Genomic DNA, 143,646 nt, shown 5'->3' on the forward strand with positions numbered 1-143,646 from the left:
ATTGTTAGTGCTCTCATTGCTTTACTCCCAGGCAGAATCCTCTGTTGTCACAGCAGACCAATTTAATGCTCTTTTTGGCATTCCATCTATAATAAAACCACTGCTAACTTTGTCTGCAGGCCTGAGCTTGAAGAGATGGCAGTCGTAGCACTGATGGCATTGGGACTGCAGAGTCATTACCTCTGGCTTTTAGTTTCTGCCATTCCCGAGACATTCTCCTCTTTTTCAGGCTTAGAACTGCCCTGGCACTTTCACTGCGTTTGTTACTGCCATGCCAGAAGCACAAACAGAATGTGAAGTGAGCCTCATTTCCTCTCCTCTCTGTGTTGGTCCATAATGATGCTACCCACTGTTTTACTGCTTGTGTCCCAGCTCCTGCAAAGCTGATAGTTGTGCATAACACTTCAGAGCTGAGAAAAGTTGGGAGCGTGTCAGCAACCAACTGCTTTATTAAGTTATTTTTCTGGATGGGTGATGCTATCCCCTGCATTTAAAGTTGTCTATTAAGATGGAGTGTGGAATTGGTAAATGACAGAAGGGATCCCAGGGAGAGGCTGCTCTGAACTCAGCATGGGTCCCCACTGCCAGAACTGTGTAATATTTCATGGCTTTCTCTATTTTTAGATGCTTTGTAAGTAGACACCAATTTAATTACAGCCCTAGATGGACATGGGAAGCAACAAAAATGTCAAGGGCTATGTATGCAATGAGGGGAAATCAGCTAAAGATGACCTGCTATGCCCCGGAGGCTGGAGGTCTGCAGCACACGTGGCCTGCCAGGAGCTGCCTGTCTTCCCACAGGGCCCCATGGAAAAGCAAAGTGCTTCTGCCTTTGGAATCTGCTTAGGATGGAACCAGTGATGTATGCAAACCCAGCCATCCCTGTGAGGAAATGCTCAAAATTCTGCATTGTCTTCCTGAGCTAAAGGGAAATAGGTCTCTGAGCATTCCCCAGTTCCCATGGGACTGCAAACTCCTGCAAACTCGAGCACCCTGAGCACTGGTGGAGTCTCTTGTGTGGAAGATGCAGAAGCAGGAGGGAGTGAGGAGCAGGACAGGTTGAATAAGCGATGTAATCCCTGGCCCCAGGGGCATTCCTTCTGCAGCAGAGTGAATTTTGCCGTAAAAACTTATCATCTTCACTTGCCCTTGCATACAGAAGACTTTAGTGTGGAGACTGCTTTTTTAATTTTTTAAAAATATATTGTAGTGAAATTACTTATTATAAATATCCCTGCTGACTATATGCAGAAATTTGAAAGGAAACAATATCTCTGCCGTTGGGAGCTGCTGGCTCTTTGTCATGTCACTGATTTCTCGAAACACAACCAATTTTCTATTTAATCCTTCTCATGTGTTATTTCTCTCTATGCTGCAAAGTTGTTCTTTACGGAAATGATGCTCTTGTGTATCATGTACAAAGTAGACTTTAAATCAGAAGATAATTTTGGTGGTTTAGCAGATGGAATTTGCTAAGGGGAGCTCTGAGGAGTGCTCTGGGAGGCACAATGACGGCAGGTGAGCCAAACAGTCCATCTTTCCAGTGCCCTTGCCAGAAAGCCCCAGTGGCAGGGGATTCGTGGGAGCTTTTGAACCAGCTCTCCATCACTACAACCTGCTGCACATTTAAAGCCTGTCAGCAGCAATGGAACTACAGAAAGATAAAGTGCGAGACTTCAGTGTGAAATCCAAAGGGGGGGAAGGCTCTTCGGCCCACTTGATGAGCCAGGAAATTCAGTTGCTGTAGTTTTCAACAATTTTCTCATCTCTGGCATGTCAGGTGGGTGTTAATGCTTCCAAGTTGTTACCCCACAGGGATTTGCTATGAAGAAGAAGAAGAAATCTGTGACAGCAGGCACAGCCAAGCATCAAGCAGCTGCGAGGGACAGCGCACTGGGCAGTGCAGGAAGGTGCTGGAAGGGAGCGTGCAGTCCTGCCTTCAGATCCATCAGCGCCCAGGCTGGAGGAGAAGTGAGAAGAGAAGTACAAACAGCGATGGAAGCAGTAAAGTAAACAATTTATATGGAAGGTCAAAGCTGCTTTAGTGTTTTTATCAGTTGGATTAGAGTGAAAAATGAGATACACTCGGAGTGTTCCTGCAAATATCACGCAGGTCTGTGGTTGTGAACTGCAAGGATCAGCACAACACCAAGGCTGCCACGCCTGCCGGAGTTCAAGGAGAGTTTGGACAAGGCTCTCAGGCATGTGGTGGGAATCTTGGGGGTTCTGTGCAGTGCCAGGAATTGGGCTTGACATTCTTTGTGTGTCCCATCCAGTTCAGGATACTTTATAACTCTATGACTTGGTAAGTGGTGAATTACCCACATATTTCCTGGGCTTATGGGCTCAGCCTGGAGTGTTAAATGGCTGTGGCAGAACTTCCTTGGCAAAGACAGCTGCCTTGTTTCCTCAGAAGCTTTTCCAAGCAGCACTTCTTTTCCCACCTTCTCTCTGCAGGCTCCGAGGCTGTTGAACATATCTAAGCACACAGTTTTTTAATGTGTCCCAGGAGTTGGCTTAGTCATTTAATGATTTTATGTATCTATAGCTCCTTTCCTTCAGGGAAGAGAAGAGGTAAATATCTGCTATCCTGTCACTATTAGAGGCAAGATCCTGTGGAAGTCACCCAGGGGATTAGGGAACCTGCAGAGACTTCTAAGGAAAACTGTCATGAAGCTTAAACCAAAGCTAGGAGTGGTCATGGGACCTACACAGTAACTGTAGGGGAAGCATCTGTGACACCCCAGTGTCACCTGGGGTAGTGAGCAGCCCCCAAGATGCCTGTGTTAATGGGGACTCCCAGCACCTGTGGAGGGTGCTTCTCCCTCCCCTCTGGTGTTTTGCCTTGTTGCTCGAGCAGAGCAGGACATGTGATCTCATCTAGCAGGAGGGATATTTGCACTTGGTTTCTAGGTGCAGCATTGGACCTGAGACAACCCACTCAGAACATGAATACCTTGAGGATATGAGTCCTGAGTCACCTTCAGGAAACACTTCCAGCTGTCCTTGAGGGCCTTCCCTCTCCAAAGCCTCTGTTTGGCAGGAAGGTACCACACCTTACCTGAAAATAGGAAAACAAAGATGATCATCACGTAAAATTTCCTTGGGATCAATGAGCTGCCAATCAGGCCAGCTATGATATGGATAAATCTGAATATCAACACAGTTCACCTAACAGATCCCCTGTCCCACAGCTAAAAAGTGCCAGCAAGGATGAAGGATAAAATAAGCGCGTCATTAAGCTAATGAGACCCATATGCTTGTGCAGTCAAATAAAAGTGAACTAAATGTATCAAAGAGCCAAAAAGCAGTTGAATGAACCACGACAGACATCCTGAAATCATGTTTAAAATGCAAATATTGATATTTCTCACGCTTTTTTCCCTTATGTAAATCACATCTAAATAAGGCGTCTGGTAGAAGAGAACTATTTTGCCTTTGAGCTCAGACACAAATGAAGAAAACCCAACTTGAGAGAATACCTAGAGGCTGCTGTGATTACTGGAGACCACAGACAGTTGGGAGTCACAAACCAGACTTGCCATCGTGATGGATGCTGAGCCTGAAAGTAATTTATATGCAAATCTGCACAAATTAATCTGAGCGGGTTTTTTTTCCCTAAAAATGCAAACCACACATTTTTCTCCTGAGATCAAGCTGCAAATGTTGGGTTTGGGGAATCCAGAAATAGTTGCAGTCAGAAAGCACTTCAATACCAGAAAAATTATCCTCTTTCTTCTGTTTCCATGTTACTTGTACAGAAGAAGAGAGAAAAGAGAAACAAACCACCAGTATTAATGAGCTTGCTATTATTTTTCAGCAAAGGTGTATCTCAGGAAGAATTCTTCCTTTGCTAAAGGTTTGGGCTACTCGTTGCTATGCACTTGCTCTCTATTGCTGCTGGAACTGACATTTATTGCTTTGCAGGTCTGACAGATCAGCCCACCTTTCTCCACCAGTGACATAATTTAATTGGGCAAATTATGTCTTATACATACTGCTGGCAGAGGGCTACAAGCTTCAGGCCTCCCTCCTACGAAAATGTGCCAAAATTCCTCTCCTTCCCTTTGAATGTGCCACTTTGAATCTATGGTACTCCCAGCTGAATTTGTGTGGGGTGGACCAGCCACTCTGCCTGTGGAGAGGCTGTCGTTACACCAGCCATGGTTATGATAGCACAGGCTCATGGGTGCGGGTGTTTGGGATGAAGAGCTAAGTGACTGAATTGTGAATTTTAGGCCAATAGACAGGTTTTAAAGTCTCTTCCAACCTAAAACATTCTGTGATTCTACAATATATCACATCTGGGTTATAGGAGCAAGCTGATGGTACTAAATAATGTTTGGCTCAAGGGCAGTCAGATGTGTTTTCTTATCTGCTTTACTTGTCATATATATGTATTTTTGCCTTTTGCTGATATTTTTTTTCTGACCACGCTTTCAGGGAACAGAAAGAAAAGACACACCCTTCTCCTTGGCTTCCTTTTGGACGATCTTCCTGAAAGCCAAAAAGCTGTGAATACTCATCAGATTGAGTTCAACTGCTAGTGCTCTCTCAGCTGGAGGGCTGAACTAGCCAGCAGGTATGGACACACTGTCAGAAACAGACTCTACACCCGTCCAAACTGTATGCTCCCACAGCAGCAAAAGATGCAAATGTTTGGAAAAGACATTTGTGGGTTTCAACCAAGCAGAGATTTTCACAGTTTCAGGCTGGTAGCCCTGAGTTTATAGACTTTCTGCATGTTGAAGTGGGAAGGTAGAGCTTTAAAGCTAAGAAATAATGGTAACTGAACCCTAAATGGAGAAATTGAGTGTAGGAAGAGTCGTGGTAGTTAACACCAGCTAGGGACTTGGCTTTCAGCTTCTCTGTATTATCTGATTACACAAGTTGTTGTTGTGGTTTGGGTTTGTTTTGTTTCTATCTCTGCTGTTCTGGGATTTGACCACATTGCAACATCTCCAGCTTGATGCCTGTTGAGGGCCTGCTGCAAAGGGTTCCCTGTGGTCCATAGTGCTCCTGCAATCACTGAAATATGATCCAGGGCTTGGGATTAGGGAGGGTGCTCGAAGTGTGATGCAAGTGTTGCTTATCAGACACTTCTGCAGCAAAGTGTGGCACTATCCTGTGCTGGCATCAGCTGACAGGCTATTAGAAGCCACTAATGACAATTTCCTTCCCTCATATCATGTCATAAATGCATTAATAGATCACAACAGTTGCTCATATCTTGCTTAGCAGGTGAAAGGAAATCCTTCTCTTCCAGATTAAGTGAATTAAGATGGGAGTGTCATTCCTGCTTCACGAGGACTATAGCAAAGGCTTTTTTTATGGTTTAAGATAGAGGAGAATAGCTGCATTTTCCTGTTTCTCCTCATGCACCAAAAAGGTTCAGTTTGGGAGCTCATATTAACCAGTCTCATGAAGTGCACCATATGTTTTAGTCTTTTTTAATTACTGTAGCCTTTACAGCCTCAGCTAAATGTCATACTTAGTGCTTTGTTTTACAATTAAATCTCTCCTTTGGGGAGATCCTAAAATCTTTTTCTCTTGTCGTCTGTGAAGTGTAAAGGAAAACTGCAAATTTACATTACTCTTAGCGAACAACAGTTTTGTTTGGAAAACAAACTTTAAACTATTATTATATCAAGATGCTTTTTATAAAATGCTGTGTTTATGTCACATAACCAGAATGCAGGTGATAAAGGATATTTTTGCTCCCTCTTCAGTGCCTTGCAGAAGACAAAGTGTTGGTTTATTATTTGAAGATAAAAGTCTCCACAAAATGAAAAAAAGCCAATATCAGCTCAGGTCTCCACATGTTCTAAAGATCTCAGTGCTAAAAGGATGAATTTACATCTCGAGCAGACTGTTGGTAATTGCTGAAGGACTCGAATCTGTTCACAGCTCTCTCCCACTCCTCAAACCCACACATGCTTTCTGCAAAGTGCTTTGCACACAGATAAGTCTCATTAAAACAAAAAAAATCTTAATTTAACAGCAAGGTTAAATGTAGCCCTTCTGAGCTTCATGTGGAGACTGCTGAAGTTCCGCTGGAACACTTCTTACTGCAACCCAGTTCCTGGGTGCAGGGGGTGGAAATGTGATTTTCCTTGGCTGGGGAGGATCTCTGAGCTGTTCCCAAGCACTGATTAAACATCAGAGCGCCTTTGTAAGGTAGAGAAGGGATTTCCCCACACCTTGAGGGCATCCCATCGGGGTGGGATGTAGGGTGCTGGCCCTGGGATGGCATAGTCTGGGACCGTGAGGAGCTGCAGACACTCTCATCACAAATGTCACCAGGCTTTCTGCTTGTGGTAGTAATTCCCAACTCCGTTTTCTGCTACTTTATGTAGATAATGCTGAACAGGGAAATACTCATTATCTTCTCCACTTTCTCTGTGAGTGGTGCTCATTTGTCACTGAAGCATTAGCATTGCAATTTGGGGGAAAATCAGTTTAATTTATTGCTGATTAAAATAGAGATGGTCAGAAACAAAACCATAAAACACCTTCCTCCCCTTCCTCTCTCCTGGGTGTCAGTGGGCTGTTTCTGACACTGTTTTCCTCACAGACCTGTGGCATTTTAACCTTTCGCTGCTCCCTCAGCCCGGAGGCGCCGCATGCTCCCTGAGGGCTGAGCAGCACCAGCCTGGACTCCCCTCGCAGAGGGAGGGCTCTGCCGCCCCTCTGCCTCGGGCGGACACCAGCGAGGAGAAACGGGAGAAAGGGCTCCTTTTTGTGTGGAAACCGTGAGGAATGGAAACCACCGTGCTGCTCCAAAGGTGTTTCCAAAGAAGAAAATGAGGTGGCCACATGCATTGGAGGCGGCCCCGGCCCCCTGCCCCAAGCAGGCCATGCTCTCCCACTGCTGTTATTTTATATAGTGGGTGCTGGAAATACAATTGCTTCAACTTGGGAGGCTGTGCCCTGGCTAGTCCCTTTCTCCATGTCTGGAGCTGCCCCGTGCTGAGAGGCTCACAAGCTCTGGGCAAAAAGCCTTCCCTCCTGACGTGGCTTCTCCCCTCATGAATGGTTCCTGCCCTCCTACCCTGAGCCAAGGCTCTCCTCGAGGGCACCCTGGCTCCCCAGGTCTGTCCCGGGGAGCCCAGACCCCACATGGCTGCTCCAGAGGTGCTGGGGTGCGGGGTCCCCTCTTGCTAGGAGGGCCTTTAGCAACCACACAGTCACCTCTCCTCTGTGGGATAAAATCGGGTAAAATGAGATGCCACTTCCTTCTGTGAGGACAGTGTTTGCACAAGGTCAGCTGTGACTCCAGCATTTTCCTCACCCCTGTGCAAGGACACTGGAACATGTGAGACTGCTCCAGGGGAGCCTGGAGGTGACACAAGGAAGTGGGTCTGTCCTGACGAGCAGCTACCACAGTGCTTTGGTAATGCCAATTTTCAGATCTCACCTTAAGGACAACAAAAACCAATATTAAACAAACACAATTTCTTCTATGACCCTTTCTTTTCTCCACATGGCTTACACTGGAGACCGCCGGCGTGGGACCTGTGTGCACCAGTGATCTGCCCACTGCTGCCTGAAAACCTCTTCAGCACTTCCCCAGAAGTGCTGGGGAAACAGACTGGGCTATTGCAGATCAGACCCTCATTGCAGGGGTGTTTTTTCTTTTTTTTTTTCCTTTCTGATGGTTATAATACTAATGGGCCACATTTTTCATTCTCTCTGGCATTTTAAACAAGAAACAGGGATCTAGGAATATCCCTAAACAGTTTACATCTGTGTTCTGAATCTCAAAGTAAACACCCAGCCAAATTTCAGGAGAAAAACTGGAGACAGCTGTGAAAGGGGGGTTTCTGCTGTCTGTTTTATAGGGTCAGCTATTCCCTTCAGTAGTAACGGGAGCCATGTCCAAGGTAATCATGGGTTGGCCTTTAAGCATGAACTAACCAGGGCTGCATAGTATTACAGCCCTGTTTCTTTCCTGCACAGCAGCATCCATAAATTCAGCAAGGAAGTGTGTGGATGCCTATTGCATGGATCCAGCCCTAATGCTGTAGTTTCAGCTGTGGTGGAAAAAAAGAAAATGTGACATCAATGTTGGATTTTCCAGAGCAGGTAACATTAGGAGTGATTTTTAACTTTGAACTGAGATGATTTTGTGTGAACTGGGTATATTTGTGCAGGGTGAGATGTCCAAATAATCCCTGTGGGGCTCATGAGCTGGTTTTGTTAAGAACTTGGCTGGCTGTGCATCTGCGTTGCCCAACAACAGGGATGTTTGCCTCATGAGATGATAACTTTCACATGTTGTTAGGGACCCATCACGGCAGAAGTCAGAACTCACCAGCTCACATGGCCTTCAGCTTTCCAAGATGTAATCATCAGGTTTCCAGGCCGGTTCAAGTTTTTATTAGCTCCACACCTTACCCAATTTGCAAAGCCTTTAATATGAGGCCTTGCTTCTGGCTGGAGGAGAGAGCTGGTCTGCCAATACTCGGTGACAGTCACCCGTTTTCCCACAGCAGTTAAAATGCAGTTTTACTTGTTGCTTTGGATCACCTGCATTTTAAAAGAAGCAACACAATAGCAATAACTGCATATTCAATAACAGTACTTTAGTTTCTGTCCCAATTAGTTTATATTAACAGAAGACTAGTTTTCTGTGCGAGAGGTGCTGTGAGCTTGAGGCTGGGATAGCAGGCAGCATCAAAGAGCAGCTTGGGTACAGGGTAACTTTGTGACATCTGGGGAAACAGCCATTCTGGTAGTTTATTTATATAGTAGGTATTTATTACCATCGCAGGATGTTACTTGGGCTCACACCCTGCATTCCTGGCCTCAGTGCAAACATTTTTATTTAAGCCATTCACCAGAGGAAAACAATGTTCTGTGACAAGTAATTATAAGGGTTTATGCACTCCTTTGTCAAATGGGACCTTGCTGTGCCTTCCAGCTTGCCAATGACCCACACTCATCGATGGCAGGTCTCTGCCTGTGTGGGCTGAACTGGAAACCTCTCATCAGCAGTGACAGTCCCTCCTTTGTCTTGAGTGTCACCTGGCTGGGCTTACAGCAGGCTACTCACAAAAATTCAGGCGCTGGTTAGAACAGACTTGTGTGTGTGAGTTGTATGTGAGGACTTGGAGTGGATGAGACAAAGCAACAGCCTCAGTTAACAAGGTGGTGTAAAGTGCTGCTGGGATTTGTGATCCTGCTGCAGAGCAGGGAACTGTGGGAGACTTAAACAGTGCTTCCCTCTGTGTTTGTGAGCACTAGAGATGAGACAGAGGTAGTCTTGTTTATGATTTGAGTGGTTTTGAGGGGCTGATGTTTCTGGCAATTTTCCGGTAGTTCAGTGAGTGGGTGGAAGGCAGCAGGTAACGGCAGACAGCAAAGCATGAGCTTGGGAGATGAGACTTCCCATGCAGTGAAATGCAGAAATCGCAGATGGAAATCATACCTCACTTCAGGGATGAAAACACAATCCACTCATTTTGGGTGGGTAATGGAGTGTGTTACAGGGGAGAAGAACTTGGAGCTGGAATCTAGGCAATAATATTCAGACCCAGAGTGATACCTTTACAAATTGATAGTTTAGAAAAGACAGAAGAGGATCCCACATAGCTGGTACACATGAAAACCACACAGAACTGATGTTGTGGGTATGGGAGCGAGCCCCAGACCTTAGAAACACCCAGGACCGTGCCTGCTGGGCTGTCAGGGAACACACACAGCATTTTTGGGGGGCTCTGTGGCATGGGCAATGTGGGTGTTGGCAAAGATTCTGACGGCAGCTGCAGCAGCTCCTTCTGATCCTACAGGATCCAGCACCAGGAGATGGATAGGTTCTCATCTTGAAAGCAAATGCAAGAACTGTTAACTTTAAGCTGGCCATACAAATATGAGCCACCACATTGCTCTGAACAGAAATATTTCCACAAAAGGAAAAGCTCCTGGCAGTAGAAGATGGGCAGGTAAAATTCAGCATTTGGGAGGTATGCAAACTAAATATGAGTAAAGGAATGACAGAAGATACAATTTATTTCAGGTGAAAAGCCTGGCAAGTCTTGTGCTGACAGGGCAATGATTTTTAAATAAAAAAAAGTCCACGCAACCTTAAATGAGGGCTTAAACTTGTCACTGCCACCCTGCCTGGGGCTGGATGTGTATCCTGCAGCCCCTCTCATTTCATCCCTTCTCCCTCCCCATGGATGACTCCTGCCCTTCCTTATCCTAGGCAGTTCTTGGGGGCTGCTGCTGCTGTGGTCTCCTTTTGCCCGTGCCCTGTGCTCAGATCCCAACTGGGTCTAGAGAAGAAATGGTCTAATGTCAGCAAAGAGGGGCCCTTTGCTGCCTTCTGTTTGCTGTCAGTCCCTCTCCAGTTGCTCAGTCGATGCCCTGGGGAGATGCTTTAATCTTTAGTTCCTCCTTTGCTCTGAAAAGCCCTGTATAGCTCTGAATTTGCAGTCGGTAAGTCAAATTCCTGCGCTGGGACACCAATTTGTTCCTTGCACCAGTGGGGGCCAGAATTTTAAGGTTTTGCTGGTTTGTGAAAAGCCACTCCAGTTTTCAGCGTAGAGCAGTTTTTTTGCATGGAAAGTGTTATAAAGCACTGGAACAGACTGCCCAGGGAAGTGGTCGAGTCACCATCGCTGGTAATGTTCAAAAAAACTTGTGGATGTGGTACCTGGGGACATGATTTAGTGGTGGGCATGGCAGTGCTGGGGAACTGCTTGGACTTGATGATCTCAGAGGGCTCTTCCAACCTGAACGATGGTCCTGTGATTTTACGTACAGCTTTGCAGGGCATTTAGGCCCAGATCACATTGTGAACCTCAGACATCCCCTTCCTTGCTTTCTTCTTCCTCTCTGTCTCCCTTCTGGATATCCCAGAAGAGAGACTGGAGTCTCTCCTGTATCTTACCCACTGCTATATCCAGCAAGGCTGGGTGCAGTGCTGACAGATCTCTGCACCCAGAGAGGATCCTGATGATGGAGCAGAGCTGGATGTGGGTGCAAAAGAAAAACATGTGAAAAGAGCCCACACAGTAAGAGCCCATGGGCTCTGGGTCCCGGTTGGCAACCTTAAATGTTGGCAAGGTTCTGCTGAAATGGCTTTTCAATACTTTTTCCTTTCTAAATTAGGAGCATGTTTCAGAATCATAATGGCAATCATGACTCGGAGGGTGGCTTCACGGGATGCAGCCTGTTGGCGGTCACTCTTATCTTGGATATTTGTTTTGTTTACAACCTGCATGTAATTTGCTGTAGCAAACCTAAAGTGGATTTTGACAGTCTGCATTAGTCAGTTCATCTACCACAGAAAGAACTAGAGATCCTTCTGGTCTTTGAAAACTTTCAAGGTCAATACTAAACAGTTTCAAAAAAGAAAACAGTAAGAAGAAACTTGTTTCAGTTGCATCTTCTACTTCGCCACTCTCAAAATGTTCAGATACTGAGGACCCTGTGAGAGGAACTGGGATGGCCTGGAGGAAATGGGAGATGCCAGCAGGGGTGACTGGGGAAAAATGCCACTCTGCCAGCTCAATGCACACCGCTATGGATGTCAGATTTGAGCCACTACTGCATATTAGGAAATCAGTCCAAGATAAAGTATGTTTGACATGCTTGGTTTGGGTTTCTTGGAAGTTTTACATGTGACCATAGTAAAGGTAACCAGCCCTGGCAGGAGGGCTGTTTCTAGAGCTATGGGGTAGAGGGAGGGCTCACCCTGGCTGTCTTGACAGCCTCTGCCACCTGAAGGCTCATCACTGAGGTGACTTTGCTGGCATCAGGGTGCTGATTTCTACTGATTACTAGTGCTGAAAAAGTTTGAGGACCAGGAAGAGTTTCAAGTCAGGTTCCAAGATAAAGATAATTTTCCTTCTATTTCTCTTGAAGAGCCTTTTGATGTTAGCTTTGGGTAAATTTCTCAGACACTAGCAGTAAAATGTCAGAATCTGAAAGAATATCTTATCAAATGCTGCTTATAAGTGCTCTTGCCTTGCCAGTACATTAAATTAATGGCACGTCACTGTCAGGCACACTTGCTCCTGGCTTGAAGAATTATGCTTTACTCTGTTTCACATGTATAACCTTACTTCCTCCCAGGGCACTGAATGGGTATAGCACAGAGTGAATGTGACCAAACACCTGCAGAAAAATTGGCTGATGGTAAAGAAAAGGAGATGGTGTTTCCCTCCTAAACTGTTGGAGTGGGTAATTCTCACACTGCAGGAATCTTGTTCTGTTAGCTGTTTTTTTAACTTTTCTCTGTTACAAGTTCAACTGTGCAGGTCCCAGCAAATCTTTACAAGTCCTGGTGATCAGAAATCTCCAGAATGGTATGAGCTTTTCTCCATGGGCTCAGAGTAGACATACATTGTAATTGATTTCTTTGGATTGAGCTAGTCTATATATTGTGCCATTTTTCTCTTTTATGAAATGTGTTGTGACTCTCTGGTATTTTAAAGCACCAACATCTGCTGAAAGCTTTTCTTGTGTGAACTGTGCATTTCTTATGTTTCTCAACCATACACTGCAATGAAAGGCATGCTGTGGAGTGGTCTGACTGTGGCCAAGGAAGCATTGTTTTCTGTTGCTTTGTGACATCTTCCCAAATTCTGAAAAACTGTGGTTGGATGAGGACATGCAAACAAATATTTCAGTCTGAGTCTGCTCTGCTCCCTGGATATTCAGCCAGAGTAGCACCACTTTAAAGTTGGGGCTAGAGCCATGTGGACAGGAGAGTCACAGAAGAGATGTGGCAAAAGAGTTCCTACAATTTACAGGGGCAGAAGAAAGGGGTAGAGGACACGGGAGGTGTGGTTCCCACTGGTCTGCAGTTAGGAAACACTAGAGACTTTTTTAGTGTCTTAGCTCTGAAATTCTGAAATGGCCCATCGTCTCTCTCCTGGTTTGTTTCCTCTTCTTTGGGGCTTTTATTTGGAAAATAAGTTGTTTCTAAGTGGGTCAAGGATTAACCACCCCATGTACAGGGGTTTCTCTGTGCTCTGGTTCCCTCCCTGTCCCTTGAAAGAAGGTAATGCTACCCTCTCCCCTCTGGTGCACAGTGCAGAGCTCAGAGCTTCTGGAGCACTGGAGACGCAAAAATAAGGCTTAATTCAAGTCCAAGCTTTTCTCCTGAAGTCAGACTTCCAAAGAGTTAGTTTTGCTTTCCAAAGGTAGTCCCTGAGTGGGTATGTGCTTATCCCACCCATGAGGATGGCTGCCCTGTCTTTGTGTGGATTCGCATGACCTGCCTTATCCTTTCAGTCCCAAGACAATGTTGTTGGTTTTCTTTCATTCAGAAATGATGGATATTTCCATTTAGCCTCACTTCATTAAATCCTGCATGTATTAGTTCTTCAGTGTCACTTGAAGTCAAAGCAAAATATTTTAACCAATGTTATGTCATTAAAAAAATCAATCTGTTTCTGAACCATATTTTAACTTGGACTGAGTGAAAGCACTGCCTGAGGACAGGCCACCAGCACAGGACCCCAGCTTTTGGGTTAGGTTTAGGTCTTCTGGGTTTATCCAGGTGAGTGGTGCTCTGGTGGGGTGCAGCAGAGCTGAGCTGGCAGGTTACTCAAATGTAGTTTTGCTCTGCTGAAGAGCTTCTGTCCTCTCCAGTAAGGCCATCTGGAGCTGTGTTGCATCTGTTCCTGCTATTTTACACTTATGTGTAGAGGGATGAATTGGTTTGTCATATGGTATGTCAGGTCATTGGCAGAGCAGGGCAGAGTGTGGTCCCTGTGTCAGAGCTACCCACCCTGGCAGTGCCACTGTGCTCTCCTTCAGCTCAATCTTCAGCTGCCAGACACAAGACTGAGACCCTGCACATGACTTCCCCACACCTCTCCCCACCTAAAGGTGCTCCAACAAACCTCAAGTCTGTGGTCATGTTTCCTTCAGGTTTCCTCCTGAAGCCCCCCTATTGCTATACACTCAGTTCTGTGTATGGAAATGTGGCTGTGCACGGGGCCAGAAGAATTTTTAATTTTTGTCTTCAATGGGTCTGTTTGTCAGGATCTCCTGCTGCCTCTATCTGTGGAGGTTGTGTTGGTGGTAACAGTCAGTGGGTGTTTTGAGGAGAGGAAACTTCATGCTGAAGATCTAACAGAGCCAGGGGTGCAGATTGCACCCCCTCTTCAATCTGAGGAAGGATTTGGCTGCCTGAAAGCTGCTAAAGTGTTTCCCATGTGCATCAATTGGTCTTACAAGAGAATTTAACCCTACCTACAGACTTAACCTTGCTTAGGCCATCATGGCTTTAAAAGGAAAATCTGCTGGAGTGATTTTGTGAGTCTCCTGTAATTCCTGTTTTAGCTTTATCACAGTCCTGACCCCTGTGGTCTCTCCTGGTCTTCCTCAAACACACAGCTCAGGGTGTTGAGCTGGTAGATGTGGGCTCACACTCAGCTCAGTCATAATCTCAGTGCAAAGCCCAGATGATGCATCACCACCTCCTCTGCTCCTGCCACAGTGGGGGCCAGCAAGTGGCACTGATGGGCTGTCACTAGACAATTTAAGGGGACTGTAACACCACTTTCAGACCAGCAGTGCTCACACTGCATCTCAACAGAGATAGACAGAAATCAGAGTCCTCTGGTCTTTCTATGCTTTAATTTTTCCTCCAGATGAAATTCAAGGCTGTGTAGGAACATTTTTGGAGGGTTGATTACAAAGTAAATAGCATTTTTCTCTCTGGCTAAAGTTACACAATAATTTTGTATAGTTGGTCCATCCCTGAGGGTGTCCAGCAGCAATCTGCTGGAAATCCCCTTCCCACATACACGGCAGCATCACACAATAAGACAGTCACACTTTCCCAAGCATTGGCCATGCTGGAGACAGCATACCACATTTCAGAAATGGAAATTCTTACTCTGCTACTTTTCCCTAATTTTATACATGTTTTGTCTGTGCAAACTTCAGTCTTGCCTGTTCATGGGAGTTGAGAGCCCGGGCCAGCTCCAAAGTTTCTTCAAAATATTGCATTTTTAGTGTCATTGATTGGGCCTGGCTGAGTTTGCTGTGGGGAAGAGGAGGAGGAAGGTGATCAAGCACTGTAGGGAGCTACCACCTCTGAGTGTAGCAGTAGATTCTACTCCGTTCCTTGGTTGTTGGGAAAGGCAAAGCTGACAGCCAGGCCATAGATGCTCTGATGCCTCCATCAGCTGTTTGCAGCCATCCACAAGACCTGGGCCAGGGGCAGGTTGGTGCTGCGGAGCTGTTTGGCTTCAGGCTGGATGGGTGGGCTTGGTGGGACACTGTCATGCTCCTGCCATTCTTCCCTGCAGGCTTGGGCAGAGTTGTTGTGCCCACAGCTCTGGTGGGCATCAAACAGGGTCTATTCTTCCCATAACCAAATGCCTAAGAAGATGGAGGAGCTCTGCAGTGTGAAAACATCCCAGCTGTGTGTCTCAGTGCTGCCTGCCCCAGGGACAGAGCTTCAGGGCTGGTCTGACAGCCAGGCTGGAAACAGCTTCTACTGAAGGGACAGAAATGCAGGGGGAAGCTGAGCCTGGTGCCCAAAGAGAGGTCTCAGAGCTCTCCACCCAGAGCAAGGGGCTCCCTTGGACTGAGCCCCTGAGCTCACACGCACAGCTCACAGTCTGGCGGGGAGCAGCACCCGGGGTTGTTCCTGAGACCCTCTGAGGAGGGATGTTTTCCCGATGACATAGTGTTTGTTGCAGGGACTTCGTTCGTCCCAGGGACTTGTCTCTAAGTTATCCCAGGATGGGCTTCTATAAACAGTCGCTATTGTCGTACAACAACCGGAGCCTCTCGATGAACAGATCGGGATCCTTTCATCAAATGCTTCCCTGAAGGCTTACGGCACGGTAAGTTTGGGGCTACTTAGACCTCAGTAAGCAGCTGTGGGACAAAAAGAAATTGAAAAGCCCTTCTTAGTACCATTTCGAAGCCACCTTTGAACGACAGAGTGGGGTTAACCTGGGCAGAGCCCGGAGGTGAGGCCCCTCGGCTCCAGGGCAGGCGCGGCGCTCACCTCTTACCCCCGGCTCTTTCCTCTCCCTTTGTAGCTGCGGTCCGCAGGAGCTCAGCTGCGGGCTGCTCCCGTCCACGTGAGCCTCCCAAAGCAGCCCATCTCATTATTCCGGTGTGTCCGGCTGCCCGGGGCGGCGGGGCTCGCGTCCCGCTCGGCCGCGACAGCCCCGGTGTCAGGTTTGACAAACCCCCCGCCGCCGCTCGGCCCCGCCGCAGCTTTCCGGCCCCTCCCTCTGGCTCCCGGGGTCCCGCGGCCCCTTCCCCGCGGAGTGGAGCGGAGCGGAGCAGCGCGGCGGCGGCCGGGTAAGTGCGGCGGCAGCGCGGGTGCGGAGCTCCGAGCGCGGGTCCCGGGCCCGCCGCGGCCCCTCGCTGCTGGGGACGCGAGCCAAAGCCCTCTCCCGGCTACCGGGACAAATACGTGGATATTTCCTTGCGCTGTTCCTCTTTCTCCTTTTTATTTTTTCTGTTGGTTTGAAAGTGGCAAATTGTCAAAGAAAAAAAGTTGCTGTAGATGTTTCAGAGCTGTTGTTTTATTGAAAACAACTCCCTGGGTGGAGGCGAGAGCAGCCCGCGGGGCGGTGGGAGTGTTTGCAAAGCAAATGTCATTTGGCGTTGAGGGGAAAGCTGGCCAGATTGTTCCATAAACGCGTTCACCAAGTTGTACAGGCTTGCTCGCCTCCCGTGAGCCGATGGAAAACCAATGGGAAGTTTGAGAGGAAGAGGAGAAAGTATATGGCATAGCTAAGAAAAGTGCTCTCTGCCTGCTTTTGCTGGTATGCTTGGATTTCTGGAGTGAGCAGCATTTAAATGGACCGGGGGCTGTGCCGGGGCGGTTTTGGGGGACTGGGAGGGATGTGCTGGGGACGTTTGGGAGACCAGGTTTGTAGGATCAGTGGAGAAATCGAGCTCCCGGCTGCAGAATCACTCACAGCGTGTTGAGGGCTGAGCAAAAGCCAGCCGTTTCTCTGCCCCCATGCCTCTCCTCACCTTATCTCTTCCCCTTGTCGCTCAAAGGTTTGTGCAGGAGCCTGTCGGTCGCCCCGAGCTGAGCCGCCCGCGGGGAGTGAGGTCAGAGGAGGAGGGTTTGGGCACCATGGTCTGTAACACCTGCAGGAAGGGCCTTTGAGCTCATGTGTGCCACGCTGGTATCGAATTTTCTCTCTAAACGTTTGGTTTTCTTTGGAAAGAAAAGCTGCTGTTACTGCCAAGTTATATTAGCCTGGAGTTAGGTTTCCTTGCACCCATAGGTGATGAGTAGATGGGTGGTGTTTGGGAGTGTGTGTGTGCAGTTTTCTAAGTGGCCATCAGCGTCTGAGTTCTTTCCTGCTCCTCCTCATGACACATCTTTCTTTGGGCATCCTGGTCCTTTCAGTTGTGGACAGAAGCTATAGGCACATCCCTTTGACTTGTAACTTGGCTAGATGTCATTTAACAACAAAAACCGCACCTCATGGTGTACAGGGTGTAAAATTATCTGACAAGATTCTGGACACGAACCACCCTTATTAGTGGAATGGATGAAATTAGTTTTATTATGAAAGATTTCCCCCTAATGACAAAATGGAGCCTATAGAGGCCAAAACCCAGTCTTTTAACTGTTTTTTTTCCCAAGTGGAGTCAGCTGGGCCTTCAAAATCTCTTTGAAGACAGTTATACCAGCACTAATAGGGCTGATGTTGGCCTAAAAATATCATCCAAAAATCACACTCTTAATTGGCATTGCTTTGTTGGCAAACCTTTCCCAGTGCTGCCTTACTCTTCAAGAGCCATGGTATTTTAATTGCATCAATGTATTCTGTCACGAAGGCAATGCTCTGAGCAGGATTTTTTGGGTTTAGTGTAGTGGCTGGAGCTTTAACTTCTCCACTAAAGACAAAAAACTGATGGCAAAGCCATGGAGTTCTTCAGCCATGGTAGCTCCTCAGGGATCTCACTTCTGTGGGACTGTTGGGCTGAGCACACTGCATCAAACTACTCTGCAAGTGATACTGGGATAAATAAGTAAAACAGTAGCCTTGCAGTGTATATAAATACTAGGATATATGTTTTAATTTAAATCAGTTTGTGATTGAAGAGATCTCTCACTCTTTTCTTTCCATCTGCCTGTCCATCTATCTACTTTAACACCTTTTCAGTTGCATTAGATGATCATGTGATGTTGTACACTTCTAAATTTATCTGATCTACTTGAAGCTGGAAGAAATGGTATTTTGCAATTTTGTGCACTGAGTGTAGGTGCCTTTGAGAGCTGACGATAGGCATAGAGTCCTACAGTGCTTCGTGGCATTAAAGATGACATTCCAAAGCTCCTTCTGTCCCACTGGAGCGTGACCTTGTGGGAGAGCAACAACAACCTGCAGGCTGAACCTGAAGGCTGGTTAGGTGAACATGGCTGAGGATCAGTTGGCCCATTGGAAGAGGCTTGTGAGCTCACAGGAGGCCTCACCAGAGTGCTCCTGAGTGTAGCTTTACTCCTGCATGTGTGTAAGATGGAGCCCACCAGGCACCCCAGGCTGGTTTTTGGGGACTCAGGTGGTAGATTGTAATGGAGCAGCAGCACAGTGAGGAAATGGCATCTTCTCCAGTGCTGTCTCTGGGATGGAGTCCTGGTGTTACACTATCTGGAACTTGTTTTGCTGGACAGTTCCTCAGTAGCAGGAGGGGACATGGCTGGGGTGTTTCCATGCTGCCAGAACCCCTCCAGCACTCCATCCAGTGGATGTCCCTTCCTCTGGATTTGCAGGAGCAGAGTAGTTACAGCCCTTCTCCAGCATATGACCTGCTTTCACCCCATGCTTTTTGTGCCTTTTCTCTGTATACTGGAACCTCTAAGGGCTCCTGTTGCTGTCATTGCTGTAGTGTGTAGTCTCTCAGTTCTCAAAGGCTGCATGGAAGTGACCTTGGCTGTTCTTCCCCATCATTCCTGTGCCCTTAGATTTTGCATCCCATGTAAACCAAACCAAGCCTCCTGCCAACCGTGCCTCTCTCTGCTGCTTGCTTTCCTTAATTCCAGGAGATGACAAATGTTTACAGGGTTATTCTTCTCTTTCAAACTGTTCTTTGGAAATGTTTTCATGCCTAGAAATTTCTTCCCATAGTTTGTGGGTACAAGATGGAATTTAACTTCTTCTGACAAAATAGTGTCTCTTAAATTCTCCAGAGATTTTGGTGGTTGCTGAAAGACTTACAGTGGGCACATGCTTTCCTACAGCTGCCTTCTGTCTGTTCAGGAGAAGAAACCAGAGTGCTGCTAGCTGGGGCCTGGTTGCCTCTTCCATGAGCCTTTGACCTTGGGGCCACTGTGATCTCAAGTGGCCTCACAGTGCCCTGGGAGCTCCCCTTCCTCCTCTGTCCCAGGGCTAAGTGTGCTGAGGTGTTTTTCTTAGTTGTATGCAGATCCCTAGTGACAGAAGGAACCTTGACTATTAATTATTCTGCTTCTTATCTACTCTTCGATGTGCCACCAGCCCATATGTTTAGAGTAAGGCCCTGATCTCGTGATATGTGCTCATGCATTCACTTTTGTTTAGCTTTTCCCCCCATTCTCTTGCATTAAAAATTTGGATTTCCTTCCAGCTCATTGGCATAACATTAACCTTTCTTTCTGCTGGAAGTGACATGTTGCCTTTAATAACAGTGGCCTGCATTTAATATCCCAAGAAGTCCTTTCCAATTCCATGTTCATATAGATCAGGAGTTAAACAAAAGAGACTGGGAAAGGGGCTTTCTAAAAAGTGGTTTGTTTTCTTCTGCTTATGTTATTGTGGTCTTTTTGTTAGAAATCATAATTTTGAAACAAACATATTTGGCTTAGGTATGAAGAAATGCAGCTCACTTGTGGCCTGGCCACTCCTCCTCCTCCTGAACATGACCAGAGCAAGACCAGACCCTTGGAGCTACCTTTTCATCATTGTGTGTTATAAACCTGTCCTGTTATTCATGAAAATTAAGCTGTTAATTACATCTCTTGGTTTGCATTAAGGCAGACATACATTCCTGTCTGTCTTGTTTGCTAACGAGCTCTGTGGATTGGATCCAGAATCAGGGAGAAGTTTAAGCTCTGTCACTGATCCACTGACTTCACCGTCCAGATGTGACCTCCCGACTCCCTGCGTTGGGCCGGCTGGGGAAGTCAATGTTTGGGCAGGAGATGTCACTGACATTTTTTGCTGGGTGCAGTGGAGCCTGTGGCTTTCATCAGTGTGGTCTCCTTTTTATGAATGAAGGCAGGCAGTGAGTGCCGAGCCGTCCTGATCGGTGCCAGGAATCCGGTGTTGGAGAGACGGGGCAGAGGCAGGAGCGTGGGAAGCACAGCAGCGTCCCCAGCGTGGCACAGCTGCACGGACAGCCAGCTGCCTCTGGGGCTGGGCTCGGGGCACCCCCGAGAGGAAAAGCCACCAACAAGTACGTCACACACTCCTTTGTGTGACATGAAGGCTGAGGAAGTGCCCCTCCACATCTCACAGACTTTCCGCCTATTTTGGTAGGAATTAATTTTTTTTAGGTTTTTTTTTTTTTGTGATCCTTGGCATGAAACTTCTTGTAGTTTAGTTCTGGTTTTTGCTCCTGACTCTATTCAGTGAGAATACTTTGGAGACAAGGAGCTCATTTTTTCCTGTATCCACAAAACCTTTTGGAAACTTCTAACCCCTTACACCTGTACACGTAAGTCGAAAAGGGATCTTAATGCAGTTTAGTCTAGACTGGTGATGGAGGGAGAGAGAGAAAGCAATTCCTCAGGCAGGCATACATGACATTTTGGAAATAGAAAAGAGAACCAGCAAAGATTATATCCTCACCAGAGCTGGCAGAAGGGGTCTTATGGGTGTTCTTAATCCACCTCACTGCAAATCCAGCCAGGTTAGCTCAAACCACCTTTGTTTTTGAGTTAAATTAGCTGAGTCTGCACTAGCACAATGAATGTTCCCTCTGTCCCTCCTGCCAGACATGTGGGGGACTACCAGCCAGCTGCTGGTCCTCAGCCAACTCCTGCTCTAGCCACGGCCAGGAGACACCATCTGTGTGTCTCCCAGGCTTTACGTAAATGAGAGCCGGGCCGTTTGTCCAGGATTAGCTTAAGATGTGCCCCTTACACTCTGTTTGTGCTGTCCTAAATCATCTCAGGTTGGTACCTGTGCTCCAGCTCATAGCTGTTCCTTCTGGGAAATTCTGCGGGTCACTGGTGCTCATTGGGTGGGGCCAACTGAAATCCTTCAGGGCATCTCTCTGGTTCTCATTGAACAGCTATTTTACCCGTGAAGGACACACCAGTTCTTCTGCCTGAGGATTTGTGAACTATTTAGGATGATACTGGATATGCATGGACAGAGGTTTAGGGGGGTGCCTATGGGATCTAAATTCCCATTTAAATTACAAGGCAGTTTGTTGTCTGAGTTTCTGTGACAATCTCATTGGAACAATTTCTAGGACTGTTGCTTCTCTGTGCTGTGCTCTGGGCTTTGGAGGCCAGGTTACTTATAAAAAAATTTAAGGTGGAAGCTGGAAAAACTCTTTTGCTGGCATCATGAATCAGATCAGAATGAGAGAATACATTTAAAACTCTGAAGTGAAAACTTTTCACAGGAGAGTACTACTTTATGAGTCTGGAATGGGGAAAAAACCCCACTTCTGCAAATAATTTTTTAAAATAATTAAACTCCACTGTTTAGAAATGTTTAATTATTGTAACATGTGAGCACTGCAAAGTTTGATCTATTCACAGTAGTATTTCAAATGATTTAAAGTTGTTTGTTCAAGGTTTGCTTTTAGTATGTCATTAAATGTCATGGATTTATTCCAGCTGTCTTCCACAAATGTATCACTTGTGAAGGATTTTGCATGAGAACAGGCTGCCAGATTTTAGTTTTGATAGCAAAGCCCAATTTTGTTTTATTTTTAATCTAGTTTTGCCTTGCTAAGTGTATTTCTGGCTTTAAATGGGGTTGGCCGATGATGGTAACAGCTCTGCTGGGCAGAGTTATTGAACGTGGTGTGCACCTCCCGAAACCCTGTGAGCCTGGGGTCAAGGTTGGGCAGCTTGGGCAGATATCTGACCTCACTGACCACTGCCAGACCTCCCCTGCTATGGGCCATGCTGGTCACTGCCCCTGCACAGTTCCCACAAGCACTTCCTAATTTGCTTTAGACAAAACCAAGTGGATTATCTCCAGCCACTAATTAGACTATTGAAGATAATCCTGTTGCCTTTTGGGTTTTTCCTTCCTGAAGTGAATCAGGGAGGACTGAGAGGCTGCTCTACCAGCCACACCTGAAGGAGCTGGGCTAGTGTGAGGACAGGCTGCTGGTCACCTCAGCAGCACCATCCAGGGCAGGGACTGGCACCAGGGCAGCCACAGCCCAGAGAAGTCGTTAATGAAGAGAACTTCTTGGACTGAGCAGCTGAGTTTGGCCCAGTGGCTCTTCCAGGCTAATTTTTATTTAATCACTTTTTATAATCAGAACACTTATATTAGGTAGCATGTCATGTTTTCCTATTCTAATTTAGTCTGCCTCATGCATGAAGCTCTGTCATACAATCAATACAACATACAGTCTGATGATCTTGAACATATGATCTTGGGTATGATTAATGTGTAAACCTTGGATGGCTATTTGGAAATGATATAGTTTAATACAGAGCAGATTGATTTGGGAGATTTGCCCCTCAGTTCTGAACTAGTAAGTAGAGTAACTGGCTTTGCTCAGGGGAACTTCAGAATGTTCTGAAACACTCATTTGCCTTTAGAGTAAAACCAAAACTGCAGTCTGCTTTCTGACATGCTGTTTGGCTCCTGGCATGGCTGCCTGCATATCCAGGAGGGTATGTGCTGTGGAAAGTGTGTGTAATAATTCGTGAGCTTTTGTAAAATGCAGATGTTAACAGCAAGAGTGCACGATAAGCAATCTCTCCTCGCTTTTATTAAGATGTTTGCATTCTTCTCAAGGTGTTGACATAACACACTATACCCTGGGGTGCTGCAAGTGTCTGAATATTTAGGATGTGTAAAAGAACAAGAACATTTAATAATGTCTCTCCAGTCTGGGCAAACAGGTTAACTTGAGTGCATCACTTCTATTCCTGCACTTAAATAGACTGAACTAAGATGCTAGTAATCAAGAAGGAAACTGACTGGGGTATAGTTAAATTTACTAAAATCTCTCCTTCTGTAATGAATGAAAAAAATAAATCAGCATATTCTCATGTTTGCCATGAAGGTGAAGCGTGTATCTAGACCAGGCAGCTCATGTATTTAATTCTTGATTGCATTTCTGTAGTTTGGGGCTGCTTGTCTCTGAGGGTATTAATAGCATCGGTTGTGTGTTTGTGGAGTGCTGGGCATTGTGGCATTCTTAACACGGAGCTAAGGTTCCATGTGCTGCCACAGTTGTGGCACTGGGAAAAATCCCACTAACTGGGAACTGGAACTAGATAATTATGTTGGATCTGGATGATCTTTACGGTCCCTTCCAACCCAAACCATTCTATGAAAACAAGCAGTGAACTGTGTCAGGCAAGCATGAGTGTGTTTCAAATAATCTCCACTGGCTTCAAAATGTAATGTTTCCATTTGGTTTTAAGCCTACCTTTCTAAAACTCATTTAAAGAGCCTAAATAACATCTGCCATTGGTAATGTCTGGGCCTTAACAAAGGACATGACACTCATGTTGGTGATTAGGATGAGTGCAGATCTGGGTGTTCTCAGGAGCAGAGCCCAGGGTTTCTGTAATAACACAAGTAATAGTTTCTAGTTTTTCCTCAATGCTGTTTTTTCCTGATGGGTAAATTAAGCAGGTCTTGTTTCCTCATTAAAAAGTTAAGTTAAAGAAGAAAAATGCTTTCTACAAAACATCCTGTTATCATCTTTATTTAATTAACAGGTTTTAAGTTGCAGTGACTGTCATCCATCTGACCTGCCTCCTGTCCCCTTCCCTCCTTAATGACACTGATATTAGAAGTATGGGAAAACTTGGACTGTTGGCAAAATGGGTGGAAAATAAAATGTTTCATGTTTTGCTTGAACATTTTGTGGTTTCTCCTGAAATTCCTTGTCTGAAACAAAGGATGTTCTTTGTTCTTTATTGGGAGGCTTGCTTTTTACTTGAAAAAAATATGCAATGTCATTGTGGATTGCAGAAGTTTCTACAGGAATGACATAAGTTCTCTACAAAAACATTTTTTAAGACCTGGAAAAAAAGGAGACAGTTACAAACTGCAAAAAAAATTGACTGGTTTGATGCTTTTTTGGCAGATTCTTACAAATACATTCAGAATCAAAATGTTAGTGATTTGGAAAAATCTTGAAATAGAGTAATTTCACATGACCCCCTCTTGGAAGCTTCTAAGTTTTGCATTCTTTGCTCCAACACAATTCCCACTGAAGAAATACTTCAAAAAACAAGATTATGGATTCTTTTAAAAATGTCATTCCTTGCTTTTTGGGTACTGCGCTACATTGTGTTTATGTATTTTAATCTTACCCTGATTTATATGATCAAAACAAAGCATTCATGGATTTGTTTGGAGTCTGGAAAGGATATGAACTGAACTGCAAGAAAGGCAGTCACTGCCCTATGGAGCTGGCAGACTGTGGGTGCCCAGCTCCTCCAGCTGGATGTGGGTGCCACGGGGTCCCCTGTCCCCTGGGCACCCCATCCCAGTGCCCTGGCTCTGTGGCACCACGAGGGTTCCCTGCCCTCCACACCATTTACATTTACTGCTGTGGGGAGCAGCAGTGGGCACAAAGGCCTGGGAGAAAGCAGTGAGGATGGGGTGATGGTGGTGATCTGAAGTGGAAAAAAAAAAGTGGCTTTGGGATGATGTGGGTGACAGAACTTTGCAGTCACACACCTCCTGCCCTTCCAGCCAGGCTAGCTTCCACTTCGATTCCTGTGCTGTTAAATAGCTGGTAGTTGTCACTCCAGGAGTATTCCTTTGTTATTTCAGAAGCACTGAGACACTTAATTGGCTGTTCATTAGCTGCCTTAGAGAAAAATAAGATTTGATTAATCATCATTTCAGCAAATTAGAGCCTGTTCTACAGGCTAAGGAAATTAAGCAGTGAAGGGCTGTCTCCCTGCAGCAAGCTGTGCCCTGCCCTGGCTGTGCAGCCCCCGCCTGGCCTCACCTGGAGGGCTTGGGGGGCACAGAAGTCTGGGGTCACTGACATGAGCCAGGGATGGGGCACCTGGACTCCCATGGTGATGAAGTGAGGACCGTGGAGTGCTGCTGGAGTGCAGAAGACATGGTGCCTGGGCCTGGCAGAGGTGCAAGTTGTGGATTTTTTACAGCGAGGCCCTGGCACAGGGTGCCCAGAGAAGCTGTGGCTGCCCCTGGATCCCTGGAAGTGTCCAAGGCCAGGTTAGATGGGGCTTGGAGCAACCTGGGATAGTGGAAGGTGTCCCTGCCCATGGCAGGGGATGGCACTGGATGAGCTTTAAGGTTTCTTCCAACTCAAACCATTCTGGGATTCTGTGATATTAAGACAGCCATCAAGAGAGACGGCTGTTGGCCTCAATTCCTAACCTTTAAGGTCGCTTCACTTTCTTTTTGTTGCTTTTTTTTTGTAAGCAATTGTCATTATAGCTGATCAAGATCAGATTTCTGACCTGGAATGTTGAATTCATCCTTGAAGAACATATATTTTTCTCTGAAATAGTCCATTACATTATTCCAAGTTTTACCTTACCCACATACTAATTTCAAACATAACTGGCTTTCATAAATTATGCAACAGGGAAGATAGAGCTCTCACCTTTGTTTTGGAATAAAGGTCAAGAGTTTGAAGACAGGAAAACTCCACAGATGCAGAATGCAGTTGTTAGGAATCCCACACAAGGTATTAGTAGGTGTTAAATACAAAGGCAAGAATTTAAAAAGCAGGTTCCTTACATGAAATTGCTTTGCTCTCTTCTGGCCAAGAGTTAAAGTTCCCCCGAAGGTTTTTTATTTTCTGCCATCTTTTTGTCTTGCATCTTTCCTTTTCTGAGATCCCTGACTGTTTCTTCCCTTTAATCTCTTTTAGGGGCCCTCTCTTGGCTGTTTAAAAGCAGCTATAGCTGCTCCCCCCATCCACCCAGGGCTGGCGGAGAGAGTAACAGGGACCTCCCATCTCCTTGCCAGGTGGGGCTCCCTCAGCCTCCCTGACTTGATTTAGCAGTGTTTGGGTCATTGACAATATTGACATAGGGACTACGAGGAATTTGCTTTCACGAAAGTCGGGGAGTAGCACAACCATTGTCAGTGTGCACTTTACCCTTTTCAAGACTAGCTTTCAGGAAATGCCTGTACCAGGTTGGTGCTGGTTGTCACCTGGGGTTTATGCACAGTGTTTAGTACCTGTATGTGGGGCTGGGGCTGGACAAGCAGCAGTGACAGGATTTGAGGACTATTCTCCCTCTTCTCCTCTGCACCTTCTCTGGTGCATTTGTACTTGGCAGCTTCACAACTGGTTTAATTCTCTGTGCAGAATTTGGGAATAGGAGGCATTTCCTTCTTCTCTGAAGTGTAGTGTTCTTGTCAGGCATGATGATAATTGCAAATCCAAACCAGAAGTAGATCAATAACAGAAGAACGTTAACAGAAGAATTAATTGACAAGGTTTAGAAGCTTGGTTTTTGGAGATTGTTTCTCACTTAGCTGATGGCAACACTGGAAAGGAACGGATGGGACTCTTCCAGCCCAACCTGTGTAACATCTTCATTGCCAAAGATCCCAGACCGTATGCCCAGGGCTTTGCTGGGTCTTGAGGGGTCTCACCAGAGCTACCCTGGTGAAGAGCCTTGGCACTGGCCATGGGGATGGTGGTGGCCCTCAGCAAGGAGGGGTGGCCCCTTCTGTGTTGGGACTGCAGTTCCTTCTGCACCAGATACCCAGGGGAAGGGAGACAAGGGCCTTGGCAGCCCCTTGAATCCCCCCTGGGGTTTGGTGGGGGGGGGGATGACCTTTTTTAAGGCCCCATTGGGGTGGAGGGGGCAGCCCCAGCACTGCCCTCGCTGTACCTGGGTCAGGCAGCCCTAGGCTCAGCTTTGAAATGTGAAGCAGCTTCCTTAAGCATTGCAGGGGGTAAAAAGTGAATTAACCATATCATAGGCACATGGTACTTCCCTGCTCAGATTACACTACAAAATCTGGGCAGTTCCTAAGATAGAGCTGGAAAAGGGGATTTGGGAGTGTGAGCAGCACTTGGAGCAGAGCACAGCTGACATGGCTGGGAACAAAAGGTGACAGGAGAACTCGCCACATCTGCATTGCTGCTCATACACAGGTCAGCAGAAATCTTTCCTAACTGGACATTTGTTGCAAATTTGCTGGGAGAAGTGTAAAATAACTTGGAGTGCTGGCTTTGCTTTGTGCCTTGTGTTCTGCTAGTTGCAAAGATTATATCTGGCTGGGTTTCACTTTGATTTTTGTACTTTGTTTTCTGGATTTACTTTTTAACTGTTCATCAGGCTCTAAAGCTCTTGTTAAATATCTTCAGTTTGATGCAGTTTAAAGACTTAAGTAGAGAGGGGTGGGTTTGCTTTGTTAGTTAAAGCTGCTAAAGCTGGGTCTACTCAGCTCGTGGACAAAGCTTTTTGCTTTTTTTGCAAAATACTCCATAAGCAACACATGTGTTTGTGCTATTAGTCAGATCTTCATGGGCTTTTTTTTATTTTTTTATTTTGTTTTCTCCTCACAGAGAGCTTCTTACAAAAACAATTATTTTTAATGCCACTTCTGGCCTTTTGACTGGGAATTCAAAGTTTTACCTCACAGGCTGGAGCGAAAGTTAGGTTTGTTTTTGTTAATGTAAGTCAAGGAGTAGCAATGATTCACTGTGACAGGCTGAATGTGAGCCATATGAACCAAGCTGCCCAGGCATAAAGGAGGATTGTGCTGCAAAATATCTCCAAGTAATTTAGATTTTGACACACTTACCACTTCTCAAGTTGCATTTCCCCCTCTCCTCACACTCCTCCCTTCCCCCACCGTTCAGGATCTGATGTGATGGAAAAAATATAGGCATTGTCTCTGGGATTAGGAATGGCTGGGCTAAAAGTGCTTTGCTTCTGCGGATTTTATTATAGCAGTATGAGAGCTTCCTAAAGAGATGGTAATAATTATGTACACTTACATACAAGCTCTTAAATGACGACTTTTTGGGCTTAAATAACTGAGTTTTGAGATGATCATTCCTATCCCTGGGAGCGTGCAAGTGCTGTGTGCTGGTTTGTGTCACTGAGGGTTTCAAACATGCCGGTCTGGGGTGGGTTCCTGCTCCGCGGAGTGTGAGTTGCGTGGATTTGCTGGAGCCCAGCTGCCCCAGCCCTGCGGGGACAGGGGACAGGGGGACAGGGGCTGTGTGTCCGGGAGCACTGCCTGGCCCCGGGACACCCTGGGAACCGGGCATGGGGCCACTGTGTCCCACTCTTGGTGGCAGGGTTCTACAGGGACATTTTTTTCCAATTAAGCACTATTGATTTCTTTTGTGTGTGTTTTGGGCTTTTTGCTGTAGATCTTTTTTTTTTTTTCCTCCTCTTTATTCTGTGGTTTTCTTGTATGAATGGCAAATGAAGGCTGTTTTAGTGTTGATTCAGATGATACATACTCAGAGCAGGACTTCATGTCCAGCCTTTTCATTGATTAAACCTCTTAGCATTGGGGTGTAGAAATGAATAGCAAATGGCAGTTTGTTTCTGGCTGGGGTTTCTTACCAGTAAGTAAAAGGCAGAGTGGGGAGCTGTGTGTGAGTGTAGTAAATGTAGCATCTATAAAATAAGACATATCTTAATCTTAAACTTGAAGATTGAATTCTGTTCTCTTAGGAAGTGCATCCTGCAGATACAACAGATACACACCAGGGGAAAGGAGAACAGAATTTGGTGTTGCAGTGAATTTGTTATAACCCAGTGGCCCACTCCAAACCTCTCCCTGAAGTTATTACAAAGGATCCTGCTGGAAGTGGGGATAAAGCCAGACGTTGAGGTTACATAGTGACCCACCTTTGCAGTTTAATGTTGAATATGAAGTTTTTAAAGCAAACCAAAAATAATACACTGGATACTATTTTTAAGGCAAAACCCCAGCAAAATGTCTGTCATCAGGTTCCAAACGATTCCTTGCTTCCCTTTAACAATGAACTATCCATTACATGGTCTTAATTTATGGAATGTTAAACAGTTTCTGGCATTACCGTGCCCCTGCAGGAAGAACAGATGGTACTTTTGAATGAGTTTTGCTGTGGGATAAAATGTTCCAGGTCTTCAACAGATCATATCCATCTGTAAGAAAGGAATAGCATTTGTGTAAACAAGATAAAGTCAAACAACTCAAAATCTTCTACTGAAGGAAAAACAGTGCCTGTGGGCTGAGGTGGTAGGACAGATTGCAAGGTAATGTGGAAAGATACTGCTTAATATTATTTTAAAGGTGAACACTCATTTTGATGAAACATCCCAAACAAGAAGTCTCATTTGTCAGGACTTGGGAGGCAGTGGTCAGTGTACACTGACAGTAGCCTGTGTGTAACAAGAGTACATTACATTTATTATTGGATAGAAGGGCTATGGCTTCATCGTGTCTCCATGCAATGAAGTCCTGTCATGTTGATTTATAGAGCTCTGGCTCTCTGCAAATAGCATGGAAACAATGAAAACCCAGATCCTGGCAGTCCTTATCATGCCTGCATGTAATGTAGCCAAGTCCACATTATTGAAAGGATTATTGACGGTAATCCATCATGGTGCACATCTTGCACCCTTCATAGAAGTTTGTCTTGTAAGCGAAACAGGATTGGCAGGATTATGAGAAGTTGCACCACTTTTCCTTCTCCATTCTTCTGGGCGACCAGGAACTGATAGAATGATGGAATCCATCATTTTTTTCAGGGCTCTGCTGGTATTCTTCCAGTTGACTTCCAAGGGAAAGATTGCTTTCTCCTCCCTGGCCTTTGCAGTATTGTGGTCCAGATTTGGTGAAGGAACATCCCCTTCAATTTTTTTGTGTTTCTTAAGTTCTGTAAATTTTGTATTGTGCATAGAGTTCTCCTTTGCAAAGCAAAAAAATCACAGGCTTTGGAGCTTTATCTAGCCAAAAATAAGGTCATTAATCATGTAAAGTCTCTGTATGGTACATAGTTGTGGACTTTCCATCCTTGGAAGTGTCCAAGGCCAGGTTGGACAGGCTGCTTGGAGCAGTCTGGGATAGTGGAAGGTGTCCCTGTCCATGGCAGGGGATTGGAACAAGAGATGGGCCATCCAAGCCAAACCAGTCTGGAGTTCTGTGGTAAAGCTCATAGCAAAGGGACCATCCATCTATCCATCCATCCATCCCAAACAGTTTATCAGCAATATTAATTGCCCTCTGAAGTTTCACCCACTCCTCCACTGACTGTAGAGAACCTCATCAGCAAGGTGACTGTTAGAAAACTTAAGTTAAACTCACCTGCAATCTTATGAGAATTTAAATTTGTGGACCTCTTTGTTCTGTTCTTGTTCTTTGTACTTTGGATACTCAAGATCATGGTGTCAGCCGCTTGATTTTAGAATTGAGCCTGCAAAATTGATGTACTTCATATGACTGAAATCTAGTGAAACTCCTCTCTGTCCCAGCCTCCAGGCTCAGTCAGCTGGGTGTGCACGTCTGACTGGGCTGCCAGAGTGTTTCAATCACGGTGGGGTGAGGCAGGGTCGTGCCACAGGAAGGCTCTCTGCAGGTGCCTCTTGCTGCCGGGCGGCTGCACCTCAGCCCAGCCTCGGAGGCTGCATTTGTGGGAGCACTGACAGGGGAATTTGAGAGGAGACTGAAAAGCTGAAATACCTCCCTTTGCACTTCCTTCGCGTTCCTTGGTTGTTTGCTTTTTCTTCTTTTTTTTACCTTTGTTGTTTTAAATACCAAATGTTCTGTGCTCTTGGGGGACTGTATATCATCTCTCATGTTAGTAACTTTTCCATCTCAATTTTCCTTTTTCACCATGTGCTGGACTGTGCATAACTAATGTGGGAGGAGGGACTACGACCTCATTCTTCTTCTGTTGTACTAATTATTTATTTCCCCTTGTATTAATTATCTTTACAATTGTAGGATTTCCTCAGCTGGAAAATAAAATGGTTTCCTTCCCTTCCAGGAGATCATTGACCAAAATATAAGTACGTATTTTAATATCCCAAAACCAAACAAATTGTGCACACTAGTCAGTGCCACCTTAGGTGGAGTATTGTTTGTTGTGATGTAAATCAGACTGAATTTACTGTTTGGTTAGTATGTTCAACAAAACCAATACGTTGTTTAAGGAAAAGAAGTATTCTTGTTTAGATTAGGCACACGTCTCTAAGTTAACATATAAAATTATCCAGTCAGCATTTTTTGTTAATGTAGTATCATCTGGATTGCTGGGATTTCTATTTTGAATGTTCCACGTGTAGTTGCAAGTTATCATGGATTTACTTGTATTGAGTGATGATCAGTAACTTAAAATATTCGAGAATATGGGGTTGTACATTTACTCAGCTGATCACACTGTCTTCCTGTGGTATTAGAAAATGTAGTGTATAATTTGCAAAATAAACAAGAGTTGTTTTTCTAATCTCATTCTGGCAGCAACCTCATTCTGGTTTGTAGGCTGAATATGGTACAGAACCACAAATTGTTATGAACACAAGAACTGCACAAGTGCATCTGAGGGCAGAAGCGGTCTCAGTGCATTTGGACACTCAGCAAACTATAACTGAGTGTGCCACTTTGGGGTTCTGTACAGAAACAGAAAAAACCAGTGCTCCTATCTCCAAGAAATTGTTCTCCAAATTAGGTTACACCTTGGACAGTCTGGATCTGGTCCATATAAAATGAAGAAAGTCACAATCCAGGATTCCACATCTACTGCAGGCAAAAGGGTTGTGCACCTTCCTTAGAGAGCAAAAGGATTCCAGGAATTGCAAGAAATGTGTGTATTTGCATGTTTCTTTATGTTGAAACCTTTCTGCAAGAATTAATACTAGATATTTTGCTTGTATGAGTTTCAAAGTAGCAATCACACACATTTTATGATGGCCTCTGAATAGGTTCAAAACTACTTCAGCTTGGTTCTAAATAAATTTACTGCCCGTAAGAGAACAGGTCTTATCACTGAAGAACAGAACCAGATACGTGGTATGATACCTCCTCTGGAACATTTCTCTAGATTCCAATCTTCAGTGAATGAGGTGGCATTCCTGGCCTTGGCATCTCTTGAAGGATAAATAGGGCTCCTAGTAGATAGATAGTGCTCCCCATCTGATCCTCTCTGCCACATCCAGAGGCTGTAGGAGCTCAGCATCTTCCTGGGCAGCATCAAGTGCAGGTACAGCAGATGGAAAAGGTGCCAGGCAGAGTGTGTGTGCTGGGTGTGTGTGTGGGATCCTGACCTGTCCCATCACCTCGAGGACTTGCAGAATACCGAAGAGTAAAAACCTCCTCAGCCTTGTGCCCAGCCAGGGAGGCATGGGGCAATTTAGATTCCAAACCTGGGAGTCATTCAGCAACTCTCAACTCTTAGGCAAGTCTTAATAGCCTTTGGGCATCTGTGAAGGATAAATCCAAGGTGGAAGATGGGAGGTAGTGCAAGTGTGACTTCTGTTAGCTCCACCTGGCATTATTGTTGTCTCTGAATGATGGGCTCTGAGATGGAATAGCAGAGCAGGTTTCTTTCTGCAGTTTGGTATCCAGCAAACCAAATTAATTCCATTATCTTTTATGGAAAGTTTATGCAGGAACACTTTGGATTGATGGATTACATCTGTAGCTGCTGACTGAATAGCAGCATGATAGATGCAGCTTCATTTATAGGGATTTACTTTCATTCATGAGAAAAAATTGAAGGTTTCTTTCCAGCACATTTTTTGCATTAAAACTTTTTAAAGTGCTCAACAAATGGTAGGCTTTGATTTCCATTTGTTTAATGCCTGTGGTAATTAACATTTCTATGTGAACATTTTAACCAAGTGTTCTAGTTTTTCCTCCATTAAAATAATAATTTTTTGCTTTAGCTAAAGAATTTAATTGGTAACAACCCTGATAGAGGCTTTCTTTTATCATCATATGAGAGGAAACTGTTCCCAAGGAATGATCACTCCTGCTTTTTCTGGATTTTATTAATTTATAATTGGCAATAAGCCTCATGGTACATCCAGTCCATACTACAGATGTGCTCTTGTCTACAGTCCATGGAGGGAGAGATGGCATGTACACAAGTGCTGAAACAAATCTGAGTTCCTTTTCTTCAGACCAAAGAATACATGGGCAGATTCTCAACCAGGTTAATTAATTGGGCATTTTTCAGTGCAGAGTTACAAGGCTGGATCCTTAACCCAGCCTGTTTTTGTGGAGTTGGTTTTGTCTCCTCTTTCATGGAAAGTGAGGCTGAGTGGCAGCAGAGCAAAGGAGATGACTCAGTGATCCTGTTCCCCTTCCTGGTGGGAGATGCATCCACACATGTGTGGATCTGGTGTGCAGATTCAGGCACAGACTGGCCTCTGGCAGTAGAGATTCTATGCAACCTGTGCTGCAGTGAAGCTCAAAGATTTTTCTTCAGGCTTACCTCAGGTAAGTCTTACAGGCAGTAGTAGTGGCCAAGTCCGTTGTTTCTTCTTGTGCTGCTTCTTCCTGTCCCTTCCTTTAACAGGCAGACTCCAGATTAGAGTACAGTAAACTCTCAGGATCACAGTCAAGAGCAGAACTGGGGTAATTCCAACAGTGGACTACACAGTGGGTTGAAAATTTTGTAAACAACAGATTCTGAGAACACTTAATGTAACAAAGAAAATGCAATCCCAAGACAACTCAAGACAAATATTCCCTTGAAGTGGGTGATGGAGGTGAAAATGAGAGCAGCAATGCGTCCAAAACCTGAAAAGTATCCCGAGTGATGGATAAATTTAAGCTGGCATTTTATCTACTGGAAGTTAAGGAATCTTCCAGTTTTCCCCCCCAGCCTTTCTCGTGAAGAACAGGGCAGAGAAAGCCCTCTGTCTGTGGAACAGACAGGCGTTTCCTGTGTGCTGAGTGTTATTTCTGTAAGAGGCAGAGCGTAGGCAGGCTGTGGCTGTGCAGGAGTTCACCTGCTGTGACACAGCCTCGCTAGGTGTGTGCTGCAGCTGGGGGAGTACAAGATGGATTTTCTCAGCTGTGGAGCAGTGTGGCTCATGAAAGCAGTTCGTTTGTTGCTACAACTGGTTGCTGAGAGCACATTTATTCTCTTGAGGGACAAACTTGGATCCTGGGGAATCACGAACAAAGAGTTTGATCTTTGGTCATTCTGGGGACTGCTATGTCATGGAAAACCATTGTGCCTTTTGAGTGGAACATGTCAAGACTCACAGTTTCCTCCTAGTTTCCTCTTGACTGTAGGCAGCAGCTGCATGTGTTGTGGATCAAAAGAAGTACATTGACAGAGCTGTCGTGCAGAAACTGGGAACCAAATTAGTTGGATACTCTAAAATGTTCACTCACTGTACATGTTTCTCTCTTCACATGAACAGCTAGACTTCCACTATTAATCATGATAGTGACAAAGTCAGGACTCAATTACCAGAAAATTATTTGCTACAGACTTACTATATTGACATTTTGTTTTGAGACTTATTTGAATCAATTGGCAGACTGAAGCAAACCCCTCTGAGTTGCTCCAGAGAGTCTCAAATCCAATTCTTCCATTCTGAGGCTGAAGTTCAGGCAATGGAGGAACCACTGCCCCTGTGGCTGTGAACAGTTCTGCCTCACAGGTATGCTGTGGAAAACTGCCTCGCAGTTCCCTTCGGTCTTCCCTGTATGAAAACGATGGTTAATTATTTCCAAATTGGCACATGGCAGTGCACAGGGCAGGAAAGGCCACTTGCTAAGCTGTCAGTTAAATAGTAGGCTTTCTTTTGCCTAATTTGGGTTTTAGGTGGGGGTGGGGGAATTTTCATTTTGAGCTGTTCCAAAAGAGATGGATGAAATAGGTAGGGAGTGCCCAGATGTTCCAACCAACACATTTCCCAACAAAAGGTCTGTGTTACTGACTGTCACTGCTTACGGCAGCAGGGTTCAAAGTGTGCAGTAGAAGACTGGATGAAGAAAAAGAAACAGCCCCAAAACTTAAATCTGTTGCTTAGAGTTCTAAGTAGCATCGTAGTTCTTTCATGGAGGAAAGAAGAAATGGGGAGAGGGGATCGCAGAGGGAGTGGGAGTGACATCTCGGGTTCTGCATGCCACTGTCCCTGAGGTTGCAGCAGGCTATTTCCTTGCTGAGAGGCAGCAGCAGCCCTGCAAATGGGAGCTCTGTAAAACAGTGGGAAGGGGCAGGGGGCTGGAGCATCATGGAAGAAGATTGGAGAAGGGAAGCAGAGAGAGAGAGAAATGTAATCCAGGGTCTTCAAAGGATGTATTTGAGGGGCATGGTTATGAGATTGTACAGGGGTGTGTTGTGCTTGAGTTAATTTTTGGTGGGAAATGGTAAATTTCTAAATAATGGGGCAACATCATGGAAACTAGGGATTTGTTCCTTCCTGAGAGGGAAGAGGGGAGTGCAGCCCTCTAAATAAATGAGAAAAAATTCTTTCTTTCACTCATCAGAGCAGCCTCCAGTATTGCCAGTGCTCATCTGAGCCCTGTGCTGGTGCTGGTTCCTGGGCAGGACTCCTGGGAGCTGTGCTGCCCCATCTCGAGGCTGTCTCCACATGTGTGCAGCTGCTCGAGGTGCTGTGGAGCTCAGGGACCTGCCTGCTGCCAAAAGAGCTCTCCCTGTGCAAATTAGTTCATAACTTATGAGCTTTGACAAGTTTTTGTTGGCTGTGCCTTGGGAAACATTTTTGAGTGGCTGTTGCTGAGTTTGCTTTAATCTTTTCCCAGATTTCTTTGGCTGGTGTGGAAATAGCTGGATTATTTAATTGTGTTTTTGAGGAGTATATATAGTCACCTGAAACGCGGTGATGTAAAAAGAAGAGGAAAAAAAGTGTATCGATAGCAAACACATTTATTTTCACTCCAGTGTAAGAGTTTGGCTCCTTGTGCAGCAGAACACTGCCCCCAGTCCAGCTGCCAGGATGTGCTGAGCCCCCTGGGCATTGTCCGGAGAGGAGCCTGACCATGCTTGGTTTGTCAGGGACTCTGTGGTGGCTTTGTCAGGGACCCCGTGGCAGAGCACTGGCCCATCCCTGCTGCTCTGGTCCCTACACAGCCCCGATCTGAGCTCTCTGTGTCCCAAGGGAGCCCTTCCTCTGGCTCCTCGGCAGCTGCTGTGCTCCCACTGAGTCACTTTGGATCTGCTGCACCGGCGACTCCCAATGACACAGAATTTCGCTCCTCCCTAATTCAAGTACCTGCCCTGTTGTTTTGCACTGGGCTGGGGTGAGGAGCACTGACACAATAGCCCCAAGGCATGATTCTCCCCTCCTCGGCTCTGTCATTCCCTTGGAAAAAGGTTCTCTGCGCTCTCTGGGACTTCAAAAACTCCTTGAAATGCTGCACATTCTGGAAGAATAAGTCCCAGAGCTGCCTGGTCACTTTTGTTAATGCTTGGCTACTTTAGCTGAAATACCTCGGGTGATGCTTTTCCATTACTGCAGTGTGTCAGGTTCCTGTTTGGATTTGAGCGTGGGGAATGTCCTGGAAAGCTTTTGGAGCATCTCTGCCCGGGGGCGCTTCTGCCGGGAAGGGAGCTCTTATCAGAGCAGCGTTTGGGAGACTGCATGAGTTTAGATCTCGTCCTGCTTGCTTCTTGTTTGTTCCACTCTTGAGTTCACTGCTGAATTAGGTAATAATCCTCCAGACTCCCAAATGTCCACTTTTTAAAGCTTTTCTAGGAAAAGGGGGTTAATGATAACTGGTTTCTTGCTGAGGAAAACTGCCTGCAAAAGCTATGACTGCTGAACACAGGCTTGTTTAGCCAAGAACCAGAGTGTTGACAACTCCGCAGTGCTTTGCTTTCAGTAACCAAAAGCACTGCGTTGGATTGGGATTTAGCCTGGGGTTTATCCTACCCCTCTGCTCGTTCTGCCCAACACAGGTGCCCCAAATGAGAAGGCTGGGTTAAGCTCAGCTCATATTCCATTAATTAGCGGGCAGAGAGGATGGGCTCTGGGCATTGAATGTTGCATAAGAGCAGTGAAGGAACACTTCTCCCCTTTTCATTCATACTCCCGGTGAACAGCACTGCAGTTCCCTCTGTGAGGAGAGCAGCAATCCCTTCCAGCGCCTGGTGAGATCACAAGTTTCCGGATTGAGAGGGTGTGAAAGGAAGATCTAATCCATGGGCTGGCACAGTCTAGTCAGGAGTTACTGGGCTTAGGGGTTTTTTTTCTGGTTTTCATGCAAGATTCAAATACTCTCACAAATTTCCGTATTCTCTTGCTTTTAAAAGGGATTGTTTTTTAAATTGTTATTTCCTTCCGTCCCCTCCCTTCTTCCTCCCGTAGTCTAAACTGTGACCGCAGGCAGCGAGGAGCTGCTGGCAGCTGTAGCAGCCCAGAGCTCTGGCTGGGGAGAGGTGTGAAAATGCACGGACTGGGGAAATACATTCCCCCTGCTCTGCGGGATGGGTGTGCACATGTGCTTCTGCCTACTGCCCTGCTTTCTGCAGAGCTTTTACCTCTGTGAGAACAGATTCAACATCACCAAAAGATTCACCAGCACAGAGCAGGGCTGTGTTTGGTCCCTCGTCATGTACAGCTTGAACGTGGAGACCAAATTTCAGCTGGGTGAGACCAGGAGAACTGTTCATAGCATTTCTATGGGCTCATGGACTTGCTGTGTGCATGGATGGTGAGTGCCAGTCCTGCACTGGCCTTCCCACAGCTTCTTTCTTTGTATGTCTGAAACTTCGGCATAGACTCATGGACAAGCTCAGGGGCCACCACCCAGTTACACCCAGCAGGGACTGTGCTCCCAGTACCTGGCACAGGAGGGACACCAGGCTGGCATCTGGCCCTGCTCACTCTTCACAAGCAGAAGACGCAGATCAAACCAGCATTTCTGTTATTGTCATCCTCGAAAATGGCAATTTTGTGAGGGATTGAGAGGTAAGACAGAGAAAAGAAATGTTCTATCTAAACCTCCTCACAGGGATCTGCAACTGGTGAAATTTCAGGTACATGTTCAAAGATGGAAGTCAGTGCGTTCTCATGCACATGTTGTCCTCTAGAGTGCACTGGATTTATTCTGTTTATTGCTTTTTGTTTATAAGTGGCTGCCTCTTTTGGTGCAGTGAACATTTGCCAGAATGCTGTTGCTCTTGTGGTATCTCTTCCACATGTGCAACACCTTCTGCATATCTCTGGGGCAACCTTCACACAGAGAGGTTGTGTTGGTGTGAAATCTTTGAAGAAAAGTGCCTCCTGTCACCTCTGCTTGCCTAGAATAAGCTTTCTGATTCAGCACTGAAATGAAACCATCTGGAAAAAGAATCTCCCAATAAAATGCTCCTCTTAATTTAAAGAAGTTGCACATTTAAAATGTCTAGAACTTCTGTGGGAACACACTGATTTCATCAACATTTTCGAGTAATACGACTGAACAATTTTAATCAAGTCAACATTCTTCCTTTGGGTTTTACGTTATGGGTTTGATTGAAGTAAATCACTTGGACTATATTGTTTTGCAAAAATGTCAGAATTTATAACTTTTTGGCCCCAAACTGAATTGAAATAAGCATCTTGAAATCTTGTTTTATTCCCCTGCCAGGAGACAGGAATATGATGGTTTTCAGCCAGGACTAGTTTTAATTTTGATGGCTGCTGCCATTAGCCTTGGATGTCCTATCACACAGATACTGAGTTCATCTGCTTTCCTTTTCCATGAAAATGTGTGTCTGCAGTTCATGCTCATTTGGAGTCCTACTTTTTTAAGCTGGTTTTCTGTAAGGTGTCTTTGCTTTGCCTTTTCTAGGAATACTTTTTAAAGAAGGAATTGAGCCATAAGTAACTACAGCAGTGTGACCATCCGCTGCTTACTGCTGGCTTACCTCGCATGTTTACCTGGATAGAGTTTGAGGGGCTCAGTCTCAATGCAGAGCATTGTCCTCTTGTGTGGATGCTTGTGCTCCCTCAAGATATGTTACCTGCAAAGCAATGGCAACAATGTCTTTAATAGTGGCCCAGTAAAGCCAGCAGGCCCTTGAACCAAAGGAGAGCAGGATACACAGGGAACTCCACAGTAGACATGAATGGAATTCTCCTGGGACACAGAGTAGGGCATGAGGGGTGGCACGGGTGGTACTTGGTTCCCTTGCTGTAAAGCTCTGTAAAGTTTTGAACAGTGCCTTTGAAAGACTTTTATTTTAGGTGTGCAGGGCTTAATTTGTCACTCAGTAGAGCAGCAAAAGTCAGTGATGCTGGTAAGAGTGGGTGAAGGACATTGGTGAGAGTACAAAGAACCAATTCTCATTTTATGGAAGCTCTTGTGTATCGCCCCAGTTGTGTAAAAGGACATTAAGGAAAGCATTAAAATAGTTAATGGAAACAGGTTATTGCAATAACATCTGCTGGTATTAAACTCCCCTATCCTACAGAGATAGTGTACTTTTTTTTACCGTCTTGGTTCAGACACCTTTATTTACAGCTCCAGCTTTTGATGCCATTCCCAAGTAACGAGCTGCTGTCTCCAGAGCATCGTTCCAGTGCTGTGGAAGGGCACAGATCCAGAGGTGAAGCACATCAGCTGCGGGGGCTGGCAGGAGCACACACATTTGGTTTGTAGGGATGGGCTTTCTCAGTGGGGCTCAGCAGTCATGTCTGTGCTTCACTCAGAGATGGTTTTCTCTGTGCCTGAAGTTGAGACTGTTTCTTTGATATGCAGGTTTATGGGTTGGGGGAGCGACGGGTGTGGGGAACAGATGGAGAATGCACAGGGAAAACGCAGTGGTTTAAAGGAATTAAAAGATACTTTTTGGTGGAGTCGTTACCCCAGAAACAAGGAGCCTCTGATGAAGAAAAGAGCCTGAGGAAAGGGAAGGTTTTGGTGTTATTGATGGAGAAAGGGTTTGTATGGATTTCAGCCTTATCAGTTTAGCGTGAAAACCCAGATGTTGAGGGATGTTGAAATGGTGGGAAGAGAAAAGCACAGAGGCACTGAGCAGGGCATGGAGCAGAACATGTGGGAGGCAGGGAGCAGGGACAGGGCTTGCCATGAGCTCTCTGGGTCTCTTTGTGGGCGAGAGGTGAGGAAGCAGGGATGGGAACAGAGGAAGAGCTGGCGGTGACCTGGACAAGCAAACAAACCCTTGGATAGAAATGACTGTGGGTGAGCGGGGCAGGAGGTGACAGTACAAGGGAGGACCACTGAGCAGCTCCTTTCACAAAAGCAGGGCTGTCTTGTGACAAACCCTCAGCTGTCCTTGACCATGCTTCATGGAAGTTAGCACTGACTTTCTGCTTCTTGCTTCAGCATGGGGGATCATTGGGGGTTTCTTGTTGGGAACTCAAGTTTGTGCCTGAGGAGTTTTGGGGAAGCCTGAAGGTCGGAGCAGAGCAGACAGACACTGCTCCTGGGGTGTCCTGCTGCCACAGCCCCTTAACCTGGAGCTGGGCTGCAGCAGGGCAGCACAGGCTGGCTGGGCTGAGCAGTGATGCACACGAGCTCAGCCCTCACCTGTCTCACAGGTGATGCACACAGAGTGGCCAAGCCTGCAGCTCTGACACCCATATGGGTGTCCATGCTGGGTGCTGGGGTTCTCTGAGCCTAGGAAGCCTGCTGGAATATCAAGAAAAGGGAATATGTGCCAGGGCAGAGCTGAGCTCGGCTGCCTCCCCCATGGAGTTTGACCGGTGGACACACACACACTGAAGCATTAAAGCCAGGAGGTACCCAGGGGATGTGACAAAATCCCCCTGTGAGACCCTTCCAGAAGTTATCTGTAGTTGTCCTCCCATTCATTATTTCCCAGCTAAAGCAACGTAACAATTACAAACTTGGATTACCTGGAAAAGCTGCTGAAAGCAGGATAAATTATTAATTCCCAGGCTGCCTTCTGAAGAATTAATTTCAACAGCACATATTGAAAATTCTCCTTCATGAGAAATAGCCTGGTTTTGAGAGTAGTTCTGAAAAAGTGAGATTCTTGCAAGCCAATATTGTATCTTCTAACAATTTTATTTTTCCTTCAACCACTGTCCTTTAACACACTCAGGTAATATAGCCAAATTAGTAGTAGGAAACCTACATGTGTAAGAATCCTATCTCTGTACAATGTAGTGACGTAATTGGAATTCCAAGGCAGAACTGTGGAAATTCTTAGCACAGTTTGTCCATATCTTATCAGAACAGGCACGCTTTTCCCACAGCCTGGATGCTTGCCAGCAGGGACTGAGCAGACTTGTTGGAAGCCCCCTTTGAATGGGAGAAGTAATCTTTCTGAATGGATCTCCTGGCATAGTTCCTTTTGCGTGTGTGGTTTATTGTTCTGGGTGATGTGACTGTATTTTACCCCCTAGATAAATGTTTTAGGGTCGTTGTTTATTTGATGATGGGAGGGGTTCTGGGAAAATAATCAGATTGCTGATTCTATAAAATTCTATAGGCAAATTGTTTTTCTGTTGTAAGTGGTTTTCCATGTTAATTGTGTAGCTTTTTGAGCATACTTTTGATATAAAGGACAACAGTTGATTAATCCTAGAACTTTTCTGTGCTCAGAGGGCTAAGTAATTTAAAAGCAAACAATTTTCTCTTTGTCAAGGCATTTTAATAGAGTGTGATTATGCCAATTCATGTATGTATGTATACATTCTGTTCATATTATAGTAATTCACTAAAAAGTACTGCTGGTGTTGTCAAACTGAAAAAAGTGGTTGCCAGTGCTGGCACATCCTCAGTTGTTCTAGTTGTCCTCCAGTGAAGGAGGAAGTCAATGGAGGAGGAATCATCCTTGAGTGGAGGAATTGTCCTCCAGTGAGGTTGGAGTCGATCCCTCTGTGCACCACAGTCCTGCTGTGGGGCTGTGCCAACTTCTGTGAGTGGAAGATCCAGCCCCTAATATGTATTACAGGATAGTTAATATGATGTGTAACCACAAAGTAACCGCAACAGACAAAGAAGTTCTATTTTAGCACTGCTGGAGCAAAGACATAACTGTTAATGCTGAACACTGAAGTGCAGAAGATTGCTCAGTGGGGGAAGGATGGAGAAAAAAAAATCCATCTTTTGAGCGAACATGCGTACAGACAAATTCTCACGTCCCAAGGCTAAGTTTTGTCTGTAAAAATTCCTTAAGATTTGGGTCTCTGTAATTAAAACATAAAGAATAATTATCTTAGGCTCATATCTGCAGAGGAAGAACTGTGTATTTACTTCTTCTCTGCCAAAAAATCTTTTAAGCTGGAAAGATTAACAAAAAGGCATTGAAGTATAAGGAAGGGCCTTCTTTTTATTGAAATACATGTTTTGTCAACAGATTCAAAACAGAACATTCGCAACCATTTTTTCCTCCTTTCTTTTTCAAAACAGGGGTGGGGGAAGCATCCAACTCCAAACTTAGTGCCTATAATGCTTGGAAGACATTATGATTAATTTTTGTCCTTAGGTTTGCAGATGTTGGATTTTGTCCCAGCTTTTAAAGACCTCTAATGTTTAACAGGATATGTGCTGAGTGTAGTCTTTAACAGAGTTTTCTTTCATAACTCTAGGATCTATGAGAAAAGGTAACTCAGGAAACCACCGCAGATTCAGAGCTGAACCTCCAGCCCTCCAGGAAAGGAGCCAGCGTTAAACGTGCGAGTTTGGACTGGAGCCGCGTTCCTTCAGGGAGACTATGGATAGGTCCCGGAGCTGGCAGCAGAGCCGCTGGAATGCCCTGCTCCTCGTGCTGCTGTGCACAGGCAGCTCCCAGGCACAGAGGGACTGCACGGGCGCCGAGTGCCAACCCCTGGAGAACTGCATCGAGGATGTGCTGGAGCCTGGCGAGTGCTGCGCCACGTGCCTGCAGCATGGCTGCACCTGCGAGGGCTACCAATACTACGACTGCGTCAACGTGGGCTTCGTCAATGGCAAGGTCCCTGAGGGACAGTCCTACTTCGTGGACTTTGGGAGCACGGAGTGCTCATGCCCCAAGGGAGGGGGCAAGATCAGCTGCCAGTTCATGCTGTGCCCGGAGCTGCCCCCAAACTGCATCGACGCGGTGGTGCCGGCGGATGGGTGTCCCCAGTGCGGCAGGATCGGCTGCCTCCACGAGGGCCAGAAGTACGTGGCGGGGCACACCTTCCACATGCCGCCCTGCAAGGTTTGCCACTGTCCCAACGCCGGCGGGGAGCTGATGTGCTACCAGCTCCCAGACTGCGACACCTTTGCCCTGAACACGGCCAGCCCCGGGGATGCCGAGGACGGCGAGCCCGAGAGGCACTACGACGATCCGTACAGCTACGACCAGGAGGCGTCTGAAGGAGACAACACCCAGGTGGAGGCTCCGAAAAAGTACAGGAGTTACTCGTCCCACCTGGAGCATGAGAGCCTGAGCCAGGAGCAGGGTGAAGACTATGACTACCTCCCGGCCAGCATGGCTCCCTCGGCGTTGGCTTCAGCTGACCCCTACACTGAGGGAATGGCGGTGCCTGGCACCACCCCTGTGCCCAGGGATCCCTCCGAGGTTCGCAGTGCCACGGAACGGAGCGAGCGCAGGAGGCTGCCCCGCACCACTGCGGCCTCCCTCCAGCAAGTGGCACACAAGGAGACACCAGGGACCACCAGGGCTCCTCCTCTGGAGCACACGACAGCCACCACCGAGACACCCCAGCAGCTGGAGGAGATGGAGAGGAGACCAAAGGGGAACAAAGAGAGGCATGAGCAAGAAAGAGCCCCCCACTCTAAAATTAAAAAGCATGCCAGGAAGGAAGAGCCAGGTAACAGCATGTATCAGGGCTTGAAAGAGGTGAATTTTACAGAGCCCAGCTGGGCAAGATCATCCCATGAAACCCTCGAGGGGAATGATTTCCCCAAGGTGAAGTTCAGCGCAACAACCTCTCCTCCCGTTGCTCTCAAGGAAGACCGGAGCCAGTCCTCCCCAAAACAGTCACAGATGCTGTATCGTTACCATCCTGAGGAGGATGGGGACCCCAACTCCATCCACGCTAACCCCAGGCTGCCAGAAGGTAAGAGCTACTCCCAGTGTAGGTGTCTAGAGAACACTTACTCATTATAGCATTGATGCACATCCTCTGGGGTGTTGTTTTTGCTGCTGCCTATGGCCATGAAATCAAGCAAACCACCACAGAACAGGTACCATTTTACCATTGCCCACCTTGCTTTGACTTCACAGACAGTGGATGGGATTTTCTGGTGTTTTAACTTTATTTCAGATGATGATTTATTAAACTCTGCCATTTTTCCTCAATTACTTGCTTTTAATTTCTGTTGTGATGTTAAAGAAACATCTTCCTCTACATAGAAGGATTTAGTTATCTCCAGTCACCAACTCAGTGGTAATCACATTTGTATCTTTTGTCTTCTTCTGGGAAGGATGTGAAACAGTTGTGCTTCCATTATGAAAATATTTAGAGCACTTGTAATATTTATTCCATGGTTGAAAGCCTGTTTAAACTCATTAGTTCAAAAACTTGAGAGATATACTCCAAAACCTCTGCGGACTAGTAGGGAGAAAAATGACTTTCTTTTGCTTTGTGTGTTTTTGGGGCTGGAAGTTTACGATGTTTATGATCAGCTGTGGCAAGTGTACGTATTTCCTCCCTGCCTCTGGATTCCTCTTGACATCTGCAGGGAATGTTGATTATATGCTTTATGCAATGCTCATTACTGTAATGAATGCAAACTTCATCACTGTAAATTAGCACATATACAGCTCATATTTCCAATTCATTTTTCATCAAATCAAGAGCAATACCTCCTCTTTCAAGATGTGGCACAAAATGTTCTCACGAGACTCAGCTGTAGGGAACTTGCAGAGAATACTGATTAGTCCCTAGGTAGTGGTATTTCTCCTATGCTGTGTAGGTAGCCCTTAAACATTTTGAGCTGTCCAGTCCATCTCCTGGAGAAGTTTAAGGCAGATGGGAGGAGGAGAGTAGATTTGGAGCTGAGACTTTTAGGTCCCAGCACCTCTTGACTGTTCAAACAGAAGGTGTGCCAGGTCCATGAATGGAGATGACAGCTTTTTCCTTTTCCTTCCCTTTTATTTGTCCCAGCCTACCTCACAATCTCAGCTGAGCCGTACACCAAGGCTGTGTGTGATGCATGGGCCTTAGTTAGGACTGACACACAATAACCTGATTCCTGATGAAATTTTTAAGAAGATATTTATTGCCTTTTCTTTTTCTTTCAAAAAGGGAAGATGGGTGGAGCACCCTGAAATTTTCGATGAGAGGGTTTAAGAAAGTCTGTTGGGGTGAAAGTGTTCAGCAGCAGAGCTAAGTACTACATTTGAGAGTCTGCTTGGGTGATTTCCAATCTGTGATTCCTGGGAACTGCTTGGCTGAGACAGGTCTGGTTGGGGGCTGGATTAGGTTGAGGTGCCTGGAGCAAAATGTGATGGATGGCATGAGAGGCATGAATTGTTTAGCTGACAGAAGCAGGCTTGGGAATCACTGGGTGCCATTTCCCCCTTAGCTGAGATACCTACGATTTCCTTTAAATATTTCAGGAGTAGAAATGAAAAGTAAATATCCCTTGGGACCACAGGACTGTGTGACTGGCTGTAGATGCTGCAGCTCTGAGGCTGTTGGTTTCCTGCCCCATGGAGTTGCTGCATATTTTGTGAGCCAGCACCAGTGCCACCACACCATGTCCATTACCCACAGTCACTGACAAGTGGGACCTGGCCAGGCAGCCCCTGCCCCTGATCTGCCCCACCATTCCCATCAGGAATATTGGTGGAAGTTCTGTATGGAATGATAGAACCCTCTCCAAAAATGAGGGATCTCTCTTGCCATAACTAGCACCAGCGCTCGTGCCTAGGGATAGCAGTGTTCCCACTTGTTCTGTTGCTTTAATTGACGTGGTTGTGATTCATGTGAGTAGCTCCATATGTTCCAAGTAATAAAACACATATATCTTGTCTTTTTGGTGACTCCTGAGCCAGTGGTAGAGGGGGAGTGAAGATATTAGTCAGACTTGAAAGAAAAATTAATCTAGCTTACAGATACAGAATGAAAACATAAATTTTGTGCATGTATTTCCGACTGTAAAATGACAGAATCTACCAGAATTGCCAAATAACCTTTTTTTTTTTCCCTTTAAGAATCGTCAGCATGATGTAAACTGTATCAATGCCCTGATTTTCAGAACCTCTGAGTCTGTTGTGCTGTTCCCTAATGAGGCTGCAGCCACCCTGGCAGCATGTAGGGGGTTTTGTTTGACCAGCTCTCAGCAGAGTGCTCTGGGCTACATTTCTGTGACTCTATGGCCATTCTAGATGTATTTTTATGTTTTGTTTAGTGTTTCTCTTTTCCCAGAGTTTAGAAAAGTATGGGAGCCTCCACAGAGGCTTTCAGCCCAAGTTAGGTGGCTGTTGCATTTGTTCCTCCTATTTAGCTGTATTCTGGCTTCAGAACTATGCTGTGGTTGGATCCTGATGCCTTTGGTTAAAAACCTGGCCTTATTACTCGTATTTTATATATCTTGCTTTGGTTTTACATGTAGCTGAGTTTTCGTCTCAAAAATTTCTGCTGGTTCATACATAATCTAATGGTGGAAACAACATAGAACAAACACTTTGATGCTCAGGAAAGGTTAATTTTGTGTTTTGATTTTGTTTCTCCTTTTTAGCATTGTTTTTCATCAGTAGCATTGCGCTGTGTTCACATCAGCCAGCTGATGGTGATGATCATCAGCCAGGTGATGCTGAGGTGATCCCTGTAGCACCTCCTCTTCTGGACTCTGGCAATTGCCATTTGTTTGGGGATTTTTTGCCTTCTCCTTTGGGTCTTCTGAGCTTTGCTGGACCAGCCCTTCTGCAGATTTTCTGGTGCTGTGTGGAGCCAGGCCCTCGCTGGTGGTTCCCTGGGGCAGCAGCAGCACTCACAGCCTCCAGGGAGAAATGTCACAGCAATGGTCCCTGTGGGAGCTGGTTTCTCCATGTGCCAGGTGGAAGCCCAGCACCAGCTCAGTGGGGTGTGGCAGCCCACAGATGTGCTCCTGCCTCCCACAGCACAGTAATTCCCACTCAGGGGTCTCCAGCACCCCCTGCTCCATGCCAGCCAGGCTCTCCCTGCAGGGGAAGCACTGGGGATCTGCTCCAGGGTGAGTGCCCTTGTCATAGATCCAGAATATGGACTGGAGCGCAGGTTCCTGCAGCAGCAGCACGTAGACCCACTGGAGTGCCTGTGCAAATGCTGCTTACTCCATTCCTAAAGGAGCTGTAAGTGTAAAGCACAGGTAATTACTCAGCTGAGAAAGAGTAAATTAAGTACTTTCACCATGGGAAGGGATGAGATTAATGGAGACTGTTCTCTTTATACAGTCTCTCTCCAAACATTGATCTTACCCTGTCACTTACTGCAAGAGCAGCAAACAGGGGGAATTTTAATTTCTGTATTGCCTATTTCCTCATCCTAAAAATGCCCTAATCAGGGGAGGGCTGACTAAAACATATTTCAAGTACTTACTGTCAAGTTCTGTTATGATTTTCCCACTTTTTTCTATTTCCCCGTGCTCTGGCAGTAGAGTGCTGTTCCTTAGATAAATGTAACTCAGGTAGCAAGCAGCCTCATTGTCAATGTTATATGATTTGCATTCTGGTTTTGGCAGGCTCAGCAGCAGTTTGGGTCTAGCTGGAACTGTCATGTTTCAGAGTGGAGGTGTTTTTCCACTTAAACTACTTCACGACTGGTGATTTTTTTTTTTTTTTATCGTGGTGGCTTTCAGAGATAAAGATAATTGTTCTCCAGCTGAAGGAAATTGCACCACTTTGTGAGCTGAGATCAGTGGATGTGAGAGTGGCATTTACTGCAGGTAAATCCTGATCAGGCAGGAGCTACTGGGAGCTACTCTTGTGTAACTTCTGAGGATGTAGCTGAGATTTCAACCAACCCATCTGCTGTGTGTTTGCTGATTCTGAAGCTCATGGAGAAAGATGACCTTGAATTTCTGAACTGAGATGATTCTGTGCAAGCTGACCTGCAGTGAGGGTTTGCCAAGCATTCCCTGAGCACACCCACCCTTTGTCCCTCTTACTGCCACCATAAAAAGCACTGCAGGTGGGAGAATGCTTGCATAATCCTTTGAAAACAAACTCCATTTGCAATTACTTTGTATTTTTTGCTGTCAGGTGAAGTGTTGTCTCATTTTCACTTGAATTACCTCAGGCTTAATCCTGTGTTCTCTACTTTATCCCAGTCCTTTCCGTAACAGGAAGAAGTCAGCTTTGAGCCCTCAAAATAGGACCTCTGAGGAATAAAAATAAACCTCAGGAGAGTGGTGTGTGAAGAGAAAAAGCCTCTGGGCCAGCAAGTGTGAATCAGCATGAATTAGAGCCCCAGGTGACAGTGTTCACTGGTTTCTTTGGTAGTTGAAGTTCTGAGGCAGTACGAATGGGAATAAGGCAGGCTTGAGATACTTGCAGAAAGAGGAACACTAAAATACTATAAAATTAAAAAGTGCCTATCTGTTCTGCCAAAAATGGCCTTTGTGCTTTATGAGGCAGCTGGATGCTAGCTTAGGAGGAAAAAACAAAAAATTAAACCATTTCTATTCATGAAAACATCCCATGTATAATATGTGGGAGGCTTATTCCCTCAAGGCTGCTAATGCACAGCCTTCCCTGTACCCCTTCCCTTGTCACTTCAGGCATGAACTTGTGAGCAAAGGGTGCAAGGAAAACCAAAACCTACCCAAGTTACATAGAGGAGTGCACTCAGAGTAATTGTTTTCAGGCTCTGAAATAAACAGTAGCCAAAGTATCCAATCTCCAGGCACCAGACAGCCAGATGTGGCCTGGCTCGCTGTTTCTTAAGCTCTTGCTTTCAAGTGGAGGCAGCATTAGGTCTGCGTCAAGTGCCTTGAGTAGTCGCATGTGAGGAATCGGAGCAGAGATTTGGGGAGGTGATGTACCCCACCAGTCCAGGCATGTAGGCAGCAGCCTAATTCAGAGTGTCCAGACCTGTCCTGCCCAGGAGCATACTTTTGGGGTCAGTGCTGGTGCTTGGGGTTTGTGTCTGGGTGATGTCTCTGGACATGTTGCTGCATGGCTGCTGCTTTCCTGGCTGTGTTTTGGGAACTGCTCTGGGTCAGATCGTGCTGTTGCTTTTCCAGCTGGCTGGGCTTCAGGGCGCCTCTTAGAGCTGCAGGCTCTGGATTGGGAATGTTATTTTTTGCAAGAATTCCCCTGTAGAGCCCAAACCCTCCTCAACACAGTTCTTCCATTCCTCATGTGCATCTTCCTTCTGAAATGGAGATATTAACTACAGGTCATGAGCTCCTGGCTACCAATACTTTTGTGTCAGGCTTTTATGGGGCTATTTTGGTCCTTATCTTAGAGTATTTTAAGCCGTAGTTGTACATTGAACCAGGAGCTCATGATCTTCAGTTAGAGAACATAGTTTAGAGAATCCTTACTTAAAGCTGCAAAGATCTGTACAGTGGTGCAGGCACAAGCATGGTATGCAGAATGCCAAGATTCAGTGCCATACTTTGCTAAAAGCTGCATAGACGGCAGACTTTTAAGAGCCTAAATGAGTTACAGAAATGATCAGGTCTTGCGCTCTTTTCTTTTCAAACCCCAGTACCTGCCAGTCTGGTAAATAGGGATGTGTAAGTAGGTGGCTCTCCATCTTTCTGTGTTACTCATAAAATTAAGGTCACAGCTCCTCACTTCAGTGTGAATCACTGAGGACCATGACAGGCAGGTACAATGTGCAAGGTGGGGCAAACACGTGTTCCTGCAGCTCTTGCTAGCCTTGCCTCCATTAAATATCCTCTGAAGAGCACAGTTCTTTTCCCAGCTCTGGTGTGATGATGAGGTGCAGTCAGACTTCCATCCGCTGATAGTGCCGAGCTGTTTGTGCTGCAGCACCAGGAATTACTCACACAGCTGGCTGGAACAGTTTTGTATAAGGAAATCCATTGAGTTCAATGCTGGCACCAAGGGAACGTGCAGAGGACGTCTGAAAGTGAAACAGGATGAAGCATTCACATCTGCCTGGGTTGTGTTTGGGTGTCCCATCCTCCCTGGGGGAGCACCGTGCTGCTGGCACAACACCAGGGGGCATTGCCTGCGGGGGACACTGCGGGTTTTCCACAGTGCCACTGAACACTGGAGGGTTTTCAGATACCCTTGCCTTCAGGGGGTTTAGTTACTAAGTTAGTTTAATTCTCATATGTTGCAATAATTCAACTGGAGCTGACTTATCCCCAACCTAGGATAGCATAAAAATACCTTTGAAAACCCACCCTGTGTACCTATTCTGTAGAGGTAAAAATCATCATTTATGCAAAGTCAGTTCCATCCATGGTTTGTGACAAGAACATTGAATTTGAGTTCTGAAATTCAAACATGCAGCAGACAAGTATGAAAATAAGATGGGAGTTTTCTTGTACAAATTAATTACCCACTTGAACAGAGGAAACTGTTGGGCTCACCAGGTTTCTCAAGGGGACTCCATTTGCTGGTTATTTATAGTAAGTATTGGAGAGTGTGTATATATATATATATATATATATATTTTGTATGCATGATTGATACTCCTTCAGAAAACAGAATTTAAATGAGACTTCTTTGTAGTAATATGTCTGTTATTCTAATCGATCACCAAGGAATTAAAACCGACTCTGAATATAGCTCCTTATTAGAGAAAGGAAAGTATAAGTAGTAATTCCTGATCCAAATTTTGTGAGACAATAACCTTTTGAACAGTTTCAAATATGTAGGCCAAATAAACGTAGCTTTCTAGCATATGCTTACTCATGAAAGGATTTGTAATTTCATTACCCTGGGCCTCACAGCAAGCAATATCTCTTACCTCTCAGGGATTCTTAGGTAACAAGCCAGCAGTAATTGGAATTTTATAAAGATCCCCTTATGTGTGAGCAGGTTTTATGTTTTCTTGACTATTCCCAGTCTGTCTGTGCTGTTCCTGAGATGACCAATTCCCTTCCAAAGCCACCAGAAAGTCCTAAATCACCATCCCAAAGCACCAGGGGTGTTTACACTAAGCCCAAAGGCTGAGAGAGGGATAGGAGAAAGAAGTCATTGTGCTGTATTTAGGCTGGCAAACCTCCTCCGTGCATTTGCTCCTTCCCTGCCTTTGCCAGAGCTCAGGGAGCTGCAGAGACCCCTGGAGCCACCTGCCTTTCTCCAGCAGTACCTGTGGATGTCTGGGACCCACCAGGCACCCTGCAGGTTTGTAAGCAGCAGCATTCCAGAGTCACTGTGCCTGCAGTAGGCCACTGCCTGCTGGAATTGCTGGTTTTCCTCCCTCACGGGAAGCTCTGATGGTGCTAGAGTGGCTGATGAGGGGCTGGCAGTGGCTTGGGTGGGTGCAGTGGGGTGGGACAGAGAGGCTGCTGCTCTCTGTGGGGTGTGGGGGGCTCGTGCTGGGGCTGCCCTGCCTCCCCCTGTACAGCCTGGCCCCACTGCTGCAGTTCTGGCTGCAGCTTCTCCAGCCCTTCCTACACCAAAAATGGAGCCATTCAGACAAACATCCAGAGCAGTAATTCTTTCTCCCTTGTTGTCTGAGTGCTGGTTGCTTTTGTGCTGCTGTTGTGAACCACAGGGAGGCCAGCTGGATTCAGAAGGGCTTAGAGTTGTTTGACCATAGTTTTGAACTACCAACTACTAAAATAAATGTCTATGGCTTCAGTAGCTCTGGGTTTAAAACCTTTTAACGGTATAAGTAGTTGCCTGAAAGGGGAGGATTTGCATCAGTAACTTTTAAAAGGTGTTATAAAAGCTGATGCTCTTGTGAGCTGTTCCTGCGTGTAAACTATACATCTTAAAAATAATGAAAATCATCAAATGAGAACTCGTAGCCTTAATGCTGCCATGCATAGGGCAAGTGACTGCTTGCAGCTGCAGTGACCTGTACTGCCCTAGGAATAGGTGTGCATTCAGTCCTGAACACCCTTCCACCAAGGTTATTTGAATTGGGTACATGAGAATGGCTCAGGGGTAAGAAAGGTGAATGCTTTATTTTGTATGAGGTCACTATGTAGAAATGTTACTTCTAGAAGAAAAATGTGCATCTTCTCTCCTGTGTTGCCATCTGTGTTGCACCTTTACCTTCCCTGCTTTTTTTGGCTGCTGTGGGACCTCAGTGCAGATTTTCCCCCTCCTTGTTTGCTGTGGCCTCCTGTCCTTCCCAAGGCCCTTGAGGAGCCAACTTGTGTGGCTTTGCAATTCAGGAAATGTTCTCTTTCAGGTGAGTCAGGGCTCTGGGGGTGCTGATGGCTGCAGGTTGGAGGTGGTTTTGAGGGGGCTGCTGCCCAGCGTGGGGACTTGGTGGCCCAGTGTCCCTGCAGCCTTGTGTTGGCCACCAGACATTGGGGACCAGTACAGGAGCTCTTCTGGGAGAGCTGCAGGAAAGAAATGGAGGAAGACATGTTTCCAGTGGTGTAAGAGAAGTCAGCAGGTTACCAAAATCCAAATCAACTGGAAAAGCAAGTGTGCGCTCAGTACAGGATCATCAGTGAGTGCTGTTGAAAAGGGACAGAGTACCAGATGGGAAAAACGAAATTTTCCGTAGGTGTCTTACAGAGTCCAGAAAATTTGAAGCCAATTTTGTGCAATATATTCTGTTCTTGGGATGGCACTGAGATGCTTTTTGTGTAATAAACCCAATAGCACTGCGTGAGGGCTCCAGTCTGGCATTGATCTGAAATAGCACTCACCTCCTCCTTATCTTCTCTGTGAGCAGCAGCATCAGCTGTGTTTGGAGCAGGGGAGCTGGAGTTTGACTGGAGCTGGTTCATATGCAGGGAGAGAACTGAGAAGAGGATGAAGGAGCTCTTGGAACAAGAACATCTGGCTGTACCTCAGTTTCCTTCTCTTCTCACCTCTCACTGTTTTAAGTTCCTTGCAGTCTTGAGTCTCCAAAACCATTCCATGTGCTACTTACTGGAATCATTTTCTGAGCACAAGTTAAAGGGATTAATATTAGAGGGTTACACATCTTGTATGAAGTGAATCATCTAAAGTGCTTCTTGTATTCATGTTCTGATGGAGGCATCCTGCAGGGACTTAGGAACCAATTATATTTTGTCAGTGGTCTGTAGCATAAAATTTTTTTATACTTGATACCCAACCTCCTGCGTGCCCATGGCACGTGGAATAGACATTCCAGACACACAAACCTTGCTTCAGTGGGGAGCAAAATTTCCTGAAAAGCAAACACTGAAAGGCAAAGCACATCCTGTGCTCCGGCCAGCTGAGCGGGGAGAGCAGAACCTCGTGTGCTGGGGACAGGCCCTGTGTCTGCAGGGGACTTGTGTTCAAACTTGTCTAATCTGTCACTCAAAAAGTGAAGTTCATGACTATGGAATGAAAGTTTATGAAAACGTACCTTTGTAATGAAAATGGAGCTTATATAATAGTAATTTCTTACGGCTCTTTCCATAGCATTAAAGAGTTCTTTTGTGTTGAACAAGCAGAATGAGAAACTTTGAGTGAGTTTAATGGTGTTTAAGGAGTCTTTTTTCTTTCATTTTTCAAATAATGATTGTGAGAAATCACTAGATAAGAGTATGAAGTCAATGCACTGTGTGCTTGGTGGCATGGAAAGCCTTACACCCACCCCTAATCTCTGCCAAGGTCTGTCATGGTTTGACTATCAAGCCAAGTTGATGGCTCTAAAGCTCCACTACACCCAACTGTAATTCTGCAGCTATGTCTATAAAACATCTTGTTTATGGCCTATAAGCAGCTGAAGATTAATGCAGTTCTCCCTCTTATCCAAGAACCCTTCCTCTGCGATGTTCATTAATTTTCCTGGTATTGGAATTGCCTTGCATGGAATTATTAGTAGTTTTCATTTCCAGATTCAAACCTACGGTGTTCTAGCCAAATGATTTTGTAAGAGATTCACTCTGAGGAACTGTTTTCATTAAAGATAACATACACTTAAGTAATGTCTCATGTAATGATTAAATTTGTACTTTTCCTGGTTCTGGATCAAAGTTGATAACTATTATCTGAATTCATGGCATTGAAGTTAAAAGAAAAGTGTAGTGACCATCAGTGATGGCTGGGTTTTATATTAGAAGGTTCCATAAATGTTTTATTTCAGTCAGTTTGGATTGACTGTGGTGGTTTTGCTGGTGGAAGATAAATAGGGAGACCTTCCAAAATCTTTTGCTGTGGTGTCAGAAGTTTTGCATGATCCATTAAAGTGATGAATGTGCTTTGCATGTGTTATTGAAGTACAGACTTTTGCCTTGCTTAGCCTGTGGCCCTAGGAAAGTTTCTAGTAGTGTCTGTGCTCTGTTTCCTTTGTCCTTGGTCCCGAGGGACAAGAGGAACAGGTTTGTGCTGTGGCCAAGAACACATTGTGGGACAGGCAGGGATTCTCACTGCCTTGGTACCGGGTGAAGCTAACCAATTTAGATTAAAAAAAAGAATTATGCTGCTGGATCTCTTATTCTTGAGAAATGTAACCAGCCAGTTAAAATGAACAGGAGCTTTTGGAGTCAGCCAGTTACATTTGCTTTTCAGTGTGAATAATCTGGTATGTGGAAAAATTGTGGCATGTGGCAGAGAGGCCAGTTCAGGCTGAGTGTTGGTACACTCCTGTAGGGAGGACTCCTGTAGGGAGGGCTGAGCCTCCTTTGGCCTTTAGTCCTGAGTCCCCATCCTCACTTTGGACTGTGCAGAGTGCCAGTGCATCATCAGCGCTGCTGTTTGTCTGCACTCCTTAAACCTCGGGATCTGACCTTTATTAGGTAATATTGAAGTCTTTTGGTATGGCAAACAGATTTACACAGCTTTGAAATCTGACCCTGCTATTTCAGAGAGAGTGCTTGCTGTTATTCAGCTTTCAAATGGAGTCAATAATGTTCCTTGAAAAAAGACTTTGAAGGTCAGACCTTGTCTTGTCGATGCCATGTTAACCCCATTAGTTTCCGTAAAGTATACACTCATTTTAGCTGTAGTGCTCCTCTGATATTACTTTAAAATGATGAAGGGCATCTATTAAGCATTAGAAATTCTAAAAATAAAATGCTGTCATTAAGAAAGAACTCCTTACATCTCACATGGACATATAGCAGTTGTTCTCGCTTCACAAGGCTTCCTTTGCAGTCACAAAAGACTTTTACTTGTTTGTTACATTTTTTGGGTCAGACCCAAATTCCTCTCCCAAAACTTACAGTTAATCTATAGTAAACGAATACCTCATAAACTATATGATCATTATGTAAATACATTATTACAGCCATTTGTCTCTTTTGTTTGTAAATTCCCCAAACTGTATGTCTGGATAACTGATGTTTATGGCCAGGCAGTTGATAGTACTGAGCCCCTGGCACAACACAGTGCTGAGCGTCACATATGAGCTGCTCTTCCCATGACAGGCAGGAAAGGACTTGATGCCTACTGATCCTGCATCACCAAACACATTCCTTTAGGAATGAAGAGCTGGTGTTGATTGATTAATATGCTTCCCCCACCCTTGCCAGTATCACAGAACTGAGACCCTCAGGGCTGTGTTTCAGATGTGGCACAGACAGCTTCAGACTCCCACAGAAAGTTAATCACGCACTTGAACATACATATCTGGAGTAGGGTGAGTTTTGTACCATATGGTCAGTTTTAAACCCAAAGTAATTGCTCAGTTTTCTAAGTATTTCACATGAGAATTGTGCTTGTGTGCTGCATTCATACTAGGTCAGCATGCTGCTTGTCTTGGAGCAGATTTTGGCTTACTTTGGTATAATCCTGGTAGTAGTGAAGAAATCTTCACAGCAGTTTCCTATTTCATATTTTTTAAGGGCAAGATACATATATATATATATATACACACACGCGCACACACACACATACATATTATATATCTCGGGATTAAAGAATCAGTCCTTAAAGATCATCAAGTCCAAGTTCCCTCTCTCTCTGCAAGATTCAGGAAAGAGTCCATTTCCTGGAGGGCCAAAGGACCATGCTGCTGACGTGGTGATTGATTCTGTTCCCAGAGAGGAACCAGGGAGGTTTTCTAACCCCCTCTCGTTTGTTTTGACTGGCTGTTTGCTGCCACCTTGCTGAGATTTTCCTTTTGCTGCTTGAATCCACTCCAGACTTCAGAACCTGAAAGCTGCCAAAGCTCAAGACAAGTAAGAGGGAACAAGTGTTGGTGCAGTGCAAAAGAAGGCAGCTTAGCAATGGGTGTTGAGGAGGGATGGTTTTGCTGTAGTAGCCCACGGCACTTGCAGTGTGTGGGTATGTGTTGCCTTAACTGTGCCTTCTCCCAAGGATGAAAAGCATGATGATTATCTGCTTTCATAACCTGTCCCCTGTCTGCTGCTCCATCACTTCTAGTGGTACAGTGCAGGTTTGTTTGCCCCTGCCTCTCATGAGGCTGAGAAGGTAAAGTTTAACCTTTATTAATCCAGCATCTTGGTCTAATTAAGAGAAGGTGCTCCGGGTGGGCTCCTGTAGAGCAGCTCAGGGGCCTGGCTGTGTGTGCAGCTGGTGGAGACTAAGGAGAAAGCTGTAACCTCAGACATGGATGTGCAGGCTGACCTCTGGTACAGGATTTAAGGTTGGTGTTCAGTACAGACATTACTCACAGCATGCAGGATGAATGTGTAAATGCAGCCAGTGCTGATGATCAGAATGTGTGTGACTGTTGGGTATGAAATGCCTTAAAAAAGGTGTAAAGGAACTTCCAGCTGTGTGCTGGGGAGCTGTGTGGTGAGACTGGAAAATGCCTTTCTCTTGTTTGCCCTCTTCTCTTTATTCCCTGGTAATAAGACTTGGTTGTTAGCTTCCAAACTGCTGAGCAACTTTTAACTACTTGTGTGGACTAAAAAACCCACCTTCATCAGATGCTATCAGAATTAGTCTGTCAAGCAGGGTAGAGTTCAGTTATACAGCAGTGATAGCTGTTGCCACAGTTTATGTAATTGAAAATAAAATCTTTGTAAGCAGGAGTTTAGAAGTGGCAGAATTGCTCCACAAGTTTGTGTGGTGCTGTGGGAATGTTGGCTGGCTCCATGTAAATACTTGGCATATATACAGATGGAAATTTCTACATGTCCCTTTAAAGTGTGGTGCTGCAGAGCCCTAGGGCTTTGGTCACTGGAGGTCAAGCCACACTTCGAGGTGCCCCGGAGAAACAGGGAGCCTTTGCTTGGGGAACTGAGCTGAGCCCCGGGGCTGAGAAAATCCTCAAAGTAGTGTGAAGTAGGGCCTGGTTTGCAAAGCAAACACAGCACAGCAAATGCATTTGTGACTGTAGCTTGATAACAAGGACATGTAAACAGGCTGCACCTGGCTTCCTGCTTACCTGCAACACTTGCCTGCGTTTTTCTTCCATAACTGCCAGTTATGCAAATTGATTAATTTGACAAATTTCTGCTTTTCTGTAGCAAGTCATGTTCAGAACAAGAAAGGGCGTTAATCCAGTATGAGGTTAAAGTTGCTTGTCAAGTGTTGTGCTTGTAAAGAAGATTAATAAACTCTTTTCAGCATGGAAATGTATGCCTTGGACATCACCTACAAAATGAAAGGAGTGCCAAATTCTACATGATGTTTCAAATAATCTGATATTTGAGGTTATTTGTAAGGTTCCGTTCCCTGGAGTCATGTTGCTGTCCAAAGTCATCACCTTTCATTTAAAAGGTGGGGTTTTTTTTTTAAATAATAGGAGTCTCACAGTTTTCCTCGATGAGAAAAACTATATCTCAAGTGTTTAAAACCAAACCAAACCCACCTGCCCTGTAAGGAGAGAGCAAATTAAAAGCTATTCATTAGATTTTAGTGTTCAGATGAGATGTTAGAAAGAAATTTGATACTCAGAGGGTGAGGAGGCCCTGGCACAGGGTGCCCAGAGAAGCTGTGGCTGCCCCTGGATCCCTGGAAGTGTCCAAGGCCAGGTTGGATGGGGCTTGGAGCAATCTGGGATAGTGGAAGGTGTCCCTGCCATGGCAGGGGGTGGAATGAGATAAGCCTTAAGGTCCCTTCCAACCTTACCCATTTTGGGATTTTGTGATTCAGGTTTCTGCTCCTCAGCTGTTGCAGTCCTTCCCCTCAGGCAGGGTGGGGAGGTGGCCCAGAGCCTGGGAGCACCATTCCCACCAGTTCTCCTTGGGTGCACCTGGAACACATGAGCAGAAGGTCACTGCAACAAGGAAGAACCAAAGAGAAACCAGACAGCTTGAGGGGATGAGAGCCAAATCAAGGCATTTCTCTTGCTGAGACCCACAGAAATCACTACAGAGGGAAAAGGAAGCCTTGCTGGAATTTTCCACAGGAGGAGAGAGATGAGTGGACAGGTATGTCCTGCTCTGTCAAAAGCGATGAGCTTTTAGAGGAGTGTGTGATGGGGTGGGCTTGGTTTTTTTTGTCAGTTTTACTTTCGGCCTGGAGGTGGCTAAATAGGAATGGTTTAAAATAGTCCCAGAGTTGCCATAGATACTTGTCTAAATTGAAAATAGAGGTCTGGCCCAAGCTTGGAGTGTGTCCACCAAAGTCAGCCTTGGAGCTGGGTGCTAGAAGCCCAGTGGGCTAGAGGAGCCCCGCAAAGATGGGGTGCCACAGGGATTCAGCCTAGGATGTGCAAATGCGGATGTGTTAGACATCAACAGGCAGCTCCAGCAAGGCTTTGCTTGGGCCTGGAGACTTGGAAGGGAAAAATCATTCATGCTTCAAACACTTTCCTCCTTTTTTTGCCCCAGGAGGTCTGTAGAGCTGGAAAAAATGCCATGGAATGCTGCTTTCCTGGCACTGGGTTTGGTTTTTATTTGTGAAATGTTACTGTGCAAGGAACCAGCAGCAAATTTAAAGTAGTTCAGCTGGATAAAAGCACCCTATTAAGGTAAATTTGGTTTATTTGTCCCAGGAATGTGTAGCAAATGTGTGTCTAATTACAGATAAGGCAACTGAGCCTTTCATCTTCTTTTAGTAAAAAAACCCCAAAAAAACTCTGCAAATAATGTGGAAAACGTTTTGGTGAAATGAATGAAGGTATTTTCAAGGATTTGGTTATCACAAATGAGAGCCCACTTGAGGGAACTGGGAATGTTTCTCCCTATCCTCCGGCTTTGTGGGTGGCTTTGATGTTTTGGGACAATTGCAACTGACTCTGGAAATGCCTCACTTGGAGATAACAATCTGTCATTCTGCCTTTGGAGATGTCCGGTGTCATCTGTCAGGTTTGGGATGGGGAGGGCAGATCCGCAGTGCTCCCGTGAGGACAATGGAGATGCAGGAGTCTGACTGAAAAGTGCATAGTTAGCAATATGCCATGTTTCCTCTCCAATTTCTTGCTCTGTAGGTGGTAGAGAATTAGTGCTTAATTACTTGAAGGCTGTGGACAGCAACCAGCCTCCTTAAACTGTTTACAATTCTGGATAAGGCTGGGTCTGGATATTCTTTGAGGTTCAGTCCTTCTCAAAATCTATGGAAGATTTTATAGTGCTTGTTTATCTTTTATACCATACAGTGGGATAAATGTTTGTTCCCAAAGAGCTTTTATCTATTATAAAACCCAAAACCCTATTCATCCACATATACATCCCATTATATATGAAAAATCCCATTCATGCAATTCAGCTTCCCAGCCTGTGAAAAGGCCCAATCAAGAGGCTTGTGCAACTGGGGGAGTTCAGACTGAGCAGAAAATCAGATCCAAAGTGGAGCTGGAGTTCTAGACTCACTTGGATACAAGGAATTATATCTAGCAAATATCACTTGAATAAAACATTATTTTCCCATTATAAAACATAATGTTTCTCTGATAATGGTTCCTGTTTTGAGTAATCCTCATTTCCTGCATCTTTTTGGTGACTCATCACAGCAGAGTTCTCATCCATTCTGCTTTGCAGATGCTCTCAAGCTGTGTATTCCCCATCTAACTCAGCTCCAGTATATCAGCATCTCCTCCCGTTGCTGTTGAGCTGTGGGAATGTTTGCCTGTAGAGGACTTCAGCCTCCTTCTGCCTAAAAATGACTGGTGCTCCTGGCTGCCCTTTTAAATTTAGCTCGATTTTAAAGAAAGTTTTTGGTTAAAAATTCACATTTCATATTTTAAGATTGTCTCAAGTCTTGAATCTGGAACTGAGAAGCCCAGATTGCAGAAATGTGTGCCTCTCTGTATATCTGTGATGGGAACAAATCCTTCTTCCTTTCAGATTTTCAGTGAGTGGCTGCCTGTATAAAACATTCCCATTGTGATGAGTGCCTTCTACAGCTTTAATTAAACTTCAAGGGGTTAGGAGTGATGAGGTGCAAGGGTCTAAATGGAGACTGTGCCTCAGCTGTAACCTTTGTAACAAGGACTGAGCTTCTGCTACTGAGGTTTATAGGTAGGTGTAATGTTTTAAGAAGGCTAATGGTGGGTGGTGAATTAAGCTACAGAGCCACAGGATTCAAAGAAATGCTTGTTGGATCTATGGCTTAGAGACCTGCAATGCTCTGAGGTGCCGTAAGCCTCACTGCAGAACGTTCCCTCAGAGCTGGGGTAGAGCTGTGGGCAGGGCAGAGTGACATTTGTGTTGCCAGGGGGAGATATTTGTCAGCTCTGGGGGTACGGCAGAAACTTTCCTGACTCTCTTTGCAATTTGGGCTCAAGGAGTGGAGGGTGCAGGTGCTACCAGGGTGTAATTCCCTTTAGAATTACCTGGCTGTAAATAGGCTTTTAAGACGACTTACCTCTGCTTTTCATTTAAGGCTACAATGAATTGTTGACCCTGAAGAAACACTAAAATTTTTGGCCAGGAGCCCTGTGGGTGCTGGGATGTATGCAAGGAGGCCTCTTGCACAGTTGAGCTTTTCCTTCTCCTCTCAGTATTCCCTCTCGTTTGCCGCTCTGTGTTAGGTTAGGTTTGGGCTGAAGGTTCATTCTCCAACTCCTGGGTAATGTTGAGCCATGCAGGGGAGCTTTGTTTTCCTTTTTGGAGTCAACCTCATCCTCCTGTGAACCTGATGTTTAATAAAGGCTGCATTGCAGTGAATACAAAATTGGTTCTGCTTGTCTGGGGCTGTCATTTTTCCAGCTGTGCCCATGGAATTAGCACTGCCATTGCTCTCCTTGGAGCTGCCCTCTTGTCACTTGTACCACAAGATGTACATGGGACTCATGATGGCAGATCCTCTTTACTTTTAATTGACTTCTTCCCTTCGTATTTCTGGCAGTTATTTAAGCTTCTTAGGTCATATTTGGGTAAAGGTTTTCTTTCCGTACTGAAAACAGTTTCTAGTATTAAAAGTTGCACATGGATGAGAGTTTTCACTGAATGAGTGATGACGGAGAGGGGAGTTTTGGGACAGTGCCACGCTTCATATAGTTCTTTAGATAGATCTGTCATGAGGTGGTTACCTCAGCTGTCAGTCTGTTAGGATTACATAACATTTTAAAATTATCTCCTTTCCTATGGCCAAAAAATGATTCAGTCCTCTTGCATATTGTATTACCTCGAGCTCTTGGTATTTATTACATATGCAATCAAGCAAAAAAGAGTCTGAGGCTTGCAAATATTTATTTAGTAGCATTTAATAGCTCTCTGTTTGCTAGTAATTTGCTTCATCAGAATAAGGAATTTATTTTTGAATTGTCTTTTAATGAGCAGATAAGCAGGTTTCTCTATCACTCTAAAACTGTGGGTTGTCACTTCAGGGCTTTGTTTTTACAAACGGAAGTTGTTATCTCTTGGATAGCTATCAGCCTGCTGTGGTAGTTTCCATTGGTTTTAATGGAGCTTGAGTTTAAATACCCCTGCTAAAAGAAGGATAAGAAGCTTTCTCTTTAGAGATATTTCTTTTACTGTGTATTTGGTACTTGATGTAATTTGTGCAGCCTGAAGGAACCACTAAATGATTTTCAGTTCTATGAATAGTGACTTTTTATTTGGGTAGATTGTGATAGGACAAGGGGGAATGGTTTTAAAGTAAAAGAGAGCAGGTTTAGATTAGATATTAGGAAGAAATTCTTCCCTGTGAGGGTGGTGAGGCCCTGGCACAGGTTGCCCAGAGAAGCTGTGGCTGCCCCTGGATCCCTGGAAGTGCCAAGACCAGGTTGGATAGGGCTTGGAGCATCCTGGGACAGTGGGAGGTGTCCCTGGGCATGACAGGGGTGGAACAGGATGGTCTTGAAGGTTCTTTCCAACCCAGCCCATTCCGGGATTCTGTGATATGTTATTTTTTGTCATTGTTTTTGCCATTTTCAGGAACAGTAATGTAGACTGTTCAAAATTGAAGAATATCTTTACTTTTGAAGGAATTATATTTGTTGTAATGGCTTTTAAATTTGGCCTCACTGGTCTTGTACTTGGAACTCGAGCAGCAGATCTGGGTCTGAGAAAGCCTTTGCCCAGCAGAGCTCCAGTGCTGTAGGTCTTGCAGTGTCACCAGTGACACATCACCATGCTGTGATCAAAAAAACCCTTTGAAGGTGTCTTGAGAGAAATATGAAATAAGTAAATACGGTGCTGCTTGGCTAAGGGATGCAGAAGTTTTGTGGCTGCACCACATCTGTAAGGAGGGGTTTAGGCAGGGTTGGTTCCACTGGTGTGTAAGGGTGACTCTGCCCTGGGTTTTTATGAGCTGAGAGAGGTTTGGTACAAAATCCCACCACTGTGAGGAGAGAAGGGGATGGCTCATGACATTGCAATACCTGGTTTTGGAAGGGTCAAGGCAGACAGAGGTGTTTTCATGTGATAAGGATTTATATGACTGAAGCAGAGGATGAGCAACATGGTGTGTCTGTGTGGGAAATAAAAGTGGTTTCATTAAGTGATGAACTAGATGGGATTTGACTTAGTGCTGCTGAAACTTTGCATATGTGCAGCTGATGTTCTCTGAAAAGAAGGAAGGGAACTGAGCAGAATTTCAAGAGGTGAATTTGGCACCTGGGCTCTCAGTCCCTCTCCAAGCAGAACCTCAGTGCTGGATATTACAGGTTCTACAGCAGATCAGAGAGTATCTCCTCCATTCTGGAGGAAACAACCTCAAGTTGCGCCAGGGGAGGTTTAGGTTTGATCTTAGGAAAAATTTCTTCATGGAAAGAGTTGTCATGCATTGGAATAGGCTGCCCAGGGCAGTGGTGGAGTCACCGTCCGTGAAAGTGTTCCAAAACACATGTGGATATGGCACTTGGGGAATGGTTTAGTGGTGAACAGGGTGGTGCTGGGTTGATGGCTGGACTTTTCCAGTCTTAGTGATTCTATGATTCCTTTGTCAGAGCCTGGAAGCTGCTCTGTGGAATGGGAGTTCAAAGCCAGGCAAAGCTGGTTTTCGTCCTCCAGGCTGTGAATTGAAAACAGTGTATGAAACTGGAGGTTGTTGTAGAGACAGTGTGTAGTTCTGTGGGGCATTTCTCTTTTACATGAGATGTGGAAGGGAAAAAGCCAAAAGGCTGATCCAGTGGGGTCCCCCAACAGCTTTTATGGTTTGGGTTTTTGTGGTGGAATTTTTTGTTTGTTTTTGTTTTGTTTTGGTTGGTTGGTTGGTTTTTTGGTTTTTTATATTTTTTCTTTTTCTAATCAGAAATTTAAAATGACAAGTCCCTGCTGCAAAGCCTGTAGATGACATGTAGGTTGAGGGAGCAGGGAGGCCTGCACAGGGCTGTGTGAATTGCCTGCACTTTAGCATGCTCAAATGAAAGGTCACTCACCCAGGCTCTTCCGCCAGGAAGGAAAAGGAAAAGCTAATTCTCTCTTCTTCCAGTCTGGGAAAGCCAACAGCATTTCATCACACAGGGCTTAAAGCTGCCATGAGGCTGATGGAACAGAGAAGGGGGTGATGGAAGGTGTACTTGGCACCCCTAATTCAGCTGTCATTGCAATTTTAAGGCTGCTTGTCTTGGTTTGAAAGATTCCCCAGCCTCCAACACTGCTCTTGCTACAAACAATTAATGTATACAAAGTTACTTACCTCTGGGTCCTGGGTTATGATAAACAGCATCAATCCCTACAGGTAAAAAGCCCATTTCTGTCATTTGCAGTTTGTGAAGTCCTGTGGAAAATAGGAGAAGAAAATGAATACTGGGTTAAGGAGATAGAAGTGGGCAAGTAATTGCAGCTTCTTCTCTGTTTTACAAACACAGGCATATTTGGCAGGGTAAATTCTTAGATATTTTTTAAGAGACACATTCATTTTTGGTGAATGTCCATTTTAAAGGAACTCTTAAGAAACGTAGTAGTACATCTAGTTCTTATTTTTTGTTGGCTTCTTGACATTAGTTTTTTTTTGACCCGTTTCCCTCAGTTTACTCCATTAATAATTTATTTACAACTGGATGCCTTGGGAATGTCATTCAAAAGCCATGTGCTATGAGACAAGGCAGATTTTCATTTTTCACACTGTCAGATAAAGCTGTAGAAAGCAGATCAAACTGGACACATAGCTGTGTGTTGTTTTCCTCCTCTGCTGAAATCAACTTGTAGCTGTGTGGAGGTAAATCCTACCCAGGAGTGCCCATGCCTGTGAGCTGGAGCTGGCTGAGCCAGGTGTCAGGGAGAGGTGAGAGTGCTGATGCACTTGGGTGAATCAGGCACACAGTCTGCACGAGCTCCTCCTTGGTGTCAGCGGCTGGGATGGCTGGAGAAGGAGAACTGCAGCCTGGAGAGGCTGATCTGCTGTCTGCCTCCCAGCTGAAGGAGGAGTGTGGCTGCTGCAGAGCCCTGGAGTGCCCCGCAGCCCTGGCCAGGCTGAGCCCTGCCCCTGGGACAGCACTGGGGGTCCTGGCGCACAGGAACCATTCCATGCTGGAGGGTCATCCCAGGACCTGGGTGTGTCTGTCCATGCAGCTCCAGGGAATTTGCTGGCACCTCCTGAGCAGAACCATGCCTGCAGCCTCCCCTCCCTTTGGCTTGGCAGCCAATGGACTTGGCACGGGCAGAGGGTTTTGGCACACGAGGGTTGGCAGCCGTCGCTCCAGAGAGTGACGTGGAGCAGGAACTCCATGGAGATGTTTTGCCTTGCTGGCTGCAGGAGCCTGTCCCTCCCTGCTGCTGTCAGGAGCCCAGGGGACATCAGCTCCACCACATTTTTGTCTTTTGCCATCATCCGTACACCCTAGATTCCTCAAATCCTGCCAGTTACAAAGAGAAAATGAATGTGGTTTCAGGGTAGTGGTTGGTGTTGATGATCTTAAAGGTCTCATCCAACCTAAATGATTCTATGATTCTGTAAAACATGAAAAATTATATAATCTTTTTCTTATATGGGAGAAGAAAGATTGGAAGGGGGGATTTGTATTGCATCAGCTCTGGTAAGTGAAGATTATCACTGTTAAGAGATAAAATAGTTTAAAATATAAAAATACTGCATGTTGGCTTGAGTCCTACTTAAAAAAAAAAAAAAGGCATTCTGTAAAGATGATGTGTGACAAATGTGTACCCATTTGTTTATCTGAGGTGAAAAAGGAGGGAAAAAGTTGTGTGAGATCTGTCTGACATGAAGATGACCTGAGCTGTGCTGTACATATCTTTGGAGTTTGGTATGATACCTCTTGCTAGCAGCCAAAACAGTTCTTAAGGCATTGAGGAGATTTTCAAGATATACATAAAGAGAGATTATTGTGAGCTACACTGCTGGGGTTTAAATTATGGCCATGTTGAAGGGAAAGCATCCTCAGCTTGAAGCCATTCTAATTGGTGTCAAGTCAGTCTGTCCTCAGAATTTAAAGTCATAAAATTGTTGCTAAAAAAATGGATGCATTGCAGTGGGGGGAGGAATTGGGACATGCTGGGCATTTGTGGAGGTGTGACTGGAGTTACACCTAAAATCAGCAATTTAAAAAATTATTCTTGATTATAGCTTTGTAACATGTCAGATCCCTTGCATTCCTCCAGCAGGGCTGGTGTTGGATGGCTCTGGCTACACCTAAGTTCAGTTTGTAACTTGTTTCAGTGCACCAAACTGGACTGTGAGAATGCTACATCAAGAGTTAAAAATGTCGAGTCTTTTTTAGCAAATATCACTGGATGTCAAACAAACATATCAAATTTAGTTGACTTTTTAAACATATTAAGTGTTTTGGAGCTGTTCCATGAAAGTCTTACCTGTCCATGGTGTTTCTGTTTGAGTTGGATCTACACAATGCTGGCAGAGAACTGGGCAATTTGGGCTTTTGGGTGATTTTGTCTGAAGCCAATTGCTGACTCCTGGGAAGCAATGTAACTTTGTGTTTAAATGCCAGTGTATTTTCCTCATTTGCAGGTGGTTTTTATGTACCAGCTCTACTGTACGGAGGTTTGCAAAAAATAAACCCCTTTTTTATCACCAATTCTCAGTGACAACTGATGTCATTAAACCTGTTTGTGTCATTGATGTAAATTGACCTAAGCCTTGGAAAGCTGGAAGTGGCTAAGCAGTTTTCCCACTCCTAGGTAAATAAACAACTATAACATGGGAATGTTTGTAGAGATAATAGGATGTGGAAAGCAGAATTGTATTTAAGAGGCTTCTTTTCACTCCGTAAATATTACTTCCTAAGGAAATAACTTTGCTCCATGAAACAAATGCATGGAGTTGTGCTAATCATGACTTTAACAGATGATGGTGAGGAAAAGTAATTAGCCTTCAATCAGAAATGGTTATGCTACGCCAGGCGGTGACGCTTTATTCTGCACACACTGTAAATGTAAGTAATTTTAATATTGTTGGGAATTCATGAAGCTCTTAACTCAGGTTTCCATGTTCTCTTGGGTTTCTGAAATATTATTCATTGGGTTGTAGTGCCAGTCAGTTCGTATACTGACACTGGAAATTAAAAGTCATCAAGAAGTCAATGAGCCGCTGCACAGGAATGAAATCTGTTCCAATTGTATGGTTTCAATGCAAGTGTCATGTTACTTTGATTTCATCCCTTGGCTCCAGGTGGCTGCACACAGCAATTGTGCAGTGGGGTGGTGCAGCACAGACACAGCACAGGCTGGTGCTGCCAACAGGATAATAGATCTGCCCTCCAACAGGAAAATGGATCTGCTCCTCAGCCCACAGTACCTGGGGAACATGAGCTCAGGGTTAATGGCACTTGGGAGGGCACTTGGAACACAATGAGCATGAAATCAGAACAGCCAGAGGTCCTGGCTGAAATCAGAACCTCTGCCGAGCCAGCGAGTGAGTGTGCACAGAGGTTTAGGGCTGATAAAGGCCTGGGGGAACATGCAGACTGGATGAGAAATGTAGCATCAGCAGTGGTGGCCTTGCTGGATGGTTGTTTTGTGTCCTGCCTTGGAGGGAAATGGATTGGTTTGGGTTTTCTTGTTGGCAATTTTCCAAAGAGATGCAGGAAAAGAGATAGCATTTGGGAAAAAAGGGTCAAGAAAAATAGGAATAGTGTGTGCAGGTAGGAAAGGGAGAAGACTAAGGGACTTTTGAGAGGAAAAGCAGCAGTGAAATGGAGGAAACTTTGAGGGTAAGAGCTCCAGGACTCCAGCTGGACACAGATGACATTGCCTGGTGTTGTAAAGGTCTGTGGCTGCTGTGGTTACTCCTGTCTGTCCCGTCAGCTAGGTCACTGCTATTTTATCACTGTGGGGCTGTGCCCATGGCCCCTGGTCATGGCTGTGTGACAGCGCTGCCTCTGCCCCTGCAATCCGCCTCAGACAAGAAGATTGAACAGAGAGGTCCTAACCTGGAACATGTGGATGGCACTTTTCTGTTATTGAAAAACTGAATATTCATATTTTTTATGAAAGCTTTTGTAACAAATTGCCTAGAAAGCTTGTGATCCCAAGAGGGTTTATACTGTCTTTTGCCAGATAGCCGATCTTTCATTATAATGTGGTTGCAGTGCATTTTACTTGCATTTATAAACAAACAACTCCTCCCTAAAAGTAGCCTTGCCAATACACTCTGTTGGTGGTCCTAACCCTTGCTGAAGGGAGTGCAGCTCAGAGCGGGTCTTGTCCCAGCAGCTTTGGAGCTGCCCCTGGCATGGCAACTTCAATCTTTAGCTGTGCAGCTGTTAGAGAAAAGCCTTCTCCCATGACCTTGTGCTGAACATCAGAGCCACAGGGACAGTTAGACCTCAGAAAACTTTATCTCATCTCTGGGAAAGACTGGAAAATCCTTCAAATCAAAATACATCTTAGATACTTGCAGCTTGGGCTGATTGGGTCAGTGGCCTTCCAGAACATGAATGTGTTGGAAATGCTGACAATTTGTTTCAAATTTTTATAAGGACTTACCTATCTGATGTGAGAAGGGTTTCAGGCTTTCATTTTGTTTTGCAGACACTGCAAAGGTGATACGCTGTTATCATCATATATACCCCATCTTCCCTCCACCCCTCTTCTTTCTCATCGCAGATTTACAGAGTGGCCAAGAAGTTGAATTGCGACCTGTATTTCCAATTCTGTAGTAGAGGGGAGCAATCCCTCACCTCTCCCCTGAGTGGCCCTTGTCCCATGTGAAAGCTGATGTCTTGCAGTGTCTGGGAAACAGCTAACAGTTAACAAAGAGTGTTTGCTGGCTGGGAGAAGCTGCAAGTTCAAAGCTGACCCTCTCCCCTGATTAGGAAAGATGCATTCCTTGCGGGGATAGGGATCTGGCTGGTGCCCAGCCACTGCCCAGAACATGCTGTACCATTCCATGGTGTCCCACACGTTGCTGCCTGTCCTTCCCACTGAGGTCTCAGCCAGTTCAGGGGTGAGGGGGCAGTGGAGGGTGGAACGTGGTGTGGCAGCTCATAGATGTCATGGAAAAGCCCATGATTCCAGAGCTTGTGTCTGCATCACAGCAGGTTTCACCTCTGAAGTTGTAAAGTGTTTGAGTTTTAGTGCTGTAAGAGAGGATTTCCCTTCTCATGAGTTGGATATTGGGATGAGGGTTGGTGGGTTTAAATGTGACCTGGAGCCTGACTGAGGTAAGGAGGTCCTTCCCACAGGAACTTGCTTCCTTTCCTGCCTCCAAGGTCCTGCTTGGGATGTGCAGGATGTGCTGCTTGGTTTGTCAGAGGCCTGTCTCAAGATGAGAAGATTTTTTGGAAGTTAATAGGAAGAAATTGCATCTGATGAGGAAAATGAGGGGATGCCAGTGGCACTTTACTGAGATCGGTGGGTTTGCTTGTCAGTGCTCCCTAGTGTTGTATCTTGCTTTTGAAAATCCGTTTCACATCCACTTGAGGTTGCAGACACAGCTGAGAAGGGTGTGACTGCTGAACCCAAATAAAAACAAAATAGATCTCGGCAGCAAGAAGTGAAAATTTTAAAATTGCAGGAGAGACCAAATACTGTGCAGTGTCCTCCTTCTATGGAGTAGTTTTTATAAAAGACCTATTTTTGTCCCGATTTACCTTTATGTACGTAAATAACAAAATAAATTAGATTAAATCAGCTACAGAACTAAAAACTTACATTTTTACAGAATGATGACAGTGTTTATGACATATTTCTCCTCTGGCCTGGATGTAAAGAGGGGGTAAGTTTATCTTTCATGCATCTTTTTAATGCTCTCAGACCTTATTTAAAGAATGTGTTTTTCATGGGGTGGCTGACACAAGAATGAAAAAGCACGGAAAAAGTAAAATCTGCCTAGTGATTTAGGTCTCTCTGTAGGATATAAATGTATTACTTTGATAAAACATTTCCACGTCCCTGGAAGTGTTTAAGGCCAGGTAGGCACTGAGCAGCCTGGTCTGGTGAAAGGTGTCCCTTCCTGTGGCAGGGGGTGGAATGAGGTGATCTCTGAGGTCCCTTCCAACCCAAACCATTCCATGATGCTATGATTTCAAGGGTGGAAATGCAGCTGGATTATTGGAACACAGCTGTGGTGTTAACCACACACTTCAGGTCCAGTTTAGGCTGTGAAGCCACCTCTGGACTGAGTGCAGACTGTATGAAAGGATGCTTTTAATGACTTGTCAGGAGTTACCAGAATATTGCTTGTGTTTGTAGTTCTTCAGAATGCAAGCTTTTGTATGAAGTAGTTACCCAATACACAAAGATAAAATCTGTGTTTGTTGGCTGTGAACCTATTTTTCTGTTTCCCAGAAAAAAATGGGCAGTTCCCTTGTCAGTGAAGATGCAAGGATTGTCTTCATTTCCCCTGGAAAATTAACTGACAGCTCAGGAGGGGTGAAAGAAAAACTTAGTTTAAACATATGTGAACATTAAAAAGCTTGACTCTGCATCACCATTTTGTAGCCTGAGACTATGAACAAACACTGTGCCAGTTGAAGCTACTGACAAACTCAGCCAATGGAGCACAGTTGTTAAGCTGACAACTAAAATCCAGATAAAAGTGTGAAGTACTGTGGCCTTCCTAAGTGTTGTGCTTGTGTATGTGGGTCTGCACAACTGGGTGGTTCTCCAAAACCTCTCAGCCACCCAGAGCCCAGTGTTCCAACCACTTCTATCCCTTCTCCTGGCTGATGACTCAGCAAGTTACTGTCTTTTTCCAGCAATGTCCAGACTTGCAGACTTGTCTGCCTTTAAGTATCCAGACACTTTGTTCCTTTCATATTGCTGTATCATCACAAAGAGCCTCATATGGATCTTATTTTCAACAGCCTCTGCGCAGCACTAAGGCTTTACTCTCACTGTGAGCTGTAAGCACCATGAACTAGAAACCTGGATAAAAAATGTCAAAATTCAACCATGATATTTTGATCATTCAGTAATAACTTGCACAAGTGCTGTGTGGGAATGGACATTGCTTTCCTGGTGTGATGTTGAATATTAAAAAAGAAAGAAACTGAGAAGTGCAGTCTACTTATTTAGACACAATAATAAAGACTGGGTTTTTTTTGAAAAGTATTGATCATGTGGTAAGTGAAGTTCTGCCTCTTTTAATATTTTCCTTTACAGTGTTTTAGATGTCTCCTGCAGTAAGTAACTGTTATGAGTCTTTGTGGGAGAGATGAAGAGACTCCTCCACCCTTCATTAGAATTTGCTGCCTTATCCCAAATGCTCCAAAACACATTTAAATCACATAGTTGGAGCTTTTTGCAAGTCAGCCCCTTTTCTCTCTCTTCATCTCTGATTCCAAACTAAAATGTGATCGAGAATGTAAATTCCTTTAAAAGTGGCTGCAGTCTGTGTTTTCCAAGTAGGAAGTGTGAGCCAGAGTCCACTGCGGGAGATGGAATTCCAGCTGAGATTTAACTTGTGCCTGTTTCAGGTTCTGCATGTGGGGTGGTGGAACCTGCCTCAGCACACATGGTCTGCCTCTGGCTGCTCGGGATCCGCAGGAGGAATCTGTGTCTGTGTCACATCTTTCCAGCTGTGTTTTTGCTCATTGCAATGGTGTGTATGCTACAGAGGGAAAAGGATGGGGATTGTCTCTGCAGCTCCCAGAAAGCATGGAATGCTGAGGCTAAAGAAAGAATTTCTGTAGAGACAGATACAAGCTGAAATGCTGATCTATCCACAACATCCTTCTGATTGTTCCATTCTTTGTACATGCAGCTGTTGTTTGTTGGCTGTTCCCTGTAGGAAACACTGTCCTGCCCGTTCTTGCTGCTCCTCACACAGGACTGGAATCAGCAGTGGCCTTCAGCATGTCTGAGTTCCATCAGTGCTGCTGCCTAAATATTCATATGTTTATATTTATTCAATGTATAAACAACCCCAGGCTGAACTGGAGTTGCTCAGCCTGGAGAAAAGGAGGCTCAGGGGCGACTTTCCTGTTCTCTGAAACTCCCTGACGGGAGGAAGCACCCCGGGGTGGGGGTCAGGGTCTGCTCCCAGGGAACAAGGGACAGGACAAGGGGAAATGGCCTCAAGCTGTGGCAGGGAGGTTTAGATTGTATATTAGGGAAAAATTTCTTCATGGAAAACATGGACAAGCACTGGAAAAGGCTGCCCAGGGCAGTGGTGGAGTCACCATCCCTGAAAGTGTTCCAAAACAGGTGTGGATGCGGCACCTGGGGACATGGTTTAGTGGCAAACATGGTGGTGCTGGGTTGATGGTTGAACTTGATTTCAGAAGTCTTTTGCAACCTTAAGGATTCTGTGATTCTATATTCAAGGGCTTTGTGCTTTGATTTTTAGTAAAGGAGCAGGCAGGGCCCATAGGCTTCTGTGGGCAGGGGGTCAAACCCCAGCTTTAGGTGAAAACAGCCACTTCTGCCATATTTTACAGTAATTTTCAAATGTTGCCTTGTTTAAAGGTGACTTTAGTAACAGTGCTGGCAGGTATCACAGGAGTGTCATTTATCTTGATGAACACATATGTGAGTGACTTGCTACTTTTGATTAGGAACACAGAGTTGAAACGAAACATAGGAATTTTGTGTGTGATCTGAGTGGTGTAGATTTTTGACAGGGAGGACTTAGGGAATGAAACAGTTCATGTGATTGTATTTCTCTTGGTGTGTCTTGGGGTCACACTGAGCTGCCCCACAGCACAGTCTGAGCTGGAGGCAAAGTCTGAACTGGGAATGAGCAAAATCAGTCACCCAATATCTGCTGTGTGAAACTACAATAACAGCATCAAACAAGGTGCTTCATTTAGGAGTTGAAAACTTTATTTTCCTAATTTCTACCCCAAATCATTACTTCCTTCGAGAATTAAAAACCTTTGTTTCCAAACATCTGTGGTTCTGAGACTTACTGCATGGCAAAAGGAGAGATTTCCTGCTGTGCTTCCTGCTAGGGCTGTTAAATTCCCCTGGAACAATCTAAACATCATTATCAGCCCATTCAAATTAATATTTCCTCCTACTTTTGTGAGGGATAAAAGGAGGTTTGTTTCGTTGCTGTTAAGTGTCCCACTGAAATTCCTTCCCAATAGCTACTCTGGCACTGAGTGCATCCTGGAGAGTTTAAACCTCCTTGGGGTTACTGGATCAAGGCAGAACTGGGGGCCATCAGCTCTTCCATTCATTCCTGTTATTAATCCAGGAAATGCCCTGGGCTGCAATCAATACTGCTGAAATTCTTGCCCAAACCCTGATTGCAAAACTTCATAAAGAAAAGCCTGAGGAAATGAGAGATCTCTTCAGAACATCATCATAAAATAAAGGAACAATGTAATTTATGATTATAAACCTGACAAGGAATAGTGAGGAATCCTGGAGGGTTCCCAGATAAGGAGAAGGAACTCTACAACAACTTTTCTGTTCGGTGTAATCTTCCCTACTGGCTAATTAGAAACTCAGTGAAACTCAGAGGTTTCCTTCCTTTGGTATTCAGGATCTTTTTGTCAACAATCCTCAGCCCAAACAGAGCTGGAGGGCACATACTTGGTCAGGAGCATTCCTGGGACAGCTCAGGCTACTGACTGATGCTATCGTGTCATTTTCTCTCTATTGTTCCCTTTTCAAGGTATGCATGGCTCGCTGCTTTGCTGCTCCCCGTGGAGGTGGTTGAGAGCTGCCTTGAGCAATGTAGCGGAGAAAACAAGCTGACACCAGCAGCTGGGGATGAGTCAGGGGTAAATCTGCCCCGTGTGTTTCAGTGCTGTTCTGAATAGAGATGAGCACGCAGTTCACTCCTCAGATGAATTTTACAGTTTTTCTGCTTTGGATGAATTGGTCATGAAGATCTTGGCTTTTTTTTCCCCCACCGTATTGTTTCAAGACTTTTTCTGTGAACAATTCCTGTGTGGGTTCTCCCCACAGAAGGGTTTAGGGTGTGTATTTTTAGGCTGTGCTGCGTGTGTTGAACTCGTGGAAGCAGCCTGAGCACTGGGCAGGTGCTGGGGGTTTTGTTTTCCATTTCCAGAGTTAAAAAACTCAAAAAATGTAAAGGCTTACACCAGTAACCTGAAAGATATTTGAACTTTGGGGTCAGATTCATGTGAATATCCATAAGCAGTTCCCTATCCCATGTTAGCTCTGCCAGGTGAGCACAGTGCAATCTGTGCCCTAGCAAATCAGATACAGTTCAGATATAAATGTACAATCCTTCTTCAGGACTTCAAACAAAAATACAATTTCCATGTGATCGGCATGAGATCAAATTTTATATTTATATGGGTTGCATGATTAGAGTATGTGTAGTGTTTTTAAGCAATGGAACTCTAAAATGGCACAGTAGGTTGGCTTGTCCTTGATCAATGCTCCCAGTCCAAAAATAGAGCTTTTTCACCGCTACACTTTTAAAATTTAAAGCAACAACATGTGTTAATGGGTGGCTGTCCCTAACACTGCAGTGTTTGGGTTTGAAAGGACAATGGTGAAATTAATGCATTTTTTTTCTGTAGGTGAACACTCAGAAGGAAGGGGAGCATATAAGCTAAACGAAGGCCTTACACACATCTATTTCCTTCTTTATGTTTGTTTGCCTTTATATTTTTTAAGAAGGAATGTTGTTTTTGTAATTTAATTACCATTACAACCTCAGCTCAATTTGTGACTGGTTAAGAGCATACTGGAACTGCTTGGCTTAGTGTTTGAGTTGCAGCAGATTCAGTGGTCCTGCCTAATTTTCCCAAGTGCTCTGACAGGCAGTCCCTGACTACATTCCCTGATAAACACTATTCCTCTGAATTTTAACTTTAAAATTAAACAGGGCTGGTGGAAATGCTTTGAAGAAAGGCACTTACCTAGCCACAAAACAGAGCAGGCAACGAGTGTGCTCTCCCCCAAGATAAAATTCTTTAGACAGGAATTACGAGGATAATCGGAACCAGGCTTTCCAAAGCCTTAGCTCTTTTGAAAGTTAATAGCCAGCATAAATATACTCTGTGCAATATCTGGGGAAGGAAGGTTGAGGGGGAAAATACAGCCAAGACTATGCTGAAGGGCAAGAAACATTCTGCCTGTTCTGAGTTATTATTGTGACTAATAGAAGGATGGTTGTGTATGAACTGTTCCACTTCAAACTCAGCGACAGAAGGATGCAGCAAAATGAGACACATTTTGAAACTGCAGGAAGAGGAATTGCTTGGGTTTGTAGCTGATGAAAAAGGTTAAAGAATTTATTTAGTTTTTATCCCTTCCTCCTTTAAACCTGGACCTAATAAAGGATGCTGTCATGGAAACGTTAAAGACCAAACATCGTCTAAATTATCTGGCCTCTGCCACAGGTAACACAAGTTTTGACTTAGAAAGATTATCCAGAGCTAAAGCCAGAGGGAATATAAGGTTGCTATTCATTCACACTTTAAACAAAATCTGCCAAACAAGCCTGGCTGATGTTATGTTGATGTATGTCTCCGTTGTACAGCACACAGTAAAATGAACGTTCAGCTTGGGTTATCCAGTTTTTCATTGGGCCTTTGGGCAGACACAACTCTCTGTGTTTTGCCAAGCAAGCCAGCATAAGGAATTTATGAAAAAAGAATAGTGTAGGAAACTGAATGTTTTCAGGTTGAAATAGAAAGCAGATGCTTCCCAAGGAGTGAAGGCAATATAACAGGAACTTGTCCTGGATGAATGGTGGGATGGATTCCCAAAGAGATGCAGGCAACTTCAGAGGATGTAGGAGAGCACAGAAAATCACTTTGCTGCATGAGGTTTAAAATGAAGGCAGGTTGCTCAAAGTGTGATGGGACACCCTTACACTGCTGTGGTGGTGGCATGGCAGGCTGAGTCCCGTTGGAATTGAAGAGGATGCGAGAAAAGAAGGATGAGGCACTGGACTCAATCCATGAGATGTGTTTTGAATGCTCAGCTCAGCCTGTATTTCTCCTGCAATCTGCTTTTCCATTATTTCCAAGGAGAGAAGCCTCAAAGACTGAGGAGTGCACGTGGATTAAAGCCCCATCCCGAGCAGTGAGCTAACGGAGTTTGGTCATGGAAACACTCAAGCACTGCTCTCTAAATCTCTCTGATTTAGAGTCAGACTTGTCCTGAACACTGAGGCTCTTGAAGGAGCCTGCAGTAACCTGCACGGAGTAAACCCTCTGCTCATTTATCTGGGAACAGGTCCTGGGGAGAGCTTAACCAGCCCCAATGACGTAAGTGATAGCTCAGTTTGGAGTGAAAGCAGCTGGCTTTGGGGCTGTGCTCTCACTCTCCCCTCCCCTGGCTTTGCCAAGAGAAATGTTCTTCTCCTCTTTACCTTACTCATTAAAACGTCTTCCCAGCCATCCCAGATAAATCAAGTTGAGAACATGTTACAGTGCACACCTAAGTGGTGAAATTCTATGAGGGAATTTAATAAAGCCTCTCAGGCTGCTGATAAGATAGAAAATGACAACCTATTAAGGGGTAAAGCTACAGTACTTTGTTATTTATTTATTAGAGCTTTAAATGAAGAAGAGATTGGAGCAGAAAAAAGACCCACTGGAAGAAGTTATTTTTCAGTATTTGAAGAACTCCACCAAGTTGTTATTTGTCATTATTTTTGATAATATGTAGTTTTATGTTCTCAGGCAGGTATTTGATAAGGAAATACAAGTTATTTTTCTCCAGTGTGAGCAAACAATTCTTGTTAACTGTATGTGCTGGGTGCATTGCAGGTCTGGATACCCCTTCCTTTAAAAGGGAAGACAGACATATGTAAATCTATAAACAAGTTTTCAGGCTGCATTTGTTGTTAGTTTTTTTAAATAAGGGAATGAGAAAAGTCATGAGCAGTGACTGGACTCTACATTGGTCCCTTCCTTGATCGTGTGTGCTCATGGAAAGTGATGGAAACTGCTCCTCATCTGCTCCATTTCTGTTCTTTCTCCACCCATTCCTGGTGGGTGAGGACGGTTGCAGCAGGTAAAAGGAACCTATCCAACTGGACCAGCTTCTGTTCCACAGAAGAGCTTTCCTGCAAGCTGTGAGGAGGTACTGGTACAGCCCAGGAGTGGGGCCATATGCTTTGCTCCCTGCAAAGGCACAATTCCCCCAGGTGCTGCAGGGCAGAGGCATTACCTGTGCTCACAGCTGGTCCCTCACCTGGGATTATGGACCCTTCCCCAGTGATGCTGGGCTGTGAGGCTGCCCTGCCCAGCTCCCTGGGGTGGGTGATTCATGCCAGCTCAGGGCTTGGGCAGTTGCTGCAGTTTCCTTTGTCAAAATTATGTTTCAGCTCGAGAGTCATGGCTGTCAGCTTCCCGTGGGGATGAGCAATGAGATCCTCTAGAGGAAGATGTGTCCTGAAGGAGTGCCTCATTTCTGAGTTTCTACATCAAAATTAATCTTAGGGCACAAACTCATTTCCTTGTAAGATCCTGTGTTGTTGTAGTTGGTGTTTAATCCCTCTTCCCCCCTTCCCAAGTGTAAATACTGTAGTTTTGGAGAAGATAAACTATTTTTCTCTGGTGTAGGAACAGAATAGGATGCTCCATCAAAACAGCAAGAGCTCAGCTCAGTTCTGGGAGTATGACCTTTGCCTCTCTCACATGTGAGTGCTGATCCAGCAATTAACAGCTGAAATTAAAGCCAGCAGTGAAGAGGTGTAGGTGCCTGGGGCTGACATTGCCCTGCCCCTGACATGCTGATCCTCCTGGTAATTTATGCGGTGCTCTGGCTTTCCCTGTCTAACAGATAATCGTATTTGGGGTTAATACCAGTTTTGAACTTCATCTCTACCCAGGTCCCTGCACTATGTCTGCCTTACATGGGTCTCTCTGTAGTGAGTTACTGTCTGAGACTCCTTAACGTCATGGCTTCTGGAGTAATTTTAGTAGAAAGGAAAATAATTGTCCACTCGTGGATGGGAGGCTTGGATGGGTTGGTTGCTGTGATGGATTAGTCCTCACTGTTCCCATCATGTGAGGAATCACAGAATCATAGAGCTGTTTGTGTGGAAAGGGATTTAAAACTCATCCAGTCTCACCCCCTGCTGTGGGCAGGGACACCTTCCACTATCCCAGGTTGCTCCAAGCCCTGTCCAGCCCAGCCTTGGACACTGCCAGGGATCCAGGGGCAGCCACAGCTCCTCTGAGCACCCTGTGCCAGTGTTTTACCAGGTTCAGTGAGGAAGTGCTGATGTTTTAAGGTTTTGTCTGTCTGTGTTCTACTTAGACAAAAGAAGCAATTGGAACAGAATGATGGATAAAGCATGCTGACAGCTTCATCAGGAGTGTTGGCTCCAAGAATGGGTATTTGCATAATAGGAGTTATTCAATCGATGCAAATGCTCTGCAGAGCTGCAAGCCAGTAGTGAGAATGGGAGGAAGCAAGGAAATTGGAGGTGTTAAATGGTCTGAGTGGAAATTCAGGCGAAGCTGAAACCAGGGAAACTTCAGTGTCAAAAGGGGCTCTGGCAAGAAACTGAGATATTCTATCCCTTCTTGACCTTCTAGAGCTGGCTGATGATTTATCACTCTTGAAATATAATTTGTGAACACTGGGAGGGAAAAAGGGGAGGAAAGTGTGTGAAAATCTCCTTTGTCTCCTTTGCTGCTCTAACAAACTTATGGTTCACTGGGTCAGAGGGGGGCAATAATTAAGTTGTCTTGAACTGTGTTTTCCTCAGTTTGAGCTTCAGCTAAGCCTTTTAAAATACACACGCCCACCTATGGCAGATTTTTTTAGCTGAAAGCTGAAATTCTTAGCATGTAAAAGCTGCATGGATATCATGTGACTATGGAAAATCTGGATGAGTCCCCTGAGTCAGTTTGAGGCCATCCCACTGCTGCTCGGGGTTGGACCAGGCACTGAGATAACTTTAAAGCACAGGCAGGGAAGAGTTAAAATTCTCAGAGGGAAAAATGGTTTTCTAAATATTTGAATTAACTTCTAAATGTTTTTAAAAGACAATACATAAATTTTTGAGATCAGGCCAAAATGTTCATTGGTTCATATCTTCAGACTGATGCAGAGTGATAATTGCAGGAGGTGAGTTACTGAATTGCAAACAAGTGAGGAGACTGCTACTGTTTTATAGCACACCCTGACATAAATTATCTTTTTTTCCTTAGAGAAGAAATCTATAAATAGCAAATTATCTATTAGCAGGTGGGTTATGAAATGACTTTATGAAGTATCAAAGATTCACACAGTGTAAAAAAAAATCAGGATTACAGAGTTCTCAAACAAAATGACTTTGTTTTCCATGAGCAGATGCAAATCTGCTTCTAAATCTGCTAATATCCTGGAAGCCCCAAATAAACAAAGCTCTGTTTGAATGTTTTAGTGTTTCAAAGTCTGTTATACACAGAGCTGAAAATCTCTATCCAGCCTAGAAGCTCTGTGATCCTCAGTCCTGGGCATGTATCTAGCTGTACATATTTGTTCTTGCTAATGGAGAATTAAAATATCATAAATCCATGCTAATATCTGTGAGTCCTGTTATGAATTATTCTAGGGGTTTTTTTAAATTCCTGATGAAGATAAAATGCTGTAGTTTGTTTATTTTATGATAACTTCATTCTGGGTTTAATTATTCATAAGATGACAACAAAAGGCAATATATTTTGCAAATATGACTGTTTAATAGTATGGCACTTCAGTAGAGCAATCTGATATTGAATCTTTAGTGAGGAATGAGTAACTCATTTTAATTTGAATTATAAATCATGTAGATTACTGCAATATAGGTAGTTAAACTCTGCTCTATTCTCATGTTCCAGCAAGACCAACAAATGTATTTCAGCACTTGGTAAAATGAATGGAGTTTCCACCGAGAGCGTGAATTAAAAGTATGTTAAAATTTAACTGTTTTATAGCAATGTTTTGTAATTATCTGGTACTGGATGTATTTCCTGTGCAGTTTAACTGCATAGATCAACCCTCCAATGGCATAGAGCAACTCTTACACCTGACACAGCTTTCGGGACTCGAATATATTTTAAGCTTGTTAATGTGCTGTATAAAATGAAAGCATTGCATAGCCTGAGGGCCAGCTGCAGTTTATGGTGCCAGGTGCCCTCGTGTGTGAGCACAAACTGGGCAGTGTGGGGGACAAAAATGGCTTTGGACATTAATCCCCCCTGCCAGCTGCATGGGGTGAAGCACAGGGGCTTCAGGTCTAGTTGGGGTTGTTTCTCCCTGAAGGCTTGAAGAGAACAAAGTAAAATTCACAAAAGAAGTGTGAAGTGCACCCTCTTTCTTTCCCCTCTTGCTCCTGACTTTTTTCCATATGTGAGTAAGGACTTAGGCTAGAGGCAAAGCTCCCTGTGCCATGATCTCATCTGCACTCCTTGCACTGCTGGGGTTTTCCTGCAGCATTCCCTTGCTGCAATCACAGAATTTGCTGAGCTGGAAGGGAACCACAAGGATCACCCAGTCCACCCCCTGGCCCTGCACAGACACCCCAACCATCCCACTCTGTGCATCCCTGGCAACACTGTCCAAATGCTCCTGGAGCTCTGGCAGCCTCAGGCTGTGCCCATTCCCTGGGGAGCCTGGGCAGTGCCCAGCACCCTCTGAGGCAAAAGACTTTTCCTGATATCCAACCTAACCCTCCTCTGACACAATTTCAGGCCATCCCCTCAGGTTCTGTCACTTATCCCTCCAAGTTAGTGATGAGGAAGGCATTTTTCCACAGACTATTTTCTTTTTTTAGGGAAAAATATAATTCAAAAGGTGAACTTTTTTCACCAGAAGTTTGGTTTGAAAATGTTCAATGTTCCCATCTGCCCACGAGTGTGGGCTCTGTATAGGAAGCAGTGTTCCCATGGTACTGGGGCACAGCTGGGAGCAGAATGGGAGCACCCAGGGACACCTCTCCTCTGTAGGGGCTCAGGTGTGGCTCTGAGCTTGCCCAGGGAGGAGAGGGGCAGTCCTGCCTGGCCTTGTGGCCATGGCTCAGTCCTGCCACAGCACAACCCCACTGCTTTGCGTGGCCACTGGAGGGGTCAGCGCTGCTCAGCCAGCACAGACTCAGCTCTGTGAAGGCACTGCTGCAGGGGGTGTGGAATGAAGCCCATCGGAGATCAAAGAACACAGAAGGAAATGGGATTTGGTATTTTTTCCTCCTGAGATCTTGGTCAGTAATGGGACATTGATTATTTCTTTCTCTCCCCCTTCTTCCCTCCTATTGGATAGTTCCATGGAGTTATTTTTTCATAAGCAGGCACTTAGCAATCCACAAACATTGTGTTTTGTGTGACTTTCCTTTTTTTAGCTGCTTTTCTAAATATTTGAATTAACTTCTAAATGTTTTTAAAAGACAATACATAAATTTTTGAGATCAGGCCAAAATGTTCATTGGTTCATATCTTCAGACTGATGCAGAGTGATAATTGCAGGAGGTGAGTTACTGAAGCAAACCACACTGGTTAAAACTTTGCAGTTTCCAAAATCTAATACTATCTCCTAAATTAACTGTTGGAAGTATAAAGGAATCATCTTCTGCTGAGGGAGTTTGTATTATTTAGGCTGGATGGAGCTCGGAGCAACCTGGTCTAGTGGCAGGTGTCCCTGCCCATGGCAGAGGTGGAACGAGACGGGCTTTAAGGTCCCTAGCAATCCAAAACTTTATGTGATTCTCTTTGTATAAGTGCCAGTGTTTTTTAACACTGAAGATAGCACTTCATTTGTACAAAGGTGATTTTGCAGGGTTCCATGAAGTTTTTCCTTTGTTCCTCTGTTCTGTATGTTATTGGCTCTTCTTGAAATATGCATCCTGCCTTATCAGAAACTTCTTACCCTTGCAATCTAATACTTAGTTTTACAAGACCCTATAAAAAGTTCCCCTAGTGTTATTTGAAACACAGAGTAACTGTTCTAAGTACGTGACCAACTGTGGTCCCATTCCATGACTTGGGGACAGCAGAAATGTGCTAGGAACATCGCCTGTCTTGGTTTCTCGGTTTCTGAGTTGTGCAGCATGGAGACCAAGGTGGTTTGAGATGTAGCCATTTCTAAAAGAGTCTCACTTTTGCAGAGAAATATTACTTGACTTGGTACCATGTTTTAAATGCAGACAAAAGAAGTTCTGTGAACTTTTTCATCAAATCTGACCCATTGGAAGAGGCGCTGTCTAATGCTGCTGTTAATGCACAGGAGGAGAGTTCTGGGTTCACATGGGGTGACTGCAGAGTCCCTCCTGTCAGCCTGAATGCAGTTCCCTGCCAGACCAAAACTGTGCAAAGCCAGACCAGCTGGCCATTGGCTGCCCAATGTTTGGCTTTGTTGCCAAGTCTTGACAGGAGAGCGCTGTACCTTCAGCAGTGCTGTTCCGCAGCAATGGCATTCTTCCTAAAATCCTTTCAGAGAAAGAGGTTTCACCCTCCTGCAGTAGGCAGAAGTGACTCACAAGGGATTTATCTAAAAGCCGGCTGGGGGCTCTTGAAAATACATCTTTCTGCTGTGTAGGGTGCTGGGAGTTAGGCAAGGAGGGCTCAGATACGGGCCTACCCAAGGTCCATTGCACCCACACATCTGCCACTCCATTTTGTGGGGGTTTTGTTTTCTTCCATCTTAAAATAACATCAAACCATGCAAGAGATTGGCCTGGGAATATGAATAAAGTGCACAAAATGTTCCTTATATCAAGATAAATGGATTTAAGAGGAACTGGAGCACTTCTAATGAGCCAATGGACAAAGAAGGTGCTGTTCCAACTCATGAGCACCAGCCCATGGACTCTAGAGAGTGGTCTGATCTACCACCTTTATTGTGTGCATTGACTTGTGGATGGGAGTCACAGTCCCCACACACTTGTAATGCTTCTCATGTCTCTAAAAGGCATCTCTGAATCATTTTCTTTCCCGATATGTGTCCAGCTGTTCCCAAGGCATGAACAGGAGAGATTTTCCCAAGGGCCCAGCACGGTGCTCACCAGCTGATGCCACAGAGGGGATCCTGGCATGCCAGCATTACCTCACTTGGCTGTGTCAGTGCTTGGTGTGTGCAGCATGGCAAACATCCCACCATGAAGAAAACTTCTGTACACACTCCAAAAAATACTGTTTCAGCCCGGTGTGATGTGCCCTAGACCTGTACAGTTGGTATATAGGATACAGCAAAACCATATTTCACCGTAGCCTGCAAATTACACCTTCAGTGGAAATCCACAAAGAGAAATGTGGAAACTAGAGCAGCATTCTACATGTCCATCTCCTTTACTCTCTTAGTGGCAGTATTTGACATGACCTCATTAGTGAAGTCAGAGTTACAACTCTCAAACCCTTCTCACTGTGGTTTTAAGCCAGCGGAACCCTCAAAGCCTGGGGCACTCTGTGCTAACACTGCCTGTGTGGTGAGGGTGCTGTGACCGCAGCATAATTACTTAATAAAAAACTTGCATCCAGTGGCCAAGCATGCTTTTTCAGGGTTTCTTCGTTCAGGGTTGTCAAATACCGACTTTTTCTCAAACCAATTATGTAATTTATTGCATTTAAAACTCAAATTTCCTTCTGCTCTTCCCCCTGAAAGACATCATTAGGTGATAGATTATGTTAAGGTGTTTCAGTCATCTTCTTTTTTTTCATATAACCAAATCAATTATGGAAAGAAGGGGAGAAAAACCTACCCTGAACTATCATTACTTTAAAGATCTCACTGTATAAAATAATGAAAACCAATCCATTCCATACAAAAAAAATCTAAATAAATCTGTGTGTATGTTTTATACAGGTTCCACGAAAGAATTGATTGAGAGCTGCTGTGGAGCTGGACAGCAGTGGGCCATAGACAATGGAGAGTGCACAGAAATCCCTGTAAGTGGAACGGATGGTGATATTTGCAGGTACGTAAGGTAAAACTGAACATTTTTGGTTAACATAAAGAGTGGTCCTTGAGAAGAAATCAAATGTCCTTTGTGGGATGTCCAGGAGACTGGGAACTGTGTCATTCATTCTCTAAATTACTGGTAGACTGGCAATATGTTATGGCAAATTAGAAGGAAGGATTTCCCCCTCCATTTGTCCAAAATGTAATCCAAACAAAAGCTTTTTAGGGTTTCTTTTTTGTCTCTCACACGAGCGGAGCAGCATCTGCCCTGAGAGGGTGCCAGGTTCCCTCTGCACAGCAGGAGAACAAGGGTGGCTGCAGGGTGACATGGACCCAGTACTCCATGAGCTGCAGTTCATCCCTGTCCCTCCCCACTTGTCTGGGGCAGGCCTTAAGGAGGGATGAAGACAAACTTGCTCCAGACTCACATTCTTGAAGAGAGATCCTGTCATTTGGAGTATTAAAATAGTTTGGCATAATCAGTCCTATCAAATCCAGTATCATTGCACCTTTCTGAAGTTAGTGAGAGATTAAAATCCTCCCCACTGGGATCTGGCATGACATAACTGACACATACCAACCGTCTGTGAAGTAAAGGCAGATTAAAAAATTCCAGCCTTGGCCTAAGTAGGTGCAAATCCACGACATTAATGAGTTGCACCTGCACATCTGAGACTGGTTTTAGATGAAAAAGCCAGATCCTAAAATGTTTCAGTCCCTGTGAACCTACTGAGATTTAAAGGAATAAGAGATCAGGGGTTCAATTGTCTTATTTCTAAAATTTCAGTTGTGTGTCCCTGTTTCAAAGATTTAAGCCCACCTATAAATATTATGTCTAAAGAAAACATTTAATGTATAAAAATATTCAAATATGTGGCCTCAGAGACTGGAAAGCAAGGACAAAAACTTGGTGCTGCCACTGGGAGATGTGCCAGCGAGCAGGGCTGGTGACCCTGCACCTCTCCAGCCCCAGTGCTGGAACATGCAAGTCCTGCAGGTCCCAAGAGTCTGCACCACCTCAACTCACTGTCTGAAGACTGTAAGAAGTAGAAACAAAATCCCAGAATGGTTTGCGTTGGAAAGATCTTAAAGCTCATCCTGTCCCATCGCTGCCATGGACCACTGTCCAGGGTGCTCCAAGCCGTGTCCAGCCTGGCCTTGGACACTTCCTGGGATGGGAGTAGATAGAAAGTAGATACTAATCTCAAAAATTAGTTCCTGTTCTGCCAGGATAGTTCTCTGTACATGTTTGGGTTTTACAAGTGGCCATCACTGTGATGAAGGATTCATTTCTCAGTTCATGCAAATGAACGAAGCCTCCCCTGTTCTGCTTTCCGTGGTTTATTTGGAGGTTGCAGACTCAGGTGTCTGTTGTTTCCAAATGCCATTTTGGGTTGTTCAGGTGGTAAAAACTTTAATATTAAAGCTACTTCTTGATGTATCTTGATGTCTCTGGGCATTCAAGGACCAACCTGGCCTGTCTCTGTGTGGTGACCAACCACACTGCAGGATGGACACTGGGGCTACAAGAGATTAGGTGCAATAACTTGATGACTGAGCTTAGAGCAAGTTACAGGAAATGTTTAGATAATCAATGGATAATCTGATGTAAAAATACTTCCAGAGCTTGTACCACTGGCTGCATCAGAAATAGGATGTTAGGCTAGATGAAATCTTATCTGACTCAGTACAGTAGTTTTTATCTTATAATTGATGTGTTTTATCATAACAGAACAGTGTTTATCTGGGTGGCATTTGCATGAGCTGTCCCAGCATGGGTCCTGCTCTTTGCTGACACCGTGTCCCAGTTCGAGACTCACATCAGTTTAATGCATTGAGTCATCTCACTGATCTTGACTCATTAACTCCTTCCCTGAAGCAGAAATGTTCTGAATCTTCTTCAAACCAGCAACTCATTTATCTGGTCTGCAAAGAGTAGGTTTGTGAAACAGAAAAAAACAAGAGAATGTGATTGACACTGTTGGTTCCCAATTCATTTCTGGTGATAGAAGAGCTTAACTGAGCTGTGCTGATAAGTGAAAAATGCATGAATATAAAAATACTTAAATACTAAAAAATACTATTTAAAATGCTAAAAATACTGTTTTAAATACTAAAAAATACTTAAAATAAAATAAATAACGGCCAATGATACCCCAGTGCTCCAGGAATTTCCCCTGGCTAAACGTCCCATTTCAGAAGAACATGGGTCTATATAGATTTCAGTGTTGAAATACAGAAAACACTTTGCACATACGAAAATGCATCTAATTTTTTTTTTTTTCATTTCTACAAACAATAATAACTTTCAGTTGTTTGGGTTTGGTTTTTTTTTTAATTTTTGTGGAAAATTTGGATGTCTTATGTAAGCAATAATAGTTACACTACCGGTGCTTGAATAGATTTACATGCATTATTTTAAAAATTTGTTTTTCTCCAGCTGGCAATTAATACTGGATTAGAAAACTAACTTTCTTGAAAACAAAGCACATGGAGGTGGTAATCCACTTCCTGTGATCGAACTTAATCCCCTGTTTCCCGGTTGCACTTCTATCCAGCATAAAAGTATCAGTATAAAGGTGACACTTGACCATCGGTATTGCAAAAGCAGCCAAGTGTCTGTCAATGCATAGTTTCTACTAGGATAAGAGACATCCCTTTCCTTTTTTTTCTGAATTGCCCAATGTACTGGTCCCCCCTGAGCCTCCTTTTCTCCAGGCTGAGCCACCCCAGTTCCCTCAGCTGCTCCTGGTGCTCCAGACCCTTCCCCAGCTCTGTTTCCTTCCCTGGACACACTCCAGCCCCTCAAGGTCTTTCTTGTCCTGAGGGGCCCAAAACTGACCCCAAGTTCAAGGTACCTCAGCAGTGCCAGCACAGGGAGCACGCACTGCCCTGGTGCTGGTGCCACCCCAGTGCTGGGACAGGCCAGGTGCCTCTGGGACATTTGCACATGTCAGGGGGATAAATGCGTGCAGTGTGTTGTGAACGTGCCGTTGGCCCTTGCAGGATCGCGCAGAAGCAGTGCTGTGTCTCCACGGTGAGGGAGAACAGCTGCCTGGCCGGGATGATCGCTGCCAAGGAGGGAGATGCGTGTGGCCCTGAGGAGAGCGATCCCTGCGCGGGCTCCTCCTATAAGGTGAGCTGCTCTGGTGCTTCCTCGAGTGGATTAGGTGCCCTCATTTCCTGCAGTTAGCAGGAATTTGTTCATCCATTGCTATGGAGAACGGGAAAGATGAAGTTGCAGGAATGTGGCGGTGAAGTGGTGCTGTTTACATTCAAGTTTGCAGCCCCTTCTAAACTTCACAGCAATGTGGTTTTGAATTATTTCCATCTCCATTTTTTAGACTTAACTGGCTGTATTGCTTTTGCTTCCTCACTTTGTAAGTAGCTGAAAAGTCCATTTCAGTTTTTATATCTATAGTGTAGAAGAATTTAGAAAATGGTGGGGCAAAACTTAATTGAAGATATAATGTGAAACCTATTACTGGACAGTTTGCCTGGCTCCAGTGTTGAATTGTGGCCCCCTTTCCCAGTTATACACAATGCTGAACTAGAGGAACAAGCATTTAGATGATGATGGAAGCTTTTGTTCATAAATAAAGGCAAACCATTAACGGACAGTACAAATCACAAATCCTGAGCCATAGCCTCTGCTTAGATAAATGAGATTTGCTTTATGAGAATCAGTGGAGCCAAACCAATTTAAACCAGTTTGAAGATTCAGCAGCTCGCTTGTCTTGTTTTCACCAGAACATTGCATTTCAGAATTCATTTCCCTCTGATCATAATTTACACAGCTATAGCTCAGCTTAAGTGCAGCTTCCGTCGGCTCAGCAGGAACCTGATTAGTTCTATCTGTTCTTGTACATCACAGATCCTCACAGATAATTGTTCACTGGGAAAAGCAGAGAACGTGGACATCCACTGCAGAGTTTAAGGTTTAATTAGCTATGCTGATTTGTCATCTTCAGAACTATTATTAATTTGGGTCTGAAGTCTATCATTAGAGTGAAAAGAAAATTTGTGCATTGAGGAGAAGACATTAATATGTCTGAAATGTGACAGAATTGTTATTCTTAGATTTTCACCAGGGGTCATTTGCATGCCAGGCAGGGCCAGGCCGTAGAGTCAGTCTGATTACACATGCTATTCCTCAGGAAGAGGTGGGGAGGGATAACTCCATCATTCCTGCCTAAGCTGAAACCAGTGACAAAACACTTTCGTGGAATGGTTCCTCATGCCAGTTCCAATGGGATTTTTCCTTTAAGAGAAACTGTCTGAAACAGTACAGTTACTGAACAGCTTTGCTCACCTATTTAGCTCATTTACCTCTTGAGTCATTGCAGCTACTGCTAGAAAAAAATTACGAAATATTGAGACTGTCAAGACTTCGTGTTACTTTAGAATTACAGTATGTACTGTTGTACTACAGAGTAATCCAACTTTGTATTGCTTTTTAATGCTTTGTATTACAAGAAAGGTTTTCTAATTTTATTGTGGTTAAACATTGTTTCAAAGGTGATCTGGCAGAAGGTGCTGACAGTCTATAGTGGTGTTTCCCCTGATCTGTCTGCTCTTAGTAATTGCTGTGGCATAAATCAAAAAAGTTTGTCTGGAATGTGGAAAGTTTCACTGATTGCCCCCCAAACCAGCAAGTTATTTACACTGTCCTGCCAAAAGCCAGGGTTTTACCTCCAGGTTACTAACATTTGTAGGTCTTCAGGCATTTGGATGTGGGGTCCTTCCTTTTGCTTCAAGGTGAATGTGTCAGTGCTGATTTTTCAGATCCAGGAATGGAACCTAATCTTAAGGTGCTTTAATTGTTATTTACTCTAATACAAGAAGCACAATTAGGGATTTTTCCTAGTGGATTGAGACACCACCATGGTAAATTCAATTATACTGGATTCCAGAAGAGACAGTTTTGAGGGGAATACAGAAAGCTGTGAACAAAAGAATGGTTCTCATGATATGTTTCTCAATTGCAAGGTAAAAGTAGTCATATTTGCTATTGAATCAGTTGTAGAATTCCTGTGAAGTTCAGAAAGTAGCTAATAGAAGGTTGAGGCATTCCAAATTTTTGCATTTGAGAAGGAACTTTTCAATGAACAAGTTTTTCCACTGGAAAATGAGACAATTTTCTTCACCTGGAAAATATGTGAACCGAAAGATGTATGAGTGATTTAATACTCTCTGTCATGCCTGCACATGGGATAAATTGAGAATCAAACTATGACTGAAAGAAGCCAGGGTCTTCAAGGCAAATATTGCATATTTTACAGTACTTCAGTAATGTGTCATCTTGAATTTCTTCTATTTTCCATATTGAAGGTGAAAAAATTGAGCTAAACAAAAAAAAACAAACAAACAAACAAAAAAAAAAAACGGAAAACAATTTTTTTAAAATAAAATTTTGAATTTAAGGGTTCTGGATTTGGGGAGGATGGAAAGAGGAATTTTCCCTTTTCTAGCATGACCACAATTCATTATTACTAGATTTATTTTTTTTAATACTTTTTTTGAAAAGATGATTTAGACTATCTAGTGTGCAAAATAATTCATCCACTTCAAGACCCATACTGTAAATTTTTCACAAACGTATTTGGGCACATAAGGGCAGCTCCATATGGCTGTGCATATTTGCAAATGTGAGTAACGTCTGCTGTTTATGATGTTTGGGGATTTTTCAGATTGGGAAGCAGGGCCATAAAACATGAGCTGCAGCCATGAGTGCTGGCTGAACATGCAGGGCTGTGCATGGAGTGTGAAATGCTCACAGAACCACTGCCGGCTCTGAGTCCTGAAAAAGGGGACTTGGCAGAAGAGTTTCTGAGCATTGAGCTGGCAGTGGATGCATTTCCCTGCTGGAGACAGGCTCTTGGTCAATGGGAATGCCCACCTCGGGTTTCTCATCGTGAAAAGTGATCCCTTCCATATTTCCATACTTCTCCAGCCCTTACAACCCTCTTATTTGCCCTGCCAAGGTCAGGGATCTCCCTCCTGGCAACTGGGAACCCAGTGGGGTTTGCTGCTGCTCTGGCCTTGGGCTTTCTGGTGACACAGCTCCTGCTGCCAGCTTGAATCCTGCCCTTCGTTTGCTTAGTCTTGACACCTTTTCACAGGCTCAATACTTGAACAGGCTCAATACTTGAACAGACTGAAGTCACTTCTCTGGGTTCAGAGAGAGTTTCAGTGTAACTGCAGACTGTGAGTGCTACGGGGGTGGATGGCTATCAAAGGAGTGGCAGAGGGAAAGAGACTGTGTTTTTCCATCAGTGAAACAGCCATTATTTATAGCTAAAATAAATAAATAAATTAGGGGTGAGAAGACACTTAAATTCAAATCCACAAAGGCATCTCCAATTCAGGTATGACCCCTGTTTGTCTCTGCAGCAGCGACTCACAGTTCCTCAGCTTCTCTGCTTGGTTAGGTATCCACTGTGCATCCACAATATGAGTTTTTGAATTTGTTGTCATTTATCTGATACACTTTTGTGGCCTGAGCAGTAGATTTGTCTGTGACTGCGTAAAGCACCACATGGTTTTTGTCTGCCACCTGCAGCAGAGCAAACTGCGAGAGGTGGGAGATCAATGTGTCAGTGAGGCTGCTGTTTAGATGTTCTCTGGAAGGAAAAGGAAGGCAAACAACTCATAAAATACACCCTGGCCTCCCTCCAGCCACTGTCTCAGTGGGATGCTGTCCAGCACAGTCAGGTAATTAAAGGTCATAGCAGGCTTGCAGGGCAGTAGTGCAGAGAGGAGAGCCTTTACTGACACCTGGCAGGGCTCAGGTGCTGCTGGTCCTCATATCCATGGAAGATGTTCCCAATTCCTGTCACATTGCTTCAAACTGACCTTTTTTGAGCTCTTATGCAAAGAGTTACAGATCTGTAGTATTTTGTGTATAGTTTTTGTTCATACCACGCACAAGCAAGGCCTGTGTGCAAGAGCTGGGAGGAGCTGATCTGCAGGACTCCTCCTTCCTGACGTGTGGAGTTGCCGAAATCATCAGCACAGCCAGACTTTGTGTTTGTTGTGGCTGCAGTTGGCCTGTTTATGCACAATGGCAAAAACAAGTACAAGTAAAGCTTTGATATTTGCAACTGTCTGAAGTCCAAATGCTTTTCCAGATACTGCACGGCTTAGGAAAGTGCAGATCAGTTCCAGGTGTGTGTGGGCTCATCCCTGAAGCTGTGTTAAATCACAGAATAGAATTGTTAAGGTGGAAAAAGACCCTAAGATCATCAAGTGCAACTGTAAACACAGCACCACTACCCTGTTCACTGCTAAACCATGTCCTCAAGTGTCACATTCATACATTATTTTTTGAACACTTCCAAGGATGGTGACTCCACCACTGTCCTGGCAGCTTGTTCAGTGCTTTCAAATGCTCATTACTGACAGTGCCCTGGTTTTGCAGCAATGCTGTGATTGCTGTAGCCTGGGCCTGAGGCTGAGGAGTGAGGGGAAAACCTGCGAGTCCAACATCAACCTGGGCTACCCCTGCAGCCACGTGATGCTGTCCTGCTGTGAAGGGGGAGATCACTTCATCCATCCAGAGATAAAACGGCATCCTGAGCCTTTGCCAACAGTGACGCCTGAGAAGGGTAAGTGTCCATTTGGACGTGGGAGATGTTGCAGACAAGGGCTCTGTCTCACACGGACATTCAGGGAGGTGCTGGAAGGAGCAGTGCATTGGGAGGACTCTTGCTTTCCTCTCAGATCAAGTATAGATTTCCTTATTCCTAAAGCAGTTTGGAAAAAGCAAAGAATGTGTGGATGTTTCTGATCCTTAAATAGACCTTCTTCAGCAGTTTGGTTTCTTTTGTGTTTTCCTTCCCAAGTCACATAGTCCAGAGCCCTCAGTAAGAAGCAAACTGAAGTTGCATTTGGGCAGGAGCAATCGTGAAAGGTTCTGCATAAAGCAAAGGATAGTTTTGTCCAGGCAAAGTAATCCCATGGATTATGATATCAGTGAAACATCCTGGGAGTAGATTTCATAGCTGTACTGCAGAACATCATGGCAGCTTCCTCACAGCACTGGAGGAAGCTGTGAGCTCACAGCACTGGAGCACTTCCTCACACACTCTGGAGAAGCCCCAGAGCACTGAGAGTTTGTTTTTACTCTTTAAAGGTACAAACATAGTGATGCTGAAGAGCTCAGCCAAAGCCTGCAGCCAAAGAAGCCTGACACAAAGGGAATGTGGCAAATCTGGAGCTTGGACAGCCATGTTCCTCTCTCAGCCTAAGATCCCGTTCCCTCCAGCATCACTCTCTACCCCCCTGTCTTCCATGAGTTCTGTGGTGACTTCCTGTATATGCTGGGATGCAGCTCTCTTCTCATGAGCTAATTGTGGTCCATTCTCTTCTCATGAGCTAATTGTGTTTATTCTCTCACCAGCAAGTGAAAGGGTTTATTTCTATCCAACTGAGACCTCACTGAGCAAGGAACTTTCCCTGTGTGTGTTAAAGAAAAGCTGAATGAGAAACTCGCTTAAGGATTACTTTTAATATCACAGAAAGTCTTGTCAGCGTTGGTCAGGAATGGGAGAAGGTGGTGCTTTGGCTGCTGTGTAAAAGCAGTAAGGAAGGACAGCCATGTCACTGCTCAGTGACTCCCCAGCTGTTGGTAATGCTAATATAGGAGCCAACAAATTGTGGTGTTGGAAAAAACTTCCAAACCAACTGGTTAACTTCTTCTCCTGAAATTTGAAATTCATTGTGGAGTCAGTTTCAGATGCACCTTAGTTCAAAGGTCAATAGGAATGGGGTTGGCAGTTGTGTGAAAGGTGAGCTTGTGACCTCCCAGGGTCTCATGGTTCCTCAGTGGCTCTGTGAAATGTGTCCCTCCAGCCTTACGGAAGGAGGAGGTGAACTTCAGCACAAGGGTGTTATCTCCAGGATGGGTTCCTTTGTTCCTATCCTTGGAGTAACTGTTTTGGGTAGCTCTGACTTTCTCCGGCCTTTGTGTGACCAAACATCCCGTTCTGCCCAGTCCAAAAGCCAAAACACCTGTCAGAGATGTCGTGTTGTAGTTTCAGAGAGGGAAGATCACAACGAAGCTTTGTCCATCAGCAATGAAGCGGAGCTGTCGAATAACCTGCCTGGAGATGACCTGGATGAATGTCTCCTCTACGGGGGAGAGCTCTGCCAGCACCTCTGCATCAACACCGTGGGCTCCTACAAGTGCTCATGTTTCCCAGAATTCACACTGCAGGAGGATGGCACCAGCTGCTCTCCAGGTGACAAAAGGGACACGAAGGGCAGTACCTTTGTGCCACCTGCACTCATCCACCAAGCTTTCCTTTGGTGTCTCTGCAGTTTCTCTGAGGTTTTTTATGGGTGTTGATGCATGGACATGTTCTGTAGAAATTTTAAAATGTAAAGGAAAATAGTTTTTTAGGAAACTTAATTATGCCTTATTTTTGTGTTTCGGTGGCATGAGACAAGAGTGATGTTTCATATGGTCAAATCAAGAGTGTTTGCACTTTTCAGAAGAGGATTTGTAAAGATTTTTCAAAAAATACCTGTTCTTCTCAGAGTAATTTTGCATTTCACAGTTAATTTTTCTTTTGATAAACTTAGTTCAGACAGACAGCATTGCTTCCTCAGCTTTGATTTTTATCTAAAATCATTAACATCCTTCAGTGATAACAAACTCTAAATTTATCTAGTGTGGTGGAAGTCTGAAAAAGAAAGTCTATTGTGTTGTAATTGTTTTGATGTGTGGAGTTCTCCAATGGCAAGATTTCAAATCAGATAACCCAGAAAGTTGAAACCTTATATTAGTTACAAGTGCTTTCTGTTATTTAACAGAGCAAAATCAGCGTTTCCATCCAATGACAGAATTCCTTAGGCTTCTAATACTCTGCCCAAGCCAAACAATGAGCATGCTGTATGGCATCCTTCTCAACCTGGTGTTACAGCACTTACCTCAATAATGCATTTGACTGTTCCTGTGGCAGCAGTCTGATCTGTTTATACTAAAATTCTGGAAAAGGAGCCTTATCCAAAAGAGGCAAAGAAAAGTTCTTATTTTAGCACTGCAAAATTTGGCTTGATCACTCACCTGGAGCATGTTCGTGGTTTTGTTTTGCTTTGCTTTGTTGTCTTGGTAGTCTTGTTCTTGTAGATCTGCAGGACTGTGGTGCTCATGGTTGTGCCCAGAGGTGCAGAGGGGTTTGCAGAGCTCAGCTGGGGCATGGGCTTGTGAGGGGGGCAGGGGACACATGTGGGACCTCAGAGATGCACGGGAAGAGCAAGGGCAGGGAGGGTTGGTGATGTCAATCCTGTGCCAGGCTGAGGGCTGGCTCAGGGAGGTGCTTGGGAAGCTCAGTGGCTTTGCTTGGCTGAACCATTTGTGCTGTGCCTGGCAGTGGGGCTCAGTGGCCTTTCAGTTCTCCTTTTTCCTCTCTGTGCACATCTCAGGCATTCCTGGGGAAATCATTCAGGCTGTGCCATGACCAGATGACTTTTGTTTCTCTGTGCCATAGCCCATTGTGTGTCTGTGCTGACTTCATTTGTTCAAGGAAATCACTCTTCCCATACCCTAAACCTGCATTGCAATCACCCTTAGTCATTTAAGGTTGTCACTGTTTGGGGACTTACACTTTGCTCCAGGTGACACTTGAACTCAACGGGAACAGAACACATCCCTTTTAAGGAAGAATTCAGCCTTAGGGATTGAGGCTTCTGTTTTGGTGATACTGATAAACTGGGTTACTGTTATTGATGTAACAGAGCTCTTTTTCTTCTGATACCTTTAACATTACTGGCTGTTGAAAAGATTAGTGGCAGACAGCAGCTGTCATGTTTTCCACTTGGCTGTACAAAAGTAATTCCAAAGTATCCTGTGTTTGTAAAGGTGTTGTTTGTCTGTATTGAAATTGGATGGACAGAATGAGGTCAAAGGCTTGTTTTGGGTCTGGATTTTCTTTTTCCATCAAATACCAAATGAAAGACAGCAACTGTATTTAAAATATTGCAAGTGTTTTAAAAATAAAATTAGCACTTTCTGGTTTATTCAGATACTGCTATACTTCACAGAAGTTATTGCCAGCCAGGCTCCTTGATCTGTATCCATGATGTTTGTTTCCTCTTCCAAACCATGATGGGATGGGGTGGATGGGACCACCCCTTGCTGAGGGGCGTCTGGTGGGGATGGTGCTGTGCCTGATGCTCTCTGCCTCCCTTGCCTTACAGATCCTGACAGGGAACAGGTGACCAGGCTGGAAGCTGAAGCCACCATCCCTCCAGTAGCTTCTCCCTCCCAGCCCATCCTCGTGGTGTCCTTGCAGGAAGAGCAGGACAAGTGCAAAGGTATGTTGGAGGTGTGAGCTGCAGATGCAGGTGAGTGAGGAATGTTTAGAGACAGAATGAAACTCCACTCACCCCTTCACCAGTCTGATTTCAGTGCATAGCCTAATTTGTTACCACTGGCACAAGGCTGAGGAATTGTCAGGGGGAAGCTGAGGGAGTAATTTGAGGCTGCTTTCTGCTTTCAGGGTTATTCCTCAGCTGCTCCTCAGTGTGGGGAGGGCAGTGCAGCTGTGCAGGGTAGTGAGAGCAGTGCAGGTAGAGGTGCCCTGTATGTGTTTGTGTGCAGCAGGAGGGTTGTAAGCAGAGCTTAGGGCTGCTTGGACAGGGTGGTTACAGACTGATTCCCCATGGCTAAACTGGCATTGTGCCTGGCTGCCCTGATCTGTGTGACTGCAGCTGGCCCCTGCTGGGGGGTCCTGATGTATTTTGCAATTTTGTGTTGTGCAGATAACGGTCCCTGCAAGCACCTCTGCAACATCGTGGAAGGAAATGCTGTGTGCTCCTGCATGGCTGGGTACACACTCATGGCTGATGGGGTTTCCTGTGAAGGTGAGTGGTTTGGGCTCCCCACAGAGACATGGTTAAATGTTTGTATACCTCACACCCCTAGGTGTTTCCTCATTTTCAGAATTTTGAATTGCAGTGTCAGCAGAGACCATTTGGCGCAAGAGATCCCAGTTCTGTCTCACAGATACCTCCTGAAGCACAGCGTGGCTGTTACCTGGCGACTTCAGGTGGAGGCCAGCCTGCATTGGTGCTCTTTTCCAGGCTTTTTTTTTAGCCCTTTTGGTTTCTCTTCCCACTCAGGTTCCTCCCCAGGGTCTGTCTGCACAGCTATGGACCTGCAGCTTCTCTTGCTGACAACAGGAGCACTGAGCAGGACGTGGGCACCTTTGCTGTCCTGGGGCACCCTCAGGGCACAGCTCTGCCCTGGCATCTGTTCTGTTTGGTTTTATTTCCTCTTGCCTTGAAAGCCAGAACTCAGTGAGGCTTCACAGCTGAGGAAGGACATGCCATGGGAGCTGATCCAGCTCCAGGTGTTGCACTGGCCACTGGAGCTCTGGCCCAGTGATGAGCAGTGAATTCCAAAGCTGCATCATGACCACTCCCATTACATAAATTTTAAATGGACAAAGGGTATGTTTGCCCAGGGCAGATTTGGGGGTCAGAAGCAATGCCCTGTGACATACCTTAATTATAAATCTCTTAGTATGGGAGCAATAACAGTGAAATCCAAGTAGGAGCTCCCAATGCTCAGAATTGCTCACAAATGATCCACATCGCTCTTAATCTTAGATCTTATTGAATAACAAATCATTTTCATGAAATTCCAGACAGTCTGTGAGGAAAATGGGATTTTAATATCACCAGATGAAGTATTCACAGGGCACTGCTTACTCAAGTGTGGTGGAAGCTAATTTGATTAATTAATGTCAGAATCAAAAGGGACATTTCAAGGCAATCGTTTTTCTACAGGAAATGAAAAAATTTGTATATGTCAGTGGAAGCAGTGAGTTTAAATGTTAGCAAGGGACATTTATAATCTCCGTTAAAGTCAGGATCTGAAGGTAAGGGTGGTGGTGCTTACAGGAAAATTGGAACAGGTTTCCTTTGAGGAGTGTGCACTGTCTCTGTGTGACTGCCTGCCTGTTTTTAAAGATATTTCTTTCTGGAATGGTAAAAGTACAGGAGTGTGAGCAAGGACGAGATGATCTCCAAGGGTTTATTCCAGCCCTATTTTCAGTGTAACACTGCATGTATTACAGCCTGCTGCTGATGTGGAAGCTCCAGCACACTTCATCTCGGCATCTCCAGCGTGAAAGAAATGTTGTTTCATTTCAGAGACTGTTCTAATAGAGTTCTGTTTTTCCCTTTTGGCTGCCACGTGCTGCTGTAGATTTGGATGAGTGCCTCACAGGTGCTCACGCTTGTTCCAGCGGACAATTATGTGTGAACACACTGGGATCATTCTCCTGTGTCAACCACAGTGGGATGTGTGCAGAGGGCTTTATTCCCAACAGGCATAGGATATGTGTTGGTAAGATGAGAGGTACACGCCGTTCACCACAGCATCATCACTCTCCATGCTCTGCAACACCTTCAAACCATTTGTGCTCCAGGCTCTCTGGCCACCTCTGCATTTCAGACATTTCAGAACAAGTTAGTACAAACACATGTGCACCATTTGCTCAGCCCCTTCACCTCATGAGTCGTGTGCTGTTTGGCTTTTTCCCTAGCAATATATTCTCAGGATGCAAATCACTTTGTGCAAAAGCCCTGAGCCCCTAGATGTGATGGCCACAGCAGCACTGATGGCTGCAAACTGAGCTAAGGGAACAGAGCAGGTGATCTCTCTGGACAGGCCAGTACTGCTGAGATCCAGACACCACCCAACAACAAAACTTCAGAAATACAGCTCAAGAATCCATGTGAGTCTGGGCACTGGAAAAGATCCATTCCAAAGGGATGGGATTTTAAAATTCACACGAGTCCTTTGTTGATTTTGGCACGAATTTCTTTGTGTAAAAGTCAAGGATGCATCAGAACTCTGCTGTATCATCGCTGCTGTTTGAGTTCATGTAAGAATTCGATCAATTTTTACAAGTGTATTTATGAGGATTTAATTTGCTTCCAGCAGCCAGGGCCTCAGCTTATGAAATAGTTTCTTTTTTGGATGCTTTTCTAGATGCTGGGTTAGGAGGCAGCAGCAGTGTTGCCTGGAAGAGTAGAGCACCTGGAGACCTCCAGTCATCCATGAAAGCAGCAGTGCCTGTGCTTATATTGTCCTGTGTGAATGCAGTGCCTTCTTCTCCCCCATCCTCCTTTTTTATTAGTACTATTAATATTTATTTTGAAATCATAGGTACTGGTAAAAATGGAAAACGAATGAAATTATTTGGTTTAAATGAAATGTCTGAGAGAGCACCACTGGAAGGAAGGAGGCCTTTCAGAGATGATTCAGGCTGAGCTGAGGCTGGTGTTGGAGTTGCCCAGGAGTTGCCTGGGGTGTACCCAGAGCCTGCTGCAGGCACCACACTCCTGCACGGGAGCCTGGCAGCTCCAGGAACTGCTCCTCGAGTTCTGCTCCTGAGTCTTGCCACTGAATACCCTGATGTTTTCCCTGGAGTGTGCAGGAAGGATAGATCTGTCCTTTCTCACCTCTCCCAGGAGTGTTGTGAAACTAAACTAATGCCTGTGTGCCTGCAATGTTGGCAGGAGCTGCCATGGCAGGTGCCAAGTGCTTCCTTTGGTTCACATTCTTCCTCTACCCCATGACATTAGAACAGTTTTATTATGACTGATACAAGATAAACCTGAGGCACTGCTCATGAAAAGAAAGACACAGCTCTCATTTGTGAAGCCCCTTCTCCCTTACTAAATACCAAACCTCTGTGTTCCTCTAATGCAGGTCAGTTTTTACAGGTATCTTTTAAAATAATCTAAAAAACTTTGAAAATTCTCTTCCTTTTTTTGTGTGCTCCCTACTCCCATCCAGCTCTGCTCTGTGTGTGGTGCCAGGAGAACATTTGCCATGTTTAACATTTTTTCCTACTGTTGTAGTCCAAGGGGAAAGCCACAAGCATACTGTGGTTTGTGTTTTGTTCACTGCCTGGTTCTCGTGAGGTATCCTTTTCCAGCCTAACTGCTTTTGTGCTCCACTTGGAGCTGCCTCAAACACCGGGAGAAAACTGTTGGTAATTTGTTTGCAAATTCTTGTTGGTTTAATGATGTTACTCTTTTGCATATTTTAGGGATGGGAGGAGCAGTCTTTGCACAGCAACAGAACAGCTGATAATCTTTGATCTGTTGAATTTCCTTTAGTCAAACAGTGGAGGATTATAATTCCAGGTGCAGTCAGGAGCAGATACACAGAATTCCTGAAAGCCAACCATGCAAAGAGAGGAGTCCCCAGCTGTTTAAACAGTTCTCACACACTACCTCTGTGTCCCTTTGTGAGCAGATATTGAAATGTCTTTAGGCTGGAAAGCTCCATGTTCTCCAGAGATAAGAGGCAGGCTGGATGCTGTTAATGGGGATTGCTTTTCCCGGTGACTTTCAGGCAAAGTCATTACCACCACCCACGTGCACTCTGACTGCTCTGCTCCTTTCTTTGCTGCTCCCACCTCAATTTTCCTCCTGACAGGGAGCACTATGCGGTTACTTTATTCCTGAACCTGTGTCTGAGCACAGGATGGGTGGTTGCAAAGTAACAAAGTGCCTAGATTGCACAGATGCGTCCCATAAAGCAAACAGATCTGAAGCAATTTGAAGAGAAAAAAATGAGAAACTGCAGATGCAGGACAAGAAATTGTACATTTCATTTTTTAGAGAAGGTGCATCAAAATTGGGATTTAATGTCAAAGTACGTATGAAAATAAATAGCACTAGGTAAATGTTGATATTCCCCTGCAAAAATGCCAGCTCTTGGATGCAACAGATGTACTCAGGGATCATGTGTGTGTTGCTGTTGCAGCAACAGATCTGGGGAAAAAAGGAGCTATTACATGATTACATTTCATTCTGGGTTTTGCTGACATAAAGTGAGGAATGTTGCTGCCACACACATAGACTGAGTAGATTCCTCAAAAATTAACTGTGTTACTTGTTTGCAGTATAGTGCTGAATTTTTCCTCTTTTTTCCTGTTTTTTTAAAGTAAAGTATCATCTTACCCTACCTCACCGTCTTAATTAGGTTGGATGAATACTACAGCTGGTTCAGTGTTGGAGTTAACTGTGTTTCAGACTGAGAACATAACTCTTGTTATTCCTAGTGCTTTGTCAAGCATCTTACTGACTTGTTGAGTTGGTTTCCAGGACTGAAGGGAGACAGGTTATGAGCACTCTGGAATTCATGGCACATTTTGGGATTTGTTGAGAAAAATTAACAAAAAAGGACATGCTTTCATAATAAACAGAGCAGGGGACTCTGGTGGGCTGGCAGCTGACCTGATGTCACACACAGAGGTTCCTGCCCTGACACTGGACAGGCAGAGCAGAGCTTTGAGCAGCTCAGCCCAGCTCACAGTCAGGCTTTAGAGCTTGTCACTATCTGATGTGCATGAAACTTCCATTGGAAGCAAGAATTCTGCATTGTAATCTGCCAGTTTCCATCATTTTAATTTCCTCAAATGTGTTCCAGACGGTTCTGCATATTTTTTCAAGTACTCAGAATTTTGAAAATTGAATCAAAAATGTAGACAAAATATGAAATTACTTTTTTTTTTCCTGTGTGAAATCACAACCTTTTTTTTTTTTGCCTGTTACTTAATATTGCATCTGCTAATGATGTGGAATGCCTCCTACCCTCTGTGGTTCATATTTCAGACAAACACAATTTCTCTTTTGACATGGTGCTGGACTGACTCAAGTTCACGAGATGCAGTGTGGTGCTGTCAGTTTGTTTATATGAGAGGCCTTTTTGTGGTTTGCAAGAACAGATAATCTCAGATCTGTGGTACACCCAGCAGAAGGTCTTGCACTGGTTTGGATGCTGCTAAGTGGCCATCCATAGCTGGTTTTCTCTAAAACAAAATAAAAAACCAAAGTTATTCAATAACTAAGGCTAAGAAGGTGAGAGGGATCTACCACAGCACCTCTTACTCATCTCCCAGCATGTGAGGGGATTTTTACTCCCCAAGATGACTTTTGAAAATACTCCTTATTGTAATGAATAGAAGGTGGGAAACTGCCCCAGCATTAGGGGACATAATCCTGTAGGAGCTTTGGGGCAGGCAAGGACCTGCCACTCAGTGGAGGTGCTCAAACCTCGTGTGGGACAGGCAGAAACAAGGCCAGGTGATGGCCAGGACCTTGCTGTGGGTTAACCAGCTGCTTTGGAAAGCAAGGCCACAGCATGCAAAGAGCAGCAATAGCAAACAGAAAGAAGACAAAAGGAAAATACAAATAAGTGAGAAGTGAAGTGGAACCAAGCTAATACAGGTCTTGAAAACTCAGTATGCATTACTAGTTATCCAAGTCCATCAGGAACTGAAACTTTTTTGGTGCTCCTCTACATCTCTTTGCTAGAAAACCAGCTGACATATTTTTTTAAGACAAAAATCTTTTAAAATGGCTTTTCCTGTTTTCATGCTCCATGGGGAAACTCATATATCTAATGTACTTATCTGAGAATGAGGTTCTACAGCCAAAATGAAAATCTGATTTAAACAATACTTGCTTTATTGTGTAGGATGAAAACAGCTTCATGCACAGAGCAGCCAGAGGACTGGTAATGGTTCTGGTCACATTTGGCTTTTGTTAGCTCTAGCAATTCTTAGCTTTATATAGAACTGTGAACGTGTGAGGCTTTGTGGAGATTGGCAAGAAAGTTTCTCTTCCCAGTCTCTGCCCCTTTTTGTTGCTTCTGCAACAAAAATTTGCTCATCACGCTGTTCTAGCTTTCATTATTACCATAAGTAAAACCTGAATTTGAGATGATTTCATCCAAGCCTATCAAAACGTATCATTTTAAAGGTGTTTCATATTCCTTCCCTAATTGTTTCACACTCTGCAATCTTGTGTTCAAGTGATTTTTTAAAAAGAACTTTTCCACTACTCCACCTGCTGAAATCAAAACTCTTTAAAGCTCTAAGTACAAATTTACAAACTTGATTGAGCCATCAGGGTTCCTCTCTCCATGAGTTCCTGCATATCCAGGCCTATTCCTTAGGGAATAGGTGTATGCACACAGCTCAATGGGGCAGGCAGCCTCAGCACCCATCTCTGGAGCAGTTCCACCCCAGCAGCTCCTGCCTGCCCAGCCTGAGGCAGCAGGACTGATAATGGCCTGGGCTGTGAAACCCTGGTGAGGAGCAATGAGCATTAATCACTGACTCATTCAGTTGTCCATTCCCATCCCTTCACCTTGGCTGGTCATCAGTCCTCTGCCCACCCTGCATTTCGTCAGTTCTGTCCATCCCCAGTACCTGCACCATCTCCATGGCATTTGGGGAGAGGGGAGGAAAAGGAAATCTCCCTGTGATTTGTGTCTCTTCAGTTAGACTCTGAGCTAACTAAAGACCCTGGGTAAAAAACCCTTCCATCAGAGCACTGTAACAAAGCCTATATTGACTGTCTTTTGGAAGAAATGCTTTCATTTCAGCTTTTGAGTCCTTCCAAAAGGGCAGGGAGATCCCTTGGTACCTGTGTGGCACTGATTTGTTCCTTCCTGCTGACAGACATCAACGAGTGTGTGACAGAGAGACACACCTGCCAGAGGAGAGAGCACTGCGTCAACACCATGGGCTCCTTCCGCTGCCTGCAGGAGCTGAGCTGCCAGCCAGGCCACGAGCTGAAGGATGGCGAGTGTGTGGGTAAGAGCAGTGCTCTCCAGCTCTTACAGAAAGGCAGGGAAAGGGATTGCAAAGCATCTCATTGTTGCTGCTCTGTGATGGCAACTGGAGATAAAAAGGGCTGCTCGTCATGGAGGTGTTGGGCTTTGCAGGCTCCTTCTGCACATTCACTTGTTTGAAATGATTTCCAGTGATAACTGTAAATTGTTTAGAAAATGGATGAAACCTTCTGAATTAGGATTTGCCCTGTTTTGAAGGCATTAGAGAGAGAGCTCCCTGGTGGAGGAATTCCCCTTAGCTCCTCTGCCTGTCTCAGCTGATGCGGTCTGCTAGTGATTCCAGCAGAAATTCCCAGCCTGAATGGATCATGGGGCTCACAGCCCCATCCTTCCTGTGTTCAGGAGCTCTGTCTGCATTTATTTACATCTTACGTTTACATTTAACCATTTGGAATGGTCATGGGGTTAAGAAGTTAGGCTTCAAGCCTCTCTCTTGGTCTCTGTAGGTGTCCTCACTGCAGCAGCTGCTCTGCAGCACAGAGTGTGCAAGGGACACACCTGCCCTGCCTTCAAGGCAAAAGTCACTGTTATTTCCACCTACATTTTTTACGCAGTTTACATAGAAATTACTAGAAACCTCCCTTTATAAACATCTGTCATAATTAAAGCTTGATTTACTTGAAGAGGCTGTTCATGAATGTCTTGTTCTGTTGTCTGATTCTAGAGCATTTCAGACATTTATTACTAATCTAATTTACTTTCTAGTGTTAAATTTAGATTATAGAGCATTATAACATCTACAAATTGTTTTACAGTAGCCTGTAAATGAATGACTTATAAGACATTTCAGAACTAGTCTGTGCAAAATTGCCTGCAGATAACTACTGAATTTGCAGAGGATTATGAAATACTCAATTCCATGGGGTTTTTTTCTCTCAGCCTTTAACTATGGTGGGCAGACTTACTAATATAGTACCTCGTGGGACACTGGTAATGTTCCCTTGTGACTTTAATATTTAAGTGAGGGGTTGGAGTAGGAAGAGAAATCCAGCAGTTCTTCCCTTGGCTGCCTGGAGACATGGGGACTCCTCCATCCTGGGCTTTCCTCTGTTTGTCTTTATCTTCTACAAAAGAGATTTCTTGGGAACCAACACATGTTAAAGCAGCATTTGAAAATACTCCCAGGAATTGAATTTCAAATGAATTTATAGCTGAGTCTGCTCCAAGGTGGGGTTGCTTCAACTGGAAAACAGCAGCAATGCCACTACACCACAGTTACTACAGAACTGTTGGGTGTAAATCTCTAAGTTTGAAACTTGCAAGAAGTGTTTTCAATGTCTCTGGAAAGCAAGCACTGAGTTGATGAACATAACTTGAGAAATTATTTCAGATATAGTAAAAAATGAGAAAGCTGTGTTGGGCTCTGGCTGCAGAGTAAGAAAAAAAAGCAAAATTTGTTACTAATATTATTGCCTCATTCAGATTTTTTTTCAGCATGGTTGTCAGAGTTGTATAAGTGGGTTTTGTGTGCACATAAGTATATATATATATAGGGCTCTGTGTGTATATATGTATATATATGCCTGCATGTCTGTGTGCACACAATGCAATCCCAACCTATTAAATTAGGTGCCCTATCAGTATCAAATTTAGAGGAGGGAGCTTTTTATATACCTGAATTCCTGAGGTGTATGAAGAATAAGAGACCATTTTGCTTATGAAAATCTGTGGTACATATTTTATTATGAGCAGCTGATTCCTAGTTTTAATGTGGGTCTTTAGGATTTTAAAACTGCAGATATTTTGGTATTTGTGGCTTACAAGGGATGCTGTGAATGAGGCAGCAGGGACCTGAATCAAATTTGCTGCAGGACCTGACAAATCCTGAAGCCTGTGCTGGAGTGGATGTCCAACAAAAAACGCACTTAACCCTCAGATTTCCCATTGGTGTCTGTTTAAATAATGATTCCTAATTTACTTTCTGGAAGTCAACTGGTCATGACTACTGAAAGTTAGAGCTTAACTAATCCCAATTTGGTGTTTTGTTGTGATTAACAGATATCGACGAGTGCGAGAGAGGAACTCACAGCTGTAAAGTAAACTTTGTTTGTCAGAATACAGAGGGGTCGTTCTACTGTGAGTCAAAGCAGCGCTGCATGGATGGGTTCCTGCAAGACCCTGAGGGAAACTGTGTTGGTAAGTGTGAGCAGCCTGTGTGTGTACAGTGTGCTGCAGCACTGGCCAACTCCTGGGCCTTTCCAGAGCTGTGTATTGACCCCTTGTATGTGTAATTTTCCTCAAGCCCTGCTGGGAGTTTAATGTCAACATTGCTCTCTGTTTAAAGATGGGAATACTTGCATGTTAAATTTGGAAGTATTCCCACAGCAGACCTTCAGTACCTTACCCTTGTTGCACAAGAAATTGAAATGTACAAAGTGGCAGCTGGAAGAAAACAGACCAGAAGGGTTAAATAGCATCTCTCACTGCTCTATTCATTTTCTTCACCAGATATCAATGAATGCACATCCCTGCCTGAGCCCTGTAAGCCAGGATTCAACTGCATCAACACCGTGGGGTCCTACACATGCCAGAGGAACATGCTGAGCTGCAGCAGAGGGTATCACTCCAACGAGGAGGGCACACGCTGCGTCGGTAAGGGCAGGGCAGGGGCTGGGCAGGGGCTCTCCCAGCAGAAGAACTGTATTTCTGTTCTAAAGGGATGTTTGGAGTTACCTCCAGATCCCTAAATGTGTTTGAGGAATGGGAATTTGCTGTCCCTGCAGCTCTGGGCTTTGTTTGTGCTGCAGGATCCTGCACTGATGTCTGATTGCTCCATAGAGTTCCTCTTGGTATGCTCAGCAGCACTGGGTTTGACTGCAGATGGGATTCATGGCTTCCATTCTGGACAGAATGTGTATGGTTACTTTTTAAACCCATTCTGTCAGTCAAGACCATGATCCCTTGGTGGTTTTTGTAGTATCTCCCTGGAAGTGCAATGATCTGCAGCAAACGAGGAATGCTGGGTTTGTGGGCTCACAAGAGTAGCACCAAGTGGATGCTCTTTGTAGGGATGTTCTCTGCATGGTGTTCCCCATTACATCCACTTGTGAGGGTGTTTAGGATAAACTCTCACTTTGTGAAAAGAACTCTGAGGAGAATGTGTATATGAAATATTCATATTGGCTGGCATGCAGCTTGATCCTGATTTGTATTTGTTCCAGTGTATTTAGGGAGTTACTGACTCAGAATAGCAGATTTCAGCTGTTGTTAGCATTTGTTTGTAAATGAGCACATGAGGCACAAAGGAATGGGAAGCTCAGTCCTCAGTGCCCAAGGCAGGGCTGGCTCTGTGTTCTCCAATTCCCTGTGTTCTGAGTTACAAGAGGTAGGAAAACATAAAATGACGGGGGGAAGCAAAAAAAGAAATTACAAAGCAGCAGTCTGCTTAGTGGTGATACACCAGTGATTTTTACTTACCTTCCTTTGGAATAAAGGAAGGATGACAAATGGACAAAATGTTCTTTGTGGTGCTTCAGGAGGCCATGTGGGCAGCCATTAATCTGGTCATGGTTAACAGCTTGTGGTGAAATCCAGTGGTACAGCTAGAGCCCCTTTCCACAGATATTTCTGCATTCACCTTTTTGCTCATTATCCTCTACGTCCCCTTATGGTTTCACCCCAGGGCTATCCAGACCATGCGTGGCCAGTGGAAAGGTGGAGAGGATTTGGCAGTAACAGATTTGGCAGGAACAGTTTATGTGTGCAACTGAGGAAATTGAGAAAACTTCCAAATACTGTGTTTAATGAGTTCAGGGCAAAGCAGTGCAGTGTTCTTTGCTGTCCTGTTTCAGCCTGAGATATTTCAGTTCTTACAAAGGGAAGCTCCAAAAGTCCTGTCTCCCTCAGTTGCTGTGCAGACACAGTTCTTCAGCTGCTTTTGCTCAGTCCTTTCTCAGCCAAGTCACCTGGGCTGGGTATGGTTGCACCACCTGAAATATGGTGACCTTGAGCTTCCTTTTAGGCTGACCACCATGCCAGTGTCTCCCTAAATGCCATTTTTTCCTCAAGGCAGCAGCCAGCCCTGAGCAGCACAGACGTCCTGGCTGCAGTGCCAGCAGCCTTTGTTTTGCATGCCCTGCTAAGGAGGGCAGGCTGGCCCAGGGCAGTGGTGCAGTCCCCATCCCTGGACTTGGTCAAAAAACACATGGATGTGGCACCTGGGGACATGGCTTAGTGGTGAATGTGGTGGTGCTGGATCAACTGTTGGACTTAGTGATCCTGGAGATCTTTTCCAGCCTTAATGATTCTGTGATTCTGTAATGGCTGCGGCAAGTTATGTTCCTAAATTTCAAACTGACAGTACAGAAGGAATCCAGCTTTTCTGCCCAGTTGTTCCTAAAAAAAAGTGACGGTGTAAATCCATGACAGAGGATGAAATTGCCATTATTCATCCAGCATCTCTACCTCTAAAGCACAGTGAGATAACACAATGCATTAAGACTCCTGATGGCCCTTTGTCTCTGCATTACACGACTGACAAGGCTGTTCAGGAGCAGGCACAAGGAGCCTTCTCTGGCTTGATTTTGGAGAAACATAATTGATGTTAATTGGTGATTTCTTTTTCTTTGCTGTGTGCACTCTGTCCCTGTTGCTGGTCTAAATTGTTTGGTATCTTTTTGAATAGCTTTTTGGAAGTAGGCAGAGAGCACAGAGAGGGAAGAAGAAAAGCATATGGTCCTAATTTCCTCTCTCTGTGATAAAGACTGGTTTCTTTGAGGCATTACAATAGCTAATTAAATTCCTGAATCAGATTTATTCACAGTAGTAAAAACATCATCTGCATGTATTTCTTCAGCAGAACGACACTTGTAGGGTCATCTCCTCTGTTTAGAGGATTCATCTGTCATAAAAATGTTCAGATTTTCTGATTTAACAAATGAGTTATTAAAAACTACCTCTTAGATTTAACTGAAAACTGCTGTAAGTGTGAAATATGGCACACTTCAGATGGTGTCATGCCCTAGAACTAATTAAAGTCAGAATGCAGTGGAATATAGAACTTTAGACAAACTGAGGAAATGGTGGCATACATGAATTCATTGCAAATAAAGCTGCTACTTTACAGATTGTTGTCTGCATTAGAGACTTCCCTTTTTTAGTGCTACCTCTGATTAAAAGAAAATGAGGACTCAGTGTTCCAGCAGAAATCTCAGATCCTGTCAGGAATTCCGTGCTTGGTGAGGGGCATTCCCTGCCATCCCCGACCCCTGTGCCAGCAGGGACTATGTAGGTGTAGCCTCTCCAAGGCTCTTGTTTGATGGAGAACTGCCCAGGAGCCCTTTGAAATTATTTAGTGCTTTATGACTTCAAATAGGACAGTGTGGAAAATTTCCATCCTTAGAGAGCCATCCTAATGATTATTACATTAATGGGGATTTGGGTTGTAAGAGTAGTTGGAGATGTGAACAATAGGAAGAAAGCAGGATCTGTTGGCTTAGGAAGTGGCAGAGTGTGGAATACTTAAAGAAATACACAATTGTGAGGGTTAATCAGACTTTTTGATGCTTCTTGTCACAGATGGTAAAAGGGATTTGTTAGATACTGATGAGCTATTTAGTCATCTTGCAAGTCTTGTAAATCAGCCTGTATTGAAAACTCTCGTCTTCCTCTGAGGATGTTTAAATGAGATTGGAAACAATGTGTGTGAGTGGAGAAGCAACTAATTTGTTGGCACTGGATTTTGGATGAGAGACCGTGGGGAATATCAAAATGGTGTTGATTGAGAAAAGAAAAAAGATCAGCATTGGGAAAGAGCAAAAGGTAGACAGCAGGAGAAAGACTGAGAGGGCAAGTGGAGATGAAAATAGCAGTTGTTTTAATTGAAGGGATGAGCAGAATATCTGGCTAGTTCTTGCTTTGCTTTAAATGGCTTGGTGTGACTCATGGAATGGCAGAACATCAGAATGGGGGTTTAAATGTCATGGTTTGATCAGAATCAATGTGTGTTTACACTGAAATGCAGAATATACTGGGAGAGCCCCATTGCAGGTCCAGTTACCATTTTCACTTTGAAGGTAATGCACTGCTTTTCACAAGAGAACCAGAGAGCTGCCTCTGAGAAGAGCATGGTGGGAGAAGTTGGTGGTGTTTCTTCTGTCCAGTTTCTTATCCTGTTATTCAATGTTTCTCTTTATAAACGTTGGTTTTAAGCAAACGGTACTTAAGCAGCTTGCCCTGTCTGGCTCTGCAGATGTGGACGAGTGTCAGACCGGGGTGCACCGGTGTGGAGAGGGACAGCTCTGTCACAACCTGCCCGGGAGCTATCGTTGTGACTGCAAGATGGGCTATCAGTACGATGCCTTCAGCCGGAGCTGCATTGGTATGGAAGGGATGGGAGGAGCTGAGAACTCTGACTGGTTGAGCCTGGGACCCCATGGCAGTGTTGAGGACCATTGCAGCCATGAGTTCTGCAATGCAGTGCCTCAGGAGATGATGGCATCACTTCCAGAGCTGGTGCTGTGCAGCACATTTGGAGCTCTGTCCCTCTGTGCTGGGATTTCAGACCAGGTGCCCTTGGCTTGGTTTAACTGCAGGTTATCAGTTAAAGTCATCTGCAAAGTACTTCCCTATGGGTTACACTTCTGCTGCTGTAGGAATTTGTCTGAAGGTTTCACTACTTTCGTCCTAAGTACCATGACACAGCACTTTGTCTTTTGTCCCTCCTGTGCACCAATTAGAGCTCAGGCAGCGTCAAACCTGAGGTTGCAGCATGTCACGCTCTGCAGATCAATCTCTGACACTTCAAAAAAATATCCTCCTGCGTCTTGTTTGCTTGTGTCCCTCAGCTGATTGCGTATTTTCTCGTTCTGCTGGCAGATATAAACGAGTGCTGGAATTACCCCGGGCGGCTGTGCCAGCACACGTGTGAGAACACCCCTGGCTCCTACCACTGCACCTGCTCCTCTGGCTTCCGCCTCTCCTACGATGGGAAGCACTGCGAAGGTACCAGGCTTCTTCTCCATGAAGAAGAAATTGCAGTGGGAATTAGGGGAGAAGGTTTTGAGGTGAAATACAAATACAGCTTTAGAGAAGGTGTTGAGGTCAAATACAAATACAGTCAACTTTGTGTGCTCAAATTTGCAGACGTTCAGTCAAACACTGGAACTGTCGGATGACTGTCAACAAGTTTCTCCTCTTTCCTCCTTTTCCCATGTACTTTTTGCTTTCCCTTTCAGATGACAGAAAAGGAGAACAGAACAAAGTTAGAATAGGAGACCCTTCATTCACATTTTGATAAAGATGACACTTGGTAGTGACAAAACTTTCAAGAAATAATTCTGAATTGAATGGAAAATTTTTGAGTTCTCCATGATTTTTGTAAGGCAACAATTACATATTTTAGTGAACTGAAACCTATAAAGTCTGAAACAAATGTCTGCATATGTGAGTGTTTCTACTGGAATATGGAGAAATTAAATTCAGGTGCAACAGACATCCTTAGGCTTCTTGGCATTCTGCCTAGGGAGCAGAAAAAAGAGGGAGAAATTTGTCCTTCCCTAGTCACTCTGACTGGAAGGTAAAGGTTTTCAGGAGCAGGAAGAGGTGGAAAACACTGTTCTGAAGCACTGTGGCCATACCTGTGGTTGTTTTTTTGGATGCAGATGTGAATGAATGTGATAACAGTCCCTGCAGCCAGGAGTGTGCCAACGTTTATGGTTCCTACCAGTGCTACTGCAGGCAAGGCTTCCAGCTGGCAGAAGATGGGCATTCCTGTAAAGGTAAGGCTGCTGCCTGGCCAGGTCAAGGGGAGCGTGTTCATTCTCTGTGGCAGGAAGAGCTCCCTGACCCTGAGCATCACCTGATGCTGCAGTGATACCTGAGGGTGGCTGTGAGTTGCAGCTGCCACAGAGGCTGGAAAAGGTAACTCCAGCTAGGACAATGCAGTGCAGTGGGTGGAACACACCTGTGTGACCATACAGCCAGGAAGGTTATTGCAACAGTTTCATGGGGCCAGAATTTATGACTGCAAAAATTAGGTGGGAAGATATTCCAGTATTGCACCAATGCACGGCTGAGCTCTGACTGCTGCTCATGGTGAATGAGGAGCAGAGTCATCAGAATGGAGAAAGGAGGGCTTTTACCTCTTGATTTGAAGTTGCCAGAACTGACACATTGGAGAGTCTCTGTTTAAGAAATAGTGAAGAAGCCAACACTCCTTGTAGCACAAGGAAGTCTGTCAAGAAATCCTAGAAAAGTTCTTTGCTGAAAGGGTGCTGAGGCCCTGGCACAGGCTGCCCAGAGAGAGTCCACATCCATGGAAGTGTTCAAGGCCACATTCCATGGGGCTTGGAGCAGCCTGGTCTAGTGGAAGGTGTCCCTGCCCATGGCAGGGAGTTGAAATTAGATGAGCTTTAAGCTCCCTTCCAACAAAAACCAGTCTGTGATTCTGTGAATTACAGAGACACAGAGAGTGTTTCAGACTCAGATGTGCCCTACCCTCATTATTCTTTTCCATGAGTCTGTACTACTTGCAGCCAGTATTCCTGGGAGCAGTCTTGTGCTCAGCATTTCAGAAAGCACCATCAGCAGTGCTACAGCCATGTCAAACCTTCATGGTCGCATTCATGTTTAGCAATATATTATAAATGTGTCAGGTGAGAATTTCCTTGTGTGGTGCAGGCTCCCTTTGCAGATGTGTGTATTGTTTTGTTTGCTGTTGTGTGACTGTGCTCTCTCTGCAGACATCGACGAGTGCACACAGAGCGCTGGCATCCTCTGCACCTTCCGCTGCGTCAACGTCCCTGGCAGCTACCAGTGTGCCTGTCCTGAGCAGGGCTACACCATGGCAGCAAATGGCAGGACCTGCAGAGGTAACCAGCAGCTAAGGGACTGCAAGGATTATATCATTAATGTCTTTGGAATGAGCTCAGCCATTACAGTTGCTCAGTCAAGTCTCCATGTTTTATATTAGTCACTGTTAAAAAGTCAGTCTTTGACAAAGTTGCCAAATATTGGTATCTGCAAAGTCAGTTTTCCCCTGTGCTAGAAGAAAGTGCTGTGGCAACTCAGCTGTCAGTGTGAGCTAATTGCTTAGATGAATTCCCAAGGAGCCAACTTCATCCTTCAAACTGAGGCATTTGCTTACTCACGAGAGCTGTGTGTGCACCTTGGCGCAGCACTAAATGATCAGGGTTTTAGAGGTGCCAGATGTAGAAATCTGTGGCTTCATTATGAGTTACAGTTTTCTGCCCCAGAAAACTGGGAGATTAACTGTTGGAGCTGTAATGGGAACTTGGCCATCCAGCAGAGTCACCTAAGCTTAATCCTGCTGGCACTAATAAATGTTAGTGAAATGACAAGTACCCTCCCCTCACACACCCCTTTTCTTCAGAATCATGGAAATGTCTTCTGGGAGTCTGGTGGTTTCCATCTGGTGTGCAGCTGTGTGGTTCTGAGCTGAACCCCCCATTTCCAAAGGATGCACTGCCTGTGTAAGGATGATGGAGGATCTGATTACCTTTAGTACTCTGCACACATTCCTGCAGTCCTTACACCAACTGCCAGGCATTTCCTGCCCTTGCTCATTCAGGAACCCTTCATGTAACTTTTGGTTATGTATCTCCTGTGCTTGAATTCTGAGTGGTAATGGCAGTGAATTTGCACTGTGTAAATCATAAGCAGCGTGAGCATACTTAATTCTGACTGTGGAGCAGTGAAGCAGATTAAATGACAATTAAAATCCTTCTAAAACATTTAAAAATATTTTTAAATGTGCTTTTAAGTATGATTGCAGTAATATCCACATGCACTTAAAGTCTTATGTAAAATCCACCTTTAGAAAAGTGCAGCTGTAACTCTCCTCCATCTTTCTTTGGTTTTCTTCTGCTAACTTTGAGCTCTGGCATGTTAGTTGCCACCTCTGGCAGCAGTGAGACTCAGGCTGAAAACATATTCCAGAGTTAAAGTGTGAGTCACTGTGTTATTCAGCCAGCACAGCTCTCCCAGGCCGAGCTGCAGGCACCCAGTGGCTCCAGGTGCTGGAGAAGGAGGACAAGGACACTCAGACAAGTGGATTGTTCTTGTGGTGTTGGTGTGGAGCCTTCCCTGATGACCCTCACCTGCATGTAGGGGGTTCCCAGTGCACTGAGTATCCCAAAGAGTAACTCTTGGAAAAGCTTCTCCAAGTGCCTCTGCCACCTGGCACGAGTACATGGAGGGTGAGGTTGGTCTCGTGCGAAACTCAGCGTGTGTGTGGCAACTCCTGAGCTGGTGTTTGGTCAGGCACTGGAGGTTGCCCCCTGGATGCATTCCCTTGTTTGGAGCTCTGCAGGTCTGGAGTTACAAATTTGGGCAGATACTGAAGTATGTCTGAACACGTGGTTGGAGGAAGGCTGGGTTGATGTTGGCTCTGTTGAGCTCAGGAAGAGGATCTTGGTTTCCCCCAGCTAAAAATCTGGCTCCAGTTGCTCATCATCTGACCAGTTCTGAAGAGTTACTGGTGGTATGTTCCTCATACCCTTTTTTCAAACAGATGAGTTGTATCTCATGAAGCAGTGTCTCAACATATGGATCTTTTTTGCAGAAACTGCCTGTGGTATTTTGCAGCACAGCCAAAGTGATGCAGGGAGTGCTTTCATGACAATGATTGCAATATGGAAGAAATTTTCTTTTCACCTACGGGCACTGCTGAGAACTAGCAAGGGATTTACTTGACTTTGATTCTCTCCTACTTCCTATTGTATACTTTTCTTTGCAAGCCTTTTAAACCAGCCAGTTCAGTGTATGAGATCAGTTCTCATCCCAGGGGAATGGGGGGAGTGGAGTGTTACGGTTTCCTTCTAAGAGTCTCTCTGCTGCGACAATTTGCAGAGCTGCAGGGCCCTACGCAGTCCACATGCCTTGTCTGTTAGAATTTATTTCATTTTAAAGCCTCTGTGCATTGTCTAGACATTTGGGAGTACACAATGTGACTGCGAGGTCTCTGCCAATGTTTTCTGCTCAAGCTGGATCCTCCTTACTGCATCTGGTTTTCAGCATTGTAAGGCCCATGGCTTGGGCTTGTGGATATGTGTTGTTTAGGTAACCACGTTTATGCTCTGGGCCATAAAGTGTCTTTGAGCTTTAAATGCTCTTTATTATGTCTTCCGTAATTACATCTCATTATGGGGAGATATTTATGTCTTAGGTTTCAAACTGTGCACCTCGTCCTGAAGTGCTGTTCTAAGTTCCCGTGTTTCACATCTCCTGGACCCTGCAGGACAGCAGTGACCACTTCACTTTGTATTTGCTTGCTTTAAATCCAGATTTAATTTGGTTGCTCTGCTTTAATCCAGAGCAACATTGATGCACAGATTCATTCTTCTGCCACAGCCTAGCTTTCTCCGTTCTCAGAAAGGCAGCGGGACGGTCCTGTTGGCTTTTAGTATGGGTTGGTTACATCCTGGTGGGGCTTGTTTATTCCTGAGAACTATTAGGAGTTAACTAATAGGAAACTATTTCAAAGCTGTCTTCCATCAGAAAAGCTGGGCGAAGCTTACCCAGCTGAGGGCTGGACATTTGGGCTGATCTGGGACCTTTAGGGTTCCACTGCCTTGGACTACTGCTATGCCCTGACTTCATTTTGTTTCCTTTCAGCCTAGTTGATAATGTTAGTTACAACACATCTGTGGCACCTCAGGAGCTGGGAGAACACAACTACACAGGCAGCTCTGTCTGGATGCTCATGCTTGGTTTGAACCAAACATGTTCATGCTTGGTTTTTATTGCACTGAGAAGTGGCAATACAGGAAGATCTTGGGGTTTGAGACTGTTTTTTCCTTCTCATGTTTATTCTGTGTTCATCAGGTGGGTTTGGTTGAGGACAGTAGGTTCTCAGGAGAGTGCCAGGGGTTCCAAAGTGCATGTAAAGAAATCCTTGCCCTGCAGTAGAAGGCCAGCCCCGGGCATGTGCTGGGTAGCTGCAGCTGCCACACTGCCAGGCAGGGGGACTGTCACACAGCATGGGAAGGGTCACAAGCTGCTTGTAGGGAAGAGTGGGCTCCCTGTTTACTGCACATGCTGCTGAGTGGGTTTGTCATCTCTTATCAACTGATAATGTCAAGGCAGGAAATTTTTTTCCCCTAGAAGACATTTAAACAAAGAAGAATTTTAGCAGAATTGGAATTGCCAGAATTGCAAATGACAGTGGGTATCTGTGCATGGAGATGAGCCTGACACACCTCACCTGGATGTGCATTCCCCTCCCCAGCCCTGGCACAGGCACAGGTACTGAAGGGGTAACACAGCACTGGGCACTGAAGACAGGAGCTCACAGAACAAACCCACACACTCCTCGTGCTCCTTGTGCACAGTCTCATCAGCACAGCACAGCCCACAAACTGTGATGGATTCTTACTTTTGAACTTACCTTTTTTTTGTGTTTCTTCTCAGATATCGATGAGTGTGCAATAGAAACCCACAACTGTTCAGCTGCAGAGACTTGCTACAACATCCAGGGCAGCTTCCGCTGCCTGTCCTTCGAGTGCCCTTCCAACTACAGAAAGGTGTCTGACATGTGAGTATGGCCTTGGAACAGCACCAGAGCCAGGCCAGTGGCCATGGTGTTATGCAGAGCTTCATTTATGGCTGGGTGCAGGTGCTCAGAGCTCTGAGAAGCTGCTTTGGCACCTAGGGCTCATAGGCCTTTCCCATGCAGAGTTTGTGTCTGGTTATCCTTCCTTCTTCCAAGCCCTAGAGGCCCTGTTTGCCCTCCAACTGCTGCTGGAGCAGCAGAGATCAGAGCCTGCTGCTCTCCTTGCAGCTCTAGAATGGCTGTTTATAATTAAGTTTTAAAGCAAGATCATCTATGCTCGTTGTATCCAAGCAGGAGCAGCTAGGCTGCTCAGTGCTCTACTTTTACGGTGGGTTTGGGGCTCCCTGTTTAATATTCAGATTGCAGTTCCTCAGGGGGTGTTGAAGGAAAACAGGATACTGAGCTTGCCAGGCCACAGGGTTCTGGGAATGGCACACCCCCAGCTCCTTGGGAGCCCCAAAATCTCTCTACCCATTTCCTGTCTCAGTGGCTGCCAGTGGTTTGCGAATCCATATTTACATGCTTACGGCTTAAAACATTCTTTTTCTGCCTTATAGAACTGAGCAGCTTTGCCAGTTGGGGAGTTTGTTTCCCATTCCCGTGTTTTAGCTACCTTTTCAAGGGGTCTCATTCTCATTTTCTTGGAGCACTGCCCCAGCCCTGTCGGTGATGAACACCAGCCCCACTTCCTGGCTCTGTGCTGTTTGCAGCATGACTCTGGCTCGCTCTTCCTTGTGGAGCTTCCCCACACAGCTCCCCCCATCCATGATCTCTGCTAGCTCCGCAGTACTCTGACAATTACACATTTATAAATGTCCATGGGTGCTGGAGGAGCAGAACAAGCACACTGAGTTTGACCCTATGCAATGCTTGGAGGTTTTCCTGGTTTTCCCTGCTGTTCCCTGGCCACTGAAGGTGCCTCCCTTCTCTTTCCCCAGGAGGTGTGAACGCATCAGCTGCTTCAATTACCTGGAGTGCCAGAACACCCCTGTGCGCATCACCTACTACCAGCTCAACTTCCAGACCAACATCGTGGTGCCAGCCCACATCTTCCGCATCGGCCCTTCCCCCGCCTACGCCGGGGACAACATCATCCTCACCATCACCAAGGGCAACGAGGAGGGCTACTTCAGCACCCGCAGGCTCAACTCCTACACGGGCATTGTGTATCTGCAGCGGCAGGTCAAGGAGCCCAAAGACTTCCTGTTGGATGTGGAAATGAAACTGTGGCGGCAGGGAACCTACACTACTTTTCTTGCCAAAATTTACATTTTCATCACGGCTCATGCCTACTGAAGCCTGTGCTGACATTGGATTTTATTGGTGCTATGCTCTTTAACTGTCCTACCAAAGCTTAATACTGTTGAACTGGCATTTCATGTATCTAGCCTTTATATTATTTTTCTATCATTGCTTTAAACTTTTTTATTGGTTGTGTAAATTAAGTTAATTTTTATCTTTTTATGTTTTGTTTTCTTATGCAATTCTGTGCATCATCATGTGCCAATGAACGAAGGAAGGGTTAGAAAGGCAGTACATACCTTGTGATAAATGCTGGAACCTTTTCTTAGCAATTATTTTTAGGTGTAGTCACTTCTGCAGGGTATTGCACTAGAGAGGGAAGATGTTCACGTGGGAGTACTGGGAAAAAACCATTGGGTGATTTCTCTTTCTGCCACAAAGCTGTGGTCTTGGTGGGCCAGTGGCCTCGCTGGGGTGGCTCTGCTGAGGTGCTGTCCATGGACACCGATGGTGAACCCACCTCCTGCTCCCGGGTTATTTTCCTCCTTCCAACTTTCATAATATGTTGCCTTAAAATATATATAAATAAAAGAAAACTCCACCAGTGAAAAAGCCAATGGATGAGTCTTGCTTTAGTAGGATTGCTTATGTGCTAAATATTTGCAAGACCAAGGCCTTACCACAACGTTACACTTCAGGGCAAAAGCTCACATTGCCATTTTTAGGAGTTGTCTTCAATGGTGTTGGTGTTCCTTTGTTTCTTACTCTATTATATGTAAGTGCAGTTTTGATGCTTTATAATTCTTAAAGGAATGTCCAAATGGAAATAATGAAATAATTATTACTGCTCCTGATTTTAAAGCTTGGGTGTGTCACTGAGCAATCACTTGCAATTTTAAATAGACAAAAAGCGGAGTTGCTTCTGTGCTTCAGGAAAATTCCTCCAATCGTGTTGCTAAATCATGCAGACAAAAATGCCAGTGAAGTTGGTATTTTGCCATTTAGAAAAGTGCACAACCAAAGTTTTGAGCTCGATTTCCCTGGTTCTTTAGGAAACTGGATGAAGTCCGAAGTTGGAGGCCAGATCTGGCAATGCATGATATGATCAAAGTATTTATTAGAATTTAGAAATGAATATCAGAACTCCTTTGTGGCTGTTTTCTTTCCTTTTTTCTTCCCCAAAAAAAGCTCCAGTGTTGCAATTTTCTGAGGTTCCTTTGTTCCAGCTATAATTATTCTGCAAAATGTTTTAAAGGAAAAACATAGCTACAAGATATGGATGTTTATTACACTGCAGTTTAATAATCCTAGAAGCCCAGCTTGTATGGGACCTCAAGGATCATCTGATCCAACCTTTCTTGGCAAAATAATAACCTGTTCTTTTCTACAGTTGATCTTATTTTGATCAATGTCTGCACAAAAAGAAATGGAGAAATTAAATCTTACAGATTTTTATGCCATAATCAACAATTTTATTATATTGTAAAAGATTGCATCTAAAAATCTTGTAAACATCAACAATAAGGTGAGAAGAAATGTTCTGTATTCACTATTCACCAGGCCAGTCTCTACCACTTCAGGTCACTCCTTTAATTTGGACATTCTTAAAATAAAGAGCAAATCTTTCTGTTCCTGAGATCATAAAATCCCATTAGCAGGGAAGAATTATTTATGTTCTCCGGCTGTCAAACAAGGACTATCTGGGAGCTTGCATACATCAAACTTCTCTTTGTTTTTTTCTATAAAAACCATTTAGTAAAAGATCTTCTTCCATCCATCTTTCTTTTTCCATAGTTAACAGTTTTATAAGCATGTAGCAGAGAAGTGCCAACTGAGAAACACACGTTTGTGCAATTTGTCATTCCAGTTAATTCCTATCTTACAGGCCTTCCAGATCCATTTGGTACACGTTCAGTGGTGACACATTTCTCCAAGCCCCTGTGGGGCACTTCAGGAGTCACCAAAACCCAGAGTTTTCCATCAGCATTAGGATTTGACTGAGCGTAAATGATACCCATGCCTCAACAGTGCTTCTTGTCAGAGAACAAATGGACAAGTAATTTTTTACTTGGAGACCTTTTGCTGACTAAAACCAGCCATAGTCAATCATATTAAAGATGTGGCAGTTTTTAACACCAACTCTTCATTTTCTAGACAGGTAATTGATGAAGAAAGTTTTAGGAAAGGCTTTGCATACTATTAAAAGGAAAATGCTCTGTTAGGAAAAAAGGTGTCTTCATCAGTGTCCTGTAGTTGGGAAAAGTTAGAAAGGATCAGTTGGTGCAGCTGATCAAAGCAAGGGGAAGGATTACAGGAGGTAATTTCACATTGTTCTGTTCCAAAATAACCAGAGGAGGGTTTTACCTCTTCCTACCCCACAGTGTTCTCCTTGTCAGGTCAAAGGGGAGCAGGAACGGGCAGCGCTGCACCCTTTGCTTTGTCTTGGGGCAGTGCCTGTGGTTGAACTTGAGCAGCCTCATCCCAACATCCCCACCCACAGGAGGATGTGCTTTCACTTGCTGTCAATGGCCTTGAACTGGAATTTTAGTCTCCTTCAAACTGGTGCAGCACCCAAAGGCCCAGTTCCCACCTCCAGGAATGTTCCTAACACTTTATTTGGCTGGGAAACCTGTACAGAGACTGGGTGTGTGTTTGTCCACGTGCACAGGAGGTCTCAGTGGAAAGAGTTCAGGCCTGGGCTGTACTTTCATGGCCTCTCACACTTCCTTAAATCAGCAATAGCTTTCCTGAATTCCCTCTTGAAAAGCCATACTACTTTTTTTTTTTTTTTTTGGTTTTTTTTGTTTAATGTCTTCATTTTTCCTTTTCCATTTCTAGCAAGTGAGTTGAGTAGGTTTCATTTATTCCCTTTGCTCCTTTGTGGCCACCCCACCCCTTGCCTGGCTGAGGTGAATTAAGAACAGCTACACAAGAGCTGTGCAAGCTGATAAACTCATGAGGAAGACAACAGCTGCAAACCTAATAAAGGATTATAGCTGACTTGGGGCATCTGTTTTGTATGTGTAAAAACTCAAATTATTGGTGTGTTCCCCAGGATGGAAGTGGCCTTGTTGTGACCTGCCTGAGCAAGGCCTGCTCTGCTTGGCTTTGCAGCTTACTTGCTCCTGCCTCGATAAAATCTGACCTCTCTGCACTCTGCTGTTGCGTTCCTTGGGAGATCCAGGGATCCCTGAGCAAGATCAAATGATTTATTGGAAAGAAGAAGAAATGTTACTCTGTGTGTTTGCTGGAACTTTGAATGGGGCTATTCCAGGAAGAAACATGAGGTTTTCTTTTGACTGGAATGTACAGAACAATTAAAAGAGCAGCACATGGGTGAGAGGGATGTTTTTGCCTCATAGTTTAAATTTTTTCCCTTTCTGGCCCAGGGAGGAAAGGATTTACAATCTCTTTGTGTGTAAATACATGTATGTGGGTCACTGCAGGTGCTGGCCAGTCCATGCCACCATTTCTGTGGGAGCCTGAGATAGGGAAAGGCATTGGATTGCTCAGCTTGGGCCTTGCTCCTTCTCCTTACACTGAGGGACCAGAGCAGGACAGGGAGCTGTTAATGGACCCAAATTCTTACATTGCCTCCAAGATACCACAAACAAACCATTCACTTTTATTTCTCTGAATCAGTTACTCAGTCAGTGATATCAATTATATTGAATTCATCACAGAAGTAGATTTCAGACAGCTTTTATGATAAAAAGGGCCCTGTAATAAGGGCCATGCTACAATAACTCCTTAACACCAGAGTGTAAGAGCCTCTTCTGCAGAAGTCCCTGTGCCTCTGTCAGCAGAGGGCATCTTGGAGAGTGAGGGAAGAGCTGAGCTCCCTCCACCCCTGTTCCCTTGGGGAACTCCTGGCAAACAGACATCCTGTGGCAGACCATGGCCAGGGGGCTCCTGCCATGGGGGGCACACACACATTGTCCTTCTGTGTCCTGCAGACCTGCCTCAGACATAGAGACATGTTTTCCCATTCATTTGCCTTTTTTTGTCTTTGTCTTTCCATTGTTCCCATCCATGCCAGGAGGAGGAAAAAATTCAAGCCCTGGAGAATTAGGATTATGGAGTAAAATAGACTTTGAGGTTAAATAAAAAGTAGCTTCACACTTTCAGTGTTCTCTGCATCACAGAGATGTTCATTTTGAAGTGGCTACTGAGTTAATTATATCTGGTTACAATGATAGTAAGATAGCTGAAGTCACAAACTTGAGCTGTTTGGTTTCTAAAGCACAATTTCTTCTCTTGCATGTTCTCTGCAAAGAGCAGTCAGTGTGTGGGACTATTCCAGAGCTTTCGATTCCTTTCAATAAACTTCTTCCTCACAGGGCTCCTGCCTGATGTCCCCTGGCACTGGGCCATGGGCCAGCTTGGTGCCACTCCTGCTCCTGAGGCTGCCCCATGGGCTCATCCCATCGCTGCTGGCACAGGATGGATCCTTCTATCCCCACCCCAGCGCTGAGGCTGGTTTGGCCCAGGGTGCTTTTTCAGGAACACAGTGACTGACTTCCTATGAGCTGAGGCTCCTGTTATGGTGGGGTTAAAAACGACATCTGCAGTGAATTTTCCTTTTTTAGCTTTCCTCCTTTTAGCTAGGGTTGGAGAGGACAGGGATGCTGTTGTGGTGCCTTACATGCTGTGATGGGAGGGGTGGGATGAGAGCCTTTGTACATCAGTGAGTTCCTGTGTGGCAGCCAAGAATTGTGTTCACTGCATAAATACACAGCAGGATGTTTTAACTGCTTGGAACGTGGAACGGTGCAATGGTAATGGGATGGAGAGGCTGAACTGGTGATGCTGGGGCTGGGGGAGCTGCTGCAGCAAAAAGAGCCTCTGATCTCACAGACCAGCACCAGTCCAATGGGACAGAAACCCCGGGCTCACTCCGGGTGAAGAATTGGTCTCAGGTGAGGTGCCTTGTGCTTACAGGTGACCCACGGCCTGGTTAGTGAACCCAGAACATGTGAGAAGGGAAATTAAATTAGTTCTGTGCAGGGTTCATGAGATCTGGTTCATTGCTAATAGCCTGTAACTCGAGCATTCAATCTCACAAGGAAATACCGAGTTTCTGAAGAGAAGCACTGATTATGGAAAGGGCCAGCTGAAGGAGTCAGAGTTCGTCTCAATAGAATAAGTTTGGAATGCTGTCCTTTCTGAAGAATGGCAGAGGGGGAAGATGCAGAATCTAATTTTATTTATGAGTAATAGTCCAGTGTGCAGAGTACTAAACTCTCCTCTATGCCACCATTACTAGGAAGGAATTGTGAAACATAGCAACACCAGTTTCAATGTAAGGAAAATAAATCCAAAATGCCTTGAGGAATGGGAGGGAGGAGATGCCTTTCTCTCTGTTGATGAGGGCTCCTTACGGCAGAACAGACTCCACTGGGCTCCACTCCAGAGACAGTTTTGGCTCACTCGGACTGCAGAATTACTGGTTACAGCCAGATGCACCATAGAACAGGATAGATCCTCTCCAGCACTGATAGGCAGGAAGAAAATGTGCATGGAATACTTTGACTGTGGGAAAAAAACTCATAATCTTTGATGAAGGACATGAGGTGGGGCATTGTCATTCCTGCAGTCTGAGTAAACCATGGAAAGCAGACACAGGACTGATGGACACCGAGTGATCTTCTGCAGGGAACACAGCATGGTGGAAAGGCTGAGGTTTGGTGGTGATGAGAAAGGAATTGCTCTGATGAGATCATAGCAGAGAGAAGCCCTTGGTGTGTCTAGGAGACCAAAGAGCCCATTTCCCACATCCAGCTCTGTCTGCAATGTCAGATGGACTCAGCTCACATGGCCTTGAATGTGGTGGAGGTGCCTACTGACCTCCCTGTGTTGGGATGGTACAGCCTCTGCAGATCCCAAACTGATTTTGGGGTAGATGAGGATACACTGCCTGTGCTGGCACCATGAATTTAAAAGTATGCTGTAGCTAAGGTGGAGCAGCTTGTACCACACCTGTACTGCAGCCACCAAAATGTAAAAATGTCATTTACTTTTATGGTCATCTTAACAGTAGTTCTGTAAGTGTAATCCCAGTTAATTTTAGCTGTTGCAGAGGTCTCTTACAGCAAGTCCTGTTGCACTTTGGAGAAATAGCTTTTACATTGACCAGGAATGTCCCAGACAGAGTTTCCAGGTGACTAATATAAAAGTGTAATTCTGGAGTTGTGACACAACACAGTGTAGAATTGCTTCTCCGAGCAGGGGCAGGGCTGTGCCTGGCCATCAGTGTAATCACAAGTGATGTGCCATGATAACCAAACCCTGCACTGTAGGTACTTGTTTAACAGAGATTTAGTGCACACACACCACATTATATCAGGTTTTGTAACTCTTAACCCAGCATTAATGGCCACGAGGGTGCTGTGGTGTTGAGGACAGCAAACCACAGTCCTGCCATGACTTGTGCCTGGTTATCACTGGGGCTGGGGGGAACCACTGTGGAGTGCAGTCACAAAGTTTAGGGATTCCCAGAATCAGCACAATACTACATTTGCAGACCAGAGGAGTTAGTAACCGATGGAGATATTTGTAAACTTTTGCAGAGTCACAGCCTATCCTATGCATTCCTGTGTATTGGACAATGCTGCTCTGAACTGTGAGTCACACGGGCAGGAGTCTGCACTCTCTACACCAAACTACAGCTACTGATGCAGTAATCATGCGAAGGCTTGAGTACCTGACTGGGATTTGGGAGAGCTGGAGTCTGCTCTGGGCTCTGTCCAAACAGAGAACTGGGTGCAAAGCAGTTGTGATGCACATGGTTACAGCCTCTACATGTCCTTGCATAAGAGCTATGAAATAAACCCTGTACTTCCCCTGTAACAGTGTTTGTTACTATCTAAGAGGCTGAATAAATCCCTTCACCCAAGGATTTCCCACAGCAGACACCAGAGATGATGCTGTTGGCTGGAGGGTTAAGGCTGAGTTTGCTCTCAGGTGCCTCAAACCTGCAGCTGTGCTGGGCTGTGGTGGGTACCACCAGCATCTCCTGCTAACTCAGAGAGCACTAAAAACAAACAAACAAACAAAAACCCCAGCCTCAATGACTTTTTGAAAATAATTATTTGCTGAGGAAAAGACTTAATATCCTCAAGAAAGAGTTTTCCCAACAGCTGTTGATGCAGAGCTCCATTGAAGTGGATGGGCTGGGTGAAGGCACAGCTTTAATCATAACTTAATTTTCCTCTGGGGAGAGAACAAAGACACAAATGACATGTGCTGGTATCGTTGCCTGAATCACATCTGGAAGATGCTGACAAATATAATGATGAAGGCCATTTAAAAACATGATTATTCCATGTAGGTACCCACACTTTTGTTCAAAAACATATGTCTGCACTAGTAAATGAAGTGATCAGAGGAGGGTGAAGGCCAGGCTTCAGTCTGGCAGAACACTCAAAGCCAACAGGCAGAGTTAGAGCTGCCAGAATGCAGTGTGAGGCTCCCCAGCCTCGAGTCAGCCTTGCACCCTGTGTGGAGTGGGGGTAGGAGCAGTTTGGGTGTTGGTGGTTGAACTTCAGAAGGTTTTCTTTGTGTATTTAGTGGTTTGGATTTGTGAGTGTCCAGAGAGGGAGACAGTGGGACTTCACATCTCTGCCAAGTGTGTATTGAATAGATAATCTGTGCCTCACTTGGGTAGTCCAAATCCCTTGGCAGGTGGTGCAGGGTTGGTTTTTGACATGTAGTATTGTCCTTCTCAGAACTCTGAAAGCCCTTGCCAGGCTCTCTTCCCAACTTTCCTGTCTTTGTAAATCCCTGGAGTTCACAGTCTATTTGGTAACTTTGGTACCTTTGACCCCAACAATCTCCATCTCTTAGGAATTCCACTTGCAGCCTCTTCTTTCTGCAAGTGCCTCCTGTGGGTTCTCTTGCTTTTACCCCCCTGGCAGGAGGCTTTTGTTTCATTGCTTCTCTCCCTTTTAAAAGGGCACAGGTCAGAAAGAGAAACATCCACCCTTTTTGCTTGACGCCTAAGCCTGCGCCAGTGTGAGGAGCTCACTGCCTGCTGGCAGTGCCTCTGAGCTGCCAGGCCAGATCCTGAGGAATAATATTATTCTAAACTATACCACAGCTCTAAACTGTGCAGTGTTGCAGGTTTGGAAGGCAGCTGCTCTGTGTACCTTCGGGACTTCAGAGTGTGTTGTTGAATGAGTGCCCTGGGAAATCACTAATAAAGGATGATTTATATTTTCCCGAATTCCACTCTTTGTTTTTATTTTTAAAAGGCATTATGTTTTTTTCTTTCTTGGAGTGTTTTTATAGAAATGCAGAATTTGATGTTAAATATTTGCTCCCATGTGTTCGTTTTTGAGAGGGTATTGGAATTTTCAGTTTATGTCCTTGAGCATCATCTCCACTCTAGGGAACAGTGAGGGGCAGTGAGGGTGGGGGCACTGCTGTGGTGGTGTCTGGTTCCAACCCACAGCTGGTGTTGAAGTGGTTCACTCAGTTTTGGGCTCGTTACTGCAGACCTGCTTGTGTTTCTTCTGGCATTTTTGGTGGTGCTATAGGTGACTGTCTGGAACAGTGGCAGTGGAGATGTTCGTGGAAATGCACCAAAAAATAGAGAAATGGCAGAAGGATTTCTTCTTCTCTTTTATCTGCTGGCACTGGAAGACTTTGAAGAATGGAGTACAATACCAGTTGTTACCTGCACAGACCATTTTCCCAAACCTCCAGTTATGTATTTATCCCACCCTCCCATGACAATAACTTAATTTTTTTGTAGGTTGTTATACTCCCCTGTCCAGGCAGGACAAGTAATTTCTAACTGGAAATCCCAGTGTTTCATTATCTCTGTTGTATACTGCAGCCTTCTCTTCAGAATCAATAACGCAGAGATTTGCAGGCTCATTTTCTTTCAACATTGATCTAATTAGTTAATAAAATAATAGTCTCTCCCCTACCTCCTCCTACTTGTTTCCCCCTCATTTCTCATCTTAGCCACTGAAGAAATATTTCCTCTGTTCTCACAAAAGGAATGCATTTACACTCGCCACAGCAGTTCAAAGATACCAAGAATATATTTTCCTTATGCTGGTAATTGCTTTTCTTGGTCATTAGTTGATCAAAGTGGAGGAAATAGAGCAGGGGCAGTCAGACTAAATAATAGACGTTTGGAGTAGGACTGGGACTGGAGCTTTCTTGGGGGTTTTCTTTTGTTTTTAAAGTGCTGAATTACTCAGTCTCTGCACAGGGGTGTCTTCCTGCTAGGTGTGGAGTAACTGTGAAGGTACTGGGCTAGTTCATCCATGGTGTAAATCAGGTACAAGCTGGTCCACATTGTTTCTCCAGATGCTGAAGGAGCTTGTAGCTCCAACTCAGGTTTGTCTCACAAGCAAACTGAGAAAACTGAGGAAAACCTTTTTTTTCACCTGTCTTGCAAAATAAGCAGGTGGGGAGAAAAAAATTGAAAAACTCTGAGTTTGATGCTTGGGTTTTTTGCCTGATATTTTGTTTGGAAATTTTTTAGAAAGGTAAAATTTAAGATCATTCTTCCATACTTTCTGGCACTGTTCTTGTTTGGAAAGCTTGTATGGAACGTGAAACTGAAACTCTGGATTAGCATAAACATTTTAAAGTCTTTCATCAAGTCTGTTGCACTTACTGTCAATGTATTTCATCATCGTGGCTCTTTAATGAGATTTGGCTGGTGCTGGTGAGACAGACAGTCAGAAGTTCACTCTTGCTTCATTTGGGGTTTTTGTGGGTGTTTTCCCCCCCGCCTCTGTCCGGCTTCGTGAGCTTTGGCGGATTTGCTTGGCTCCAAGAATGCGGAGACAAACCAGTTTCTACATTTCTCCTTATTTGGAACAAGTGCCCTTATCACTGTTGCCAAGAATATCCTGGACTGAGTGGCAAAGGGCCAGAAGCTCGCTGCAATCACTTGGAGGGCTGGAATTCCCAGAGAAAACTGGGGCTGGGATGATCAGTGCCACAGGAGGGAAGGTGTTGGATAGCCTGTGTGTAGCACAGACTCCTTGTCATCTCATGAACACCATCTTCACAGAAACACTGGTGTCTTTGGTAATCCTCACTTTATGGATGCTGAGATGAAAGATAACTTTTATCTTAAAGATTGGGGTTTTTTTGGTGGAAGCCTCCCTGCTTACTTAGTAACATTTAATAATCTCAAGATCCATAACACAAGTAAAGACTCCCAGAAATGTTGGAGGTGCTCGAATTTGCTATTTATTTCTTGGAATAATGTTCTGGATCATAATGAAAAAGGATTTTTATTAGCTTCCTGGGGAAATAACTACTGCCCTGCATTCTTGTACTGAAGGACAATCTTGGAAACAACAAACAACTACTTGACTTGGAACAAAAGGGGAGAAATGTCCTAAAGTGTTAGTGTGTATTTATGGGAAGAGAAGGTGTCATTAAATAGTCTTAATGATTCAAGATGGCTCAGTGTTTTACTTTGAGTATGTTTTGAAGACCTGACTCAGTTTCAGTTGGGTTTCGTATGTCTGTGACTTGCTTTTGCATGTATGAACAACAGTATTCCCTATGGATATCCAGGGAAAGCACAGGGCAAAATCACATCTGATGTTACTGCTGACATCAACAAACTCATGACAGAGATGAAAGTAATGCAGTATCTCTCCTTCAAAAAGGGGAAAAGCAGAAACACCTGGGAACAGGTTGAATGTCTGAGTGTTCTTGATCTTGACTTTCCTTGGTGTGTGGAAGGATGGCAGGGGAAGAAAAATTGCTCACTGGGATTGTTCACCTGATCATTGTCAGTTTGTCAGAAAGGACCACCATAAATGTAGGAACCACATAAAAAGGGAAACAAAGGGTGGGGGAGGAAATGGAGGGGAAGGTCACACATGGAAAAATTAAGACTTTCTTTTAAATGCAGTTGGTAAAAGCAACAACTGAACGAGCTGCAGTGATCCCAGCCATGCTCTCAGCTAATGCTGCCAGGCATCATAAATGTTTAAACTGGCCTTAACCGTGCAAAATTTTAAGGACTCTACACCAATAAATGGAATGGTTCATAATGTACATTTAATTAGTACCCGTCAGGGAAATAGCACACCTCCAGGCATTTCCACTCCTTCTGCTATGCCCACATTTTCCAGACACAGCGAGGAGAAATGCACATCCCACAGCAGGGATGAGCTGTTCCCCAGGCAGTGCCACCAGCTCCAGGCGCAGAGGCCATCATGGGGCAGTGGGACAGATGGGACTTTGGAAGCCTCCCCTGGGAAGGGTTAAAAAGCACCATTTTAGCAGCTCACTGCCAGGAATCACATCCTGCAATCCTTAAGTGCTGTGGTCCAGGGGATGCAGTTTAGGTCTGGGCTCTTGGCAAGACAAGTCTATAGACTCACATGAAGCCTCGGCAGTGTGGCATGAGAATAGTTTAAAAAGGGAGCAGAGCAGAACTCCCCCCAGCTGGAAGCTGGCAGGAGCAGAAAGGAGGGATATTTTTGAGTTTATGAGCACAGGGCTCTGATGGGGGAGCAGACTGGCTCCAGTGGTGTAGAACAGACTGACATAATGCTGAGGGAAGGAGCCAGAAGAGTGGGTGGATCATGCTGGCGCTCCGTGTGTGTGAGCATGGCTGGCATGTGGAGTGCACAGGGCCAGGGGGACAAAGGCTGGGCTGCCCCAGGTAGCAGCTCCTGGCCATCTGTGCCTGGCAGAAGGATTGGGATCTCTCCTGGGAGTGCAGGTGTCGTGTGTTTGTCCCCTGTGTTTGGGTGGTGGCAGTGCTGGGACAGAGGTCAGCCCAGAACAGGAAACTGATCTCATTTTCATTGATGCTGAGGCCTCCATGCTACCTGAGCAGTGCGTAAGTGACTTTCTGGGGACCTAAATTGTACCGTAAGATACAATTTGGCAGAAAGCTGCAAAATGGTTTGGGTGTAAAAGGTGCCTTGTTGGCCAAAAGGCCTCACACTCCTCCCTTCTGCCCTCAGTAAAACCTGAGGACTTCACCCGAGAGAGCTGTTTTGGCTTTGACCCTTCATGGGGCTGCTCTGTCAAAAGAACAGGGGATGGACACCTCCTTGGGAAAGGGACAAGGTTTAATTCTGTGTGCTGGTATGGATGTAGTGTGACTGGGCAAATCAGCTAAACTCTACCTTTCTTTCCTTTCCAAAATGGGGAATATACCATCCCTCTACCCACACTTCATGAACACAAAAGCCTGATTTTTTTTGTCCAGTTCTAATAAAAATAAATGCCACTTAAGCATCTACAATATGAATTTAGGGTATTTCCTGTTTGCTTTAGTTTTTCTTACTTCTTTTTAAAAACAACTCAAACTAATTTTGCTACACCCACCAACTCTTTTCTTCTTAACTCTTTTTTCTTCCCAGTAAAAGATTTTTCTTAAGGACTTTAGACAGATTTTACTGTACACATATTGCACTGAAACAACTGGTAACTTTTTCTTGTGCCTACTCTGAGAGCTGGCTCCTATAAATAGTATTTCACATGGCAGACATATAATACCCATGCTCTGTGGTCTCTGCCAACAGTTTTAGGTATGGAAATGAGGTTAATATTCATCTAAAAGACATGGTTTATTTGGTAACTCTTCTCTACTGAAGCGTACCTTTCCCCACATTGCTGTAGGAGGACTGAGAAGCAGAGATGGACAGCAGCTTCGTCACTGTGAACAGATGGAAGGTGCAAAGCAGACATCTTCAAGAAGAACTGACATTTTAAGCACTATAAAGTCTGCAGGGAGAGATAATATCGTTCCTGAGATATAATGATATACTTGGAAAAGCAGACAAGCTTTACAGCATGCAAGCTGAAAAAGCATTTTGAGCCTGAATGCTTATTTCTTTTTACCAGTCTATCCTTATGTGCAATAAAGATGTTATCTCTTCATTCAAATCTTATCTTGCTTGTATCCCAAGACCTTCATGTCCAAAATTATACTGGATTTGACTTTCTAACTTGCTTTCCCATCCTTGATATCGATGTCTCTATCTTCCCACCTTTAAGGCAATGCTCTATGTCCTGGCCATGTGACAAAAGATACAGAGAGCAAGGGTTTATTTGCTGTCCTCATTGCTTTTACTGATGAATGTTTATTTATCCATCAAGTCAGAATAAGCAGTCATTTGCACTGGGTCCTAATTTTGACTATGGATATCCTAAGTATTTGAGTAATAATGTCATTGTTTGTTATTAGGTTTTAAGTAACAGACATGAGTAAATAATAAGACAATATAAATATAAATCTACTTAATTATCTGAGCCTTAAATGCCAGGCAATAATACCTAATCTAAAAAAAGAAACCCATGTGAATTACTAACATCAGAGAGACTTCAGAAAGAATCTGTCTCTTATTAAATTTAAGTGGGTCAAATCCTGCAGCTCCTCAGTGCAGAGGAGAGGTTTGTTCAAGGATTTTAATGGACAACACCATGATAAATGATGTCAGAGGGGGTGATAAATGCAATGTGTTGCTCCTTAGGACAGACAGAGATAGGCTGGTAAATGATGGGTACAGATAAAATGATTTATTTGAAGAAGAATTGAGAAATATTCAAGCCCTAAATTAACATAAGTTGTACACTGGGATGTTACTAAATAAGTTTGTGCAAAACTTGAGTCTTAGGAGTACTGTTAGGCTTGCTGAAGCAACTGGGACCCTTGCAGGGGCTCTGGGCTCAGCCCTCATCTGCATTTTTATTCTGGTGTTAGACTCTCCTAAAGCTGTCGGTAGAACCAAAGCAAGGTTGCAGTGGGAAATGTCAAGCTGCAAATGGAGAAACTGGTGTTATTATCACATTGTTATCATCATGCAGAAAACATAACGCATTCAAAGGACAAGGAATTTCAGTGTTTTCATCCATCAGTTTCCTGGTGGAAGACATGAGTCTCATCAGAAGAGGACTGGGTGAGGCAAACCTGCCCTGCTACTCCAGGATCATTGCCCCCCACCTCCCTCCAGTTTCCCCTGAATCTTGAAGGCCTCCCCAGGCACCAGCACTGCGGAATGCAGAAGGTGTATGTGTTTTCTTGGAGACAAAGATTGCCACCTCCAATTTTGGCATAACTTGTCTTTCCTATGACAAACAAACAGAATCTTTAGAAAGGGTTTGTTATAAAGTAAAACTGTAAATACAGGCAGTAAACACCACTGCCTTCCTGTGTTTACTCAGACCACTGCCATGGCTGTGAGGTTTGCTGCTCCCACTTGGATGCAACATCCAGACTAACCAAGTCACTGATCTCACTGGGTAAGCCGAAATCAAAAATAAACTCATATGCTCTCAAGGACAATTAGCAGCTTTTTATGGAGGATTTCAAAACAGATGGGCAAAAAGACAATGAAAAAGATGTTGCTTGACTTCTTTCAAGGAATAAGTAAGGAAAGAACATAATTGCCTCTTTTTCCCCCCTCTTTTTGGTCTCCCTTAGCCATATGGTTACTGTTAAGGCAGTAATTGTGTTTATTTGCTATTTATGTAGAGGATTGTCAGACCAGATAGGGTACAAGATGCTCACAAGATTTGGGTTTCTTCCAGAAGATATCCTTAGCTAGCTTATGGTTGTAGAATATTTTCAAGATAGATATTATTCATCTATTTATTTATTTATTCCCTAAGTCAGGTAAAAAGTTCAGACTGAAAAGTGTTCACTGCCTGTCAGGTCCATCAGCATCACTATTTCAGAGATATTGTGAAATATAATGTTCTTCCGCCTTATATAGGTGAAATGCATTCAGGCTGGATGTGAAGCTAGAGAATTACTTAACCATAAGAAAGTTGAATCTTGCATTATTTGTCTTCTATATAAGCAGAAGTAATAGTAATAAGGAATAAAAATGTATATCCAAACAGATTGATTGAAATTACAACTTTAGGGATTTTCTTCATCAAAAATGGCAGGAAAAATTTAGTGCTTGCTAGATGTTTTTCATTAACTTCTGAAGAGCTCATCTTTGGGTGAAGCATTAATAAGAGTAAAGTGGAAAACTGATGAAAGCCTTCTGTGTTTCCTGGGTTTCAGCACTTTGAGTTGATTCTGTGGCACCTCTGAGCCCAGCCCATTGTGCTGTGCAGCTCAGATGAGCTTTCCTGGATAACCAGGATCCCAAAGCACCATAACTGCCCCACAGTTTCCTCCCTTCCTGTTTGAAATGGAAGGAATAACAACCCTTTTAAAACATTGCCTATACTTCTGCAGCAGCACAGGGAAAGAAAAGTTAACTTGGGAAGCAGCCCCTTTTCTTGCTTTGTGTGAACTCTTGAAGGAGTGATGGTGCAGCAGTGTGTTCTGTCTTTTCCAGGACAAAACTGGATTATAGTAACTGGGAAGAAACAAATGGCAGCCATAGCTGGGAGGGAGGGAGGGCAGGACGAGCGGGAAGGAAGGACGAGCCTTGGTAGCAGGGAAGGGACCAACCTACCCAAGGAAAGGAGCCTTCAGGGGAAAGATGACTTTGCCTTGATAGTCAAGGTCAAGCTGCCAGAGACAACTACGACCTGTTATATAAAACAGATGCAGCTGCTCCAAGGCTTTGAGCACACCAGCGCTCCTCGATTTATTTTACACTCCCCAGGGGCAGTGGTACGTGTGCTCTTTACCTCTCAGATGTGTGAAGGGAAATGAATTTCTGCTCTCTCCAGTGGGAATCTGGAGGGCTCTAACTGAGGCAAGGGAGGGGAATGCATTGCAGGACAGTTTTAGAGAAAAGTTTGCTGAGGACAGGGGTGGGAGCTCTGCTGTGTGGGCTGAACAGGGGTCCCACCACATATGGCTGAGAGGGAACTGCTTTGCAGTTCTCTCACTCCCTTGCTAAGATTAACATCTTCAGAGTCTGTCAGGAAAGGACTGCAAACCTCAGAGCAATGTCGAAGCTGCAGTTTTGCTGTTTCAGTCTGCATAGGTTTCAGAAGCAGCCTTCTACCTAAGCATGTATTGTGGTATTGAATTAATTAGCAGTTCTCTTACCACAGCATTTTCACAGGAACTGCATCCCACACCTGCACCCCTTCACCTCTTCTGGCTGCAGCCTCAGCCAGTTTCTCAGCCAGTTTCTCAGCCAGGCTTGGAGGGTGCCAACACCACTTGCCCTGAGCCCAAGTCCTCCTTGCTGTAATCCACTGTCTTCACAGAGTTATCCCCACAATGACCTTGCTTAATTATCTCACAGCGGAAACTGGTGCTCAATCAGCCTCTGCAAAGCTCCTGGTGCTGCTCTGACACTGGAGACAGGCTGGGTCTGCAGGGGGCAGTCAGGGGTGTTCTCTCAGGGTGCTCATGTGCTGTGCAATGAGACAAGGAGGACATCACAGCACCCATTCCCCACTTGGTTTTAGTGTTCCCTCTGGCTGCGCAAATGTCTTGGGTTTTACAAGTCAAAATAAAAAAGAGTCTGATGGCCACTGCCTTCAGTTATGGCATGAATTAATGTAACTGATATAGGCTGGCTGCAAAAGAAGGCAGGAGACTGCTGAAGTGGAGCACCGTGCTGGGAGGGGCTGTGCTGAGCCCATGTTGTTTTGTGAAACAAGTAGGCAAAAATTGCAGGATGCACAAGGGGGAGCAAACACCCTTCAGACACAGTGGGCAGTGCAGGTCACTGGTTTTTGCCAGAGGCACCAGGCTGAGCACAGACTGGAACCCCTCTGCTCTGGAGCCAGGCTGGGAGAGCTTGGGGTGTTCAGCCTGGAGGAGAGAAGACTCCAGGGAGACCTTAGAACCCCTTCCAGTGCCTAAAGGGTCTTCCAGAGAGCTGGAGAGGGACTTTAAACAAGGGCCTGCAGGGACAGTTCAAGGTGAAATGGCCTTACCCTGAAGGAGAGTAGATTTAGATTAGATTTTAGGAAGACATTCTTTCCTTTGGGAAGAACTTCCCTGAAGGTGTGAGGCCCTGGCACAGGGTGCTCAGAGAAGCTGAGGCTACCTCTTGATCACTGGAAGTGTCCAAAGCCAGGTTGGACATTGAGGCTTGGAGCAGCCTGGGATAGTGGAAGGTGTCCCTGCCCGTGGCAGGGGGTGGGACGGCATGAGCTTTAAGGTCATTCCAAGTAAACCATTCTGGGATTCTGTGATTTACTTAACTCTAAAGTAACTGGTAGCCTCTCATTTCCAAATGTTCTCTTCATTCCTAAAGTTCTGCCTTCTGGACTGTTGTCCCTTCCCTGTGCCCATCTCATGGCTAAGACGCAGGATGAGGCAGGGAGCAGAGGGGCTGTGAGGCTCAGCCTCACCATCTACATGTACAGCACTGCAGCCAAACCATTCTGCTCTTCTCAGATAACATTGTTCCAAGGGGAAACAACATCTAAGAATTATAGATAGGCCAGAATGAGAACAGCATTGTTAAAGATTTTGTCACTCGTGATGAATCGTTGCAAGAACTGTTTCTCAGCTTCAGAGGATAAAGGGCTCTTTTTAAAGACAAGCATCAGCTGATCTAAACCCAGATAAAATTCAGAGCACTACATTGCATTCATCAGCAAAAGGAGTCAGGAAGATGATGGGTACCACTATCTCACATAGGAAGAAAAGTATAACCAGCATCAGACCTCATACCTTCAAGGTTTCTTTTGGAGCTAAGAAAACTTCTAGCAATTTTCCAGCCAGGGATTCATTTCTGTTGTGATCTTGCTTTCCGGACACAGCACAGCTACTCCTGGGGCTTTCAAACTGGGACTAAGCCATGCACCCCTTTCTTTGGGAGCAGCAGGGTTACAGGGTGGTCTATCCTTTGTAAGACTGGGTGCCCCTTGAGAAGTGTGATCCAAGCAAGAAAACAATTTGTTGGAAGTCTTCCATCCAAACTGGTGTTCTGGAACCCATTTATTCATGTGAGTGATCTAATGAAAGACAAAAGAAATTCAGAATAAGATCTCTTCCACCAGATGGGTATTTTTTAGCATCTTTGAGAACTGTGCAGTACAATAAGAGGTAGGAGAGAAAGGGAGCATGCTGGACTGAGTAATGGCAATTGTGATGAACATATTTCAGCTACTATAAATATACAACTTACTGTAAAAGGTCTGTAACGGAAAGGAATAAACAGCTAATCTGAGGAATTATTATTTTTTTAACATCCTCCAGAGTGGTTATTTGTGAAAGATGTGCTTGTTGTGTTCCACTTCTATTAAAAAATGTACGTAGGCAGGTTTCTGTGTATCATGTACTTCCCAGGAGTTTGTGCTGAGGGAATGTTTTTTGGTTTGGGAAGGGCTGAGTAGGATGTGGGTTATTTTTAGGGGTTTTGTTAATTTTTTCTGAATAGGATAATAAAATGGTGTTGAAGAAAATGGAATTAAAATAAAAAAAAGAAATTGGAATGGTGTTGAAAGCAGGAGTACACCCTTTCCCTTCCATGGCAGCAGGGAAGCCAGCAGACCCCCTATTATCTCAATATACTTACTCATAGCACTAAGAGTTGTGCAAACTCTTAACATGTATCTGTTCATCAAAATTTCTCCATGGAAAACATGGACAAGCATTGGAAAAGCTTCCCAGGGCAGTGGTGGAGTCACCATCCCTGGAAGTGTTCCAAAACAGGTGTGGATGTGGTACCTGGGGACATGGTTTAATGGTGAACAGGGTGGTGGTGCTGGGCAGATGGTTGGATTTAATAATCTTAAAAGTCCTCTCTGACCTTGATGATTCTGTGATTCTGTGTTTGGCTGGGGGATAATACAGACAGGCTGTACTCTAAAATTATTAGGTACAAGCAGAAAGAGACTTCTACTCCTCCGTCTCTATTAATTTGCACAGCCAGCTTGAATTTTTTCTCCCTCTAATATTTTCTTCTGATTGTCTTCATATTCAAATTTAAATTAAAGCCAAAGATAACTAGCCAGAAGTTCTCACCTTTAACTTATAGATGTTTTTGCTATCAGCTCTGGTGTGTCATACAGCAGCAGTGCTGCTGCCATGAAGGACCTGCTGGCTGACAGGTTGAATGGAGCTTTGGTGATACACGTCTCATAAATCTGAGGAAGTCAGAGTTCTGATTTACACTTTAATTAAAGTATGTATCATACATATATTAAAATTCAAATGCTTAACTAATATAAAGGTCAATGGAATGCAGAAGCTGCTCTCTTCCTACATTTTTAATTTCCACATTTTGGTTCACTCAGTCAAATGCACACACAGAGTGATCAAGAAACTTAATCCAACAGTTTATAAGGAAAGATATAGTGATGTGTCTTAATCTAAATTCAAATTACTTTCTTCTGGGGAAAAAGTCATAGCTGTCAAAATCATTGCTGTACTGACTGTAAGTTTATCATTTTTGTTATATAATCTCTGGGGAAATTAGATTATAAAACCTGTTTCTGATTCTTAAGGCTTATACACCAAACAATAAAAAATTGCCTTGATTCATAACCTGTTACACTTCATTAAAAAATTATGGAGCCTAGAGATTTATGAATAGCAGTGACATTGACATAGCTTCATTTGCAAAGAAATTACATCTGCAGCTCTGCGTTAATCTGTAAATGCTTATGAATGAGAACTTATTTATAATTGTTGGGAAAAAATATTTGTAAGATTTACAAGTGAGATATTATTTATCTTGGGGAATTTATCATCTTAATTATATACAATTAATACCAATGATAATTTAAGACTTCTGGTTGATGAAAGGCTGTGCACAGTGACTAGTTATCGTACTTTTCAGTTAGATGTAAAAAATGTTGTGCTTTGAATAGTTTAAGGACTGCAGGTTTTCATCATGTACTAGCATGCAATGGTGACATCTGTTTTATGTGACATAGATAACTCTTGTGTCCTAATTAACTAAGCCCAGAATTCAGGATTTGCAATGGCAGAATGTTAACGTGATGACTAAAAACTTTTGCAGTGAAAGTGAAAACACAGTTGTATCACTGCAGGTGTTGTCTATATCTGCCTGTTCCCTCCTTTCTAGTCTGTAGTAACATCAGTTTTCAGCTTTGTCCTTGGGTACCTGCTTGGTCCTTTTTACTGCTGAGGGGCCTCTGGCACACGGAAGTTGTGCTCAGCAGGGACAGTGACACCACCTACCCACATCTTTCTATGTTCCATATCCCAGGGCTGCTGGGATGAGGCAGTTTCTTGCCCTCAAAATAGATCAAGTTGGATGCTATGGCAGGTTTGTTTTCTGCAACAGGAATGGCCAGGGGAGAGATGTTCTGTGGAAACCCCCTTTACTCACGAAATCTTATGTTTCTGATACTGTAAGTGCTACAAGGATGCAGCTGCTGTCCTGGCTCTGTATTCCCTGGGGAACTGGGTTACATTTGCAAATAAATTTGCTTCTATTTGTGTTTTATTCCTACCAAAGCACCAGTCCCAGGGAAGGTTCCTTAACATCCTTTCCAATGTCCTTGACCTTGTGTGTACCTAAATCCTGAGTCTGAAATAGAAAGAGGCATGTCCACACAGGAATATTTTAGCAATCGCAGGGAAGGCTGGGCAATGATATGAGAGTACAGGAGTTTCTTTTGAATGCATGATGTAGAAAAGGGAGTACAGGAGGTTTTTTTGAATGCATGATGTAGAAAAGGGAATAATTATAGTGTCTATGAATGCTTCCAGGCTGGTCTCTGGGCCCAGAAAGTCCTCAGTACAAGTATTAGCAATCCAAGTTTTCGCAGTATGACAATGTCTCTCAGTTCTCTCAATGTCAAACCATTCAATGCGTTGCTAAAAATACTTGCCTTATGCACAAAGCCAGCCTACATGAAAGGCTGGCGTGCTTTGAAGAGGAAAGCATCGGAGCTGTCTGCGCTGATTGACTACTCCAAAAAAGCTTTCTGCAGAGAGCTGTTCAACTTTCTGAATGGATTAGCTCTGGCTACGCTCACACCCCTTTGTATTTCCCTCTTGTATGAACAGACAGGCATTAGGGGTTTATTGCCGCGGGTGCGCTCGCCGCAAGCTCATTTTAACTTGGAAGTGTGGACATAGCAAATGGTGACTTTTAATTTTGCTTTTGAAGTCTGTTTTGATCAAGAATATAAAAAGTTATGCTCATCTTGTTAGAGAACTAGAGCAACGTGTGTGTCTTGGGATTAATCAAAGCTGCTGGTACCTGTTTGGGTAGGTCATTAGTACAAAAAAGACTTGGCAAATAAATGCATTGTTCAAATGCTGTTAGTTGATGTCTACGTTTGTAGAGTACTTGATCTGAGGCTAATAAAGGTCTGAATGAAGCCATGCTTGACTTTGGGGAGTTTCCATTTTCACTCGCAGAGGAGATCCTGAGCTCTCTGGCCCAGCCATGGCATTTTAGAGCACCGAGATAGGGGGTGATGTGCAGTGATGGAACACTGGCTGAACACTTGGGGAGAGCTAGAGCACACCTTAGGACAAGGTACAGGAAGTGGAGGAGACAGAGTGAAAGAAGAGCTGAGGAGGGTGAAGTGAGGAACTAATCAAGTGATGTTGCAGGTGAGCCTACTCTTATTAGCTTTTTTCTGTAGCTATCATCCTACTAGGGTGCTGTGGCAGCATTCTGAGGAGGCTGAGGGAGTTTGGAAGTATCCTGGATATACAGAATTCTCCTGAAATTTGTGTTGAAGATTTTGCTATTTTTGGAAAGGCAAATAAGCTTCTCAAAATGGGAAATGTTTGAATGGGCCTTAATTTGACCATAATGTAAATTCTTCTTCTTTTTTTTTTTTTTTTTTTTTTGAAGATAGGCCAAAGTTGGGATTGAGCAAGAGAGATCAAAGTAAACTGGAGCTGAATGCAGCTGAGGGAAATGTGAAACTAATTTACAAAACCCCAAGTCATTTTATGATCTTATGATCTGAACAAGAGAGATCAGTGCTGGAAACTGTAATATGGTTCCTACATGGCAAAGCCAAGAGCACCGAGAGAAATGGTTCAGCAAATCACTTGCATATGAGCTGGTCCAGGCAGTAAATGGTTCATCTGATAATTTGCTGCTTTAAATGTTTAGCTGAGTTGGTCTTTGTGCTTTCATAGTCGCTGTCCCTATTTAGTGACACTTTCAAATTGCAATTTTAAATGACTTTGTAATATTGTCTTCCTAAGGACAATTACCTCTTCAGAGATTTCTGGTATTGTCATTATTCCTAATGATAATCCTTATTTTCTAGCAGCTTGAATGGGCCTGTCCCTATTGATTCAGTGTTGTGCCTTGATATCTTGAGGAAGTTTTCAGGCATCTTCCCACAACAGCCCTTGGCCACAGTTGTGTCCCAGGAAGAACTGCTGGCATGAGGGTCCCCTAAGGCCAAAGACAGAACACAAAAGCAGGGGGAGCCCACTTATATATTTTTTAAGTTGGCAGATGGGTGATACCCCTGGATCTCTAGAAGTGTTCAAAGCCAGGTTGGACAGGGCTTGGAGCTACCTGGTCTAGTGGAAGGTGTCCCTGCCCATGGTAGGGGGTGGAACAAGATGAACTTTAAAGTCCCTTCCAACCCAAACCACTCTGGGATTCTGTGATCACAGGCCTTTCTCACTTGCATTAGCCAGGCCCTGGATCACACAGCTACCATCAGGGTCAATCCTGAAATCAAAACAGTTGGAGATGTACACATAGGACAGTATGGAAACATGAGAGTACCCTGTAATGCACCAGCTGATCCCACAGAGATGCCTATAGAGCATCCATACCTGTTCTCTGTTCATGGCAGGGCTTCAGAGCATTCTTAACTTGGAAGACATGTTCCAGATGCTGGCATTTTGGTAGGTGCTGGTGGATGTCCTGCCCTGACTACTGCTGCATCCTCACAGGAACAGCACCCAGCCATTCTCTTCAAAATCCCTATCCAGGTTCTCAGCCAAACGAGGAAGAGTCTTTGATAGCTGAGATGCTGAACATGCTGAAACCCAGCTGTGTTACCAAAAAGTGTTATTTCTTCTTTAAAGATCCTTTTAGAAAAGTTGATGAATTAAAATGCTTTTCAAATCACAGAAGGAACTGAATTTCCATCTCATGCCTCCCTCTCACAAAAGAAACCATAGTCATTACAGGAGAAGCTAACGCTTGTCTGCTTGTGATGGATGTGTATGAGTGAGAAGTGAAAGTTCATTTTATTCTTAAGAGCTAAGTGCCACAGTCAGAGTTTCAACCTCTTAATCAATCAGTGTCAGGCAGTGTCACAGTCCCTAAGCGTCACAGTTAGCACTGCACTACCCTATTACTCCCATTACTGCTCCTGCTGCTAAACGGGCTACGCTTCAGAATTCCTTTCATCAGGAGATGGGCTTGGACTGAGTGAAAAAATGTTTTGCTGAAAAGACTTGCTGGGCTTCGAGACATCCAGATGTCTGCTGTCTTCTCAGCTGGCTTCAGTGGGCAGATGGCTTGGAAAGGAAAGCTTCTGCAGAGGGGGGCATAGTCAATAAGGCTGAAAGTCAACATATTAATTACATGGAAGGGAAGGGAAGGGAAGGGAAGGGAAGGGAAGGGAAGGGAAGGGAAGGGAAGGGAAGGGAAGGGAAGGGAAGGGAAGGGAAGGGAAGGGAAGGGAGCAGGCTGAAATACACCATTGTGGGTGAATTTCTCAGTCTGATGTTGTTCCTGCCTCTACTACTGGAATTACTAAAGGAGACCAGAATGGGGACAGATGGCACAGCTGCAACACCACTCTGCTGTCCTAACCCTGCTGGAGTGTCACAGATGGGGCTTAGGCTGTCCTTCAACAGGGCTTATCAGCTCGTGACCTTCAGCTTTATTGCAGTCTCTAACGTGAGGACTGAAGTCTATATCAAGCCAAACAGATTGCTTTTGTCATTTAACTTCATGGTGCACTGCATTGCTCCCACCTCCACCCTCACCTTTCTCATCTTGGACTGATTGCCCAAAGGAGTTAGGGAGAAGTATTGTTTTAAAAACACATTGCTTCTAGAAAAAGGAAAGCAATAGAGGGCTCTTTTAATGGTTTGCTGTTATGTGTGGTCTAGCATTATTTTCTTTGAAGAATGTAAGCATTATTTTCTTTGAAGAATGTAAGTTGCAGTGAGAAAAAGCTAATGGTGGAAAAATAATTTTCTACCAGACAAAGCAGCACAGTTCTCTACTTTGAACAAAACCCTCAGGGATGCTGTGAAAATCTGAGTCTGTTGCCTCCTAAACCAGAGCCTCTAGGAAAACATTCACCTGCAGTTTATGTAAGGTTGGCTGGGAGATGGAGGGTTTTCACTCTGAATAATCTTTGTTTGGGTGCAAGCACCTCTTCCAACATCAGGTCCAGCAGACACAGACGTGAGGCACTGGGAAGGCCCTTAAAGATGCTCTGAGCAGATTCCTGCCCTTCTTCCAGATAACATCTGCAGACCATGCCTGGGTCTCTCCTGGAGAAACTCCTGGCCTCAGGGGCTCCTGTGTCTCTGAGCCACCCTCCCTTCTGCACAGAAGAGACGTGAGTGTAGTGTCTGCAAAGGCCTGGGGAGGATGAAATCCCCAGTGTGCCAAATGAATTCTGAAATCAAACTCTGCACAGACCAGCTAGATGCTATTACTTCAAATGCTTATCGTTTTTTTCTTCTCCACTCTGCTGTGGAACTCAGCATTAACCAAGTGTGCAGCTGCTGCTCTGTGGTGGTTCATGACCACCACCTAGTGCACAGTTCTGCTCCACTGCTGCATGCACAAAGGCACAGTATTTGCACAGCGTCACTCAGGTGGTCATTCTGCTGTGGGGCTTTTCAAAATTCTGACTCTTCAGAAGCAAATTGCTTTGTTTTGGAAATTGCTTTGGAATGGCTGTACAGGTGAAATCTTAATCCTCTGGTTTGGTGTGAGGTCCTTATCCTTATATCTGTGTATGTATTTCCTGCTGGACACTACTTTTGTTGTGATCCATTTAGCTCTTCCTGAGCTGAACTTTCTGCACAGCCCGAGGGGTATCTCTCTGCAGGAACCCTCCCCAGGGTGCAGAGTGCAGCCAGGTCCAGCTCTTTCTGACCTGAACAGTCTTTGCTATCCCCAAAAGATTTGCACCTTCAAATGCAAGGCACACAGATTTTTGGGAATGAATCCAAATGTGTGTACTGTGATCCTCGTGGCCTGCAAGAAATGTTGTTCAAATGCTTCAGAAAAAAATGTTCACGAGAGAAACCAAATACAGAAACAAATTACAGTGATGTCCTGTGGCCTTGGGAAGTCCAGCTGGCCTAAGGTGGGCTAGTCCTGAGCCATGTGCATGAAAGCACTGTTTCCTTTAGGGTCTAGGGGCTACTTCCAGAGTGCATTTATCACTAAGCATCTTTCTGTCCATCTGTCAGTGATCGTATAGGTATTGTTAGTGTTGAAAAACGAGAAGGGGGAGAGGAAAGGTATGATTTCCTGTAGTGCACTGCTAAAACAGAATCGACCCGAGCTGCTACAAGGCTGACAAATCGATATGAAAGGCTTTTGAAGTGATACTTTGGTGAAAATATTTTATTAAGATACTTCAGAAAATTTTGGAAAGGTGGGGTTTTTTTCTTACCCCTCCTTAGAAACAAGTAGAAGGTAATTTTTTGTAGGATTTCAACTTTGTTCTCAATTAAAACTTGTTAATACCCAAGCAAGGTCATTGATCATCTCTAATAGACGCTTAGTGACTATTCTGGTCCTAAAGAAATGAGTCTGACGGGAAACTGCCACAGAGATTATTTGCACAGGGCCATAGTGAATGAGTAGCAAAGCAAGATATGAAAGCCTGGTTTAGGAATTTGAAATCTTTACCTATTTTACTCTATTTCAAGGTAAGTTACAAAGAATCATGGAATATTTGGGTTGGAAGGGACCTTAAAGCTCATTGCGTTCCACCCCCTGCCATGGGCAGGGACACCTCCCACTGTCCCAGGCTGCTCCAAGCCCTGTCCAGCCTGGCCTTGGACACTTCCAGGGATCCAGGGGCAGCCACAGCTTCTCTGGGCACCCTGTGCCAGGGCCTCACCACCCTCACAGGGAAGAATTTCTTCCCAATATCCCATCTAACCCTGCCCTCTGGCAGTGAGAAGCCATTCCGTTTCCTGTCCTTCCATCCCTTGTCCCGAGTCTCTCTCCAGCTCCTCTGGAGCCCCTTTAGGCACTGGCAGGGGCTCTGAGGTCTCCCTGGAGCCTTGTGTTCTCCAGGGGAACACCCCCAGCTCTCCCAGCCTGGCTCCAGAGCAGAGGGGCTCCCAGCCCTGTGATAAACTTAGTGACCTCTGGATTTATTCCAAGAGGTCCATGTCTTTGCCATGCTGCTGTGCTGCTATGTACAGGCCTGGCTGCTGTCTCTAGGTGGAGTGGAGTACTCCAGGGATGGTAAGTTACCTCAGAGATATATGGATTGGGGCTGGTTTAAATGCAGACATGCATTCCTGGGCATTGGTTTCCAATGAAAAGTCATACTGAATATGTATACACTGAAAATATACTGAAAAGTCATACTGAACATGTGTTGTAAAGAGCAAGAATGGGTTGAGGCACATGCTCCTCTAAAACACGAGGAGGCCCAGGGCACACTTATTTTTCTGCATAGATGAGGAGGAATTTATATTAAACAAGAGCCATCTAAATAATCTCATTGCTGAAAGATGTTACTGAGGGGAGTTAGGTTTCCTTCAGCCTGGGAGGAGATCAGAGCAGTGCAGAACACAATTCAGCACTTCCAGCTCTGGTTGAGGCAGGTTAATTGTGCCTTGGGATGTTGGCCAACCCATCTGATTAGTGAGTTACTTATTTATTCAACACTTATTTCTAAAAATCCCAGGCAGATTAAAATTTGGCAAACACTAGGCTGCTGGAGTGAGTGATGCAGAGAATCATAAATGGAGCAAAATTAATCCAACTTCCGCTTGGAAACTTTGTAAATATGCATATTAAATCATGCTTGAATCACAATGAATATAAAAAGTAAATGTTCACCAAAACACAGCGCTCATTTACAACCTATGTTCCCCATAAATCCAGAGTTTACAAGGTATGTAAAACTTACAGAGGCCTGCCTCCACAGTAAATCAAAAGCATGAGAATTTGTTGTATGCCAGTAGCCACTTCATACTTCTCTGCAGGATGTTTTGCTAAAAGAAATCCACCGAGAGAATCTGCACTGTTGGGCAGGATGGAGACCCTGCCCCCAAAAAAAAGAAAGAAGAAAAATTTCTGAAGAATGGTCTCTTAGATTTCTATTTTTGTATGTAAACTTTTGTATTTGTACATTCTTATAACTTAAAGTCTCAAGGGGTTCTTGTTTTTAAACATTTTTAAGACCTCCTGGGCTGAGAGCCAGGATGTCAGCTTTTACCTTAATTATTTTTTAAGTGTTAAAAACAAATAAAAACACCTTCATCAATGCTGAAAACAGCCAGAATATAAATGCTTAGGTGGGTTGTATTAGCCTGGGAAAATGTCCTCAGTTTTTGCAGAATGTTCTCGCCTGCAAAGAATGAAAATGTTACATAAATATATAAATAAAGGGCAGGGTGGTCTGTCTTGTGAAGATATGTTGACTGCATTGTACCCTTTAAAAATAATAAACACCTACATGCTTTGTGTGATTTGATTTGTTACTTCTGCTCTGTTCTACTTGGTTTTACCCTTAGCTTCAAGTAGCTCCTCTGTGCAATTAATCCCACTTTGATAGTTGTCTGGATTGGTTTTATTTTGTGGGTGTGTTTTGTTTGGAGGTATTTTGTGGGGGAAGGATGGGTTGGGTTTTGGGGTTCTTTCTGTGTGTGTGTGTGTATGTGTGATGTGGTTGGTTTTATGGGATTGTTTTAGTTTTTTGCTTGTTTGTTCTTTTTGGGGGGGTTGGTTTTTCTGTGAGTGGATCTTTTTCTCTTTGTTTGGTTGTTGTGC

The 143,646-nt window shown here is 44.6% G+C and overlaps 1 protein-coding gene across 5 annotated transcripts; it reads left to right on the forward strand.

The window, feature by feature from the left end:
* The first annotated feature begins 15,490 nt into the window (after nucleotides 1-15,490).
* FBLN2 (fibulin 2) lies at nucleotides 15,491-116,482 on the forward strand. Of its 5 annotated transcripts, XM_085073130.1 has the most exons (19): nucleotides 15,491-15,818; nucleotides 16,020-16,287; nucleotides 42,593-44,050; nucleotides 83,352-83,463; nucleotides 86,454-86,583; nucleotides 90,868-91,054; nucleotides 92,483-92,689; nucleotides 94,650-94,766; nucleotides 95,214-95,315; nucleotides 96,664-96,804; nucleotides 101,945-102,079; nucleotides 104,116-104,253; nucleotides 104,566-104,709; nucleotides 108,308-108,436; nucleotides 108,934-109,059; nucleotides 109,719-109,835; nucleotides 110,799-110,927; nucleotides 114,487-114,610; nucleotides 115,567-116,482. In XM_085073130.1, the coding sequence occupies exons 3-19, from the start codon at nucleotides 42,718-42,720 to the stop codon at nucleotides 115,922-115,924; spliced, it is 3,729 nt and encodes a 1,242-aa protein (XP_084929256.1). In that variant the 5' UTR covers nucleotides 15,491-15,818; nucleotides 16,020-16,287; nucleotides 42,593-42,717; the 3' UTR covers nucleotides 115,925-116,482. The 5 variants fall into 5 exon arrangements, with proteins under 5 accessions (XP_084929256.1, XP_084929257.1, XP_084929261.1 ...); XM_085073131.1 differs by lacking the exon at nucleotides 16,020-16,287; XM_085073134.1 differs by lacking the exons at nucleotides 15,491-15,818; nucleotides 16,020-16,287 and adding an exon at nucleotides 16,455-16,757.
* Nucleotides 116,483-143,646: the final 27,164 nt, after the last annotated feature.

Source organism: Lichenostomus cassidix, chromosome 12 (genome assembly GCF_008360975.1).
Source record: "Lichenostomus cassidix isolate B80296 chromosome 12, HeHo_3.0, whole genome shotgun sequence".
In the NCBI taxonomy this organism is placed as follows: Eukaryota; Metazoa; Chordata; class Aves; order Passeriformes; family Meliphagidae; genus Lichenostomus; species Lichenostomus cassidix.

Excerpts from the sequence above, each read along its gene's own strand:
- FBLN2 (XM_085073130.1), top strand. The coding sequence starts at position 42,718 with ATGGATAGGTCCCGGAGCTGGCAGCAGAGCCGCTGGAATGCCCTGCTC. Across the intron at positions 104,710-108,307 it reads GGAGGGCACACGCTGCGTCG|ATGTGGACGAGTGTCAGACC; the intron begins GTAAGGGCAGGG and ends CTGGCTCTGCAG. Across the intron at positions 109,836-110,798 it reads AGATGGGCATTCCTGTAAAG|ACATCGACGAGTGCACACAG; the intron begins GTAAGGCTGCTG and ends CTCTCTCTGCAG.